General features: G+C 47.4%; 1 long non-coding RNA gene across 3 annotated transcripts; it reads right to left on the reverse strand.

Moving 5' to 3' along the window:
• Window positions 1-4,680: 4,680 nt before the first annotated feature.
• LOC144130117 (uncharacterized) lies at window positions 4,681-56,338 on the reverse strand. Of its 3 annotated transcripts, none has more exons than XR_013313974.1 (3): window positions 56,145-56,338; window positions 32,285-32,327; window positions 4,681-4,924 (listed from the first exon to the last, which is right to left on the reverse strand). It is a non-coding gene; the product is annotated as an uncharacterized LOC144130117 (long non-coding RNA). The 3 variants fall into 3 exon arrangements; XR_013313975.1 differs by lacking the exon at window positions 56,145-56,338 and adding an exon at window positions 42,413-42,548 and having other exon boundaries at window positions 4,705-4,924; XR_013313976.1 differs by lacking the exon at window positions 56,145-56,338 and adding an exon at window positions 37,332-37,546 and having other exon boundaries at window positions 4,705-4,924.
• Window positions 56,339-144,179: the final 87,841 nt, after the last annotated feature.

Below are 144,179 nucleotides of genomic sequence, written 5' to 3' on the forward strand. Positions count from 1 at the left end.
TTCAGTATTCGAAATTTCCGAAAATTCGCACTCCCCTACTTGCTAAGTCATTCAAACTGTAAATCATGATCGATGATTTGCAGGTGGGCTTAATGCGAGACAAACGGGTACAAGCGAGGGACACAGGACGACCGCTAACTTGCAACTGAAAGAAACGGAAGCAGAATTACGAGCTCGTAATCTTCTTTCCGTTTCTGTCAGTTGGAAGTTAGAGCTCGTCCTGTGTCCCTCTCTTGTAATCGTTTCTCTTGCACTAAGCCTATACCTGCCAATCATGAATTACCAACTTGGCCTGAACTCCACTTTGCTCATGATCGATGAGTTAGAGCAGAACGGTTGGTCTAAAAATTATACGCAGAAAATCAAAGTAATGTTCCACAGTGTCAGAAGGGAACAGCAGCTTGCATTTGGTAGCGTGGTGTTTTAAGTGGTAAGGGAATACGTGTACACGGGGCAGGTGAAGACCGCAGATCCGAATTTCCGAATTACGAGAGCGAAATAACTGGAAGAATATGAGTTGGGTGGAGCACATTTGAAAGGTTCTCTCAGATCATGAATGGCAGCCGACCAATATCTCTTAAGAGAAAAGCAGATAGCAGCTTTATCTTACCAGTAAAGACAACTGGTAAGAAACGTGGAAGATAACGAAAAGGGTTCAGCTTAAGTTAAGGAAAATGCAGCGAGCTATCGAAAAAAAAGACAGGCGTAACGTTAAGGCACCTAAAGCGGGCAGAGTGGGTGCGAGAACAAGTGCGTGCTAATGGCATCTTATTCGGAATCAAGAGGAAGAAATGGGCGTGGGCAGGGCATGTAATGCGAAGGCAAAATAACCGCTGGTCTATAAGGGTAACAGAGTGCATTCCAAGAGAAGGAAAGAGTAGCAAGGGGCGGCAGAAGGTCAGGTGGGCGCATGAGATTAAGAAATATTCTGGGATAGGGTAGCTGCAGGGTTAATTGGTGAAATATGAGAGACGCCTTTGCCCGGCAGGCGGCGTGGTTAGGCTGATGTTGTTGATGGTGATGATTTATTAATAAGCACAAGCCCTTTCACCCTATGCTGCTCTTCGAGATTTTGAAGGACGAGAACGTCTTAAAACTGATTTTGAAAATTTCTGGTCTTAAACACAAAAAACAACACTTAAACAATGTGATTGGCGCATGACAGCCTTAACTGCTTATGTGCCACTAAATACAACACAAGAAAAAAATCTGCAATATGTTGTCTGGCACTGTCCTCGCGTCTATACGCGTTTTACATAAATGAAAATTCCAAGTTGGCCACACACTGAATACGCATTATTCTTCTCTTTGGGTGCATGGTCCTTCACATTCCAATTACTGAGTGAAAGGCGTGCTACGAACGCAACAGACCACGCCCCACATACTCCCTATGTTTGCACTAATTCTGCATTCGCCAGTAACGCTTTTAAAGTAAAGTTTGCCCCAAAACAACCTCCTTAAATGCACCATGAACGCTTTCCTGATATTTTGCTGCAGCTCACTGGTGATTGCCAACAGGAAATCGCAACTTTGGAAGGAGGAAGAAGGCCGGCAACCACGGCCACTTGCTGCTGCAGAGCGTTATACACGATGCCGCAAAAATCCGCGCACCGCAGCCGCGCCTCTCTTTTTGTATGGGTCATTTACATCACCCCAACTTACTGAACACCATCCGTTCACCGTTCCCAAGCGTCGCCCACTGGTAATCTTGCCACCTAGGGTTGTTTCGCTCCACTGTCTGTTCTGGAAATTGTTGATTTTCGCCTGTTTCCTTCAAACTGATCCTAATCCGCCTCGAGCCATGTTATGAAAAAGTGATAATTTAAAACGTATACAAAGTATTCATGCACTATTCGGCTTTTCCTCTCCAAAATAAATTCATGTTCCTTAGGCGTCCGGGCTGTATTGAGCTGTTGAATAACCTGCATCGGTATTTGTGACTGTTTCCGCTTTTGTACTTCAGGAGTGCAAACTGCTGGGCTGGTTGGTTCATATTGCATAGAAAAGGAACCAGCGAAAATAGACGCAAGACAAGAACAAAGGAGGCACACTCCACAACGCTGGTTAGCTGGTTCCTTTTCTATGCTACGCTTTTGTACTATGATCATATAGCAGGGTCACATTTACTTTTGGTCGCAGATGGACTCAACGCAACCCATCTATAGTGCGTAAGCTCGGTAACATTTGTGTGCATTCGCGCTGAGCGTGCGTGTTTGCGCGAAGCTGCAGGCGCCGACAGGTTCTTCGATTTCGTGTTTTTTACTATAGCGTTGAAGCATTATTAAGGACGTTGATGCATAAAGCAAGGCCACAGGGTAGACCGTTTAAAACAGTCCAGTCGCACATCCTTCAAAGTAGCACAAACGTCATCCTTTGAGTGACATTGAGCAACTTGCGCTATGTCCGCCGCCGCCTGATCGCAAACCAGACCATGTACGCCAGCTCCTGTTACAATCCGCTCGTTTCGACGTAAAACTGCTGGTCAGTAAGCGCAAGCGCTCGCTCCCTCGTTACAGTCTTCGGTATGAAGCCGGCTTTGCTCAGCTAACGCAATTCTCGCTTCTAGGTGCTTGTACTCTACGCAGTAATGCGCTGCGTATCAAGGAGTGCCTTCCTTCCACTACAGCCTTCGTATTTTCACACGTTTCAAGTTTCCTTCGTTGTTCGGGTCGTGTGTGTGTGTGTTTGTGCAATGGACTGTAGTCTATTTCGCTGCTTTTCAAGCGGTAGCTTCACTACGCCATGTAAAGCCAAGGTCACCGGCCCGAGCCCGAGCCATTAAAACGCACGCGCCGAGCAACAGGTGCGCCACGCGTGACGGCAGAGTTGCGCTGCTGCCGCTGCCGACTCGCTGCTCCAAGCAACAGGTTCGCCGTGCGTGACGTCAGAGTTGCGCCATCGCCGGTGGCGCCGACGACTCCGCAGCCTCGCTGCGCGCGTCGCGCATGCGCAAAAGCTACAGGTGCGCTGCGCATACGCAGTTGGTCAACACACGCGCATCGTTGTTCGTCCACTTTATTAACAGAGGGGTGCGAAGCGCTCGTTCAGATCAGTGATCGGTGAAGAAGCGGAAAGTCCGCGTGCATACTGCGACCGACATCAACGGCGACTGCGGGAAGCCACGTCGACGGATGCCGAAGTTGCGGCGCGTTATAAGGCGAGTCGACAACGAGCCCAAGAAGAGAGGAATGCCAAGCGCGCGGCCGAGACGCCGCAACAACGACAGGAACGGCTCGCCAAACGACGCCGTCGAGAAGCGGAGAAACGACAGCGACAAGCCGCGAGCTAAGCCACGTCTTCTTCGGGTCAGCTATCGCCTACGCAGTAGGCTTAACCGGAGCTAAACCATCAGGAATTTTTGCTCCTGTATGAGCGTGGTTGAAATGAAACCAGCGAAGAAGCGATTATCACATTTATAGTGCTTGTTGAGAGCTGTCAGCTGTAGGCACTTTTATTCTGTGGGCGGATTTTCAAAAGAATCCTTTACAGCGTGTATGTGACAGCGATACTCTTATTACACCTATGGATTCTTTGAACACGATTGTTTAACCACGCAAAGACTTCGATTTCACTGGGATGGCAGAGCCACAAAAATGGAGCGATAGATTTTCGTTTGAAGTTCACGCTCAGAATCCACGCATCAGAGTCTACCACCCAAGCGATGCTCGTAGTACTTATATCTTATGATCCACAAATGAAAAATTTGCCGTATAATCTCTTTATTTTTAATTCAGGCCAGCTGTGAATATTCACTACAATTCGGTGTGTCAGGTTAATCAGACAAATGGTACGAAATGTTCGTAAACATTGATTTAAAAACAATTTTTTTTTCGCGCGATTTTATCTTATATACAAGTCTACTCCTTCAAAGTAAACATGTGTGCAAGTACGTATATCTAATTTCGAAGTGCTTCATAACTGTTACTTAATTTGCGCTCTTATTTAAGCTCCGTTGACCTCTGAGGCCTGTCCAACGCCGCACCTACCGCTTTCCTCCGCTGCCTTACGGATGTGATCGGCATTCAGTCGGCGGAACATTTGGGCCGTTGGTGCTAGTTGAGTTCCGCCCAACCTGGTTCGTTTCCGACCAAGGGCCGCCAATCGGCCGACCTCTTGTCGGCCGAGATCGATTTCTGACCAGAAGACGGCGCTTGGTCACTGGTCGGCAGTCGGCCCATGCCGCCTCGGAATTCTACCTCCTGACTATACCATTTTAAAATAATACGTTTTAAGCTCAATAGCTGTAGCAATGCAGAAGAAGAACCAATCTAACGCCTATAAGATCTATGGATACGACGAAAATTATTTTATTGAATGTACCAGAACGAGAATATTTAAACGAACACATCTAAACTCGAATTATCACTGAGACCTTGCGAAAATATATCCTCAATTGGACTCTCCAAGGCTGCCCCACCAGTGTAAGCCACCATCTCATTGCTGGATGTCAACATTTGAGGGGATAAAACGGTTGCAGTTGTTCACAATGACACAGTAGTGATATCTGTACTATTGAAACAAGATACAATCTGAAATGTACAAATTTTTTGGCAATGCGCCTACGTAGCTCGCGCAAAACGTGCTTACAAAGGACGACCGCGTATTCAAAGCGGTGCTCGTGTTGTGTTTTACCGCACTGCAAGAAAAAGTTAAAATTCGGCATCATACAAATCACACGTATTTGATTTGTGTTGCAACAAAGGCTAGGCTTAAATGAGTTTTATTGGGAAGTCAGGACGTGCATTGCCAGATTTTAATATACTGCGTTTCGCCTTCTTTGCAACCTGCGTCCGGAAGCGGGGCCAAGGTATCCAGGACGGGCCCTGGCGCCAGCCGAAACGCATATTCCCATTGCCGGATTGTCATACAGTGGCGCGCAATCACAGCCACCTCCGCATTTTGGTCCAGGTCCAATGGTCATGCACTGAAAGAACAGAAGAGAGAGATGAAAATGATTGCGCTTCGCAACTACGTGAAAAAACCATCGGAGATGCTTTTAAAATTTATGCTTCTGAATGTACGGAATATAACAAAACTCATCTTAAGTCACATCTTTAACCTGTTCTGATTTTTGCTTCAATACCACAAGACTGAAAGGAAAGGTTGAGGAGTTTCATTCATGTCACATTTTATGCGAACATTAATGCACATGGTTTAGTACCTCCTTGCACTAAATCCGCTAAGGCCTCGAAATCCTACTTCATCAGGTGTTTAGAACAGCACCTTCCAATTGTGGTCCTTTTAAAAGAAACTGTACTTATAATAATAAGCTTTTATTTGCAGTCACGAAATTTTGAAGTGTACCGGTTTAGTGGACTCTTAAACAATATTTTACAAAATATGGTAGAAATATATAAAGCTAGTAGATTTCGCCAACGTAATTGGTGTGCTACTCCAGGCTCAAAATTTCTAGTGTGTCATAAGCCGTACACAATTAGGACGCTTGTGATGACGATCCTGAACAGAGGACCGCGTCAAGGCAGCGCTGGTATTACAAACCATTCGGCCAAGTGATGCGCGTGTTCTCAATGCGCTCTTGAGCCGCTGCTGAGGGTGGCTGCTGTTGTTTGCACATTCCGGTTGATAAATACAGCGTTATAACAGAAAGGAAATTATTAATGTCTATTGCTGCGTAGTCATTTAGCCGTGCCTAAAAGAAAGCTACACTACATGTTTATCGACAGGCTTGGGCTAAGTGAATATTCTTCGCAAAATTATTATTATTTGCAAATACTGTTTGCCGGGATGCCGTTACAGTGGTGGGGCGTGACACTTGAGGAGTAGCATGTTTCCTCTTAATTATACAAAAATGCAAAGATCCAAAGTCATCGTCATATAAACAATCGTATTTCTTGCAACGTAATTTTTTTGTACAGAAGCAGTGTTAATAAACGTCCACTTTAAAAGGAGTTATTTCACACAGAAAAGGGAAAATGAAAACATTTCTAAATTCCAGGCTTTTCCCTTAGGCGAGGTGTAGTGAACAAGTGGTTAGGCGTAAGATATTGAAGAAACTTTTTAGCGCGAAATGGAGAAAGCTTTTTCGAACGTTGTTAATGTACTGGACTGTAAGAGAGATGCTAGTAAATCATTCCATTCTGCTATCCTCCTCGGAAAGTAAGAATTAGCGTACACTATAATGCGTGGGTTCGGGGTTTGGTAACAGTATTCATTGCTTGCTCTCAGATGTGTAAGCTGTTTTCGGACCAAGTAATGGGAGCTATTGAACTGTAGTGCTCACCTCGAGTGACAGCCGCAAAAGAGACATCAAGCTGTACTTATATGCTGTACATTTGTAATTTGAATTTACAATGACAGAAAGAACATTCCACGTTTCTAATAAATAAGCGTGATATGCTTAGTAATTTATTCTCCTACTTTTGGAGCACCTTTTATTCAGGTTGTGTGTTTTGCGCAGTTGTACGTGTCAAAGTGTACCCAGTCTCGCACTCGTCCGACACATTTTGAACCTAATCGAAACTCTTGCTCTCACAAGTTAAAAATCAACTCCGTACATTGTGGGCATCCAGTATTAGACACACCTGCGCTGGAAAGGCGATTGCATCAGTGCAGCGCTTGATTATAGAATTATATTTTAGAACCAGGAGACAACCTAAGATACCAAGATACTCAACACACAAACCGGTTGTTGCCGATCGCAAAGAGGAAGGAAACTCTCAAGTCCTACGAATATCAGAAAATATGGCAATGAATCGCAATGTTTAAGAAATTCAGCTGTGTAATACGCAGCAGCAAAAAATTGCAATAAGAATTTAGCTCTGGTTCAAGTACTGTCGAACCTGGTCAGAGAACGAAATCTGTGGCGTAGCGGGCAACTGGACGCGGCTTGGTGTCTGTAACGTTGAGTGCGTTCCGGACAACTTCGCAGCTCGTTTAATTGGAGCATCTGTAAGTTACACGCTGGTAAATAAATTATTCATGAACGCCTGAGTACACAACTGGAAGATACGTTTTTAAGACATCTGTGCATTTACTAGACCCGCGCCATCCACTGGACCATTGCCGTACATTGCGTGTTGCGGTTTCAGTAGGCGGTGCATGATGGCGCTACGACTGCACGCCATGCACGAAAGAAATTCACCAGAAGCGTTCCTCGCTACTCGGTTAATCGAGATATCTGCAGTTTACATGCTCGTTAAAAAATTATTCATGCACGCCTCAGTACATATCTCGAAGGTACGTTTTTTAGACATCTGTGCATTTACTAGACGCGCCTTCAATCATTTTGAAGAGTTTGTTGCCTCGATGCGTCGTGTTATGACGCATTAGCTATGTGCTCCGAATCGCCTCTTTTCTCGTGCTTCCTTGCTTATGTGGGTGTTGATTTTCCACTGTTTTCATAGTGCTTGCAGATAGCTCATGTACATAAAAACCGCATCATTGTAATAAATGCCATGTTGAAAAAAAAAGTCATGGACGAGTGGAAGCGTCCGTGTCTCGCATGCCGGATGGCCGTTTTCTATTCCCACCTACACCACAATTTTCTTCTCTTCTTCCTTTATTAATTTAGGCCGCTTCAAGGTCATATCTGCGCCGTGACATGACCTGCAAGGTTTGTACGCGAGAAGTGAAGCTTCCGCTCTGAAATCGCGCGCACGCGTCGCTGAATAGTTTTGGCGCTCAGCTGCTGACCCGAAAGACGCGGGTTCGATCCCTGCCGCGGCGGGCAAATTTTTTTTGATGCGAAATTTTAGAGGCCTGTATACTGTGGGATGTCACTGCACGTTATACACCCCAGGTGCTCGAAGTTTTCGGAGACCTTCACAACGGCGTCCCACATAGCTTGAGTCCCTTTGGGACGATAAACCCCGTTAAATCAAAGCAAAATCGGGCACTTCTCAACGCCACAGTGTGGCGCAAGTAGCCAGTACGTGGAAGTAAATCAAGTTGTCCCTTTGCGTTCATAAGTATTGACGTCAAAATGATGTGTTCAGCTACAAAAATTTTGGATTTCGTCACGACCCCCCCCCCCCCCCCCCCACACGTGCTCCGCAAACTTATTTCAGAAAAAGCTTCCAGCAAATCTCTATTTCCCCACGCCACGCGTCGTTGCGCTCTCCATATATATTCTAGCGCGAAACATTGACGTTAACCGTCCCGGTTGTTCCAAGTCGCCGCAGTCTTCCCTATTCCGCCTGCACCGCTCTGCGGTGTCTAACTAGCTTCGGCTTAGAAAAAATGACCACCTGGATCCTGTGTTGTGGGGCGAACACAGTTTTAGAATTACTTTATATTTAAAAAATAAATCGCCCCCCTCTATATCTGTGTATTCGCCTCAAAATAAATAACACCCTTCCAAAAGCTACGCTGTTAGTGCGAGATATTGTCACGTAGTGGTGACGGCAGTCGAAGCAGCGATGAAGACGGACGAAAGGGTCTTCTAAAGGAACTGTTTATTGGGCTGACTTGCACCCAAAATGGACTGAATCACTCGGCGGCGGCGAAGCAACAAGCGTGCTCGGCGGTCGTCCAACAGAATGCCCGCCGCTGTCGGCCGTGCTCAATTTAAAGCTGATAGCGAACATTCGAGATAAAGGGCGCAAAGTTACTAGAACATTCCGGAACAACGTAGAATCAGCTTTGCCTGGCTGCGATCAATCGAGATTAATCTAGTCGCGTCATGCGTCGCAAACAAAGCGATAAGGTGGTGTCGCGGCAGATTTGAAAAACGAACAAACACTGGAAATATTCGCGGCATTACTCCCCTCTCAAAGAAGCATCGACCCGATGCATTAAAACAAATAATGCGACTAGTAAGGGAAAAAAACGGATCTTGCGAAAATAGAGCATGGAAATGCAGCGGCCTTTAGCGCGCATAATACGGCTTCAGACGGACTACATGGACAACTTCTGGTCGTACGCGGCGTCGCTGGGATGCAGTCATTGCGTCAGGGATGACTTCATAATCCAGTTCACCCAGCCGACGAAGAGCCTTGTACGGGCCGAAATTGCGGCGCAAAAGCTTTTCACTCAATCCACGGCGGCGAATGGGTGTCCACACCCAGACTTGGTCTCCTGGCTTGTATTCCGCGTTGCGTCTTCATAGGTTGTAGCGTCTGGCGTCGGACCGCTGCTGATCTTTGATCCGTAATCGGGCAAGCCTTCGAGCTTCTTCTGCGCGTTGAAGGTAGGCGGCAACGTCGACATTCTCTTCTTCTGTAACGTTGGGCAGCATGGCGTCTAGCGTGGTCGTGGCATCCCTGCCATGGACGAGCCTAAAAGGCGTCATCTGGGTGGTCTCCTGCACTGCGGTGTTGTAGGCGAAGACGACATAAGGCAGGATGACATCCCAGGTTTTATGTTCGGCATCGACATACATAGCGAGCATATCGGCGATGGTTTTGTTCAGGCGCTCGGTCAGTCCGTTGGTCTGCGGATGGTATGCAGTTGTCGGTGGCTGGTTTGACTGTAGCGCAGGATGGCTTGCGTGAGTTCCGCCGTAAATGCTGTTCCTCTGTCCGTGATGAGCACATCGGGGGCGCCGTGTCGAAGAAGAATGCACTCCACGAAAAATTTGGCCACTTCTGCTGCTTTTCCGTTCGGTAGGGCTTTCGCCTCGGCGTAGCGGGTCAGGTAGTCGGTCGCTATGATGATCCACTTATTTCCAGATGTTGACGTTGGAAAAGGGCCAAGCAAGTCCATGCCAATCTGCTGAAAGGGTCTTGAGGGAGGTTCAATGGGGTTCAGAAATCCTGCTGGTCGTGTGGGAGGAGTCTTTCGTCGCTGACAATCTCGGCATGTTTTCACATAGTGTGCGACATCGGCAGACAGTCGGGGCCGTGATCATATAGTGGTTTATACCTTGCGTTGTGGCCGCAATAACCCAGGACCTCCGACCTAGAAGTGACTATCGACGGCCGGAAAGTTACCGCTCTAGTCGACACAGGAGCCGATTACTCGGTGATGAATGGAACATTCGCTGCGCAGCTCAGAAAAGTCACAACGGCTTGGGACGGCCCACAAATTCGCACCGCTGGGGGCCACCTCATTACGCCATCAGGACGATGCACAGCGCGAGTGACTGTCAAAGGACATACCTATCCTGCGACCTTTGTTGTGCTACCGCAATGCTCCCGCGAAGTGATCTTGGGTATGGATTTCCTTAATGAGCATCAGGCGATCATCGACCTGCGATCCAAGCTGATCACGCTTTCGACAGACGAAGCCATCGCTTCGATGAAAACTCGGGAAAATCACGTTGCCCTAAGTGTCCTGGAGGAAGAAGTGAGCGTCCCACCCCGTTCAAGCGTTATCGTGACCGTAGGCGCCACGAAAGCCATAAACACTGAAGCCATCATCGAGGGGAACATGCAGTTGCTACAAACACTGGAAATATTCGCGGCAATATTTTACTACAGACGCTTCAGGGCTTCCCCGAAGCCGAAGAATTGTGTACGTTGCCTTTTGAGACTGGTAATGAACGAGACGCTCAAGGATAAATGGCTGCAGCAACTAGGTTGTAGTAATACTGCGACACGCGTATATAGCAAGGAAAGTCGGATATGTCAGTGAGTGGGACAGGAGCTAAGAGCGCTGAGGGAATTACAAGCAGTGAGAAACTAGCATTAAACTAGTAGAATCTGCATTTCATAATAGAATAGACAGCGTATAGGCTCGTTTGTTCTTGGGACAATGAAGACTGGCGCAGGGGCTAGAACCGCTGTGTTCATAAAAATAATCATTACACTAGCTACGATAGGGCAGCAGCACTAGCTCCGAACAAAGAGCGAAAGTACCCGATGAAACATGCACGACGTACAATGCAGAAGTATTGAAACGTTTGAAGGCCTTCGATGGAAATGGTTTTATGGGCGCTCGTACTGCGAGGTAAAAAGTCGGAGACAGGTGAGTGACTTGACGCTCGAGAAAAACAAAACTATTTAATAAAGTACGGTACAATCTTAACCTTATTTCTTTTCCTTTGCATTAGTTCAATTTCAAGAACATATTTCAAGAATATACTTGCAGAATTTAAGAGCTACCGGAATAAACTTACGTCTACGCTGAGGAAAGCTAAGGATTCATACCTAATAGATATGTTCGATGCTGAAACTGCACTGCGGCCAGATGCAGCCTGGCGCAAGTTGAACTCTTTGGTGCGTCCCGGTACTCCTACGCTTACACTTGGCACCTTTAGGCATGGGGAAAAAGACCTCTCCGGTGTTCCATTGGCAGATGCTTTCAATCACTTTTTTATTCAGCAAACGAAAGATAATGAACTCGATGGGAGTTCCATTAGAAACTACGCTCAGTACGTGCGAGGAAACGATAGGATAAGTTCGCTGTTCTTGGCCCCGACTGAAACAGCTGAGGTTTTCTCTTCCATCAATAACTTGAAGAATAGTAAAACGCTGGATGTAAATGGCTTCCAGATATTGCCCGTAAAATATGTACTTGACATACTGTGCCCGATTATTACCTATATTTATAATTTGATTCTCTCTACTGGGGTTTTCCCTACAGGAATGCAAATTGCTCGAGTGATACCCATTTTTAAAAAAGGTGATAAGAACCTATTCACAAACTACCGACCGATTTTTATACTGCCTGTGTTTTCCAAAGGCATCGAGAAAATAATACATCACAGAGTGACTTCTTATTTTGACGAAAATCACTTATTTCTAGATTTTCAACATGGATTCAGGAAGAAAAGATCTACAGAGACAGCACTTCTAACTCAAAAAGAAATTATAATTAAGGCATTCAGTGAAAACAAGCTCACCATGGGTATTTAAATCGATTTTACTAAGGCCTTTGACCTCATAAATCATGATATTCTTCTTTTTAAATTGGAAAGGTATGGTGTGCGGGGCCTAGCGCTAACCCTATTACAATCTTACTTATCTCACAGAACCCAATATGTAGATATAAACACAGCATCCTCTCCTACCCTCCATATAACATGCGGAGTGCCCCAAGGAAGCATTCTTGGGCCTTTGCTATTTTTAGTTTATATAAATGACATCGTCTACAGCGCTAGTAATGTTCAGGTTGTGTCATTTGCAGATGACACAACTTTTTTTGTCACAGGTATATCCGAGGCCGAGGTTGAAAGCAAAACAAGCGAAGCCCTTAATAAACTGCACTCATGGGCAGATGCAAACTCCTTGCGCATAAATCCGTCAAAAACACAAATTCTGTTATACCTCCCTAAGGGAAAGAAAATATCTAGGCCTCTCAAAATAGCCTTAAACAGCCAACCAATAGAGCTTGTGACTTCTGTAAAAACACTGGGCGTTATCTTTTCTCACAACCTAACTTGGAATGCGCACATAGAACACATTTGTTCGAAAGTTTCCTCAGTTCTAGGTATACTTGGTCGCTTTAGACATATTTTTCCAGTAAGGGTAAAGATGTTGCTCTACAACGCGTTAGTACTAAGTCATATCCAATACTGCAGCTTGGTTTGGGGAGCAACAGGGGTAACATATCTTCATAGATTTCATTTGCTGCAGAAAAAAGCCGTCCGGTCCATAGCAAATGTGCCATTCCTTTTCCCCACAAGAAATATCTTTATAAAGTATGATATCCTTCCAATCTTCGCGTTATACTTTTACAGGCTTCTATTATGCTATAAATACTCTTCACAACAACGTGACAATCCCTTTATTGTTCTTGGACAACTGAGAGAAAATAACAGCTGCCGTAACACTAGATACAAAGAAACTTGGATCACTCCAACACCAAGAACTTACTCTATGAACCAGTCCTTAAGTTACAACCTTCCCCTCTTGCTAAACAAACTAATCCATGACAATTTTGATATTACCAGAAATTCAAAACACAATATCCGTGACTACTGCCGAGACAATTTCAATCTGTGAAAGAAGCAGACATGATATATTTTAGTATATTTTAGTGATGTAAACATTTGCTTTGAGTACATGTGTGTATTGCGACTTTCGTTTTGCATGTGTGTTCGCGCTTCGCGTAAATGTGGATTTGCATCGGATACCCATGACATTACTAATTGATGTAAATGATGTGACCCTCGCCTTCGTTCTGTACTGCCACTGTCTCAAGGAGTCGGGACCTCCAGTCAAGCTGTTACCACAGCTTTTAGTCCCGGCTCCTCCTTTGTAAGAAAGGAAAATAAACTTGAACTTGAACTTGATATCCTGAGCGGTAGCCCACTATGGCCTGTTCTAATTTAATGGGTGCTTTCTTGCGATTACCTCATTGCTGGTTAACCGAACTCTCGGAACTGTCGATAAGATCATTCCGCCGTTTTGAATGCACTGCTCTTCCGTTGAAGGAAAAAGGTGGCTTCAAATATTCTCCGAGTTCGACCTGGTCGTCATCTGTCTAGCGAAATTCACTGCAGGAGGAAAGACTGGCTCATCGACCAGGTGCAGCCGATGCGGCGCCTTTATCCACGCAAACCATACTAGAGTCATTCGTCCACATTGCGTTTTCACTACCAGCTACTGTTCTTAGACATAAAAGCCACACAGATAACCTAGCCATGTTAAGATATCTGCAGTTCGCACTGCGTTTCCAGTCCATTCGCATTTGGTTTTCTTGATCGCAGCTTGGACGCCAGTTACTCGCTTTCCTTCGACTCGCCTGTCTTCCTGTTCCTAATATTACCGCGAACACTTTTTTCCCGTAGCTATCTGCGCTGTTCGTAATGTACGCTAAAGCATCTTTCTTACCCTCCAGTTTGTGGCAAATAGGCGCCTACTGGCAAAATCATCATTATCAACATCGTAATGACCTAGATGCGAACTCTGTGGAAGGAGGGCTTCTCCCATAGTCCCTCAAATAAATCTGTTCTGCGTGAGCTACAGTAACCGCATCACCGCATTCAAATCCAATCGAATCAAATCAAATCATATCAAATTTATTATCTAGTAAATGGATGGCCGCCCGGGCTAAAAGCTGTACAAATGAGCTTGACAAAGGCCCAGGAAACCAAAACATGGTAAGGCAGCAGCAAACCGAAACGAGTGAACAATTCATGAACAATACACAAGTAGACAAAAAAGCGCATAAACACATACATCAGTGTAAAACAAAAGAGAAAAGCTAACATATGGCTTGTCAATAATAAACAGATGTAGATGCAGTTCAGAAATATGGAATAGTTCGTAAAGACTTGGATAATAACCGAAGTAATTAAGGATTCAGGAATGCAGACTTAAATTGGCAAAAAGCAACTTCTCAACTGTTTTGCAGTAATTCCTGTAATTTTTTAAGAAAAAATGAAAGATTATGAGCCGAGGATTGTAGTTTGTTATTGGTGTCAGTACAGTCAAGTGTCAGTACATCGAGTGCTGACAATAATAGTACGAAGCTCAAGAGCTGCAACCTGTGCTAAGGAATTGCACTCATACCTGCGGAAGAAAACCACATTACTAATGAGTAAGCATTGTATGGCTAATAAGCGGATTCGGCGTGGACTAGATAATCTCGGTTCTATAACGGAGGAACTAGATGGTATATCGGAAAAAGAATGGTATCGTCGGATAGAGCATCGAAAGAGGATGTGCAAGTGACAAAATGCTTAAGGTGGGTAATTAATTAGAGCCAGAAATGTCCAAAAGTGGGCGGAGCCAGAGCAACAGTGGGGCTAAATTTGAAAACACCGGAAGTAGGCCGAGCTAAAGCATGGCACAGATCTGAAAATCTGGAAGTGTGGACGGATCAAAGCGGGGCGCGAAATTTGAAAACGAAGCGTTGCGCGAAGTTTGAAAACTTAAAATGTGAAATGATGGAACTTGATTATTTTAGACCAATAGAGGCAAAGAGGGGAGAGGAGGCGTCACTGCATACGCATTCCTCCAATGAGGGTACCGCAATGATACCATAATTTTTTGCAACAAAAGAAATTCATAGCTACAGTCCACATGGATTATAGTGAGCGATGCACCGGAGCACGGGGAGGCTGCACTGTCCTGTTCAAAGCCTGAAGAACAGCTCTAGCTGATCGACAGGGCTCGCAAGACTGCAAATGCCACTGGAACCCTGAACAGACGGACCCACATACGCCGGGAGAATCCTTCTTGACAATAAAGTTTTTCATCCTGCGATTAATACCGGACGTTGCTTCTAAGTTTACGATGAGACGGATAATTTTTCTTTTCAAGACGGCAAGTTTGCTCTTATTTGCTTTAGTTGTTGTTGCCCATACTAGGGTACACTAATTTATCTGAGAGAAAAATACAGCGTAATATATTTGTAGTTTAGCGCTTATGGGAAGGAATGTGCGGCATTGTAAAATACTTATTACATATATCCCGACTATTCGGGCGCCCTCCACTACGGCACCTCCTCCTTTCTTCTTTCACTCCCTCCTTCATCCCTTCCCTTACGGCGCGGTTCAGGTGTCCAACCATATATGAGATACTGCGCCATCTCCTTTACCCAAAAATCAATTTAAAAATTAAAAAACATATATGCGATTACATATATTAGATTCCATTAATGTGAGAAAAAAAGAATACACCAAGAACCTTAATTTTCTGAACTATTTCTATATGCTGGTCATGAAAATGAGTGAAGGTAGCGGATGAACTACTTTATTCTTGTCACGGAAGATAGCAGATTTGGATTTAAATGGGTTAACCTTGATTTGCTTTACAGTAGTCCATGCTGACAGCTTTTTGAGGATATGATTGAATCTTGATATTATTTGGCTGATATTACTCTCAGAACTTAGTAAGGTACTATCGTCAGCCTAGATCACGAATTGAACTGAGGCGTCGATTGTCACGTGTAACAGGAAGTTTGAAATAGAAGTATTAACTGAAGAAGTTTGGAGAAGATAACGAGGATGACGGTAGGCATGACGTGTATTAACCCTAGAATAAAGAAGTAGTATTCGGTGAGGTGGGAAGAGATGATTGGTGGAGAAGAGAAGACGAAGACGACGACGACAAGGATGACCTGTACCAATGCGAAGGTTACAAAAGCGAGAGGGATAGTGTGGCAAGGGGGGGAGAACAGAGAAGCGGAGGCTCCGGCATGTAAGGGACGCCTCGGCTGGAAGAGAGCAACGCCGGCTACTGCTCCGGTGATGTCGAGTTCCACGGCGTCGCATCGTAGACTTCCTGCCATTCGTGAGCCCGTTCTGGGGAGTCAACGGTGCACGCAACTGCCTGATACGCCCAGCGGTGCCTCCAGCGCTGTTTCCACCCATCCGGGTGGTGCCCACAACGCCAACATCACCGGCATCACCTCCACGGTCACTTGGACCGGGAGCTCATACGACGCCGCCAACGACGCCGCCAGCGACGCCAGGCTGAGAAATTCGAACTCCACTTCGACGCCAGCTACCTGAATGCCAATGATTGGACCCATGCAACGCTTCAACAGCACCGAACCGTAAGCACGAACGCCGAAGGCTAGTAGACGGGGTGTTCCCGGGACGTGTATATTGATAGTCTGTGTTTTGTGTCAGTTTTGGGAGTCGCTGCTAGTGTCACGTAGGATGTATTAAATGTACGTCGGTGTGGGTGCACCTGTCGCCTAGTCCATTCTCTGGGCCCTTGTGTTTTCCTGGGATCCGTGACATAGTTAAGTGGCGAGCCTGCCTGCAGGATTCATTTCCTTGTTTCTCTTTGTTTTGTCATGGACCTTGTTTGTTTTGTCTCGGAGCTAACAGAGCTCGTGAGGCAGAAGAGCGGAAGGCTAAAAGAGCTCCGGAGGCAGAAGAACGAGAGGAAAGAAGTATAGAACGGAAGGAGTTTCTTTTGTGGAAACAGGTTGGAGAATATGCGGAGATCACGAACAATGATCAGCGTTCCTTAGCGGCTACAGAATCTCCCAGACCGGCCAAAGTTGTCCAAGAAAGCTTATGGCTCCTTTTGATGACAAAATAGATGATTTGTACGCGTATCTGCAATGATTCTAGCGGATAGCTTTGCGGCAAGGCTGGGAGCGCAGGGAATGGGCCACGGCATTGAGCATGTGTTTAGTGGAGGAGGCGCCGAATGTGCTTGGGAGGATGCCTGCTGCTGACATTAGGGGCTACGAGAAAGTCAAGAAGGCACTCCTCCAGATATTCAGGTCTACGGCAGAGGATTTTCGCGAGAAATTTCGCACCGCGAAACCTGAGGACACTGAAACCGCTAAGGAGTTTTCCTGCAGGCTGACCAACTATTTTGACAAGTGGCTTGATATGTCAAACACTGAAAGGAGTTTTGAATGGGTGCGTGACAAGCTGTTAACAGAGCAGTTTTTAGCATGTTGCAGTCCAGAGCCAGTGCTATTCCTGAAAGAAAGTTGTGTTTGTTCGACGAGTTTGCTGACACTGCGGACCAATTCGTTGAGGTTCAAGGGCTGAGAAATATGATTAAGGCAAAGGAGGAAACTCAATAGGTCCTAGAGACAGATGCAACAAAACCAAGAGCCTATGGCGATGCATCTAAGGCGCCAGTAAGGTGTTCCCTCTGTGCCCATGTCGGACACCGTGCAGTTGACTGCCGGATTAGTAGCGTTGGCAAAAGACCCAGGTTCTGTGTCAAGGATGTAAGAGGAGAGGACATACTGTGGACGAGTGGAGATATAGAACGCAGGACCGAGATGCATGCGATGTCGACTCTCTGGTAGTACTCGTCACACCACCTGAAGTTCCGCGGCTAAACTGAGAGCGAACGCCGCTGGTAAATGAGGCGGTGAGTGGAGCACCCAAGTCGAAATCAGCAGTGCCGGTGGTGGTTGGGCAAATAGGGGACCGTCCTGAATTGGTGCTTAGAGATAGCGGAGCCAACGCAGTTTTGGTTTGGAGAAGTCTGGTTAAGGACGAGGATCTTACAGGGGAAGCGTCGGTCGTCACTCTTGTGGATAGCAGTCAGGTACCTTGCTGAAGCCAGGATACTAGTGTCCACGCCGTATTATACTGGACAGGTAGTGGCAAAATGCGTAGACCAACCCATCTACGATCTCATCTTGGGAAACATTACGGCTGCAAGAAGTGTCGAGAACCCCGATCCCGAGTGGAGGATGCTCGACGTTGAGGAACACCCACAGAAGGAAAGGCCCAAGGCAGCTCAGGCGGGTGATGGGGTAGTCAGTTTCTCGTCGGCAGCGGAGAAAAGCGCTCAAGTTACAGCCCGAGCAACACAGTGTCGGCATTCTACTCCCGTTACGATGTGTCTGAGCGTAACACTAGGCGAAATTGGAATTAGGAAAAGAGAAGACCCGAGCTTGAATACCTGCTTCGAAAGAGTTGGGGAAGAAGTGAAAGCAAAGAGGAGTCATACGTCATTCGAATATCAATTGGTAAACGGTCTTCTGCACGGGGAATGAATTTTTAGCTCGGGAAGGCGGGTCAACCGCTGGTGTTACCGAGAGATCTGCGAGAGACTGTGTTGCGCATAGGAGCTGACGTCATTATGGCCGGACACCAGGGTGTTCACTAAGCGGTGTCTAGAATCACCGAGTTCTTCTGGCCAGGTGTCCAGAGTGAATTTAAACGCTTTGTTCGCTAGTTTGACGTTGTGCCAGCACACAGTTCCAAAGGGAAGAGTTGGTTCCGTACCTCTGGGCAAGATGCCAGCCATCCACCTATTCAGCGAGTGGCTGTTGACATTGTGGGGCCAATCTCTCCTGTATCCGCCAAAGGCAATAGATATTTGCTCAACCTGGTTGACGTGGCCACTCGTTATCCTGACGTTATTCCATTGAAGACTATTGACGGTATCCAAGTGGCGGAGGGTCTTGTGGAGATGTTGTGGTGTTATGGGTTCCAGAGGAAAAATTCGAGGTTCACGTCTGAACTAATGGAGGAGGTTAACCGCCTTTTGTCGGTAAGACAGTTACTAACAATGCCGTACCATCCAATGTTTAATAGGCTTGTAGAGCGGTCCAACCACGAAGTACCGCAAATGAGTCTTGGTTTTTCGCCCTTGGAGATGTATGGGAGAACCGTTAGAGGTCCACTTACAATATTCAAGGAGCTGTGGGCTAACATAGAGATTGCGTCAGATCTCAAGACAACTTACACATGCGTTCTTGAGTTAAGCGACAAATTGAAGGAAACATGTAGGCTTGCACATCAAGGCCTGGAAAGGGCGCGCGAACGCATTAAGAGGTACTATGACGACAAAGCCACTTACAGAAATCTGAATCCGGGCGAAAGGGTTCTCATCCTGCTGCCCGCGGGTCATAATAAGTTACTGACGCAATGGGAGGGCCCTTACCTTCTGACGCAGGAGAAAAATGACATGCATTACGAATGATCGATAAATAACACCAGGAAGGTTTTCCATGCAAATATGTTGAAAAACTACGAAGAGTTCCCGTACGGTACGCTCCAAGGTAGTATGCTCGGTAGTGGCAGAGGAGACAGAGGATGTTGCCGAGGTGCCCACGTGCCATGGGAAGAATAGTGTAGAATGCGATAAGATACTAATGAACCCCAATTTGAACGAAGACCGAAGATCACAGACAAGAAATATACCTCATGATTAGAGCCAACTAAACAGCTTTAGCTATCTCTGGGATGCATATTTTTGTGGCTGTGTGTTTATACAAGGGAGTTTGTTGTGGACATTAGCATGATTACTGAGGACACCATATGAACAAGGGCAGTAGTGTGTTAATGTTCCGTAACCACCACCACGCAACCACCTGCTACGGTCAGGGGTGCCTCCAGCACTGTTGACAGCCATCCGGGTGGTGCCTACAACGCCAACATCACCGGCATCACCTCCTCACGCAGACGAGGCAGCGCGAACTGAGTTGAGTTGAGGTGTTGAATGCTACAGGTGGGGTTAGCCTTGCTTTATCTGCCGGCAATTGCTCCACCGCAGCGTCCCTTCTATATTAACAATGTCTCATATACCCCGCTATGCGCGCAGTCTCTTATAATAGCACACATTCTCTCCCGCAGTCACCATTTATGCACACAATCAATCCACACAGTCCACATCACAGTCCAGGCAGCGCGAACTGCTCATCATGAGGGCGATTGTGTGTCCATCCCCATCTCGAGAGCCGACGCAGCGGGTAGGCTTAGACCACTGTCGCGAGACATCACGCTTGCCGCGTGGAATTCAGGCCAATTCTCGATTTTGCGTTTAAAAAACTTGGACCCAGATCTGAAGCTTTGGCTTCCATCCGGCCAACCACGACGTGAAGCGACTTTGTTGTGTTGCCTGTGGCTTGGTGTAGCTTTCACCAAGCACTACTTATTAATAGGCATGGCTGACCGCCCTGCATGTGTCATCTGCGGGTGTTATGAGACTATAGCCCACATTCTTTGAGAATGCCCTGCCTACGGCGCCGAAGTCCAGTCTCTCTGTCGTGCACTGGAGCATCTAGGCCTGCGCCCACTGAAGGAAACGAAGGTTCTCGGCCACTTGCCGCGACATATGTCGGCACTGAAGGCCACCAAGGCGCTGCTCCACTTTTTGAGGACTTCTGGCCGGCACTATAGGCTGTGACTCTACTGAACGCTGTGACTTTGCATAGTGACTTGAATTTCATGCAACTGTCTTTTCTCCTTCATCTTTTCTCCCCTGGCCTCTTTCCCCCCGTGGCGGGTAGCAAACCGGCTATTCTTCTGGTTAACCTCCTTGCCTTTCCTCCTCCTCCTCGTGAGAGAGGGGGCCCTAGTCACGTGTGATACTAAGTTTGAAATAGAAGTATGACCTAAAAAGGTTTGGAGAAGACGAAGATTACGATAAGCATGACATGTATTAACCCAAGAACAAAGAAGATGAAGACGGAGTATTCGCTGAGGTGGTAGATATGATTGGGCGAGAAGACAAGACGAAGACGACGACGACAAGGATACTGTAGAAGCTTGGGCAAGTTGATGTGACATGGTTTTTCAGCAGCGCAGGGGACAAAGGACGTGACAACTGCACAGACACGGAGCTCAACGGACTACTACCTCCTCGTGGTGAGCCCTGGGTAACGCTAAGAGTAGTCCAAGATGATGGAGATTGTGTTGCATAAGTTCTCCGTCTCAATAGCCGGGCTCGGTTGGCATGAGCCTGTAAAGCAAGCCGATGGCTGGCTGAGGTTGGGTTCTCAGTAACATGGGTGAGCTCTCACCCGAGGCGGCCCTACTGAAAATAGGGCTAATTCGTGCTCCCTAAAAGGGGTACGGTGCCTCGGGGCCGAGGTTTTTGGATGGTGATCCGCGGCCCCAACCAAAACATTGGCAGTTTCGCTGATGATGGGCTGGATTGACTAGGCCGTCTGTTCTCGGTGGTCGAACCGGAGGGTTTGGCTCCCTGGACATAGTCTAAGTCTGCGACCGGGGCTGTGGAGTACGTGAGATGCTCCCAGGCCGGGTAACCATGGGAGGGGTAGCGTCCTCCTGTAACCCAGCGGGCGGCGGGCCTCGGCGATGAAGGCCCTAGGCGTAACGCTGGGAGCAGTTGCGTGCTCCTGTAACCCAGTCTATTGGGGGCGACTGTCATTGGTGAACCTGGGAAGGGCTGTGGTGACCCTCTCCCTCTCACCGAAAGCGAGAGAGTTCATACGCCACGGAAGCTTAGGGATAGACTGATGTGGCTAAGTCTCAAGCGAATACGATGCAGGGAAATCCCCGCTTACTAAATTCATCAGGGGTAGGGGCGTCCCTGTGTAACCCGAGCCCTACCATCACTCGGGAGCGCTGCTTGGGTCTGCCCTCGGTCCCCCTCCGGGCAACCAGGGCCATCTCTGGGTAACGGTGAGGCCTGCGGGCGTCTCAGTAGGCGAAGAGACTGAGGGCGAAGCGAAAGCAGGACTGGCGCTTGCGTCCCTTGAGAGCCTGTGAGTAGTACTGCTGTGAGACCAAAGGGGTGTGGGATGAAGCCCACACTCGCACTTCCCGGTACGTAGGCGGTAGGTCCTGACTTAGTACACCAGGGCCGGCGTCAAATTCAGGACACTTAATAAAATTAGGTAGAATCGGGCTCTCGCTTGGAGTGCGGCACGAGGAGATTACCCGAAGTCGAGGGCGCTTCGGCGTCTGGCAGGGGTGCGCAGCACGGAAGCGCTCCACGGGGAGTAGCGACCCCGCCTATCCGAAGCTCCTGGTTGGACCCAGACACGACCAACGAAGTGGCAGTAGTGGACCAGCCCGCCACGCTCGTTGGGAGGGCTTTCGGGCCCGAGGATGACCAAACCTAAATTGGTACAAGAGCAGTCTCTGGTGTGGGGGTCCACCAGTTGTCGAGCTTTGCTCCAACTTATGGGACTTGCTCCTTGGGAAGTGGTCTGGCCCCTCCCTACTCCGTGTATGGCTGGGCAGAACTCTTGTGGCAGACCGGAAACTTCTTCACAGTTGCTCTGATGGATCAGCGATAAGTTCCGCCGTCAACAACGTTAAATCCGCCTCATGTGGTAGAAGCCCATTTGTGGCCCTTTTTTCAAATTCTCAAGGTAGGGTCGAAGACCCATTTCCCAAGCATTTCACCCTAAATAAGTCGAGCACCAGACCAGGGGAAAGCTTGTACCCGTTGTATCACCGGTAGGTACCCGGCGGCACTGGGGATCGAACCCCGCACCTCCCACATGCGAGGCAGGATGCTCAACCACTTATAACCTGTGCCAAAGCCAAGGTTACAAAAACGTGAGGGATATGGGGCACGGCGGGGGGGGGGGGGGGAGAGAACCGAGAAGCGGAGGTTCCGGCGGATCAGGAACACCTCGGCTGGAAGAGAGCAACGCCGGCTACTGCTCCGGTGATCTCGAGTTCTACGGCATCGCACCGTGGACTTCCTGCAATTCCTGAGCCCGTTCTGGGGAGTCAACGGCTGACGCAACCACCTGCTACGGTCAGAAGTACCTCCAGCGCTGTTGCCACCCATCCGGGTGGTGCCCACCACGCCAACATCACCGGCATCACCTCCACGGGCACTTGGACCGAGAGCTCGTACGACACCGCCAACGACGCCGCCAGCGACGCCAGCCTGAGCACTTCGTGCTCCACCCCGACGCCGGCTACCTGGATGCCACTGAATGGGCCCATGCAACGCTTCATCAGCACCGAACCATGAGCATGAACGCCGAACGCTACTAGGCTGGGTGTTCCCGGGTCGTGTGTATTGGTTTGCTTTGTGTTTTGTATTAGTATTGTTAGTTTTGTGTGCTAGTGTTTGTGTCACTTATAGTGTATTAAATGTGCGTCTGTGTGGGTACACATTTCGCCTATTCCATTCTCTCGGCCCGAGTGTTTTCTGGGGATCCGTGACATCGATATTGATAATAGCAATTTAATAGTTATTAAATAAAAGGGGACCCAAAATATTTTCTTGTGGTAGGCCATTTGTTAGTGGCAAGAGAGATGACCTTTGGTAATTTATGCATACAACCTGGTGCCTATTTTCCAAGTAGGATCCTAGCAAAGCCAAAGCTGTCCCACGAATTTCATGCGCTGAAAGTTTATTAAGGAGCATATCCAGCTATTCTAACATGCTCCGTCCCCATAAATCTCTGGCGCTCTCTGCTATCCTCGTCTGCTTAATAGTTGCGGCTCTAATATACTATCTATTTTAGGGATATCCTTCAGCTGGCATTCACGATTAACAGATACTTGGTGACTCGTCCCAGAATGCATACTGCCAGGGCGCAAGCAAAAATGGCACAGGACGCTTTCGTACTTTGCTACGCTGCTTCGTAGAGACCAACACCGTGATTACAAAACAGGGGGCGATCACGGCTTCCGCAGGGGTGAAAAATACAGCAAGCGCACTTGAAAATACACTGAAGCAAACGTATTCAGAGCCGTTTTTTCATATCGCAATATACCTATGGTGTCGGCTCTTTTTGAAGATTAACCAAGTTCTTCCTAGGAAAGATTGTGAAAGTCTGAAATGGCATTTCGAAGTGAAGTACATCAGAACTTCGCGTTACGTGCGCGTGAGGATGGTTCCCGGCGGTGTGTGCGGAATGGGAGCGCGGCCGACTAAAACTAAGGAAAACTAAGCATTATCTAAGCAAAAGTTTCAGAAATATTTCTTCGTGTTTTTCTTATTTTCCACCCTTTTGCCAGTATTCCTATTACCAGGCCGGGCACATCGTTTACAAGTGCCATTGATGTACCTCGCGCCATTCTGCCGTCCTAGTTTCTCTCGCCTCTACACCGTCCTCGCCACTTTGGAGCCTGCACAATCCCCGTGTGCTTCTTTTGATACCTGACATCAGGAAGAAGATCGATTTACCGCCGATGGAACTAAAACAAGTCCCTCTTGAATATTTCCATGGACACTATGCAAACCGGGTGTCCGTCTACACCGACGGCTCAGTGAACCCCATCAGTTCTTCGGGCGGCATGGCCATCCCCGCAAGGGCCACAGAAATCAGAGTTATGATAGCTCACCAGACTTCTTCGACGGGTGCAGAACTCACCGCTCTTCGTGTCGCCATTGAACACATCAATCAGCAGCACCCTCAGCAATGGTCTATTTTCACTTTTTCCAAAGTGGGACTCCAAGCCTTACAACCTGCACTTCGCCCTGCAGCCCCCCATGAACTAGTGGCTGCAGAAATCCGGCAACTACATCACTGTGCCATTAATAAAGGGAACGACATTATCTACCAATGGCTACCGGGACACAGCGGCATAGTAGGCAATCACCGCGCGGAAGAAGTCGCGCCAACTGCTCACCACGACGACGATTTTGTGTCGATCCCCACTTCGAGATCAGAGGCAGCGGGCAGGCGTCGTACACTTGTGCGGGAGATCACGCTTGCCACGTAGAATTCAAGCCAATTTTCGAATTCAAGTTTAAAATTCCTGGACCCAGATCTGAAGCTCCGGCTTCCATCCAGCCTACCACGACGAGAAGCAACTTTGCTATGTCGCCTGTGGCTTGGTGTAGGTTTCACTGACCATTGCTCGTTCATGATCGGTATGGCTTATATCCCGGCATGTGCGATCTGCGAATTTAATAAAACAATAGTCCACATTCTTTCTGAATGCTCTGCCTAAAGTGCCTAAAGGCAGTCTCTCTGCCGTGCGCTGGAGCGTCTAGATCCGCGCCCACTGACGGAAATGAAGATTCTCGGCCACTGTCCGCGGCGATCGCCAGCGGTGAAGGCCTCCAAGGCACTGCTCCGCTCCTTGAAAACTTCTGGCCTGCACAATAGGCTGTGACTATAACGATCGCTTGCTGACTTTGCATACTGACTTCACGTTCCTGCCAACTTTTCTCTTTCATCTTTTTATCGAAAGACCCCTTTCCTCCCGCGCAGTGTAGCAAAACGGTTATCATTCCGGTTAACCTCCATGCTTTTCCTCCTCCTCGTACTCCTTTTGCCAGATTTTCTCATATGAAAGATCACCCATGGAGGCAGGTGTTTGTTGGCTAGTGCCTTGGCGAAGAGTGAGAAGTATGCTGCGTCCTTTCAATGGAATCTTTTTATATCTCCAAGATATTGCTCCAAGAGTTGCTATTGCGGCCACATCTCCAAAAGGCGCTCTATCTGCTGGGTGTTTCTCCGGATCGCTCAAGCTTCACGTGCAATCATAAATTCACCCCGCCGCGGTGGCTCCGTGGTAAGGGCGCTCAGCTATTGATCCGGAGTTCCCGTGTTCGAACCCAACCGCGGCGGCTGCTTTTTTATGGAGGCAAAACGCTAAGGCGCCCGTGTGCTGTGCGATGTCAGTGCACGTAAAAGATCCCCAGGTGGTTGAATTAATTCCGGAGCCCTCCACTATGGCACCTCTTTCTTACTTTGTTCTTTCACTCCCTCCTTTATCCCTTCCCTTACGGCGTGGTTCAGGTGTCCAACGATATGTGAGACAGATACTGCGCCATTTTGTTCCCCCAAAACCATTTGTTATTGTTATTATTATTTTTATTAATATTAATCATAAACGCTGCCACTTGCACTACACTCGCTCACAAATAAATTTGTTCAAACTAGGCAGTCTATATAATGTTACTTGAAATAGCAGTTTTAGACGTTCCCAAACGCATGAAACAGAACCACACACTGTATCAGACAGCTCCGCACACGGTGCTGCTCCCGGCCACATGCTCGGCCGCCTGCGGCTTCCGCGCATGCCAGCTCCACCATGAATTATAACTGTATCAGTCGTCTGTTACAGTGCGCGGTTTGTTCATCGTGCTGTTAAAATCACTGTCTTCAATTTAAACCTTGCTGTCGCGTGGACGGAAGTATTTGCGGGGGAGTGCAGTGCGCTGCACAAATGTCAGAGTACACAAGCAAACTGAGCGATTTGTGGAATCACCCAGCGGATACAGCTCCTTTTGTGGGTGTGTCCAGCTTCACAACACACATTTGCGACATATGTCTAGCTTCACATAAAAACCAATTTGACTAAAGCATATTATCTGCTCTGGCGGCGCCAAACTTTGGTGGTGGGTCGAATATGTCAGTGTACGGTACTTTTAGTGTTTTAATTTCATTTATTTTTATTTTTTCCTTTAAAGGACCGAAGGCATTACATAAGGGGGAGCAAAGTCAACAATAAAACAGAGAAAGAATAAATGGATAAAAGAGAACAATAACAAATAGAACAGTATGTAACAGTTAAATAATCTTATGAACCGGATACAATGTAAAGTGGAATGCACGAGATCGAAACAGGAAAAAAATTATATATGGAACATCGAATCAATACAAGGAAAAAATACAATGCAAAAGGTTTGATATAAAATGAAAAGTAACAAAAAACAGCTGTTCAAAGTGTCGAGGCGAATATAGAAGGAACTTTTTGCCCTTATGAAAAACAGTCCTTTAGGTTATCCCGGAATGATTTGCGGTTAGTGCATGATGCGATGGTATTTGGCAGGCCATTCCATAGTGCTATTGCGTCTGGAAAAAAATGCTGACTTTAGTGGTAAGGTGCGACAGTTTATGCGTCCAATGCTATGGGCATGACTTAGGTGGCTAGACATCCTGTGCGGGGTTGTAGCTTTTCGTGTCTCGTGCGTGGGTGATAATAGAAATGATAAAGAAGGCAGAGGCGAGATATGATGCGGTGTGACTCGAATGATGGAATGGCAAGGGAGTGTTTCAGCGCGGTGATACTGGTTTTTCTTGAATAGCAAGATGTTATAAATCGGATGGCCCGATTCGGTACGGCTTCAAGGTCAGCGGCGAGGTACGCTTGTAATGGGTGCCAAATGGATGACGCATATTCTAGTTTTGGGCGAATAAATATCTATATGCTAGTTTATTTAGGTCAGGGGATGCGGCCTTCAAGTTACGGCGCAAGTATCCGAGTGTGCGTGAGGCTTCAGCGCACATGTTTTGAACCTCAGTTACCCATGATAGCGATGTTGTTACATGGAGGCCAAGGTATCTGTACGATAATGCGGGTCAATGGAAAATGAGTCAATACTGTACTGATGCTGATTCACGGTGCGTTTTCTGGTGAACGACATGGATTTGCATTTGTTAATGTTTAAGGAGATGAGGGATTTATCGCACCAAGGTCGGACTGAACCAAAGATGAAAGGTTGGTCTCTCTATTCACTCTATATATGACGTAATCGTCGGCAAAAAGCCGTAATTTCGATTTTATACTGCAAGGGAGGTCATTAATATGAATTAGGAATAGTAGTGGTAATAGGCCGGCGCTCTGAAGGACTCCCGATGTTACATTGGAAAGAGGAGATTGGCTATCATTTGTAGAACTGAACTGCTTGCGCCCTGAAAGAAATTTTTTGATCCAACAGATTAGGCTGACAGAAATTTCTAGTGATGAAATTTTTTGAAGTAAATGATTATGGGCGACCCGATCAAATGGTTTAAAGTAATCGAGGAATATAGCTTCTATTTGAAGGCTGTCATCCATGGATTCAAGCAAATCGTGTATGAACTCTGAAAGCTGGGCTTCACATGAAAGTTGTTTCCTTAAACCATGCTGGTTCGGATAAAAAAGTCGTTAGATTCAAGAAGTGTCATTAGGTTCGGGTATATAATGTGTTCGAGTAATTTTGATGGCACACTGGCTAGAGAAATTAGACGGTAGTTAGAGGCTATCTGCGGTCACCGGATTTAAACTCAGGGAAGATTTCTGCAAATTTCCAATCATCCGGAACTTCCTCCGATTGTAAAGACTGGGTAGAGATTGATTGTAGTGTCTAAACCGAGGTCGCTGATGTGATGTTTAGTTGTTTACTATTGATATGGTCACAGCCTGCTGATGAAGACAATTTTAGAGAAGGATAAAGGTTACTGATACCGTAGGCATCGTAATTGATGTGGATTCTGGTGAAGTTATGGGGGTATAGTTGATTACAAAAGAGAACACCGAGACGAAATAGCGGTTCAAAACGCTGGCATACTGATCTTGCTCGACTGGTTCTCCATCAGTTCCCATAAGCGCTATTTTTTTCGGGCGAGACCAAGGAGATAGGATGCGCCAGAATTTGTTGGCGTTCGGCTGTAGAACTGTAAGTAGATCGATGGAAAACGATTTATTTTTTGCAGCAGCTAAGCTTTCAATATATTTTTGTACATTGATAATATCGGTCCCATCTAGTAGGGGAGTTACATTTCTTTGCTGATCGACAGAGACGCTTTTTCCTGTTTAGGAGACGTTTCAGGCTTACGGAAAACCAGTCGTTCTTATGATCGGACATAATATTTATTTTTGGGCTGTATTTGTTTCTGAGGTTTATCGTTGTTGTTTTGTGTAATTCCCAGTTACGATTAACTGTTCTTGATAGATAAGATCCGCAAAAATGCTCATAAAACCGTGTAAGCTCTACGTTGATAGCATTGAAGTTCGCTTTATTGTAATTGAAGATTATCTTTTCAGCGGTTGATCTAACTTTCAGCAGTAGTGATATGAAAATGTGTAGTATTGCATGCATGGTCACTGAGTCCACGAAGAGCCGTTACACCCTTGACTTCTTGAGGACTGCACGTCAGGAAGAGATCAAGGGTGTTATTCCCTCTCGTCGGAAGTGTTATGGCTTGATGGAGACTGAAATCAAGGGTTAGATCAAGGAATTGCTTGGGCTCACTGGACTGCGATTTACCACGTATGCTAAGTGGAGGCCAGTTAATCTGGGGAAAATTAAAATCGCCAAATACAAAAATAGGTGATTTGGGGAAGTTATCCCTAATGCTAATTATAGCTTTCACAGTTGAGGTATGAACGCAAACCCATGATAATTCGAGTACGTCGTCGTGGTACACAAGAATGATGACGATCTATTTCTTGTCTTGATTCATAGTGCACCACGACAGGTTTCTCAGAAAGGTCTGTCCTTCATACTTCAGATTCGTGTACTGTAACCTTCGCTCATGTGAACAAGTCGCTCTCAGCGATCAAGATTGCGAAGGGTCGCTTCATTTCTCGCTTCGATATGTTGTTAGCTTAAACATGTTTCACTACACCATTTCGGGAAGGTCACGGCCTCTTAAGGAATGCTCCAGCTTTGCTTTTGCTTCTATTCGTGCTTATCTTATTTAGTTTCGTTAATTAGCTAGCCGATGACAACGTTTTGTAAGACAGCAGCGGCGGCCGGGTGGTTTTAGCGTCCGCCTTGCTTTCGGGAGGCATGGTGTTCGATCTTTATTGTTGACGTGCACCCACCGGTGATGAAATTGGTACACGATTTCGCAAGGACTGGTGCTCACCATATATGAGGAGATAAAAGGTTTAGAAAATGAGTCTTTTACCCTGCCTGGTGTAAAGCAAATTGATTTTGCCATGGCGTTTTTTGACAAAAGCTGTCCTTACTGAGATTTATTGATCGTCATCAGTACGCCTGGTAAAGATGGTTTGTCTATCGTGTCTCTAGTACATGAGAAATGTATGCATCGTGAAATATTCCGAGCATTCGGGAATTCTGGCCATGAAGCAGCTGAGACGCCAGTTCTATCTCGATTTGAGATTTGTATGCTGAAACGGTAGGAAAGTATAATCCAGCCTGCTATCATCGAGTATGTTTAGTACACAAGTGGCTGGGCCTGCGGGCTGAACATTACCGTTAAAACTACTTTACTGCTCCTAAACATCGTTTCCAGCACGAATGGTTGAGATTTGAAGATGGTCACATAGGCAGTTTTTAGCTAACAACGTGTTATCGATCTTTCGCCTACTGCTAACCATATCTTGACTGTTTTTTTTCTAGGAAATAACAAAAATGTATAAAATCACGGCAAGCGGTTGGCGCGTTCTGTCCTAAAAAATATATTTTTTTAGAAAAAAAGTCAGCTGTGGAAACACATTTTGGAATGTGGGGGCTCAGCGGTGCGAACGTAGGTAAATACTGACATCAGCCTGGGCCAGCAAAATATGGGATAAAACTAAGCGAACTTGAGCTGTGTTATGGCAGCCATATCCGGGCATGTGAAATACAACATTGTAAACTTAGAAACTCCTGGTACTAAGTTCTGTCATGCGCTCACTTCTGTATGAATTTTGTAGGGGCACCATACATCACGATACAGCAAGTCATCGTTCATCAGTCATAAAACAACAGTGGAGTCATCATGATAATCAGCCTGACTATGCCCACTGTCCAGCATATCCTCAAAGCCAGCGTATCTTTAAACCCTGGCTAAAGTTAGCTGGGATGCCCAGTATATCTTCCATCATTTTTACTTAACGCTTCTCTACATCCTGACTCTGCAATGCCGGCTTGACTGCTGAGGTTTCCACTCAGACAAATGCTTTCTGGTGACCTCTGAAGGGTTTACAGGGGTTGTTTATATTCTGCGCATTTCCCTTTCACATGATTGATTGTGTGAATGCGGTCTTTTATCTAGCGCCCTTTACGAAAGCCTGCCTATGATATGGTTCATTGAAGTCTAAGGTTCACCTGACACTATTAGCGATTGCCTTAGTAAATAGCTTATAGGCAACGGAGAACAAGCTGATCAGTGTGTAATCTTTCAAATCCTTGACGTGTTGTAAATGTAGTGATTAAATGAAAAATTACGCAAGGCGTAAACGAGGGAAAACAAATTATTGTTGTAAGCGTTTATACAACCTTTTTCCGTAAAGTTCTGAGCCTGAGTTCATAAAAAAAATGCGTTTAACATTTAAATCATTTGTGCAGCACCCCTTCGAAATAGTCTACCTTAAACTCTATACACAGCTTCCAACGCTCCTTGAGGTATTGGAAACAGTAGGCAAACTCTTTTTTTGGTAGGGCTGTCAGCTCCTTTGTCGTGGTGTCTTGAATGGCCTCCACGCTCCCCATCCAGCGACCTTTTAGGGCTCTCTTCACACGAGGAAACAAGAAAAAATCGCAAGGAGAGAGGTCAGACGAGTATGGCGGTTGGGGAAGTACAGTAATGCTGTGCTTGGCGAGAAATTTTGTCACGGTGAGAGCAATGTGCGGCCTTGCGTTATCGTGGAGAATGCTCGATTGTCCAGATGCTCACAAGGGCGACGGCGTCGCACTTCATCACGCATGTGTTGGAGCACGCGGATATAAAACTCCTAATTCACCGTTAGCCCTTGTGTGATGAACTCGTGATGTATGACACCCCTGGCATAAAAAAAACTATCATCATCTTATTTGTTTTGGTCTTGTGTCGCTGCACCTGTCTCAACGCCGGGGAGCTTGTGGACCGCCATTCGGCGCTCTGACTCTTTTTATGAGGATCGTATTGAAAAAACCACGTTTCGTCTTCAGCAATGATGCTGTCGACGAATGCATCATCCTTTTCTGCCTCGGAGAGCAAAACAGCGCTCGCTGACGCCCGGTCCTCCTGGTCCTGTGTGAGAGAGTGCGGCACAAGTCTGGCATTCAGCTTTTGGTTCCCCAAGTTCTCACGCAAGATTTGCTGGCATGTTATCTTACTAATGTCGAGAGCATCTGATAGCATTCGAACTGTAATTGTGCGGTTTTTCCGTATTATTTCCCTGACCCGAGCCACGTTGTTTTCATTCCGTGAGGTTGAAGGGTGCCCCTGCCTTGTGTCGTCTTCCAGCAAAGTTCTCCCCGAAACGAACCTCCTGTGCCAGTCGAAAACTCACGTTTGCGATAATGTCTCATTGCCGTCAGCGTCACGAAGGAGCTCATGTCTTGCCAAGCTTCACACATAATTTTATGTATACACGCTGTTTGAGGTGGACGTCCATCTCTCCACATTCACTCACAGTAGAATGCGCAAACGACCAGTGGCAACGTAGTTTTCTACATGTAGTTTCATCTATCGGCTGCCGCAGCAATTAACATAAATAGCTGAGGTTAGCTAGAAAAGACGGCGCTACGCGTACCAACCAACATTTATTTGTTTTGGGGACTCATTTCTAGAGAAGAAAATAAATCAGTCTCGAAACTTAACGGACACACGTTGTATATGTGCTATGTCCAGAGATATATTTCTTCACTAACGGTCGCAAAAAATATTGAGGACAAGATTTTCACCGTACTCTTCCGCCACACGTGCTGCCTCCGTAGATGTGCCGCTGTGCCCTGCAAAAAGGTGGACCATCGTTTTGTGGATGTTTACCCCTTACGCGGTTGAGCACAGAACTAAATAAATTTCGTTATACGCAAAAGCAGCATAGTTGTAACATTTGGCATTGGCGTAGAGCCAAAGAGTAAAGAGAAGCGTCAACGTTCCCTAGTACTACTCTGCATTGATGGGCTACATTAAGAATGCCAATGCGTTTCGCAAGGACCTCAAAGGTTCTTAATAATCTGAGCATTCAAAAAAGCCTACGCAAGTGTATTTGCTGTGTGGCAGGTCAACTTCTTGATCCAGTTGAGCCCAGTTATTACGACCCTGACGGCCGCGGGGATTCCGTTCATTATATCCGTAGCTCGTAGTAAGTGGACTTCCCGTATTTGAGTCAAAAGTACACAGTCTGACCATGTAAGTCCGCAATGCGCGTCTGTTTATTCAAACTAGACCTTATTACAGCGCTTTCCAAGCTCTCCAGAGCGGTGGCATACCCCTCGCGATTGCGGTGCTGACGAAAGGCAGCTTTCGGAAAGAAAATAATAATAATAATTGGCTTTGGGGGAAAGGAAATGCCGCAGTGTCTGTCTCATATATCGTTGGACACCTGAACCGCGCCGTAAGGGAAGGGATAAAGGAGGGAGTGAAAGAAGAAATGACGATAGAGATGCCGTAGTGGAGGGCTCCGGAATAATATCGACCACCTGGGGATCTTTAACGTTCACTGACATCGCACAGCACACGGGCGCCTTAGCGTTTTGCCTCTATAAAAAGACAGCTGCCGCAGTCGGGGAGGATCGCCGTGAGCGCTCGGAGCGAACGGACGCACCTCACATCCGCTCCGTTTTTCAGCGGCAAAATCCCGTGTTGCCGGCCACTTACGTTCACCTTTTTTGCCCCGGAAGAACAACTACCACTCTGGACAAGGTGTTGTGTTTTTGAGACCCAGACAGGCAAGATTTCTTGATTTTTTGACCAACTTTGTTTGGCCATGCCAGCAGCTGCAGCAGCTAAGCCCAACAGCTGCCGAGCATCCTCGGCGCGTTCGCACGCAGCTGCGGCGGCGCCGCCGCGTCCCGCCAAGCCCAACTACGCCTCGACTATCCCGTATACTGTGGAAGGCACCGACATTACCGCCGCGGAGTTATCCGACGGCGTTCGAGATACAACGCCGGTACCAAAGACCATCTCCGATTCACCAACAACCCGCAGGAGCCCAGACTCCAGCCTTGACACCTGCTATCCTGAAACCTCGGCCTTGCGGCCGCCCTCCACCGCCGGCCAAAAAGCGTCCGCTTCCCCGCCTGCCCCCGGAAGACCTCAAGGTAGTCCGCCCACAGGGCACACTCAACCTCCACACCGTCGGCCCCGCACGACTGGCTGTTGCCATCTACGAAGACGCCAAAGTCGACAAACGCATGGCAATCACTGCCGACCAGGTCCGAATTTACCCCACTAACAACACAGGCACAGTCAGCACGCCTGACCGTGCTCGCGCAATGTCTTACGCCAAGGCCCAAACCATCAAGATCCAAACCACAGATGTACCGGTTGCTGTCTACGCCACAGCCCCGGGCAATTCCGTGCGGATGATTCTGTACAGGGCCTAGAGCTATGAAAGCAGCGCTGAAATTTTCGCCGAGCTTCGGGCTCGCAACTCCGACCTCCCCATCTTTGCTGCGCGCCCTATAGGCCAGACACGACACTTTGCCGTCACTTTCACTAACACCAAGCTTCCCCGATACATGCGGTACTTGGGCTTTACCTTCAAGGTGTTCCCTTACAAGGGGCGCCCGGAGGCGTGTTTCAACTGTCGCAAGCTGCGCCACAGAGTAGACGTGTGCCTTCAACCACGCCAACCCACTTGCCTGCGCTTCGGCGTGGCCCAGGAGCCCCAAGCAGCCGGCCAACCACCCACCTGTCAAGCCACGTGCAACATGTGCAAAGGCCTACTTCCCACCGGCAGCAGAAGCTGCAAATACCGTTTCGTGGCCACCAACCGGCCCAAATCATCCCACTCATACACGGATACTGACACTGACTCCGGAACCTTGTCACATGGCCGCCAGTCCCGTCCCCGAGGCCGCGGCAACCAGCAACGACCCCCAAGAGATTACTCTCTCCCGCCACTGCGAAGCAGCAGCTCCAGCCACAACAACCGTAGCCGCTCCTCATCATGCTCTCGGGATTCCCTGGCTAACTCTCAGACAAGGCCGGAGAGCAAGCTCACCAAGAAAGTCGGGGGAAGACTCCTCCACCAGCTACAAGCCAACTGGCCAATCCGCAGGTAAGGGAACTGGCAGACATGGTCAAACAGCTACAGCTCCAGTTGGCACAGGCCAATGCTAAATTTCACAGCCTGGAGTCCATACAGGCACACCAATAACCGCGGCCGCAGCAGATGGCTCGCATTCCCAACCCCAATCATGCCAATGACTCCAACATGGATACCGACCAGCCCAAATGCACTAAACGCAAGGCTCCCCCACACTCCACCTCCGACAGTGAGCCCAAATTCGATGCCTTTCACGCTCGTATCTCTAAAATAGAGGACGCCCTCCAACGGCTGACCCCCCCCCCCCTATTGACAGTCTCATTGACGGCTGTTCCGTCATGGCAGCCAATATCCACACTCTCACTATCCGTCTCGACTGCCTTACGGGGCCCCCGCAAATTGTCGACGTCAGCATGCCCCCCCCCCCCCCCCCCCCCGCGCACTCAGTCCCCTCGCCCGACTCCCGCGCCCGAGAGTGCAGCCGCGCGCGCATGAGCTGGCGGTATTCTCAAAAGCGCCATAGCTCTTCCGCAGCGCCCCGAACCCTACAAGAAACGCGATGGCTAGCAGGCCCATCATGGTATGGCAGTGGAACTGCAGGGGCTTCAAGGCAAAGCGGAGAGCCTTGGAGCATACCCTGCAGGCCCAGCCATGCGCACCCCACATTATCGGGCTCCAAGAAACGTACACTGATACTGAACTCACCAGCTATGCCGCCTACAACCAACCGGTGGCGCGGGATTTCCGCCCGAGTACCGCCATCCTCGTGCACCGCAACCTCACAGCCAATCAGCTCGATCTCGACTACACCGAAGTCCCGCTCACTTTCGTGCAGGCCCTTCCCAGCAACCGAGCCCAATCTCCGCTCAACCTCTTAAACGTGTACAGCCCCCCAAGTGACAAGAGCACCAAGATAGCCAATCTCCTCCGCAAGGCCTGTGCAGCCGCAAGGAACGAGATGCTTCTTATAGTGGGTGACTTTAACGCACCACGCGCCGAGTGGGGCTACCCCCCCAAAGCCCGTGGTCGCAAAGGAGCCAAGGTTTGGGAGACAGGCCAGACACTGTGTCTCACGCTATTCCTCGACCCCGAACGTCCCACCCGTTTCAGCAACAGCGTCACGCAAGACAGCTGTCCGGACCTCACTTTCGCCCGCAATATCCAGGACGCGCGCTGGGAAAATCTCGGTATGAACATAGGTAGCGATGACTATGTTCGCAGCACTACCTACACTGCCACACACAGCAAGGCCCCCCATCGCACTGTCGCACACACCAACTGGGACGCTTACCGATACGTGCGAACTCAGTGTCCGCAGAGCCCCATAACCGACCTCGACACAAGGAGGGAGACACTGCTCCATGACGCCGCCAACGCCACCTCCATGGCCACCCAGGAGGAGGATGGCCCCACCCCCGACGCCAAACTCATGCACATGTGGGAGGCCCAGCGCAGCCTCCACGCTCGCTGGCTCAGACGCAAACACAACCATCCTCTCAAGCTTCGTCTCGCTCGCCTCGAACGAGAGAGATCAAAGCCGACTCTTCCAAACTCAGTCAGGAGCAATGGCACCAGACTTGCGACTGCATCAACAGGCAGTTGGGATGCAAGGACACTTGGTTTCTGCTCAAGCACTTGCTTGATCCGACACACACCAAGTGTGCATCCCACAAGAATTTCAACCGCAACACACACGCGTTTCAAGGCACCATCGAGGAACTCCTTGTTACCTTGAAAGACAAATACATCAACACCTCCACAGACATACCAATCCCCTCGGAATACACGGGATCTAAGAACCCAAACATGGACAGAGACATCATGGCGTCGGAAGTCCGCGCCGCCCTGAACCACATCAAGACTACCGCAGCCGCCGGCGACGACCGCATCACCAACAAGATGCTACGCAACCTCGACGACCATTCAGTCGAAGCACTTGCAGACCTTTTCAACCACTACTGGCATGAAGGTCGGCTTCCAGCCTCCTGGAAGCATGCCAAGGTAATATTCATACCAAAACCAGGCAAACAACTCGAGCTAGGCAACCTCCGGCCAATCTCCCTCACGTCTTGCCTGGGGAAGGTTATGGAGCACATAATTCTACACAGACTTCACACCCATGCAGGCAAGAAGAACCTCCTCCCCCACCATGATTGGTTTTCGGGCTGGACTGTCCACCCAAGACATCATGTGGCAGATACAACACGACATACTCGACCCAGGCCCATCCGGGCCACGCGCACCATTCTCGGCCTCGACGTCAGTAAGGCGTTTGACGTGTCGCACGCATCTTTACTGACCAACCTCTCCCAGATGAATATAGACACCCGCACCTACAACTATATTGTCAACTTTCTCCAGAAGAGCACTGCAGAATTCGACATTGGAGACCTCTGCAGAGACACTATCACCATTGGCACCAGGGGGACACCACAGGGAGCAGTCTTGTCCCCGTTCCTCTTTAACATCACTATGCGAGACCTCCCTTCCCTTCTGGACACCATACCCCATATCACACTCACTATACGCCGACGATGTCACCCTTTGGACCAACTCCGGCTCGGACGGGGAGACACAAGACTCACTCCTACAAGCAATCAACACCGTCCACACTTTCGTGCAGGCGAACGGTCTCGTTTGCTCCCCCAACAAATCCGAGCTGTTAGTTATCCGGGATAGGCGGGTTCGCCGACCCATCCCCGACCTTCAAGAGCCGATCAAACTCCACATCGCCACCCACCTCATACCTCCCGTGCAGACCATCCGCGTGTTAGGTATGCTGGTGCAGAACAACACGCAGAACTCTGAAGCCATCCAACGCCTCCAAACCACCGCCCGCCAGATCAACGGCCTAGTCCGCCGCATCGCCATTCGCCGCAGAGGCATGCGGGAGACCGACCTCTGCTGCCTCACACAAGCCTTCCTTCTTAGTTGGATTGTATACCCTTTCTCCTATTGCCACCTGCGCCGAAAGGATGAAGAGGCCGTAAAAAGCATCATCCGCTCGGCGTACAAGGCGCAATGGGACAGCCCCAGTTCGCCAGCACGCAGCGTCTGCTCCAGCTCGGGGTATACAACACCCTCACAAAGCATATAGAAGCACACAAGACTGCACAGATACATCGCCTTTCTCGCACCAAACACGGTCGCTACATTCTCGACTGTCTTAACATCAACCCTATAGGTGATATCCACCTCACTTCTCTTTCAACTGGAGTCTGTAGTCGGCTGATCGTCAAACCCATGGCCAAGAACATGTTGCCCGGCCGCCACGATACGCGCGGGCAAGTCAAGGCCCAGGCTCTGGCCGACAGGTACTCCACCGACGAACACGCCATATACGGTGACACGTCGAAAACCGACTCCAACACATACGCGGCCTGCGTAGCCACGCCAACCACCACCCTCATCAACGCTGCCACAGTGCGCACAAACTGCCCCACCGCTGCCGAAGAGTTCTCGATCGCGCTGGCCATCGCAGATCCTCGCACACGCACAATTCGCAGTGACTCTAAACGAGCAATTCAAAATTTCTCGGCGAACTCAATTTGTCTACCTGCAGCACACATCCTCCACGGCTGCACTCTCGACCGCACTGTAAGCTTAGTGTGGGCCACGGTGTTAGAAGTACTTTAGGTGATACGACAGCGCGCCTCCGCCGTGCAACCGCCGCGGAGAACATTCGGACGAACTTCCGAGAATGCCGTGAGAGGGCGCCACTGTCTGTCGGGCCCACGTGGTCGGGCCGGTCGGGTCTACCGTGTCTCATCGCCGCACTATTCTAGCGCTATCTCCGCGCGTGGTGCTCACTCCACGTGCTAGCTAGCTTTTGTGCTGTGCTTGACAATCGCCGTCGCTCACGCGCTCTTCACGAGAATCATTGCGCGGAGGAGCGATTATTCTCACCGACCATTGCGCCCAGTCGCACAGTGATGAAAAAGTGACGACATGGGGAGAAAGTGCTTCGTTCCTCGATGTAACTCCGGTTACAAGACGTGCTCTGAGAAGGTGTCCATGTTTGCAGCTCCAAAGGATGAGGACCGCCTTAAAGCTTGGCGACACGCCATACCGCGCAAGGACCGCTTGCTGCAGCCGACTGACCACGTGTGCGAGAAGCACTTTGAACCGAGCTTCGTCACTAAAACATGGGAGGCTCATTTCAACGGTCAAGTGTTAGCAAGTGCGCCACGAATAGCTACTTTGGCTGGTGACGCCATTCCGACGATTTTTCCCGGATGCCCGGATTACTTGTCGAAGAAGACAAAACGAAGAAAAGAGCCTATGGATCGTCAGAACCCCGCCGCTCCCAAGCGGCATCGTGCTGCAGACGACGGCCCATTGGGCACACAGGCACCCAACGACGGCGGAACTTCAAGCGAATCCCTGCAATCATCCAGTGTGGACAATGGAAGTGCGCCTGAAAGCTGCTCAAGTTCGACCAGTCCGGATGCTGAACTCATGAAAGGGCCTTTCGATGAAGTTTTTCACAATCCTGGGTGCATAACTTTGGCAACTGATGCGTGGGCATGCCATAAAACTGACATCGATGGGGTGCGGGCGATTGTGTTGCGGAATCGCATCTGCAGCTTGTTTGCAGTTTACACAAGTACCAGCTTGAAGCATTAAAAATATAGATATGTGTTATCCACTCTCATGAAACTGAGTTGGAGGCATTGGGCAAGTGAAAAATAAAGATTAAAATGGTAAAAACTGAACATATCAAATCACAATGCGCCGCCCCAACAGCACCACACTCCGCAGTTCGGCACATCGCGATCAACGCCGATTTCGCGTTTAATACCGCCTATATTCGCTTGCAATGCAAACAAAAGCGTTCAGCGACGATAACAGTGCCGTGCAACGTTAATACTGTCCGCTTAAGGAGCGTAAATCAACGCCGCAGCGCCAGAGTACACTGGATCACCCGTAAGACGGAGCGTGAAACAGGCTCGGCAACGGGCATGGGCGGCCCGACTCACGCTAACGCCACCTAGAGGCGGACGAGGGAAGTAGGAACAAATGTGTCTCGCCTCCGGGGGCGTCGTCGTATCACCTAAAGTACTTCTAACACCGTGGTGTGGGTACCTGCGTATGCGGGGCACTCTGGGAACGAGGGGGTCGACTGTTTAGCCCGAGGTCTAACCAACCGGGCAGCCGACCTCTCGAACCCGGATGTTCTCGCCGAGGCCCCCCTGTCCTATGCGGAAATCGCCAACTTCTACAAGGAGACAAGACGCGTGTACCCGCCTCCCCACCTTGACCTCAACAGAGCGTAAGCCACCATGCTTCGCAGACTGCAGACCAATTCGATTCTCAGTCATTCTCGACTATATCTCATCACTTACGTGGATTATGATCCCGTCTGTCCTAATTGCGACCACGGAGTGTTTGCCACTCAAGCACACAACCTCTGGGGATGCGAGGGTAACCAGCCCCCACAAACTTTACTGCCAGCTCCCTCCTTGGAGGGTTGGACCAAACTTCTTGCAAGACGAGACAAGGAGACGCAGGTCGCTCTCGTCTCGTGGGCTCAAGACGTCGCCCTCACGTGGAGGCCACACTGAGCCCACCTGCCCTAATTCGCAACCCTCAAGTTGCAAACAAAGTTGTTCTCTCTCTCTCTCTCTCCCGCAGTCGGGTTCGAACACTGGAACTCCGGATCAGTAGCCGAGCGCCCTAACTACTGAGCCACCGCGGACGGTATGTTTTGAGGAAAGGAAAGTTTTTGAAGCGAAAAGCTTAATTACACGGGTCAGAGCCGAGCTTTGCGTGAGCCGAACAGGTGACTTATGCGCATGCGCGAAAACGAGTGACGTCACGCGCCGCGCAGGTGGTCGCCCCTCGCCGCTGCCGCAGCCGTCGCCGCCGCCGACTCCGTCGCCTGACCTTTCGACGCAGCCGCACGCAACTGCACATGTGCGTCATGTGCATGCGGAAGGAGGCTATATAATGCGCTTGCCAGAGAATAGGCGTGCGCATTCGACACGGAAGGGAAGGAGAGTGCGGCTACACCTAGATTACGCCGAAAAGCTAAGAAACTAAATTTGTCCGAACCAGAAGTACTCGTTTGGGAGTTGGCTGCACAAAAGCGAAAAAATGATAAAGCCAAAGCTAAACATCCAGCCGAAACGCCTCAACAACGGGAAATACGCCTTGCTAAACGACGTCGGAAAGAAGTCGAAAAGGGTGTCTTGGCCGCATCTTCAGCCAGCAGCAGCCAAACGGGTGGGGAAGAGGAAACAAGAGAGTCAGAAGAGGAAAATCCCAAGACTCGCCGTTACAACGACCACGTGGTACGGCTTAGTGAAAGAGCGAGTGCGATAAAGACATACTATAGAGACAGACGCTTGCTACTACTCGGATCACCGGGCTGTCTTTATTGCTGTAGAGAAACTGCGAGGCAATGCGTCTAACAATAATAAATAAAGAAGGTTAATACTGTCGCTTCTGTGTCTAACTCGTAAACATATGCCATTGAGTAACCATGTCTACGCCTAGAGATAAACAATGTATACAATACCAGCTAAGCTACGAAGCATAACCATGACGTCAAATCAAGCATAACTGAAGCCTTTCGCTTGTATATCCAGGCTTAACCAGAGCTAAACCACCGCCTAATTTTTTTTTTCTGAGGAAAGGAAAGGGCGTAGCTCTCAGATCTCGACATCTCGCTGGACACCTCAACTGCATTTGACGCATGCAACTCAAAGTGCATATGTCATCGGTTTGAACCCTTGTCGCAGGCTATAGCCTACAACTTCACATCTCGGCATCTCGGTGGACATCTGAGTCATGCCTTAAGGGAAAATGTAGTCTCAGAAATCATGCAATTCACGGTACATATGTCATAGGCCCTAGCCCCTATCGCAGGCTAGCCTCGAACTTGACTAAAGCATGTAAGCTATATGCAAAGAGAAATGCTATGACACCATCAGAATGCTGTATTACCAACCGCTGCTTAAAGCTTTGGTGAATGTACTCGAGAATAGTGCAACCACATTGAGGTGAACCAGTGGCATCGCTGGGATTTCGTATGCACCTGCGATACCTTGTCTTCAGCGCGTCTTTACTATCCTGTCTTTCTATCCCATCTCTCAACTCTCCTACTATCTGCACGTGGTAGCGATTGTGGTTCGCCTTGAGCCAGTGGGCAGGCCTGTGCACTTTCCTTTTCTTTCTTCCTGGCAACAACTTCTCTCTCTCTCTCTCTGCGATACCTGTTGCTCAAAGCAGCGTCGTCGCTGCGACGGACATGGTTTCGCACCCCTCCCCCCCCCCCCCCCCCCTGCCACGCGGCGCGTTTCTTTCCATCATTTCTCCTGCCTGGAAGGGGAGCATTGCTACTCACTTTGATGAGACGCCATCACTTTTGTGTGACGTTATTACTTTTACAAGCGGCTTTTACTCTTTCGAAGTCATCCTTTCACATGAATTTTGTATGACGTCATCGCCTTGACACATTACTTTCATTTTGAAATTAGTACACTAATTAGTGATGACGTCATCACTCTTTCATTGCGTAATTTCAACTTCACTAATGAACTCATTTTTTCTCAATTACGCTAATTATTCTCGTCATCCCTTTTACTAATTAGCGATGAGGCGCCGAAATTCTTCATGCTACCAAATTACGCCATCCATAAATTCGTCCCAATTATCATTAAGCTTTTACACATTCATTCATTTGGCGTGACGTCATCGTGCGGACACTTTTTGCGGACACAACTGAGCTATACAATGCTGTCGCATTAAAATAAGTGTTTGTGTTCGATATATACTGCTGGTATACATACGCATCTGCCATCAATAAGGACTACTCACTCTACAAGAAGAGCGCAGACCAGCACAAGTGGCAGGACGACCGCGAAGTTCATCTGGGAGAAGGAAGCCAGGCCCTGATTACCAGACTCCACAACAGCTAGTCCTTCGAGCTATCTTGCAGAAGCACTTATATTCATTGTGCATACATATTACCATACGAAAATAAATGAAACATTTTATATATCTGCATAGTACCATCGTGAGTCGAGCATCAATTTGACCAGTTGAATAGGCTGATTAAATTGCACTTATTTAAATCTCATACTAATAGGCTCATGTGTCACGCCAGCAATAACAGCAGGCGGAAACTTTCGATACAGCTCGTTGCTAGAGAAATGGGACTCCTTCAGTAAGCAATGAAAATACCATTGCATCGCGCATTTTATTATGCAGTGCTAATTGGGTCCGAGTGCGACACGTGTACTATCATAACTCATTCTGTTTTTTCATCTATTTTGTCAGCGACGATCCTGTGGCGTCACGGAATAAGTACGTCATCACTGCTACGTAGTCGTATGCGCCAGTGAGGTATACAGAACACTTTTGGCAACATTTGTTCCATACAAATGCATGCAATAAAAAAACTTTCTGGTTATGAAGACTCACTTCATATCAAAGAATTTATTGAGATCGCTGTACACATGAAAAGAACAACGCCCATTCATTGGGTCATGTTGCCATGAAGAACGGAATAATTGTGCGATGTTTACAAGGTGAGAAAATTCTCCATCGCGCTGCACTCATTCTCCTCTGCATTCGGTCACCTGTCAACTATGGCTTGTGCAAAATAAACAGTGTGTTGAAAACTGTATGAAGACAAGGCGTTGAATTCTGATAATGGCATCCATGGCCTGCATGGGCGACCCATGTGCAGGTACCCATCTGACGGTATAGTGGCCAGCGGTTTCGCGGATGGTGAAGGCAATTTGCTGATTCTCTTGAATGTTGTTTTTGAGCTCTTGCAAAAAAAAAGACGCGAAGGCGCCCATAACAGAATGAGCTTAGCTGGTGGGTGTATGTAGTGTGATTTCACTCAAATCAGTGTATCGACACAAATCGAAACTTTCCTCTCAGAGTACAGGTACGATGAATCCGTCAAAATGCACACCCCACTCAGACTTACTAGAGACAGCAAGTTGCGACTCCCCACATCCACGTCCCCTTCAAATCATCCCAACGCTCCAGAGCAAACGAAAACCAACGACGCGCCATGCGTGCATTTTTCCACCATGTGCTACTGACCTTTCTAGAAGACTTACACGCTGGGAAGAGGTCCTACTTCGAAGCTTAAGCCTCCTTATCGGCCTCACCCATACGCTAACCTTGTCGTGGCCGGCACAGCACCACTGACCTTTTAGTGATTCCTGCTCCTTCTGTACCACTCTTGTTAGCGTGGCGGACACTAGACTACTTCTCTGAAATAGCCCCTCCTTGCACGCTATCAAGCATAAAAACCTGGTCCGATGCGGACCGCCCCCAAGTCGACCGCAAGATGTAGATGACTGTACATTTGGACCGTACCTCAGCATCTTGCTGGACATCATTCGGTAATCTGGTTCAATCAATCAATCAATAATTTATTTTCTTCCTCACAAAAAGATTAGCGGAGGACGAGGAGGGCTCGAAGAAAAAGTGGAAGTTTCCACTTGACGAGCTTCGAGCCCCCTATTTACAAGGCATATACAGTGGAAGATTAAGAAACACACATCTTTATACATTAAAAAGTTTTCTTCCTCACAAAAAGATTAGCGGAGGACGAGGAGGGCTCGAAGAAAAAGTGGAAGTTTCCACTTGACGAGCTTCGAGCCCACTATTTAGAAGGCATATACAGTGGAAGATTAAGAAACACACATCTTTATACATTAGAAAGTTTAAAAGTCAGTACGTATAATATGCAATACAAAAATAATATACTCATTTTTGAGCCACAAATAAAGGTCAGTATGTACAAGGAAGGCAGCCACGGTAGCACACCAATTCTACAAGAGAATTTCTAAAATACATAAAACAATTTCATACACGCTCACTGTCGCGTTACAAAGGACTTAAGCATATTGTTGGTAATGGTGCTTATGTTAATTTCTTGACAATGAAAGTGGTTTAGTAGGGTCGGTAGGGCATGACGGAGCATTTGTTCAGATAGTCTTAAGCGTGAGTAAGGAATTTTCCAAATTAGATTAGTGCGTGTATTGTAGTGTCGTGTTTGAGGGGTCCAGTTGGCAAGTGTACGGAGAATTTCAAGCGAGTCATGCTTATATCGCTTTGCAAGGTAGAATGAGTACATATGATGGATGGAAAGAATGTCAAATTTAGTGAAAAGTTCGGATGTATGTTCACGATAATGAACATTTGCTATGCTGCGGATCGCTCTTTTCTGTAGGACATGTATGCGATTTAAATTACCAAGTGTTGTTTTAGCCCACACTAAGAGACAGTAGTTAGCATGTTAAAGGAAAAGTGAATTGTAAATGTGTAATTTAGCGGCCGTCGGTAAGTACGATTTATATTTAGTTATGACCCCAGCAGCTTTTGCTATCTGTGTGGTAACGTGGTCAACGTGCGTGTCCCAGGACATATTTTTGTGAAAGTGGACACCAAGACATTTGACAGAATCTACGATTTCTACATCTGCGTCGCCTAAAGTGAACGTCATCTCTGGGGCGCTGGCTGCTTTTCTGGTAGTGAAAATAATGGCCTTTGTTTTATTAGCATTAATCTGTAAAGAGTTTATTTCGCTCCAGGTGGTCAGTTTTTCCAGAGTGTCGTTTATTTCGGATTGAAGGGAATGATAGGAACGAGTGCGAAAAAATATTGTCATGTCGTCTGCATATGTTACGTATTCTGCGTTGCTACTAATGCACGTAATATCATTTATGTACAAGTTAAATAATAGGGGACCAAGTATGCTGCCTTGGGGGACACCTGCTTTTATTGGCTGGCAAGTGGATAGAATTTCCTGTATGGAAACGCACTGCATTCTGTTTTCGAGGTAAGACTTTAAGATGTCGAGAGGTATTCCACGTATTCCATATACTTCCAGTTTTTTTAACAAAGTAACATGGTTTATGCTGTCGAATGCGTTCGAAAAGTCTATACATACACCTGCAATTACATATTTTTCTTCGATTGCTTTCAAAATTATTTCTTTTTGAGCCAAAAGAGCATATTCTGTGGACATTCCTTTTCTAAAGCCAAACTGAGTGGGATTAATTAAATTATGTTTAGTTGCAAACTTGGTAATTCGTATGTGGATGAGTTTTTCTAGACCTTTCGAGAAGACTGGCAGGATGGAAATTGGCCGATAGTTTGTCAGATTATTTTTGTCCCCTTTTTTAAATATAGCGACTACCTTAGCGATTTGCATCTTCCTAGGGAAAGTGCCTGTTGAGAGGCAAATATTGTACAAGTATGTGAGCGGCGACAAAATGAGGTCTAGTGCATATTTTACTGGTTTGATCTGGATATTATCAATATCACAGCAAAGCTGTTTTTCAGTGAATGGTACACAGCACAGACCTCAGTCTCGCTTGTAGGGTCAATGTAAAGACTTTGTGGATTTCTAATCATTCCATTTATTGCCTCCGAGGAATGTGTGCTGGTGACCAAGTTTACAAAAAAGGTATTAAATTCCTCTGCTAGCATCGCTCTCTTAATGACTTTATTGTTTAATATGATTTCATTAATATTTTCTTTTACGGGAACTCTATTTAGCAGCACATTAATTTTTTTCCATATATGTTCAGCTTTTGGGGCATTACCAACTTCAAAGTAGTTACATAAATAAACCTGTTTTGCCTTTCGCAGCTTAGCATTAGTTTTGTTTGTGTTTAAGAACCTAGTGAATAGCCTTTCTTTTTTTTCTTATTAGTTTCAAACAATCGTTATCGATCCAAGGTTTTCGCATTTTTCTTCTTTTTTTGCATGTTTTCATTGGAAATGAACTTGAGTATGCATCAATAAACAATCTCAAAAATAGTTCATAAGCACCATCGGCACTCGAGGAGCTATACACTGGTTCCCAGTTTACCGCAGAAAGGTTTGTGCGAAATGTGTTCAAGTTTTTTCGTTAATTTCTTGAAATGCTTTAATTACATTGGCTCCGTCCGCATGTTTCCTTAGCGCATTTTTAGCGAGTAAGAAAATAGGCAAGTGGTTACTTATGCCGGACGTGATAACGCCACCAAAAACTTCGTGTTCAGGTATGTTTGTGACAGACATCCAATAAGGTGCACGACGTTGTTGTTATGCGTGTAGCGTCTTTGATCACATTGTGACAGCAGTGTGATGGGAGTAAGGTTTGTAAGCACTGCCCAGTGTTGGATTTAGTCATCAGATCAATATTAAAATCACCACCCAAAAACAAGTTGAGGTTGTTATTGCTTGCATAGTTAAGGATGTCTTCAAGGTGACGAAGAAAAGAGTCAACTACTCCATTAGGAGGACGATACATGACAACTATAAGATACCTTTGACTTATTGCAGTAAGGCACTCTACATCATCGGAAACAATAGAAAACTGATCAAGCACATCACACTCTATGCATTTTTTTACGTGCAACAACAGACCGCCACCACCTTTCAGAGTTCGATTCAGACAAAATGTATTGTACCTGTCATCAGTGATATTATCACACTCTGAATGAAGCCATGTTTCTGTAAGCATTATTACCTCAAAATCGAAGTTACATTTTTCTAGTAGAATATTAAGAAAATCTTGTTTATTGCGCACTGATCAGGTGAAAGCACTTAATTCCATTTATGTTCTCAGAGGCAGCAATGTGATTTACTTCATGAGGTTCTATCGCCATTCCATATGACGGCAACAATCTAGGCTGCATATTGATGCGGTCACACTATCTTTGCAACATCTTGCTCATTTCTGATGTGGATTACTGTCGACGCTTCTTCTTGGCGGGCGAAAATCTTCCTGTCCCTTGCCCACACAAATTTCCAACCACAGGCTTTCTTTTTTTCGACAGCTTTAAACACTCTATAGCTTCTTCAGCACCGGGCAAAGATGTTCATTTACATATATGGGGTTTTCATCTGACCACGCAATGTCAGTAGTGGAAAGCCTAATCTTTCTTGCCCCCTGGAGCACTGAGTCACGTTTTGATCGGTGCTTGAATTGCATGATTATGTTAGGAACTGCATTTTCATTTCGAGTTTGAACCCTGTGGCAGACTTCAATGTCATTTGAAGTCACGGGCTCATTCAAAGCAGTGCCAATGTGACCTAGTATTGTGACAATATTTTCATCTTTTTCTTCCTTAATTACTTTAATTTCCAAGTTGCGGTTTCGAGAGTACTGTTCACTTGTGAGGATTCTGGTCTCATGGTCATCAAGTTGTTTCATTGCATTTCGGTACTCACTTTTCAAAGCATCGTTTTCTTTCTTCAGTGCTTTATTTTCCTTCTCTAGCAGCTCATTTTGGTTTTTCGTCTGCTCATACTGTTCATTTAAAAATTCAAGGCTCTTTTTCACTTCTTGCAGCTCCGTTTCCAGCTGCTGCTCAATCTGTCTTTTGAATTCCTTCATTTCCCTCTCAAACTGCTCTTTTAAATCGCGTAGCTCACTATTCATGTTATCAAGCTCTCACGCACAAACACACAGAACAATCAATATTGGCAGCAGTAAGACAGCAGTTTTGAGACGAAGAAAAAAAAAGAAAAACACCGTTTCCAACCTGTGACAACAAGAAGAGGTGCGTCAAGCGGTGCGTTCTTCGCTGTCCCCTGCTGCCAAGTGGCCCTGTCCGTGAGAGCGTCCCGTATTTGTAGGCCAAGCCCCTGGTGGTGTTGCAGTGCCGTGACGTCAGCGAAGGCTGACATCACGATTCCGGGCGCAGCCACGTGGAGCCGTGCGCAGATGCAGATCAGCTAGATCCTGGGGCCTTTATCTGTGACAACAAGAAGAGGTGCGTCAAGCGGTGCGTTCTTCGCTGTCCCCTGCTGGTTTGTATCTACATGTATAAATGATACTTTATGCACAAGCTATGCTATTTTGATTAAAAAAAAGCATACGCTTATCGGAATCGAAGTTCAGCCATTTATCTTCGCTCATACACATCCTTGAAAGTAGCTCCGTTTGACAGGCTTTCAACCCTTTTTAAACCGCCATATTCAGAAAATAGCCGTACGTATCGCAGCAATGTAAAAAGGAAATCGCCCAGGTCGCTGCGCTTACGTAGGGCATTCAAAAGTTCCGTCCGCCTTTCAGTGAGCAAAAGGGAAGCGAAGGAAAAGAAATGGAATCATGTTTTCTTTTTTTTTCATGATTGCAAAGGCGATTTGCTAATTGAAGCTAACGTTAGCTTTCCCGATATTACCCTCTCCGCTCTGCAAAATATTCTAGTTCATCTCAGTTACCACTAATACCTCAACCGTTTTGTATGATGGACCTTCTACTCTTATTTGTTGTTTGATGCTTAGCCGCCTATTTTATTTCGTTCCTTATAATTCCTTGTATTTCAATTCGAATGCGCACACTATGATGTTTATTTTCTTGACTGTATACTATGATATATTGAAAATGACTTTTATTCTAAAAACATTTTCTCGTCCCTGTCACTGCCGCCTGAACAGGAGGTGAGAACTCTGTCAAGCGGAATGCAGCTTTTTTCTCCCCTCCTCCATCAAATTGTATTTGATCTGATGGAAATAAGCTTATTATTAATATTATTATTATTATTATTATTATTATTATTATTATTAATATTATTATTATTATTATTATTATTATTATTATTATTATTATTATTATTATTATTTTTATTTACCCGGCATAGTACTTGGGCAGGACACTCGTTCTTCACACTCACTGCCCCATTTTACGGCGACCTAACATTAAAACCTCCGGAAGGATTTGATTACGTGGGGCCGGCTTGCGTCACTCGGAAAGCTTCTTTACTGAAGTGCCTTCAGTGAATATTTCCTTGGTCCTTGTTCAGCGTAAGGCCACTCGAAGCTCCCTTCATGAACCCCTGCATCACCCTTCGCCATGGACGAGCAATATGCATCACTGCTACCACACGTGATGCTCATTAGCGCATGCGCGGTGTCGCCAGCTGCCCGCAAGTGACGATAACCCGGCGCTAAACGCGGGTGGACGCATTCACAAAAAAATGGCAGCTTCGGCGGACGCCGGAGTTAAGTGTTGCTAGACGATGTCAAGTTCGCGCTCGTCTCTGGCCAGTTTACACTTAACTGGCATCATGTCTGTCTCTGGCCAGTTTACACTTAACTGGCCTCATGTCTGTATATTAGGCACTCACTTTTAAAATTGTGTGGCGAGCATCCGTCCTTCTATTCATTAAAAGCATTCGCATAAAGGTTATGAACCCAGAGGAGCGGCAACCATTCTTTACCTTTCGAAATTTCTTCACACAGGAGGAAAAGCGAGCGGAACAATCAGAGTACGCTTGCTTGCTCCACCAATAATATGCGGCAAGAAGTCATCCAGGCTTCCTCACGTAAGCGGTCTAAGGAAAGAAAGGTTTTATACTTTGACCCTTAGAGCTCGAGCGCAAGCTAAAATGGTGCGATCACGTAATGCTGTCCCGAAAAAGTGTGCTATTTTGTGCACGCCACTTATTTAAATCTCGATAGCTTTTCTGTGCGGCCGTGTTGAAACGTTCCATGTGTGCCGCACGCAAAAAAATATGATAAATCAACAGTTCGTATGATAAGAGAAATACACTGAAATTTCTTTGTTTTTAATGTTTTCTGTTATAAACAGATCTCTTGCTGTATGCTTAACATGCTATTTGTACTTAAAATCTGAATACGTGAATACATAGGGTCTAGAAGATGGACGCTATAGGTATTGCGGTTCGTTAGGTCGATGCGTGGTTTTTTACTTTACCTAAATATTATCTGCCAGGCATCATACACTCCGCATCCGGAATTCGACTCAGCGTACCGTTTCACTGTGTGGTCTGTACGGACTAGACGTATTCGTTATTGCCTCACTATGCTCCCGCGGGGCACGTTTGGTATGGGGGCAAAGCATAGTTACGTATGAATGCATTACGAGAAGCACTCGGTGCCGGCACCCTACATGTGTCGCAATTTGAGTGAAATGCCTGCACCGCATCACATTCACACTTGCTGTCCCTGCAGTCGCGCTATGAGCCGAAAGCGACTGGCTCCGTGTCCTCACCCCACACTCAAAACACACGAAGTTTGCCATTTCACACCGGAAGTGGTGACGAAGACTTTTAGCAGGACCATACAGACCACATTTACAAAACGTGGCCTTACAAATGTGAGGGATTCCCCTTTCTGGGGTATTGTATACCAAAGACTGAACGAGACATGCAGCAAGAACCTTTAAATGTCACTAAAAAGCACATGATTTTAGAGCAAACGAGGAGCAGGTGCGTGATCTGCAACAAAAATATAACTGTGAGGATTTTGCACTGCTCCTTATCGACCACCCCAGCTTTTGAAGCAGCGGGAAAGGCGCATTCCTTGCGACACGGTATAGTCGTTAGTTCTGCTTGGTTCTAGCCGACGTTTGAGTGACATTCAGAATAACGGTATCTAGAAATCCTCCAAAATAAATCTTGATCGTCGAAGCAAGTCGCGTTGCTATACGGTCTTTGCTGGCAGATGGCTGCAGTTTGATGAAAGAAAAAGAAAGCAACAGCACAATCTGAAAACTACGCCCATTTTGCAATGCAAGTTCCACGTCTTGTCTTTATAAAGTTTTGGTATGAAATGCGTTTGTGCTGAATGCGTTTTTAGCAATACTTCTATATGTCGGCCGCAATTTATGCAGCCTCCATTAAATAGGCGAACTTGTTCTAATCTGGTGAATTTTAAAGATGATGTGTTCATCGCAGCGGGTGCTTATTGTTTGCATTTTTATTTTTTCAATCGGAAGCACAAAGTAATACTCGAATTCCAACGCTTCTTTGACAGCCGTTAGCGTTATTTTAAACCGGGGTATTTCGCTCAGCGAAGTTCGCATCCTCAATGTTTTTGTTCTTGATAGATTGCGTTTAACTGTTCGTGTTGTCTTTAACTCGTCTTTGTCAATCTAAGCACCGCCCGTCTTGCATATGACCATGTTCCAACTAGCCCGATCTCAAGCACTTCTTAGCTTTTCTTCGGCCTTTTCTACTCAAGCGCCTAACAGTATTTTTCTTACACACGCTTACTCAGCCTTGTTGTAATTTTGCGTGATTTCTCGCGCTTCTGACAGCGAATGATGAATTTTCATGCCGCGGTTCCGGGCACTTACGCCCGTTCTATGTATTGTATGAGTGACGGGGCATTCTTCTGAACAAATGGCTCTTGGGTCGTTAAAAAAGGAAATTTTATGAACGATAACAATTTTGCGGCATTTTGTGGCCGTCAAGGTTCCATAATTGTGTTTACCATCACCAGGCGCCCATTTCTCTGAATTGGACTTCTTCGAGCGTCTCATCCTTCCTTCGCTTGGATTACCAGGTACTAAAAGGTAATACTTTCTATTGGTCATCAACGTTCCTCAAGCACAAAGCGTGAAAACAAGCTTCTAAAAATCCTGGAAGGGCACTGAGTATGTTCGAAGCCAGAAAAAGGAGCAAGCAACTGACGGCGCGGCAATGTTGCACGCAGGTTACCGCGTTCTACTCTGGAATACGTGAAGGCCTTATACTTCCACTATTGATGCAAACGTTATTCAAGCACTTAATAAAGTGCTAGCAATAGAAGTGTCCGTGGAAGTGGAAAGGGCTACTACCGTCAGGGAGTAGGCAGTGGCAAGCGGTCAAATACACACACGCGAGCGCACACACGCACACACACACACTCGCGCACACACGCACGCACACACACACAAACACACACACACACACACACATATTTAAAATATGGAACGGCAGATAGCAACACTCGGCGCGGCGTTTACGAACATGTCGATAACGAAAGTGCGAGGCGTGTTCTCGAAACAGCGCTGCGCCAGCCGCACGCTGCAATTTTCTCTGCGGTGACGTCATTGTGCTAATCTTTTTCCGTGCCGACTGAACATACTGCAAATACATGTACCAGCGATGAATCCCCTACCTTTATGAACGTAGCATAATGCTTCGTATATAGTGAACCTTAGTACGCAGCCTCGAATATAACGATCGCGTTCCTGTTAACCTTGGATATATTTCGAGCCTTACAATGCTGCCTCGGATATAAAAAATTCTATTCAGGTAAGCCGGGATTTATACCAAACCTATGTATACCACCTTGGATATGAGGAACTTTCGTATATAACCAACTCAAATATGCCGCATCGTATATAACGAACGTTGGTGTCTAGCGCTCGGATGTAACGAACTTAGTGCGTTAGCCTCGGGTACACCGAACATTCGGCTGATAACGCACCACACAATCTATTGAGTGTCGTTTGAGAGTTTCGCTCCTGGGTCCCAGTAGCTGAAGCAAAACTTTGATAGAAATTGGCATCATGGGGACAAAACTTCAGACCTGTCAAGCATTGTTAGCTCCCGTTTGATTTATTGTAACTTTCTTTAGTGTGCAACGATAAAAGGGCTTTGAAGCAGACCTCTTACGATTCAGAAACGAATGATTCGCCATATTGAAAATATGGAACTTATGGCCACTGCAATGAATGATTTTAGGTTGTTGGAAATAATCGTCTAAAACACGTTTCTGAACACAGCGTAGTAAAAAAATAATCTATTTTCCTCTTCTACAGTTGATAACCACATAGCCTCATTGGCTTGTTTACAGCGCCGAAGCACCAATATACTGTCACGGACTAGTAGACGACAAAGTGGCAAAGTGGCAAAAATCATTCCATCGCCATCTGTCATGTAGTGCTGCTTTCACCTGCTTGCAGTCATGTAACATTTGGTTGAGGTGCTGGGTACATCCCCATCCTGGTCCTGGAGCTTCGGCCTCCTGCGTGTGCTAAGGTCATCGTTCGTGTGTTCCTGTCCGCACCGCCCGGCAGTGTCCCTGCCCACCAGACCAGAACCGACCACGCCATTCACCCCAGCCCCGTCCCCCGCCCGGACCAGAAGACACGACGACATGACGACGCCGCCGCAACTGAAACCTATGACCCCACCGACCCTAGAAGCCGCCAACATATTCGAACACAGCCCCTGCCCATGCCGTGCGGTGTGTTCCTGGGCATCGGCCGTCAGCTCGAGGTGACTTAGCTACGGCCCGGAAGCTTCCTGGACCAGCGCCCATCTGATCATGATCTGCTCATCTTTTTCATTGTGACGGCAAGCCCTGCATTTTCTTCTCTTCTGCGTTCATCGCTCCTCTCACGCCCATCGTCACGCCCTGCGTTTCATCTTCACTGCCGTTCTTCTAGTTCGCGCGATTGGGACGATCGCTTGGCAGCCCCGTGTAGTGTCACGGACTACAAGACGACAAAGTGGAGTGGCGCGGCACGGAGCGCTCGCGCTAGGCCCACCCCCATTAAATCATTCCATCGCACTCTGTCATGTATAGTCCTGCCTGTGTATCGTATCTGGTGCAGCATGGGCCTCGTATCTACGACCCGTGTGACGTACGCGATAGCAGTCATAATCGTAACATGTTGGTGAGGGAACACACCCTCCTCCCCCACTTCAATGTATATATATATGGCCGTTCAATAAAGGGGCGGTTCTTCTGCTCCCTTTGCTTGGAGCCTCTGGTCGTGTCTCGTCTGCCGCACGCAACGATACATGGTGTCAGAAGTGAGATGACCACCGGCGTCGATTCTCGGCGAATCGAAGATTACGCAACAAGACCAACCTGATGGAATTCCTGAAGGCACCAGGACCGATGAGCTCGGCTTGAGAAATTGCCAAGAACTGGCAGACATTCAAGCAAAGGTTCGAATTTTTTCTCGCCGCATCAGAACCAACCGACAAGCCTCGAACAGAGTCGCACAAGACGGCACTGCTCCTGACCGTAGCGGGCGAGGAAGCCCTCGAGATCTACGACACGTTCAGCTTCGGTCAAGACGAGAACAAGAATGACTACGCCACTGTCGTGAAGAAATTTGATGATTACTGTGCCGCGCAGAAGAACGAAGTACATGAGCGCTACGTCTTCCGCACTCGAGTCCAGGCCCCGGTTGAGCCCTTCGAACCTTTTCTACGAGACTTAAAAAACCAAGCACGAGCACGCAACATCGGCTCGAAAATGGATGCAATCATCAGAGACCAGATTGTTTATGGAACTAACGATGCGAAAGTTCAGGAAACCTTGTTGCGGGACACGGCATTGACGTTACAGAAGGCTGAGCAGGTTGCTGAAGCGGCTGAAGTGGCAGCAGCACAACAAATTCTGGGCACGGGATGAAAGCCAGATGGACACTATGCACAAGGTATACGTCAGTAGACAAAGGGAATTGCCCAATCACCACAAGTGTCGCAAATGAGGACGTGTGCACCCGCCACGAAGCTGTCCTGCATTCGGAAAAACATGCCGAAAGTGTCAGCGGCCGAACCATTTTGCTATCGGCTGCAAAAGATTTGCCGAGGTTGGCGAACTTCAGGGCAGTGAAGATAACTTCGACATTCTGGACGTGTCGCGCAGTGTGGCAAGCCGACACGACTGTACAGTGCACGCTCAAATCTAGAACGTACCGCTCGAATTCAAGGTCGATACAGGCGCGCAAGCAAATTTACTACCGTTCGGGTGCTACCGTAAAATTCGCCCCAAGCCGTCACTGAAACCAAGCAGTTCAGTGTTGCGTTCCTACGGCGGGAGTGTTATCAAGCATGAAGGTTGCATTCGCACAGAAGTAGCTCTGGATGACCATTGCGCCGTTCTCGACTTCTTCGTGGTATCCAAGGGGCATCAGGCCATCCTGGGCCTACAGGCCAGCTGCAGTCTTGGACACGTGTCACGCGTACACGCCGTCTCTGAAAACAGTTCTGAGGAAGTCACAAAGAACTTTCGCCACTTGTTCACAGGTACTGGGTGCGTGGAAAGGGTCTGTCATATGGTATTGCGTGACGACGCCACGCCAGTCGTTCAAGCGGCCCGGCGAGTACCGCTGGCCCTTCACGAGCCCCTGAGAGAGGAACTGGGACGCATGGAGCGCGCAGGCATCATAACGAAAGTCTCCGAGCCCACAGACTGGGTAAGACTGGGTAAGTATATATACATGGCCGTTCAATAAAGGGGCGGTTCTTCTGCTCCCTTTGCTCGGAGCCTCTGGTCGTATCTCGTCTGCCGCACGCAACGATACAGCCTGCACCGGCTTGCCGTCACGTAACAATACCTACTGGAAATCTGGATGTACGGGAAATTCTTCATTTCCGTACATTTTACGAACGCCAATTTTTAGCTCACAATGTACCAATATTATATCACTTAACAAATTCATATAAATAGCAGGCTTGCATCCCAGAAAGCGTCCGTCGGCATCCGTCCGCATCACGCATCACTAGAAAGAAAATTACTATCACCAACTGCACCATTAACACCGCCTCGTGCTGTGTGGGCGAGTTCAACAAAATCGGCACAAAAAAGTTTGAAACAATAGGCACGTCGTAGAAACTGCATCCGCTGAAGCATTTGCTGCAGCAGATACCCGTAAACAAAACACAAAAACTAATATAGATTATCCCAGGTAATCAAGGATATAGCAAGCGAAAAGTGAGATTGAGGTCTCCACTGACCCACGGAACGGGTTTTGCGCCTTTCAGTTCGTGAAAATGAGCAGTGTTTGCAAAGTTGTCAACGCCAATGAACTCTATGAACGCCATCGGCTTACTTGTTTTCTTTGGTTTTTCATCCTTTTGCCGACGTTTAGCAAGGCGTGCCTCTCGTGATTCTGGCGTTTCAGCCGCTTGTCTAACCTTGCACTTTTCATATCTTCGCTGCTTTTGAGCCAACTCCCACGCTACCACTTCTGCGTCTACATCTCCTCCTTCCATGGCGAAAGGTCAGACGACGGAGGCAGCGCGCGGCGGCAACGACGGCTGCGGCAGCAGCGACCACCTGCGCTCCGCGTGACGTCACTCGGTTTTGCGCATGCGCAGCTGCGGAAAATCTGTAGTGAGGGTCACGCGAAGCCCGGTGTTGACGAGCGTAGTGAAGCTTTTCGCTTCAGTAAAACAAATTAAAAAATACGTATGTCGCAGCAGCCAAGTCCGGCCAAGCATTCGCTGCATCAGCTGGCGCCTCTATACCACCTGTAGGTTAGCATGCTGTGCTGAGCGCACGAAATCGTCGGGTTATTTGCGAACGTGGTGCGTCCACAGGGGTGCGTCGATGGCGGAGCGCTGCGCGTGCCAGCCAAGCGTTGCGCGTATGCGCGTTCGAATGGAGTGTGCGAGGCGACGAAGGGCGTGGCGAGCACGAGGAGCGCAGAGCTGACGGGTCAGAAAACTGAGGTGCGCAGGGAGACAGCGCAGCGGAGATCGAGTCATTCAAGCGTGGAGCTAGCAGCCGTCGGAGGTTTTATTTATTTTATTTTTATTTATACATACTGCAGCGCAATTATATGCGCTATGGCAGGAGTGGGAAAACACAAAAATGCAAGGAAACAAAATGCAGCAAAATGTACAAAGTGAGCACTACAAAAAGTTAAAATCACAAATGAAATATCAAACAAGAAAGGAACTGTTAACGACAAGGTAAGAATACACAGCTATTATGCGTCTTCAACGGCAGTTACAAAGTTTTGAAATGGACAAGAACGAATGGACCCGGGTAGAGAATTCCAGGCTTCTATTGAACGGGGAAAAAAACTGAATTTGAACAAATTAGCATGCGCAAAATACGGTAACAAATTAAGCTCGTGATGACTTCTTGTAGATGATAATGGTGCAAAGTTAATGTAGTGGTTAGCTGACAGCCTTACTGAGGAATTGACGACACAATGTAAGAATTTTAATGATTCAGTGTGGCGACGGACAGACAGCGTGGTTAAATTCAATGAGAGAAGTGTAGAAGAGGGTGAGAAATCGCGATCATAACGATGACATATAAAACGCACAGCTTTCTTCTGGACTGCTTCTAACATGTTAATTTCGAATTGCTTGTACGGGTTCCACACTACAGCTGCGTAATCAAGAACAGGGCGGATTAGAGATTTATACAACAGTAGCTTTGTGTCTTTTGGTGAATTGGGTAGCGTGCGTCGTAGATAACCTAGTTTTTTTAGTGCTTTATTACATACGTAATCAATGTGTTTAGACCAAGACATGTTATGCGTGAATATGACACCAAGATATTTGTACTGCGAGACCCTATCCACCACACGGCCATTGAAAGAGTAACTAAAATGGGAAACGGAAGATTTGTTACAAAAGGACATGAGGAACGTTTTGTCGAAATTAATTCTCATTTGCCAGGTACTACACCAACTACAAAACATAGCAAATGACTCTTGGAGGTGACGATGATCATTAGGGCCATTAATTACTTCGTATAAAACGCAGTCATCAGCGTAAAGACGAATGTTAGAAGAAATGTTATGTGGCAAGTCATTTATATATATTAAAGAGAGTAGTGGTCCAAGGACGGAGCCTTGAGGCACACCTGACGTTACATCAACAGCAGTAGAATGAGAAGAATTATAGGATACGAACTGGGAACGAGATGAGAGAAAGCTAGAAATCCAATCAACCAAGTGAGGATTGTTTAGTATAGCATTTAGTTTAGCAAGAAGCTTGGAATGTAGAACAGTATCGAATGCTTTCGAGAAGTCTATAAAAATGGCATCAACTTGGTTACCGACATCGAGGTTATGTAATATATCATGAGCAAATTCTGTTAATTGTGTTACCGTACTAAAACCGCGCCTAAACCCATGCTGAAAGTTAGATAGCAAATTATTGGATTCAAGAAAAAGCATGATGTGTTTATGAATGATGTGTTCCAACATTTTGCATGACTGTGATGTCAATGAAATCGGTCTATAGTTCGACAAGCACTGTCTATCACCAGATTTGAAAAGAGGGAGCACTTTGGCTAATTTCCAAGAAGAAGGAACTGTAGCGGATGATAAGGACTTGTTGAATATGATGGTCAGATATTTCGAAGACCACATGGAGTAACGAACCAGGAACGCATTATGTATTCCATCTGGGCCGGTACATTTCTTAACGTCGAGGTTTAATACAAGATTTAGGATGCCATCAGTGTTTATGACAGCATCACTGATTGCTGGAGAAGAAATTATATTAGTGAGTGGAGGAATGACGTTGTTATCCGGAACGAACACCGAGTGAAAATATTTGTTGAAAGCATCAGATATTACAGCAGGCTCACTGATGACGTCATTATCTAATCTGAACGAAGTGGATGAAGTGTCACGAGGTAAGATGGATGACCAAAATTTTCGGGGGTTAGTTCCTAACAGATCGCGCAGGTGGACACGAAAAAAGAAATCCTTGGCCATGCGCAACTTAAGATTAAGTTCTTTTTTTGCCTTGTGAAATCTGTCTAAGGTTATGGGATCGTTGCTTCTTCTCGAACGCCTTAGTCTACGAAGGCGACGAGATAAATGCAAAATGTCTCGAGTCATCCAAGGAACATTAGTATTTCTTTTCTTAGTTTTAATAGGAACAAAGCTTTGGACACAATCCTTGACAAGACATTCAAAGTAATTAGTAAGAAAATTTACGTCGTGGCTTGCTGAGAAAGCAGAGAATGTATTGAAACGATCAGCTAAAACCTCAATAATGGAATGGTCGTCAGCACGAGTGAAGTCAGAAAAAGTAGTAAACAAATAGGGTGATTTGGAGACTGGACAAGAGAATGAAACTAACACGCCTTTATGGTCTGAGAGCCCATCAATTACTTCGCAAGAGAAGTCATTTTGGGCCAAAGTAGAGTTTAGAAAAACTAAGTCGAGGATGGAATTCAGCCTAGTAGCACTAGAAACAACCTGAGTTAGTCCAAACAATAAGGAAATGTTTATTAGTTCTTTACAAATTGTAATGTCACGACCAAATGCAGACAACGATGGCCAGTGGATGCCAGGAGTGTTGAAGTCCCCCAAACAGATAAATCTTGATGAAGTAATGTTGATCTTGGTCATGAAATTTGCGACAGCGTGAAGGACATCAACGGAAGAACCAGGTGGACGATAAATAACGCTGATTAGAATACTATAATTGTTTAGATAAGCTTTGCACCACAAGGATTCTGTATCAGGGGGAGAAGGCAAAACTGAGAATCGTAAATCCGATCTGATAAGCAATGCCACACCGCCACCGATACTGCAACTTCTGTCTAAGCGCACAGTAACAAAACCTGGTGGGGTGAATTCGGAGTCATAAATTCCACTATGCAGCCAAGTCTCCGTTATATCAATAATATGGGGGGAGTGAACAGAAATAAGGGACAGTAAATCTGGAAGTTGGTTCCGTGCTGCCGTGGACCTCCCTTGGATCACCGACGCAAGCCTCCTGCTTTCCTTGCAAGCGTGGAGGTGGCAGCCGATGGGCTGAGGGCCCGTGCTGCCGAAAGGCCCTCTTGGATAGCCTGCTTTAAGCCTACGGCGTTTTGTAACGCCGTCGACGGAACCTGGCTACGTTTTTCCTTATGCTGCAAAGTTCTTCGTGCTGTTGACGGGAATTCACCGGCATCTCCCTGTGTTCCTCACCGCTCCTACTACTACCTGGCTCCCTTCTGCCCCTTCATTCGACGCAGCGCCAGCGACGCGTCGAACTACAACCACCCGCGTCCGCACTGTCTGCAAGGCTTCCCCGCTTCACCTGGGACGCTCAGTACTTGGCGAACTATTTCCTTTCATCTGTAGTGTTGTACGCGTGTTGAGTGTGTGCCTTTCTTGATGTATTTCCTTCTTATTGGCTCTTTCTGGACACCACTTCACCGAACTGGTGTCCCAAGCCACCCTTGATGCCGACGAATGCCTTGTCTCCTTCGACGTGGTGTCCCTTTTCACAAACATTCCCATGAAGCTTGCGGTGACCATTGCCCGAGACGCCCTACAACGCGACGACACACTCAGCGCACGAACCCCGCTGAGTGTAAATGATGTGTGCCGCCTCCTGGAGTTGTACCTATCAAACACATACTTCTCGTCAAACGGGGAATTTTACCGACAAGTGAAAGGAACACCAATGGGAGCATCCATCTCTGTAGTCATGGCCAATTTAACAATGGAACACGTCGAACAGCGAGCCCTCAACTCATTCCACCCGAAACCAAATATTTTCCTCAGGTATGTCGACGACAGCTTCGCCGTCATCAAAAAATCTCAGACTCAAAATTTCCTTCGTCATTTAAACTCCGTAGATCCTGACATTCAGTTCACGCTAGAGGTGGAACAAGGGAACTCCCTGCCGTATTTGGTCGTCCTCGTATCCTGAAATCACATTACCCTTCAATTCTCCGTATACAGCAAACCAAGCCACTCAGGCCAGTATCTCCACTTCTCTTCGAACCACCCGACAGTCCATAAAGCATCAGTGGTGAAGACGCTGCTCAGAAGAGCTGAGACATACTGCAGCACAGAACTTGACAGAAAAAAAGAACAACGCACGATATTCAAAGAACTCATCATGAACGGCTACTCAAAAGACTTTATTCAAAAAACCATTAGACGTCAAAAACACAACATTCAAGAAATCAACGCACAAAGACCAACGCCACCACCAAAATACGTCACTTTACCTTATGTCGGAGGTGTCAGCGAAAGCATCGCCCGAATCCTGAAAAAATCGGGTCTCCATGTTGCGCACAAGCCCACAAACACTGTTGCGCTTTGCCTACCTGTTCCCAAAGACCGGTCGCCGAGAGAAAGAGCCCAAGGTATTGTCTACAAAATTCCATGCGCCGACTGCGACGCAAGCTACATCGGCGAAACCAAAAATTTCAACATAAAGAATTCGGCAAAATAAAACGAAATCCGCAAATTCGCAAGAGAGCGCAATCCAGTAGCCGAACATTCCGAGGACTCCGACCATAGAATCAACTTCGAAGAAACCCGCATCCTCGGAACTGAAACAAATTACCACAAAAGGCTCCTTCTGGAATCCTGGCATATCCAAACCACCCCGAACAATATCAACCACACAAAAGGAAACCTGCCCCCAGTATATGCCCAGGGACTTCGCTCTTCAACTCAGCGAAAAAAAAAGTCGCCATTCACCACCTCCCTGCAGTGCGCCAGGGCGACTAACAGCCTAAACCCCCCTCCCCGTCCCCCGCGCCTTCCGCGTCACAGCAGTCGTTCATTTCACCACCCCCCTCCCCTCCATATTTAAAAGACGCTAGCTACTGCCCTCAGTCACCCCTGATGAAGGAGCCGAGTCGGGTTCGAAACGTTGGGTTAAAGTTACAATTTTTGGTTGGAGATGTGCAGTTTTTATTAAAAAAAATGTCTTGAAATATTTTTCAGTCACAGACGCCGGCTGCCCCACATTTATGAAATATATTTACAAAGCAAGGGGTCCCGAGCTTTTGTTCAAGCAATGCCCTGGCTTGAAATTGGCATTGATTGCAACCGTAATGAATAAAAAGTTTCTTCTCTTGTGTTTCGTCTTTCATTATCGATAGCGGCAGGAGCGAATAGAAATCGGCTTCAGTATTCTCGCTTCTTCGAACCCGACCGCGGCGGCTGCGTTTTTATGGAGGAAGAACGCTAAGGCGCCCGTGTGCTGTGCGATGTCAGTGCACGTTAAACATCCCCAGGTGGTCGAAATTATTCCGAAGCCCTCCACTACGGCACCTCTCTCTTCCTTTCTTCTTTCACTCCCTCCTTTATCCCTTCCCATACGGCGCGGTTCATTTGTCCAACGATATATGAGACAGATACTGCGCCATTTCCTTCCCCGCCCCCCCCCCCAAAAAAAAAAAACAATTATATATTCTCGCTTCATTTTCTGAAGACACGCGAATACCGGTAAGCTGACAATGTGACAGCCCAGCGCTCCAAACGCGCTCCTGCGATAGTCGGAAGGCCGGTTGTTATGCGCAAGATTGTTTGAAGCGGTTTATAGTCGGTCACTAATGTGAACGAATGACCGTAAACGTAGAAATGAAACTTCTTAACACCAAATATAATTGCAGGGGCCTCTTTCCCAAGCTGGCTGTATTTCATTTCAGCATCGGTCGAGGTACGCGATGCGGAAGCAATTGGATTCGTGCTGACGTAATCCAAAACAGAAAGAACCACGCCTAAACCATAGTGCGATGCGTCGCATGAGAGCTGCAACGGTTTGCACGGGTCGTAGTGCGCCAGATTCGGCGGAGAGGCTAGCAAGCTCTTTATCTTGGTGAACGCTTCCTGGCAGCGCTCATCCCAGCACCATGGGGCGTTTTTACGTAGCAACCTTCGCGGCCACAAGAGCATATCAGTGACTTGTGCACTTTGCTTTCTAGATACCCGTATCCTGCCGCGTGCTTACCGAGACTGGGCGCCGCGCAAGCTTCTCGCCATCGTCCCATCATCCCGTCGTATCATCGAACGCCTTACCTGTCCACTGGTGTCTCCGTTGCGTGTCACCGCTGAATGGGACCCATCCTGTGACGTCACAGACGGAGAGAGCGCCACCTAGAGCAGACTCATCACCAGGGACGCCTATAAAGCCATCCTCCGGCTTCGCACTTCTGGGATTCGCGGCCACAAGAGCATATCAGTGACTTGTGCACTTTGCTTTCTAGGTAGGCCTTTTTACTTATTGATCAATTTTTAGCATATTCCTGTGGCCGCTGATCCCAATTTGCAGTGTTTCAATGGGTGTGGATTTGTGCACGTATCGCGCTCGCATCGGCTCATTTGCTTCCTGTCGCGTACATGTATGTGAACAGAACTATCGATTTAAACCAGGGGCTGGACTAGTCCGTGAACTTTGCCCGAGACCAACTTCATTCCTGCTTTCCGCATGCCTGACCCTACTTTTGCTTTGTGCGGGCGATGTGGAAGCAAACCCCGGACCAAAGATTGATGACGTGCTCGCACTGTTGAAAGAATGCCATGCTGAAACGTCAGAAACACTAAAAGAAATCAAACAGGACTTAAACAACATCCAGGACCGTGTTTCTGTAATAGAGAAAAGTATGTCCGCTGTACTTGATATGAAGAAAAACTTCGACACCGTGTCTTCTTCTGTAGAAGACGTCAAGACTAATATACGCAAAACAAACGATGAACTTACAGGTGTAGTCGAAGACATGAACAACAGAATGAGAAGGAACAACTTGATTATTAAAGGGCTCGGTGAAGAAGAACATGAAGGGTATGCAGAAACAGAAAAAATAGTTAAGGACTTCTTTAGCGATCATCTTAATATACAGTGCGGTGACATCGAACGTGCCCATCGCCTTGGCCAGCCACGTTCTGATCAAGCTCGACCAATTATAGTTAAATTTCTGAACTTTAAATCTAAACTCGAAGCATTTCAGAATGCACATAAACTAAAAGATCTTACGGAACCAAAAGTTTGGCTAGACGAAGACTTCTCCCCGAAGGTTCTACATGCTCGGAAAAAGCTGCGCGACTTCGCTAAAGCGAATATCAGAGAAAACGAGCGCTATTCCGTGAGATTTGACAAGCTTCACATGAAAAATGGTGTTTACCTGTATGATTCGGCAACAGACAGCGTGAAAAAACTTCCTTCCAGGCATACGCCCCCCGACAATTGAGAGTGTTCCGCAAAAAAAGCCAACCGTAACAAAATCAAACCAATCTCCTTGGTCTTGGCAAACTTCCGCAGCATACATAACAAAGTAGACGCACTTAAAGCCATTGCACATTCCTGCTCAGCTGATATCATCGTGGACACGGAAACGTGGCTGACCGAAGACGTTGCATGTCACGACATCGCGCTTCCATCATCGTTTGTGTTATTTAGGAAAGATAGGGTTGATTCTCGACGAGGAGGAGGAGTGCTAATTGCGATTAACAAAGACTTTAATACATCTCTTATTCCTATCGACTCTCCCTTAGAAATAGTCTGGGTTTCTGCTCAACTTGGTCATATGCTTTGCATTATAGGCGCCTGTTATAGACCACCAAGTAGCCATCCTGAGTTTATTGAACTGTTAAACGACGCTATCGAGCAGATCCTTGCCAAGCACCCGAATTGCCTGCTATTTCTAGCTGGTGACTTTAACTTTCCTGCGATTAACTGGACGACGCTAACTGTTGAGTCCGATAGTAACCGACAAGAGAACATTAACTTCCTTCATTTACTTCAATATCACCAGCTCACCCAAATTGTTCACGAGCCCACTCGCGGTAACCATATCCTGGACCTTATCCTAACAACCCATCCTGAACTCTCAGACTTCCACGTCTTAGAAGAAATAAGTGACCATAAAGTTGTGCATTGTTCTCTTTTAATTCCACGGACCGACAAAACAAAAACCAAGAAGCTTATCTACAACTACGCACGTGCGGATGTTGAAAAAATGAACCTGTTGCTGGAAACTTTCACAAGCAGTTTTCAGGCCAATTTTCATAACCGCACGACTAATAAAAATTGGAAGTTGTTTCGTGAGAAACTCAGAGAAATTGAAGATTCATGCGTGCCAAAACGAATGATAAGCACACGTACTAACGATCCTTGGTTCACCGCAGATGTAAATAGGGCACTAAATAGGAAGAAAAGAGCATTTAGAAAAGCGGTTCGATCAAAGGAAGCTACAGACTGGGAAAGCTACAAAAACATTTCCAAAATAGCTGAGAAACAAATTTCTGAAGCCAAAGACAAATACTTTAATTTTACACTTCCTAGTTTGATCAGAACTGACCCCAAGAAATTTTGGAACACTGTTAACCCTAAAAGCGCTAGTACGGTTCCTGTTCTTTTGGATGTAAACGGCAGCCCCCTACCTATAGAACAATGTGCAGAGCAATTCAATAGCCACTTTTCACAAGTTTTTACGGACGAATTGCCCATTTACAATCCTCTCCTGCTTCCTGAGGCCCATATCCAGATTCCCTTTTCACCCATTCACATATCTGCGCTTGGCGTGGCTCGTGCAATTGAACGCCTACCTCACCACACTAGCCCAGGACCCGATGGTATCAACGCGAAACTGTTAAAGATAACCTGCCAGCACACAGCTTTCCTGCTATCTCTCATTTTCCAGCAGTCACTCGATACGACATGTGTGCCAGAAGACTGGAGGTCCGCTTATGTAATCCCGGTATTTAAATCTGGAGACAGGTCCGTTCCTAATAATTACAGGCCGATTTCACTAACCTCGATATGTTGCAAGGTACTCGAACACATAATATACACTAACATTATGACTCATCTTAACCAGAACAACTTGCTTCATAACAACCAGCATGGCTTCCGCAAACATTTATCGTGTCAGACACAGTTATTTGAGTTAATAACGGACCTTCATCAAGCAATCGACTCTTCCCTCTACATTGACTCCATCTTCATTGACTTCTCTAAAGCCTTTGATCGCGTGCCTCATAACCGCCTGATGATAAAAATACGAAACCTGCAGCTGGACCAACATACCACGCAGTGGATTAACGCATTTCTAACAAATCGCTTTCAGTCAGTTAAGTTAGGGAGCTTCTCATCAAGACGTACAGGTGTTGATTCAGGAGTTCCCCAGGGTACGGTGCTGGGTCCACTGCTTTTCTTAATATATATTAATGACATCACGTCGAACATAACATCCACAATACGATTATTTGCAGACGACTGTGTGATTTACCGAGCAATATCGAGCCCTTGCGACATCGTTGCTCTCCAGACTGATCTTGACGAGCTAACTCATTGCTGCGACAGGTGGCAAATGGTAATTAACGCAGATAAAACTAAACATATTAAGTTTACTTCCACTGCTAGCCCGAGTCCTAATGCCTACACAGTTAATAATACTATCATTGAAACTGCAGCGTCGGTAAAATACCTCGGTGTAAATTTTAACTCTAATTTATCCTGGAACACTCATATTGAACTGATCACTGCCAAAGCCTTAAAAAAACTTGGTCTCCTTAAACGCCGACTACACCTAGGCAACCAGGACACAAAACTGAATGCATTCAACATGCTAATCAGGCCTGCGATCGAATACGCGTCAGTGATCTGGAACCCTCATCATACCTATCTTATTAACATGTTGGAATCCATACAAAATAAGGCTGCTCGATTCATCCTTTCCCGTTACTCTAGATACCAAAGTGTAACAGCACTGAAAACATCGCTCCATCTCCCGCCTCTGGTCATGCGCAGAAAATTCAGCCGCTTATCTTTTTTCCACACTCTTTACCACAGCAACACACCATTTGCAAGTTCACATCTTCTCCCGGCACCGCACACATCGGCTCGTGTAGACCATATCAAGAAGACTAAACCCATTTTCGCTCGGACAGAACGATACAAGTACTCACCTTTGGTCCTGGCTATTGAAGAGTGGAATTCGCTTCCGTCTAGCATTGCGAATATCACTGGAACATCGTCATTCCAAACAGCTCTTTGGTCATACTTAGAAAATTCCAATGTAGAATGATATGCGTTTCTAGTTTTGTGCGTTTTGTTTGCTTCAGTGTGTGCGTGTCGGCCCAAACGTTCCTCGAAATGTTAGATGCCATCCTTTTTAACTTCTGAAGGTGTAATTTTTGTTATTTTTATTTGTGGGATTTGTTACATGTGCATTTTTCCAAGCATCTGTTCATAGCCACTTTTTCCTATTATCTTGTACCCTACTTCTTAACTTGTTTATTTCTGTGTTCAGCCGTTTATGTTTTGTGTTGTATATTTAAGTTTTCCTTGATGAATCCCCCCCTATGTAATGCCCGCATTGGGCCTTTAGGGTATTGAAATAAAATAAAAAAAAAATGGTTGCGCCACCGTTGCTAGGTTAGGAAGGAACTTGCTGTAGAAACTGACGACTCCCAGGAACGACTGCAGCTGCTGCCTGTCTTTAGGGGCTGGAGCCTTGAGGAGTGCTTCAACCTTCTCCATTGTTGCCGAGATGCCTTGTGCGCTGAATCTGTGTCCGAGGTAGCGAAAGTCCTGTAGGAAAAAACGAACACTTCTCTTCCTTGACACGAACGCCTCTTTCAAGAAGTCGTTTTAAGACAGCTTCCAGGTTGATGAAATGCTCATCGTCATTTTTACCAGTCACCAGAATGTCGTCTACGTAGCAGCAAACCCCGTGTAAGCCCTTCAGCATGGTGTCAATTATTCTTCGGAAAATCCCAGGTGCGGATGAAATTCCAAACGCGAGTAGATTAACAGCAAACAACCCTTTCTGCGTATTCAACGTGAGGTATTGTTTTGACGACTCAGACATGACCACTTTCTGATAGGCCTAGTTGAGATCAATCTTCGAGAAATGCTTACCTCCCGACAAGGCTGTGAACAGGTCGTATACCTTCAGTAATGGGTAGCGGTCGAAATCAAGGAACGGATTAACAGTCGTCTTCTAGTCGTTGCAAATCCGTACGGTACCATCTTGCTTGATTACGGGTACCGCAGGCGTAGCGTATTCTGACGTAGTAACCGGCGATATAATTCCCAGTTGTTCCATTTTAGCCAATTAACCATCGAAACCTTTTTGCAACGCGAACCAAACATTCCTGGCCTTTAGGAATCTCGACTTCATATCATGTTTAAGAAAACGTTCGGCGCGCTGTTCCGTTATCGTGCCTAGCTCGTCTTTGAAAAGGGGTTGGTACTTCGCCAGCAATGCGTCCAGCCTCTTTTTTTACGCTGATATGAGTAGGAGTGTCTGGCCTTGTACTGTTGTTCACGTTCCAGATTTTCGCCCACTCCAGCCGGACGGCATGGAGCCACTCCCGGCCCAGTAGAGGTGGTCCCTTGTGGTCTACGAAGTAGAGTGGAAGAATTGCAGAATGGTCGCCGTGCTGCACGTTGCCCGAAGAGACCCTCTCGGGTCGTAGCAGTGCTCTGGTGTAGGTACGAAGTTTAGCTGTAGTAGGCTCCAGTACAGCAGAAGGAAAGAGCTGACGGAACTGCGTCTTTGACATGAAGGAAACAGCCGCACCCGTGTCTAGCTCCATGTTCACAGAGACGCCGTCGATAGTCATCTGTACGGTAACAGGGTCTCGTTGAGCTGCCGACACGCCGTTTAGACTGAGGGTCAAAGCTTTCCGCGACACAACCGTCAGTATCTTAATTCCTTTTCATCGGCTTTCTCTAAGAAAAAGTGTTACCACTGCTTCGGCAGGCTCTCTGGATATGCCCTTTTTGTTGCAACTGAAACAGGTTGCGTCCAAGTGAGGGCATGTTTCACTCGTGTGTTTTGATGAACCACAGCGAAAGCAGATTTTGCATGTTTTCTGCGCTTCAGCTTGCGCCGACTGCGGCGTCGGTGCCGCGTGCCTCAGCAGCACTCTTCTTAGCCGCTTCCATTGCAAGAGCCAGCTCCACTGCTTTCTGGAACGTAAGCTTGCCATTTTCCGTGAAAAGCACTCGCTGAATGTCTTCTCGTAGCAGGCCGCACACGAAGCGGTCCCGAAGAGACTCGTCATGGGCGCTTCCAAACTCGCACGTTTGCGACAGTGTACGAAGCTCGGCAACATAACTAGATAAGAACTCGCCTTCTCGTTGACACCTTCGGTGGAACTTCGCCCGTTCTCCAATGACGGACGGCTTCGGGGACAGGTGCTCGCTCAAAACTTTCTTCAGGTCTTCGGAACTCTTCGTAGAAGGCAGTAGTTCTGGAGCAGTTAATTACTTCAACAACCCGTAGGTCTTCGGACCGATAATGCTCAAGAAGGCGTGTACCTTGTCGCTATCGTGTACTCGGTTGACAATCAGGAACGACGTAAGCCGCTCTTCGTACGAATCCCAATCGCTCGCGGACTCTTCGAAAGGTTCCAGCTGACCCAGTCGCCCAGCGAAGTGCGTCGCTGCTGCCTCGGCCCCAGTCATGACGGCAGTCACAGGCTCCGCACACTGCAAAAAGACAGTCTTCTTCACCGAGTGAATTTCGGAAACAATCGCCCTCCAAACTGAAGAACGACGTCTTCAAATCTCATCCTCATCGCCAGTTGTTTTGTTGCGTGGTTCATGCGAAAAAGCAGACAAGTTTCCAGGGGCGAAGCGACGTTTATTGCCACTTGTTCGTCGGTGCGTGGCTGGTCGAGATAAGCCCGCGCGCCGATTGCGGCGCACGCCTATTGTTCGTTTTGCGCGCCTGCGCACTAACGACTGCGGCGATAGGCCGGACACCACAGACCGGTTTAGAGATCGTTCGAGGAGTGAATCCAGGCATCGCAGTGTGACATTCCGTGTGTGCTACGAGGATCCACGTTCGACGGCGCGGCGTAGACGGAGACCCGTGACAGCGGCATCATCAATTACCCAGCCATGCTCTTTGAGTGACGACCAGAACAACCGGACCCGCCGCCGCCCCGGGGAAACAGGCTTTATCCTCCCCAATTTCCGGGCACATTCCAGGACAAGGGAGCTGTCAGCGGGCCAGAGCGCGCCGTACCACAGCCGACGCTATGCGCTACCGCGAAGACAACATTCTTTCCCTCCCCCCCCCCTTTGTCGTGGGCTATCACCGGGAAGGCACCCACAGCTTCCCAGAAGGGCCGTGACGGACACCTGTCAGACAGACAGGCAGTACTCGCCAAGAATGTGGAAAGACAGGCGCTAGTGAATTAGCTCCGAAGAGAGAGCCTGTGTATACTCTCACTTGAGAGAGAGAGTGGTGGCGTTTTTGTTGTTTATTTAGTTTGTATTGTTAACAGACTCTGGGGTCGAGGCTAAGCCCAACCCAAGGGGTGGTCCCCATCTCGCATGTTATTTTGGATTGGAGAATTGATGCTTTGGGCGGGCCACTGGAAATGACCGCCCTTAGTCCTTTGTTAATCAAGTGCTTAAAAGCGCATGTAAACGAATGCAGTTCAGTCTGAGCTGGGGCTCCATGCTTAGCATGTAATGTGATGCTACTTAGGCACTAACCTGCCCGGTCGATGAGTAAAGTAGTGCAAAGTTTGTTCTGTTGTAAAATTATGCTCTGCTGTCATCATCTACAAGCTCGCCTCCTGTTCATCTTCCAAGCCGAACGACACTAGAGGAAGGGTTTGTGATCCATCCTCGAAGAAACGGACGACTATTGAAATTCTACTGCATCCACGCTCAGGACGACATCGTTAGCGAAGAGGGCCTTCAGCGCCGAAGCCCGACGGCGTGCAGCTTCTGCCAGCAACCGCTCGAGCCCAACTCCGGAGCCACTCCATCGCCCCCATGAAGTCGTCGGCACGTAAGCTCGGACGCCCCAGCCTCTGATGTATAACCTTAACCATGTGTAATTATTGAATATACCTGTTTGTTTAAACTGAGCCATACGGTGTCTCTTTGCCTCTCCGTCCCGTGTGGACCTGCGCATTATGGGGGTCATCACACTGGTGTCAGAAGTGGGGTCTCAAAAGCAAATGTCCTCTGAATGCTGTGACATTCATGACTTCAAAATTGTAATCAAAAGGGAATCACGGGACTGATTGTGGGACTTTTACCCCCATTTGAGAGGCTTGAGGCACTGGAGGGCTTGAAAAAAAAATGACTGTATCTGAGGGAGCTCCCACTCCACAGCCGTCGCTCGGAGCAAGCATGCTGGCATTAGGAAGCGTTATTCCGACGTTTACGGGAGATAAGACAGGGGTTCCAATCTGCGATTTCTTTTCCATGCTAGAAGAGATTGGGAAAATGGGGGGATGGTCCGATGCTCAAATGCTGGGAATGGCGAGGTGTAAGATGGCAGGAGCTGCTCATGATTTTGCATGGCGAGACGAAAAAGTAAAATCCACAAAATCATTTGCGGAATTTAAGAAGCTCGCGTTTGAGCATTTTGACACTGAACCACGTCACGTGCGAGTACAGAGGTTCCGTGACGCCGGACAGATGGTAGGGGAGGACGTGCGAACGTTTGCGTCGCGGCTTCAGCGCTTAGCGCGCGATACGTTAAGCAGGGAGGAGGAAGGAGACCAGCTTAAGAAGAAATACGCGGAGGATATACTTAAAGAGGAAATGACCGCTTTGTTCGTGGCTGGTCTGCAAGACCCCGTGCGCCGGTTCGTGCTCTCGCGCAAGCCGAGCAATTTCGACCAAGCCGTGGAGGCCGCATTGGATGAGGAACAAAATGAGGCGTTAACGACAGCCGCAGCGAGAGTACGCGTCATAGAGAGAGCGGTGCTCAACCCTGAGGTTGCTCTCTTGACAGAGCGGTTAGATCGCTTAGAACAGCTGCTATCTCAGCAGGTAGAATGCCAGGTTGAAGCGCGCGCTCAACAGCGCCCATTCGCTGGAAACCGGGGACCGCCACAAAGCTACAGGCGCGGTATGCGAGATTTTGAAGAAATCGTATGCTTCGCTTGCCAGGGTCGCGGACACATCGCCAGGTTCTGCCAAAACGTGCGCCGTGGGGAGCCACAAAGAGAAGCAGGCGAGACACGCCCTAAGCAAGCCTACAGCGGGGCTCCAGATACCGAGTCAAAAAACTAGTTAGTCCTCCCCAGCCTGAGGAGCGTGGGGAGGGAGCAGTAGATGATGAGGTGGTGGTAGTTTGTGTGGCCGACGAGGCATGCCCTGTTGTGCGTTGCAAGTTAAATGGTTGTTGTATGGAATTGTTGATAGATACGGGGTCAAAGGTGACATTGCTTAAGGAGAGCAGTTTTAACACGCTTCGAAGGAAGGGGGACCGCGAGGTGTTGGAAGCGTCTGGTGGTATGGCAACCAAATTTGTAGGCATAACGGGGGATCCTCTTGGCATAAGTGGACTCTACCGGTTACACTTCTCTCTCGGTGGAATTGCATTGGAGCACCCCTGCTACGTATGCCCGGACACGGTGTCTCTGCCAAACGGAGTGTCAGGTATATTAGGGCAGGATTTTTTTAGAAAAGGGAAGGTAGTAGTCTCATTCTCTGAGGAAGAGGTTAATGCGGGCGGCTCAAAAGTTCCGTTTTTGAACAGGAGAGGGGCTGAGATTCGCATTACCGATATTGACACCCGTCAAACAGTGGGATCATTGGAGAAGGTATATTCGCGGGTTGCCGTCCGGCTGGTCGAGGAGGCGGTCGTCCTTCCTTGGTCGGAGCACATTTTGTACGCGTTTGTGCCTTCAGATGTAGAGAGCGGCGCCGTGGGAGTGCTTGAGCCGGTCGACTCTCTCAGCAATGGCCTGAAGGCAGCCGCGTGCCTCGTGACAGTTAATGACGCCCACAGAGTGCCCCTACGGGTGGTTAACTGTAGCCAGCAGCCACTGAGCCTTCCCAAGAACAAAACATTGGCTTTCTTCACCTCTGCGATAGAGCAACGTGAGCCCACCGATACGGTACTCGCAACTGTAGAGCATGCTAGTCCTTCGGCTGCTCCAAAGGTGTCGTTCGATCTTTCTCACGTAAAATCCAGGGAGAGGGAGGCTCTGGCTGGTTTGCTGAACGACTACTTTGAGGTATTCGCCGCGTCCAACCTGGATTTGGGCTGCTGTGGCGTTATAAAGCACAGGATAGAAACCGGCACTTCATCGCCCGTTTACCAGCGTGCGTACAGGATTCCTTACTCCCAACGTGAGGAGATGGAGCGGCAGGTGCAGGACCTGATTGATCGCGGCATTGTCGAACACTCAAAGTCACCCTGGGGAGCACCAGCACTATTGGTGGAAAAGCCAGATGGCTCGTATCGATTGGTAGTGGACTACCGCAAACTAAATGCCGTAACTCGCATCGATCCATACCCCATCCCCAATATACAGGAGACGCTTTCTCAGCTGGGCTCTGCCAGGTACTTCACGGTAGTGGACATGGCGGCGGGATTCTGGCAGATAGCAATGGATCCGGCAGATGCCGAGAAAACGGCATTCAACACGCCCTCAGGGCACTATGAATGGAAAAGAATGCCGATGGGTCTGGCCAACAGCCCTGCTGTCTGGCAGAGAACCGCTGATGTTATCCTGGCAGGTCTTCGGGGAAGGCTGTGCTTCGTGTATATGGATGACATTATCATATACAGTGACAGTTTTGATAACCATTTGCGCGATATTGAGCAGGTTTTGGTGCGACTAAGAGCAGCGGGTCTCAAGCTGAAGCCCTCTAAGTGCCAATTCCTCAAAAACGAGGTGAAATACCTCGGGCACGTTGTTTCAGCTGACGGCGTGCGACCGGACCCTGAGAAACTAAGGTGTGTCTCGGATTTTCCATCCCCGACTAGCGTCCGCCAGGTCCGGCAGTTTCTCGGCCTGATCGGTTACTACCGAAGGCACATAGAGGAGTTCGCCAAGCTCGCTAAGCCGCTCACCGCCTTAACAGCCAAAAATGTCGCCTTTCGCTGGGACGAAAACGCGGAGAATGCTTTTGGGGCCCTGAAAAGGAAGCTAATGAGTGCACCGCTGTGGCGCCACCCGGATTTTAATTTGCCCTTCGTTATGGCCACAGATGCGTCAAAGTTCGCAGTGGGTGCCGTGCTATCTCAGGTTATCGAGGGCAAAGAACATCCCGTTGCTTTTGCTAGCCGACAGCTGAGCCCCACAGAGCAAAAGTACGGAGCTACGGAAAGGGAGTGCCTCGCCGTTGTCTGGGCAGTAAAGCACTTCAGATGCTACCTTTACGGCCGCAAATTCAAGCTAGTCACAGACTGCCATCCTCTGAAATGGGTGATGAGTGTCAGGGACCCTAGCTCGCGACTCGCTAGATGGAATCTACACCTGCAGGAATACTGCTTTGAAGTTGAGCACAAGTCAGGAAAGACGCATCTGAATGCTGATGCACTCAGCCGCACAGCTGCCGTGGCAGCTATAGATGAGTTTGTCCCCGTAGTCGACCCCGCCGAATTACGCACAGAGCAGTGCAAAGATCCGGACCTGAAGCGAATAATTGAAAGCTTAGAGGACGCACCGTCTCACCCCGAACAGCTAGGTTATTTCATTGACAAAGACGGCACCCTGTGTCGGCGCACGAGGCCAACCAGGAAAGGGAGACCAGAGAAAACCGCTTGGGAGAGAGTCGTCATACCTCGGTCGTGGACAGAAAGGGTTCTTCGCGCGTTTCACGATGCGCTATGCGCCGGTCATTTTGGCGTAGCGAAGACACGCAGGCGTGTGGAGCGTTTGTACTTTTGGAGTGGCATGCGACAGGATGTTAGAGACTACTGTGCGAAGTGTCATTCCTGTCTCGAAAGAAAAACACCCAAGGGACGAAGACCAGCTCCAATTCAGCCGTTCCCTGAGGTTTCGGCTCCCTTCGAGCGGACAGGTATGGACATAATGGGCCCATTGCCCACGACCACTTCCGGAAACAAGTACATTTTAGTATTTGTCGATCACCTTTCAAAATACGCGGAAGCGGTAGCACTCCCAGATCAGAAGGCAGACACGGTTGCAAGAGCATTTGTCGAACAGATCGTGCTCCGACATGGACCCCCGAGGCAACTCTTGACAGATCGGGGAACGAACTTCGTGTCGCAGCTAATGAGGAGAGTTTGCGAGCTGCTTAAGATCGCTAAGAAGCAGACAACACCGTACCATCCGGCTTGCAACGGCGCGGTGGAGCGACTGAACCAAACCGTGGCCGGGTTCCTGTCGCATTTTGTTTCGCGCGACCAGCGGGACTGGGACTTGTGGCTCCCGTATGCAATGTTTGCCTACAATTCCGCAGCACACGAGAGCACGGGCGAATCGCCATTCTTTCTTCTCTACGGCCGAGACCCGGACCAGCCTAGTGAAGTGCCAGAGGGCCCCCGTCGTGTCCCATACGCTTCACTGGACGACTATAAGGTGGAGCTAGAATCGCGCTTGCAAGTGGCGAGGGACATCGCAAAGGAGGCCTTAGAGAAAGCGGCGAAGCGCAGGAAGGAGGTGCAAGATCGCAGTGCTAGAGACGCGCCGTTTAATGTGGGGGACAGCGTGTACATTGAAAACTGTCAAAGGCAGATTGGGCTAGCTCGTAATTTCCAGACGAAGTGGAGAGGACCGTGCGAGGTTGTCGAGAAGCTTTCTCCGGTAAACTTCAGAGTCCGAGACGTGAACCGGCGCTTGATAAGGATACACGCAAATCGCCTCAAGTCGGCACCGGTTCAGTATTCACGAAATGAGGAAAGGGAAAGCGCGGATTTTGATGGGGACAGAAGTGAAGCGGAGCGCGCAGATAGTTCGCAAGAAACGCCCTCTCCTGCATCTGTTCGGCAGGCGCCAGAGGTGACGGCCAGAATGCCACCGGATTTACTTCATGCATTGCTAGAAGAAGAAGCGCGCGAGGTTGCCGCGCAGATAACGCCAGGAGAGGCTCCTGCCACGAGCCCTCGCGAGTCCCAAAGCAGACAAAGGGGCACAGACTTACTTAGTATGACTCATGAAGGCCGATATCCGCTGCGAAATCGGAAAGCTAAGTCGGACTAATGGCGTAAACAGAGCGGAGTTTTGAACTGGTTAGAATTGTGTAATGCCACAGCTCATAACATTGCTATGTGCTTATGTGTTAAGTTATCGGAGTTGGTAGTTAAACCTTTCTGTCATTAAGTAACACCTTCACAGGAGAGCATGCGGAGCGCATGCAGAACCTGCCCTACTTCCTTTCGTTATCTATATTTTTGTCTGTGCCGTGATCGTGCTAGAAGTGGGAGCTCCTTTGTAACTGTGGTAAATTTATTTCGTCCAGTTTGGACTAGAAAGGAGAGGCTTGGGTGCTGAGTTTCATGTTTATCTGTAAAAGAAGATCAGTGCTGCCCCTGGAGACGCCAGTATTGACAGCGGAGGCATATGGTGTTGTGCAGTGGTGTTGAGTGCAGCGAAAAGTGTTTTGTCGGACGCACTGTGCGAGGCGATTCAGAAAGACAAGGGGAGCTGCGTGGACTCAAATGTTCGGAGAACATTCTTCTGGAGGGTGAGCGAGTGTGACATTCCGTGTGTGCTACGAGGATCCACGTTCGACGGCGCGGCGTAGACGGAGACCCGTGACAGCGGCATCATCAATTACCCAGCCATGCTCTTTGAGTGACGACCAGAACAACCGGACCCGCCGCCACCCCGGGGAAACAGGCTTTATCCTCCCCAATTTCCGGGCACATTCCAGGACAAGGGAGCTGTCAGCGGGCCAGAGGGCGCCGTACCACAGCCGACGCTATGCGCTACCGCGAAGACAACATTCTTTCCCTCCCCCCCCCCTTTGTCGTGGGCTATCACCGGGAAGGCACCCACAGCTTCCCAGAAGGGCCGTGACGGACACCTGTCAGACAGACAGGCAGTACTCGCCAAGAATGTGGAAAGACAGGCGCTAGTGAATTAGCTCCGAAGAGAGAGCCTGTGTATACTCTCACTTGAGAGAGAGAGTGGTGGCGTTTTTGTTGTTTATTTAGTTTGTATTGTTAACAGACTCTGGGGTCGAGGCTAAGCCCAACCCAAGGGGTGGTCCCCATCTCGCATGTTATTTTGGATTGGAGAATTGATGCTTTGGGCGGGCCACTGGAAATGACCGCCCTTAGTCCTTTGTTAATCAAGTGCTTAAAAGCGCATGTAAACGGATGCAGTTCAGTCTGAGCTGGGGCTCCATGCTTAGCATGTAATGTGATGCTACTTAGGCACTAACCTGCCCGGTCGATGAGTAAAGTAGTGCAAAGTTTGTTCTGTTGTAAAATTATGCTCTGCTGTCATCATCTACAAGCTCGCCTCCTGTTCATCTTCCAAGCCGAACGACACTAGAGGAAGGGTTTGTGATCCATCCTCGAAGAAACGGACGACTATTGAAATTCTACTGCATCCACGCTCAGGACGACATCGTTAGCGAAGAGGGCCTTCAGCGCCGAAGCCCGACGGCGTGCAGCTTCTGCCAGCAACCGCTCGAGCCCAACTCCGGAGCCACTCCATCGCCCCCATGAAGTCGTCGGCACGTAAGCTCGGACGCCCCAGCCTCTGATGTATAACCTTAACCATGTGTAATTATTGAATATACCTGTTTGTTTAAACTGAGCCATACGGTGTCTCTTTGCCTCTCCGTCCCGTGTGGACCTGCGCATTATGGGGGTCATCACAGCAGCAAGTCGAGAGGGCGCTCGGAATCCTTCCCTCGACTGCCATCGCGGGAAAAGGAGAAACCTGCACCCAAGGAATCCCAGGACCGTAGTGGCGGCACGCATGTGAAGACAAAGTGTACTGTCCGGACAAAAGATGGCTTGGGTAAATAAGGTCTCCCAGGATGCTAATGCAGAAATTATTAATGCTTTTAAAGAGCAAAACGACATTTTACAAGTCCAAAACGCAGAAATACGAAAACAACTTGATGACATTAAGACACAACTAGCCAATAAACTTGAACCGGAACCGGAAACATCCTGGCCAGGTAATCCTCCACCCTTAAAGAAGAAGACGGCTGAGGAAACAGAGGTCGAGAATCATCACGAAGTTAGAATTGTAGCTCTTGAGGTTGAAACAAAGTCGTTGCATGGAATGCTTCAAATGGTACTTGAGCTGCTGAAACACGTGGGCACTGCTGTCGAGCAAATGAAGGTTGAATTTGCTAGTAGGGACAGGCAGTTGCAATGGCTCTGCCAAGAGGCTCAAATACCATAACAAGACGGCTCTGCACCACTGTAATAACACAGTTTGGAAGTAAAACTATAGAGGTTTCTCTTGTAAACATGCGGTTCTGCAGTCCTTTCTCACCAGTGGCGATCGACCGGAGGTTATTGCGTCCAGGAGTGCGGGAAGAATGTTAAATTGTCGGGTTATAAATGTTTTTTGGGGGGGATCGGGTAACGCTAAGTAAGTGACTACCTTCGTAAAAAGAATCATTTGAACGCGGCAACAGGAGACGGGGAATGCGCATATCGATCATGTTTTGGTCGAACTCATCCCTCGTAATCGCAAAAACTTTAATCTTTTCATTCTGAAAGCGTATAGCTCACCCAGGCAGTGCAAATGCGACTTTGGCGATCTTTTTGCAAAAGCCAAGGTTACTTCAAAAATAAGTACACTCTTGATAGTGGGCTATTTTATTGCGCACCATCCGGCATGGGGACAAAAATTCACGCAGGTTAAAGGCAGAAATCTCTGGGACAAAAATCAACAACATGGGCTCATCCTCAATACGGACCCGATGAGGCCGACTCAGAAAGGAAAAAAGCGTGTCGGAAGACACGACACCTGATCTAACTTTGGTCGGTAGTGGCATTCCTGCAACATGGTACAACACCAGGGAAGACCTAAGTAGCGACCATAAGATACTAGAGATCATAGTTGAGAATGGCCCACTAGTCATCAGTAAGAGGAGAGTTGAGACTATACATTGGGATACCTTTAGATGTATAAGGTCGGGGCAAGACCCGATAAGCGATATTAACGATTGGAGCAACGGGGTTGTTCAATCTGTTCAGGACGCTACCGAGGAGATTGAATTTTTAGGTGATGCGGAAGTGGTCGATAGACATCCCGTGAGTTTATGGCAGAAATAATAAGAGTTAGAGCAAAAAGTCAGCCGGAGAAGAGGTGACAGGAACCTCATAAAACAACTTGCTGCATTGAACAAATACATTGAAGAGCATGCATTCGAACTCACCAAGCAAAATTGGGGTAATATTTGTGAACAATGGATAGAAATATTGGCAGTACCGGAATGTGGAAACTACTCCGACATCTATCAGATCCAGAGAAAACACAATAGGAGGCTCGAAAGCAGCTTCAAAAGCTGGTCTATAAATATGAAGGTCCGAAAAAGGAACCTATAGCCGAGGTTAGGGATCGCTACCTCAGCTGTTCTGGAGTTGAGAGTCTTCCTGAATACGCGGGATCAGAAAACCCGGACTTGGACAGTCCCATCACTGTCGGGGAAGTGAGGGCTGAACTCAACCGCTTAAGAACCAAAACAGCTGCCGGGCCGGACAAAATCAACAGCAGGACGATCAGGAATCTTGACGACGGTTTCATTCAGAATATTACAACCTATATGCAAGAACCCCGGGACAAGGGAGAGATACCCCAAGATTGGAAAGCTGCGAACCTGGTCTTCATTCCGAAGCCAGGGAAGAAGCTCAGCTCTGAGCATCTTAGACCCATTTCTATCACATCTTGCATTGAAAAATTGATGGAGCACGTAATTAAAACTAGACTGAATAGATTCATGGAAGATCAAAATCTTTATCCTGATATCATGATAGGTCTCAAATCAAACCTATCGGCATGCGATGTCATGCTACGGCTGAAGGAGCAGGTAATCGATAGATAGACTGTTGATGCTAGGGTCATTGTGGGACTGGACACCTCCAAATCTTTTGATAGGGTCAATCACATAGACTAACTTGAGAACCCTAGCGCACTAAATGTTGGAGTCAAGACATATAACTACGTAAGGCACTTTCTCTCAAATCGGACTGCCACCATCAGCCTGGTGGACAATCACTCGAAAGTGCGGGAATAGAGGGGCACCCCAAGGGTCCGTTCTCTCTCGGACACTGTTTAAAGGGGCTCTGAAACGCCTTCCGAGGAGAGCACATTAACTCACTTAATCACTGCAGTGTGTTGCCATGAAAACCGGCGCCAAATAATACTCTTCTACACGCAGCAGACGACCCACAATCGCGCGTCAAAGTTGGCGAGCCCTTCCCGGCGACTTTTTCATGCACGCACCGTCCTCCGTCCCCCCCCCCCCCCCCCCATCTGCGTAGACAAGGTGAGAGGTGGCCATTGTTTAGATTCTTTCAGACGTCAGGCAGTTAACGTGGCCGCGGCCTATAAGCCGCTTATCTCCGGTGGGTCGGGAAGCTCCGCTCCCAGAGGGGGGCCGGCGAAGGAGCGCCTGCTTTCCAGCGTGCAAAAATTGACGAGAGGAGAGGGAAAGGCGCGAAGACGCTGAAATTAAAATTTTAACTTCAGATAACTCACCTTCTGCAGAGCGCATTTCAAAAATTCTTGCTGGACACTATTCGTGAAGCGGCATGCTTCAATATCCCATGCATGTCGCAACTATACTAGAGCCCCCTTCACAGCCCCTTTAATGTAGTTGTGATTGGGCTTCCAGGGCAGCTGGACGGAATCACAAATCTGCATCACACCATATATGCGGACTATTTGACGCTGTGGATGAGCAGGGGTAGCGATGGACCGATTGAAAGCACACTTGAGAGAGCCATAGATGTAATAGAGAAATATCTCGAGCTGATTGGGTTAAAATGCTCGGCAGAAAAATCACAGGCTCTTTTTCTGTCAGCACAAAAAAAGGAGAAAAAAACAGTCTCACTTGCAAGAACTGTGATATTGCTTTAAGAGTTATTGGCAATGCCATTCCGACGGTAGACAGTACTCGAGTCCAAGGGCTGCGCATACAAGCAAATGGCAAAAACACAGAAACTCTAATAAGAATTCAAGCGAGTACCACCCAGATATGCCGGCTACACAAGCGCATTTCTAACAAGCATGCGGGGATCAAGGAGACCAATCTTTTGAGATTTGTTCAGGCTTGCGTCATAAGCTGAGTGCTATACTCTGCCCCCTAACTCAATCTCGCCAAAGCAGAAAAGGAGAAAATTGAAAATATAATCACAAAAGGGATCAAAACCGCTCTAGGTCTTCCTCTGAACACTTCCACGGTAAAAATTCTAAGTCTAGGTGTCTCCAACACTCTGAATGAGCTCACAGAAGCCGCCACGGTGTCGTAGCATCAAAGGCTTTTAAAAAGTGAAACTGGAAGGAAAATCTTGAAGCGCCGGGGGTTCAACCCTCGGAGTGGTCAAAGTAGACAGTTACCGCACCTAGACAAATCAGAGATAAGACTCAAAATTCCACCGCTTTCAAAGAACATCCATCAGGTATTTCACGAAGGTAGACGCGAAGATAAGGCTGTACCCTACAGGCCATATTATGAGGTAGATCCGATGTGCTCTGCACGGACGCTGCTGAATACTATTTCAAGGCTGCACACGCAGCGGTAGTGGTTCGTGAGAGTGGGGATCCGGTCTCGTGCTGCACCGTTAAACACACAAGTGCAGCAAAGGCAGAGGAAGTTGCCATTGCTCTAGCAATAATACGAAACGGTACAAGGATGATAGTGACTCTAAGGCAGCCATTAAGAATTATGATATGGACAGAATTTCTGCTGCAGCCGCCAAAATTCTAAGAAAAGGGCAAGTACCATCACAGCTAATCTCACTGATTTGGTCCCCGGCTCATCAAGGCCTGTGAGGGAACGGGAAGGCGCACACGACCGCCCGAGGGCTCACTTTCCGGTCGATCGCCTCCACGCGAGGAACACCTCCCATCGGGTGAAGAACTCACATTCCATGAAATAATTTCGCATTATAAGCTCGATCGTAAGGCCTATCCAGCAGCAGATAACAGCTCAGTAGGAAAGAGGAAATCATGCGCAGGAAATTGCAAACCGGGGTGTTTCCAAACCCTCAACAGTACAGTTGAGCTGTACAGCTGTACAGCTGTTCCCGCAGCTGTACATTCATCTGTACAGCGGCGGTGGCTCATTGTTTAGAGCGCTCGGCTACTGGTCCGGAGTTCCCGAGTTCGAACCCGACCGCGGCGGCTCCGCTTTTATGGAGGCAAAACGCTAAGACGCCCGTCAGCTGTGCGATGTCAGTGCACGTTAAAGATCCCCAGGTGGTCGAAATTATTCCGGAGCCCTCTACTCTTTCTTCCTTTCTTCTTTCACCCCCTCCTTTATCCCTTCTCTTACGGCGAGGTTCAGGTGTCCAACGATATATGAGACAGGTACTGCGCCATTTCCTTCCCCAAAAACCATTATTATTATTATTTAACGGCATCCAGAAGTCTTTAATCCTATACTTCGTCTCACAAGATGTTTGCAGCACTACGGAAGGTAGAGCTCTCTCGTCCAATCAGGGCTGCAGAAACGCAGAAAATAGTCCCTCGAATATTTGAGGAGTGTATGACTATTAATCAAAACAATAAGCATTGCAACTAAAAACATGATTTGGACAGGTATATTTAAATGGTAGGGAGTGTTTCAATCACTGGTGAAATTACCAGACAAAGCCCGTACGGACACAGCTCTGCGGAGGCCTGCTGCGAGGTAGTGATGCGTCGCCACTTTCCAACATGGCGTCGGATGAGTCTGTTGTATCTCCTGTGTGCTCTACACCGACAGTGCGCTGTTTCCCCAAGCAGGCGAAGCAGGTGGCTTTAAATGTTCTTGAAGCGCTTCGCGTCGAGTGCGGGGGCAGTTGGAGTACAAATGCGCTCATCAAGAGGACGGCAAAACTATGGCCTCCGAGATCACCCGATAAAAAGAGCGAGCGCCCACTTATAATCTCGGAGGCTTTAAGTGTGGAGGCGCAGGTCGCTCTGAGGGCGCCAGATGGCGCCAGGTGCCCAGCAGCAAAGCGCAAGCCTGCCGTATCGGGACCAATCAGCGCGTGCCACAGGCGCGTAGGAACACACTAATGTAGTGCGCGCCATCCTGATTGGACGAGAGAGCTGTACCTTTCGTAGTGCTGCAAACATCTTGTGAGACGGAGTATAGATGTGCGCACAGCAATAGCATTGTAGATCTAGTCCACAGAGCCTGGACCTGCCCTTTCTATAACGACCCGAATAGTAATGTACAATCTTGGGAGACCTTATTGCTCAACCACGAAGCAGAAGAACAACGCAAAGTCGTCGGTCTCGCCCTGACCGCCGCCGAGTCCCAAGTGATTCCGGCCGATGGTTAGGGGAATGAATGGGGGCTTCGGCTATAGCCTTCTCCCCCATCATTTTTGAGGACTGCAAATAAAAGTTTTTTCACTCTCTCTCTCTTCCTATGAGAGACGCCGTAGTGAATAATAATAATAATAATAATAATAATAATAATAATAATAATAATAATAATAATAATAATAATAAATTGTTTTGGGGGAAGGAAATGGCGCAGTGGACACCTGAACCGCGCCGTAAGGGAAGGGATAAAGGAGGAAGTGAAAGAAGAAAGGTAGAGAGAGGTGCCGTAGTGGAGGGCTCCGGAATAATTTCGACCACCTTGGGATATTTAACGTGCACTGACATCGCACAGCACACGGGCGCCTTAGTGTTTTGCCTCCATAAAAACGCAGCCGCCGCAGTCGGGTTCGAACCCGGGAACTCCGGATCAGTAGCCGAGCGGCCTAACCACTGAGTTACCGCGGCGGGTGCCATAGTGAAGGGCTCCAGAAATTTCTACCACCTGGGGTTCCTTAACGTGCGCTGACATCGTACAGTACACGGGCCTCTGGAATTTCGCCCCCAAAGAAATTCGACCACCGCGGCCAGGATCAAACCCACGTCTTACGGCTCAGCAGCCGAGCGCACCCGCCGCGTTGGCTCAGTGGTTAGGGCGCTTCGCTACTGATTCGAAGTTCCCGGGTTTGAACCCAACTGCGGCGGCTGCGTTTAGATGGAGGCGAAACGCCAAGGGGCCCGAGTGCTGTGCGATGTCAGTGCACGGTAAATTTCCCCAGGTGGTCAAAATTATTCCGGAGCCCTCCAATACGGCACCTCTTTCTTCCTTTCTTCTTTCACTTCCTCCTTTACCCTTTCCTTACGGCGTGGTTCAGGTGTCCAACGATAAATGAGACAGATCCTGCGCCATTTCCTTTCCCCAAAATGTAATTATTATTATTATAATTATTCCGCAGCATCCACTACGCCCTCCACTATGGCACCTGTTCCTTCCTTTCTTGTTTCACTCCCTCCTTTATCCCTTCCCTTAGGCGCGGTTCAGGAGTCCGCCGATATATGCGAGAGAGATACTGCGTCATTTCTTCCCCACCCCCCAAAAAAAAAATTTCAGCCGAGCCCCTTGATCACCGTGGTGGGTGCTGTAATCGAGGGCTTCCAATAATTTCAACCGCCTGGGGATCGTTATCGTGCACTATCTCCCTCGGGAGAGAGGCATTTATCCTGAGTAGGTTCGTTTACACTCTACCGTACCTGCACCTCTATGAAGCGGAGAAGATACAGATAGAATGTCTCATCCGTCAAGCTTACAAGACAGCGCTCAGTCTTCCTGACAACAAGCCTACCGACAGGTTGCTAGCCCTTAGCATACACAACACACTACCCGAACTGTGCGAGGCACACATCACCTCCCAATATGCACGTCTCGCGCGATCCATGACAGGTAGGGCCATCCTGCACCGTATAAAGATCAACGCCGAACCCCTAACCGAACAGTCTGAACAACTCCCCGAAGTGCACAGGATACTCACTGTCAAACCCCTACCCAAGAACATGCGCCATACGCACTACGATGGAAGGCGCAAGGCGAGAGCACGCACCTTACACGCCAAATACAAGGACTACCCCGCGGCCGCGTACGTGGACTCGGCGGAATATCTAACACCGCACAAAGCGTATGGGATAGGCGCAGTGACCAGGAACGGTTAAATTAAATTCAATTCGTTTATTTTTCAGAGTGGTACAAACACAAACTCTGAATGGTACCCTGGACTAAAAGTCGCACTAAGCAACTTGACGACGGCTTAGGGGCCACCTTACAAGACAGCAGTCGACGCAGATTATCAACGAAAGAAAGAAAACCGCACTCATCAAAGGTCACATTGAAAATATATGGGCATAAAGCAGGTCATAAAAGCGTATATATAAACGAAACAAACAGTGAGACAAAAAGAAAAAAAAATCATTAGATAATATGGAAACACACGGTCAAAGGACAACTGGTCAGTTTAAAACCAAAACAAGATACATCAAATCAGGGTGACGCGTAAGAGTTCAGTAGAGGTTACAGAAATAATTTTTACATTCTTTCCTAGATGAAAAAATTCCTTTGGATATTTGCTTAGAAGTGATATAACATTATGCTTTAATGACTGAAACTTTTTTGGGTGCGGAAATAGGGAACTAGCCAGAGGGGGGGGGGGGGGGGGGTTCTAGTGAATACTTTTGTTGTTTGCTGTTGTAATGTTGCAACAGTTTTAAGAAAATTTTCATATTCAACGGAGGAAAAAAAAGCCGGTTTAAGAGTTTATGTTCATAACTGTGGAGAAAACGAAAGATCCCATACTTCGGAAAAGGTAGTTGTAGATGTGTGCGTTCCAACATTTCCCATATAGCGCAAGACTTTCTTCTAGAGCACATTAATTTATCCATATTTTTTTTTGTTGAGCTCCAGAAAATACTGCAATAATTTATGTGGGGTGCATATAACGCTTGGTACAACCGGAGTTTAACTCTTTCGGGAATGAGGTTTCTGCAGTAGGACAGAGTGCCTGCAAGAGTAGACAGCTTCTTGCAGACGCGATTGATGTGGGGATCCCAGTTTAGGTGAGAATTAAACGTAACGTCAAGAACGTTATGCTCATCTACTATTGTTATATATTTATTGTTATAACCGATCTTATTTTGAAGTGTGAAAACTTTATTTCCTGGCCTAAATAGTAAAACCTTGGTCTTAGTGGGATTGATTATTATGCAGTTAGAGTGGGACCACCCTGATAGTGATTCAAGCGTTCAGTTGCACTGCAGAGCTAAATCATTTAGATCTTCACCCTTGAAAAGAATGCTATTGTCATCAGCATATATAAATCATTTAGCTGACTGAATAATAGGAACTATATCATTAATATATGGATTAAATAATAGCTGGCCTAAACATTACCTTGTGGTACTCACTCCGGTTTGCAGGGGCAGCAGAGACGACTCAACATTATGTATACGGACGCAATGGACTCTGTCTTGCAGGTATGACATAATTAAATAGAAGGGTCCACGCCGTATTCCATACTGTGATAACTCACCTAACAATACATTGTGGTTCAGGGAGTCAAAGACTTTATTGAAGTTAATGAACAGATCAAGAGTAAAAAGACCAGAATCTATATATTGAACTATCTGTTCTTTATTAGAAGTACGGCCATTTCTGTCGATTGTCATTTCTTAAATCCATATTGGGAGTCAGTTATTATGTTGTTTTTCTCGAGGAAGTTAATAAATTTTTTGAAATATAACCTTTTCAAGCCCTTTTGAAAAAATCGAGAGAATAGATATTGGCCTATAATTATTCACGACATTTATATCACCTCCTTTGTGCACTATAGTAATTCTAGCCTTTTTCATGTAATCAGGAAAAATGCGGGATTCGAGAGCTAAATTCAAAATGCGGGCTAAAACAGGAGCAATAAATTCTATTACGAATATTACTGGCCTCATCTGAATGTTATTAGGATCCAGTTATTAACTATTTTTCATGTTAATAAATGTGTGGTCGACCTTGTCAGTATCCGTGGGCTCGAGAAACAAACTGTGAGGGCGACTAAGGCTTGCTGTGCTTATCATTGGTCGGCTTAAATTAGCTGCCTGGGCCATATTAGCAAAATGCCTGTTGAAATCGTTTGGTTTGGTTTATAGGGGTTTAACGTCCCAAAGCAACTAAGGCTATGAGAGACGCCGTAGTGAAGGGCTCCGGAAATTTCGACCACCTGGGGTTCTTTAACGTGCACTGACATCGCACAGTACACGGGCCTCTAGAATTTCGCCTCCATCAAAATTCGACCGCCGCGGCCGGGATTGAACCCGCGTCTTTAGGGCCAGCAGCCGAGCGCCGTAACCACTCAGCCACCGCGGCGGCTAAGTTGAAATGATCAGCAAGCTGTACACCGCACAACTCTACGCCATTATCAAGTATCGTTTTGTGGGGAGCAATCTTCCTTCTTCTGCCAAGAATATCGTTTGCAATGTTCCATACGGCAGGTGGATTCTTAGTTATAGTTTCAGTGAAAAGATTTTTGCAGTATCGATGTTTTGCCTGTTTAAGCGCAGCAGTAAGTCCGTTTCGCACATTCTTAAATTCCCTTAGCTTGTCTTGATATCGCGAAAGTAAAAAAGGTGTGATAAAGTCTTTTCTTTGATACGTTTAATATGTTCTGAGGTCACCCAAGGTTCCTTACTTTCCCGGGATCGGTTTGCAGTTTTAAGGGGGAAATGTTTGATATAGATTAAAAAGAAAGTTTCAAGAAAGGCTGAATCAGCTTTGTTAGCATCTGTCTGATCGAATACAAATTTCCAGTTATGAACAGTAACATCGTGCTTAAATGATTCCAAAGCACTTTCAGAAATAGGCTGATAGGTGAACTCACGGGCGAAATGTTTTTTGTTCGGACCGGGAAAGGTCATGAAAACTTGGCAATGATCGCTTATGTCGGGTATGATTGTGCGCGCACTCCTGATATCAGTATTGAGATTAGTGATAAGAAAGTCAAGTGCTCATGAACGGGAAGGTGTAAAACCTGTTGAAGTCGTAATATTTTTGTAACCGGCTCAAGGTAGTCTATCATCGAAGTCGTAATTGTTTTTTCCGTCCATGATAACAATATTAAAATCACCGCCACAAGCAAAAGAATAACTATCTTGGGAAACGTAATCCATTAGGTTGTCAAAAAAAGTGAAAAAATCTTCCACATTGCCACACGGAGGTCGGTACACAGCACTGATGATTTTGTTACCGGTTTTTATCGTGAGCACTTCAAAATTTGCAGTTACTGGGTAGAATTCGGTCGTTTGTTCACAATGAAATTCTGTGTCAACGTAATGTACCAAGCCACCGCCACGCCTGCCGAGGCGATTTAGAAAGAAATGTTGGTGACCTTCAATTGGAAGGATGTCAGATGCAAGATTACACCATGTTTCAGATGTCATCAGGATTCTAAATTTGAATGTAAAACTTCGCAACAGTTCATCAATCTCGTCACGCTTGTTGCGCATGGAACGTGCATTAAGGTGCAAAACAGATAAGTCAGATTGACTGGCTCATTTAATATCATCTGGATAAATAAATTGAAGGTACTCCATTTTGGAAACTGTAAAGCCGCACGATGCAGCATTTCTTTACAGAATCTTGCACAAATCTGACTCATGCTCAATTTTGATGACCAGGTAATCATCCGACTCATTGCTCATCCTTGCTCATCCGACTCATTTCTCATCATTGAAAATTGCTCATCCGAGCAATTTTCATTTTTTTACACTGGGAACATACAGAATGTTTAAGAACGAAACTGCCAAAGAAAATATCTACCATAATTGTAGGGGAAGCTCTTAGTAGTTCGAGGCCAGGATGGGAGTTTTGCGGACTAAGACGTATAGAGTCAGGTACCACGATGATAGACACGGTATCCGGTGCGTGTGGAGAGGAGGAGGAAACGGCTGAGCACTTGATACTTTTCTGTAAAGGGCTTCGTCCTACAGTAGAAAGCAGCGGGGCTGATTTATTCCAAGTATTTGGGTTTAAGAACCGTGAAGGAAAATTATATTTTAAGCGGGTAGAGGTAACCAAGTGAAGGTTATTTGAGCGGGGCTAAAATCAAGAGAAGAGTGAAATTTCACGAGTCATGGGTAGGTGGCTAGAGCCACCGCCCGATTTAAAGGGTTCAGCATGCATCCATCGATCCATCCATCAGTCCAACTGTCCGTCCATCCCTCCATCCATCCATCCATCCATCCATCCATCAGTCCGACCGTTCATCCGTCCGTCCGTCCGTCTGTCCGTCCGTCCGTCCGTCCGTCCGTCCGTCCGTCCATCCATCCATCCATCCATCCATCCATCCATCCATCCATCCATCCATCCATCCATCCATCCATCAATCCGTCCGACCGTCCGTCCGACCATCCAAAGGTAACATCTGCGGTTGTTCGGATGTGATCTCTAAGTCTGCTGAGCTCAGGGATGTAATCACTTGAAGCTGGAGTGGCTAACGCTCTTAAGTCGCGGCTCTTAGAGGACGAAGAGAAGAAAGGAATAAAGGTGGCGTAGTGGAGGGCTCTGGGGATCTTCAAAGAGGCTGCGAAACACCGCTTGAACGGATGCCGGTTACACTTCAGCTGGATTCTTTGTCACACAGATGCTGACTCAAAGAGAATTACGAGAATGGATGCATAGGAGCGGCAGTTATTCAATGAAGACATTCAAAATACAAGCAAACAAACTGATGCCCTCAACTCGATTTTCGCGCAGCTTGCCATTCCAATTTCACTCTCCCAGTGACGACACTTACTGCGACCAATCAAAACAGTATCTGAGCACGCGGCAGACGTTTGCACTCCATGGTTGCCTGGTCTCTGTAACTCGTTCATGCCAACGCTGGCAGCGCCGTTTGCATGGTTACAACAACCATGTGAAAGCCCAGCTGACCCAGCGATACTTCATCGTCCCGTCGACGGCACAGAAGGGAACACTGACAGTGACGTCCCCTTACTTAAGAATCCGAACTCGAGCGCGAGATACTGCGACGGTGTGAAAACCTGCGCAAGATATCAGACACATTTAATTAGAATAGCGCGTACCGCTACTGCTAACCGCCAGCCATCGCTCGTCGCTCCTAGCGCGCTGGTTGATCACGGCGAGCAAGGCGCGCGCGCGCGCGCGCTGTTGACGGGAAGGTGGCGCCATCTGGCGGCGCCGCCCGGAGATTCTCCACAAACTGACGATGCGCACTGCCTACTAAATGTGAAACGAACGCATCCTTCCTTGGCACCAAAACTAGCGCTTAAAGAGTGCAATGGCTCGATCTGATCGGTTCCGCAAAGCAGCTCTCAGAAACAAGAGTAGCCATAAGTGTTGATTGCTATGTCGCAGGATGTTCACAGAGAGGCGCAAAGTCCTTCGATGCAAAAAGTAGCCACAGCCTCTGGTGGCGTATTTTTGTTTTACTTCCTTTACAGGGCTTTTATATAGGGCAAACAAATTGGTTTTATTAATGTAATCTAAAACACAAAGACTTGACAAAACGTATCTCTAGCTCTTGACACAGTTTGCAGTATATTTACTTTTAGCCAAATCATCAAGCTCCCACTAAGTAATGTCATATCCGTTGCTAACAACCGCCACTTTATGGTGATGCCGTCAGCGCCACGAATTTTTTTCTGCGAGCTAATTAAAATATCAAATACCACAGTATACGCGGTACAGCCGATGCTAATAGCATCACTATAAATCATTCTATGCAACCAACAGAAAAAACAATGCACTGAACATGGGCTTCTGTGCTCCTTTAACATGCACTGATATCGCACAGCACATGGGCGCCTAAGCGCTTTGCCTCCATCGAAACGCGGCCGCCGTGGTCGTGTTCGAACTGGGGTAGTCCGGTCATTCAGTGAGTGGACGTAATCATTCCCTTCGCGTGGCGACGCCAGCGAGCCAGAATACGGGGCATATACGCCGCATGGTCGAGGGGTTTATTGGCGATCTGGGAACTGTAGAAGGCCTATTTCCCAAAAATCAGTGCGGAAAAGTGCCCTCGCAGAGGCGTCAGAGGAGGATGGCTTGCAGAGGCTAAGCGCGTGACGTCATGTTCCCTCCTAGTTTTTAGAGCGAAAGCTTTACTGGCCGCGAACTTGCGATTTCGCCGTGGCGGTGCTCCGAGGAGGCACGTGACATCACAACGCGCGCCTCGCCGCGGATATTTCTCTTTCTCTTGCTCCCTATTCACTACTGCGCATGCGCCACTAGTAGCACCAAGCCACAGGTGTTCCGCCGCTGCACAGCACCGCGCCTTTCCTCAAAATCCAACTTTCAGTTTTAAGTTTCCTGTTTATTACTTCCCTCCCTCCTTTATCCCTTCCTTTACGTCGCGGTTCGGGTGTAAGCCAAGATATGTGAGACGGTTACTGTGCCATCTCCTTTCGTCCAAAACCAAACAAAGCAAGTGAGCCGAAGGCGTTCATAGAGGGCGTTGACAACTTTGGAAAAGGCCGTTCATTTTCACGAAAGGAAAGGCGCACAACCAGCTCCGTGGGTCAGCGGAGACCTCAATCTCGGTTTCATGTACGTGGCGTTGGTGTCCAACTGCAAAAGCCGGCTTTGATTGCGGTCCGCACACTGGATAGGCAGCGCACCCTCCCTGCCACCATGGGAGGTGGCACGCAGTTAATGATTGATCGCGACAGATTGATCACCAAATGAACGCGGCGGCCTAGCTATGGCTGCAGTGCCGCATGTCAGCCACAACGCTGTCAGCGCTAACGCATTTAGGTTACATCTCTCTCTCACCACCGCCACATGTATCAAAGCACGAATGAGGCGTCCACATATCCAGGGAGCCAGTTATGCGCCCTTCCTTTGCTCAAAGCCATCGCCGCCTAGAACATAACGCCAACGCCATGAACACAGTGAACGCCGAAATCTTTCGCTTTGAGTATCCTGGATTAGCTGAGCTGATCCACATTAATTTTTTTTCTTTCTCCATGGTAGCAAATGTTCGCCGCACGCCATCGCCTCGCCGGTCTCCTCGCAGCGCCGCGCGTGACATCATCACTTATCTATGCGCCTCACTGCGCATGCGCTTTGCTCAGTGGCTGCACCGCGGCGGCATGAGCGGAGCGGCCGCTCGCATTGGGAAAAGCGCAATGGTAGAAGAAGGCGTGGCTGGTGGAAAGTGAAGGCGCTTGGCGAGACGTTCTTCACGTACCTCGGGCGTCTACACTCTTAAAAATAAAAGTGCAAGAGAGGGATAAGAAAGGGGTAACTTCAAATTTTACCCCTTCTCGGCACTCATGGAATAACTTTGCCCCCTTGAAATACCTGCTGCGAGACGTTTAGTCTGTTTCGTGAAAGTTGCACCTGTTTTATTACTTTTTCATGGTGGGTGGAATAGCGCGAACAGACGAAAGACGAGAAGAGAAGACACAGACAAGCGCTGACTCGGAACTAATGATTTTATTAAGAACATACATTTTATATTAAAAAAATGTGATATATTAGGCACATAGCAATTGCATTGGCACTTTTCAATGGTTATCTTGCTGAATTCATTGGTTGCATCATGAATTATATAAAAAATAAAACTCCTTATCAACAAGAATAAAGGAAGGCTGGCTCACACATTCCGCTTGTCTTTTCCGAATGAAATATGCCTCCATTATTTCCCTGGTTGTTTTTTCTTTATGGCGAAACAAAATCTTTGTTTTGGTGACCATGGGGCGGCATTTTTTCTTTTTCTCCTGTTTTCCGCACTCTCGGCAGTGATCTTTCAAATGGGAATAACTTGAATCCGAGAGCGAATTCAAGTGTTCCCGCAACCGAATATTAATGCAACAGCCGGTTTGGCCTATGTAAACTTTCTTGCAAGAGAGTGGAAGCTCATAAACGACTGAACATGCGCAATCGACCAACCGTGACCTGTGCGCCACTTGGCAATGGAACGGGCTAGCTCTTTTTATATGTTCGTGGCGAGTTCTAATGGCTAGGCATAGCCCACTCAACTTATACGGCGCCGAAAAAACAACGTCTACTTTGAAACGACCAGCCACATTTTTCAAATTGTGCTCTATCTTGTGTGCATATGGAATAACAGCTAGAATCTTATGTGACCTTTCATTTTTTGGTTTCACAAATTCTGCCCTTACCAATCTCAAAAGGTTTTCACAAGTTAATGAAATAACAATGTCTGGAAAACCTGCGCTTTTTAGCCTACGTACTTGTGACAGCACACTATCTGTAACGCAATGGTGACATGAACGCTGAAGGCTAGAGCGAATGCAAGACATAGCAATTCCATTTTTTACAATCTTCGAGTGCCCGGATGAATAGTTTAATACAGGTTTTTGGGACCTTGGTGAATACTCCCAACACACATCGTCATTTTTGAAAAACAATTTGAGGCTCAAAAACTGGAGAGCATCGTTTGATGGAACCTCAAAACTGAATGACAACCGCTTAGCATTCTCGCGAAAGAGCTTCAATATGTCCACTAGCCTCCTGCTGAAGTTTTCTTTCTCAACCAGTACCAGAAAATCGTCTATAAATCTGAAAATGCGTATCACCAGTCCATCGATGTGTTTGTCAATAGCTCTATCCACTTGACCTAGGAATATATTGCTTAATGTGGGCGCCACCTTCGATCCAATAGATATGCCTTTTTTTAGACATACACTTCATCTCGCCGCCCAACGTATGTCAACTTTAAATAAAACGACAATATTTCAAGAAAGGTCTCGACAGATACCCGCATTGACCCATAAAACGCACTTCATCATTTCCTTCAGCGATGCACTTTTTGACTGCTTTCAACATTCCTTTTTGAGGCAGAGAATAATGTAGGTCTTCAATGTCGACACTGAAGCCTGAACACAATCCCGGATTGCTAAGCTTTAGGAACTGGGTCAACCTATCTGTCTTATCAACCACAAATGGATCGTTCACAGTTAACTTTGAAAGATGCTTTTGCAAGTAACTTGATACAGAGTATTGCCAAGTGCCTGCTTCAGAAACGATGGCTCTGAAAGGAATGTTGCTTTTGTGAGTTTTTGCAGAGAAAAACAAATCTAACTTATCACCTTTCATTTTCAGTGTAGTCGTCGCCAAAGACCCGAGATTACATTCGTTTAGCATTGAAACGGCCCGCTCTTTTACACCACTGCAATCCACATTAACTCGTTTGAAGCACTTCTCAACGGCTTCCAAGGCCTTTTTTGCATAGATGCCTTGGGTCAATGCGGGGTATCTGTCGAAACCTTTCTTGAAATATTGTCGTTTTATTTGAAGTCCACTTACGTTGGGCGGCGAGATGAAGTGTATGTCCAAAAAAGGGCGTATGTATTGGATCGAAGGTGGCGCCCACATTAAGCAATATTTTCCTAGGTCAAGTTGATAGAGCTATTAACAAACACATCGATGGACTGGCGATACGCATTTTCAGATTTGTAGACGATTTTCTGGTACTGGTTGAGAAATAAAACTTCAGCAGGAGGCTAGTGGACATATTGAAGCTCTTTCGCGAGAATGCTAAGTGGTTGTCATTCAGTTTTGAGGTTCCATCAAACGATGCTCTCCAGTTTTTAAGCCTCAAATTGTTTTTCAAAAATGACCCCCCGTGTTGGGAGTATTCACCAAGGTCCCAAAAACCTGTATTAAACTATTCATCCGGGCACTCGAAGATTGTAAAAAATGGAATAGCTATGTCTTGCATTCGCTCTAGCCTTCAGCATTCATGTCACCATTGCGTTACAGATAGTGTGCTGTCACAAGTACGTAGGCTAAAAAGCGCAGGTTTTCCAGACATTGTTATTTCATCAACTTGTGAAAAACTTTTGAGAGTGGTAAGGGCAGGATTTGTGAAACCAATAAATGAAAGGTCACATAAGAATCTAGCTAGCTGTTATTCCATATGCACACAAGATAGCGCACAATTTGAAAAATATGGCTGGTCGTTTCGAAGTAGACGTTGTTTTTTCGGCGCCGTATAAGTTGAGTGGGCTATGCCGAGCCATTAGCAATCGCCGCGAACATATAAAAAGAGCTAGCTCGTTCCATTGCCAAGTGGCGCACAGGTCACGGTTGGTCGATTGCGCATGTTCAGTCGTTTATGAGCTTCCACTCTCTTGCAAGAAAGTTTACATAGGCCAAACCGGCCGTTGCATTAGTATTCGGATGCGGTAACACTTGAATTCGCTCTCGGATTCAAGTTATTCCCTTTTGAAAGATCACTGCCGAGAGTGCGGAAAACAGGAGAAAAAGAAAAAATGCCTCCCCATGGTCACCAATACAAATATTTTGTTTCGCCTTAAAGAAAAAACAACCAGGGAAATAATGGATGTATATTTCATTCGGAAAATAGATAATTCATGATGTAACCATTGAATTCAGCGAGATAACCATTGAAAAGTGCCAATGCAATTGCTGTGTGCCTGATATATCACGTGTTTTTTTAATATAAAATGTATGTTCTTAATAAAATCATTAGTTGCGAGTCAGCGCTTGCCTGTGTCTTCTCTTCTCGTCTTTCGTCTGTTCGCGCTGTTCCACCCACCATGAACTGTTACCAACTAACCCAACATTCCATCCTTCTTCAGTGTATTACTTTTTGTCACTGTTGAGAACTGTGTTTCGTTTTTTATGCCAAATATGGCGGAAAAAATGCTTCCGGGAATTTCTCCTGGAGGGCACTTTGGGTTTGGTGACTGAAATGTTGGAGGCTAAAGCAATACTGCGGCATTGTTTGCACTTGCGCAGTATCTCCATGCTAGAGGGTTCTTTTTACTGAAATGCGCAGTTTTCTTTTTTCTTCAGAAGTAAACTCTGAAGCGCGGCACTTGTAGTTGATCAAAAAGACATCTTTTTTCTATGTTAAAGTTAAAGCAAGATGTCTTATAAGAAGAAAAAGCTTTTTATAGAAGCTTTGCTGTTTATATCCTCCCAGAGTTGCTGATCATGACTTATCACTCTAGGAGTAATTTTTCTTTAGCAACGAAACTGCAAACGATGAAAATGACGGATCTTTTTTATGGTGGGATGCTCAAAGAGGCAGCAAGAAGAAATACATGTATGAGAGGTCAGGATTGATTTCCGCAACCTTCGTTTTTTAAACTTGCATGGATCAAGGTTTTTGTATTCCTTCATTCCTCAAATACGATGTATCCCATTATTGTACTTATAGCTTTAAGATGGTGCCGTGACCAACGTTGCTTGTAAAGCACGCGGATGAGGGCAGTTGCATGAACGCGACCTTGAAGCAAGTTGTTCTTAGGCGGTGAGGACCCTCAGCGATGTAAAGCTGGACCCTCGTGGTAGTACGCGGGACGCGTTTATACTCCGACGCAACGCGCGCCCGCGGCACGGCGACGTCACGTTTGTCACAGCGAGACCCTCTACGCTCCAAAGCCGCTTGACCGCCGACGCGTTCGGCGCGTTCGGCGCACCCCGACCACACCAGCGGCAACTAGGAGCATGCGTCGATTTCGCTCCGAGCGCGGCAGCTTCCGCCGGCCCGGCCAAACCGGTTCCGCTTCTTGTCGGGGCGGCGTTTTCCAGTTTTCCAAAAGTGATGGAAACCGTCTGGAGCTCAGGTTTGCACAGATTAAGGTGATTACCCCTCTCTATTTCTGAAAAGATTACAATGGAGGGCGACTGGCTCATCTCTCTTCACGCTAACCCCGGTTGTGGGTAGAGCAGGAACTGAAAACCAGTCTGTGATTGAGGGTGTTTGTCGGAAAGCAACTTCTTGTAAGTCAGTTTTTCTGGAATTTTGACAGTTGAAACGAAAAATTCTTCTTCACATACAGCCTTTTAACATTCCTGCTCTGCCAACAGAGATAAGGTGAGTCAATCGCCTTCCATTTTTATTATTTTTATAAAAGAAGAGAGAGTGACGCCCCTTATTAATCTCAGTGAACCTGAAGCCAAGCAGGTTACCACCAACTTTCGAGATCGAGTGTAAAGGGTGGTTCACACTCAACCCATTCGGCGAATAGAGCGAACAGCCGCGCGGCGCTGCGAAGCGTTTCGCGAGCTTTCGTTTCACATTAGTCGCCGCTGAGCGTTTCCCACCGCTACAGTGGTAGAATTCCAGCCACTGTACCACCGCTGCGAAAACCAATGTTGTTGGCAAAAGATATGCGCTTGCAACCGGTTTTGCTGGCCTGCAAACACAAAAAAAGAGTAATATATCAGCACAATTCTGTCGGTTATTTTCACAGTTTATTTGAATAAATATAAATTTTGAGCTTTAAGCATTCAACACCACTTTATATAATTTATTTTTTAAACAAAATGTTCTACGTGCGGCGTACAAACAGAAACACTTGTTTATGGTCATACTTTTTTGAACGAGGCCTCTACTGGTCACGTGGCAACGCTGAGCCGTCATTGGTTGAGATGCGGTGCAGCCGCGTCGCCGCCGCGAAAATTTCCAACTCGTTTGAACCTCTCCACTCCAGCCACTGCAGCTTCCTCCGTCGCTTGAGAGAGGGTGTACGCGCCGCGGCGGCGGGATTCGCGAGCGGTTCCCTTGCATGTGATGATGGGAAACAGGCTCTAAGGGCAGTTGCCGAAGGGTACTATGGTGCACTATTGTACCTGTCTCGACCTATTTCTCACGTTCGCAGCCATGCTCTGCACACAAAAGGAGAGAGAGCAAGTATTTATTGGGGATAAACTAGATACCAGTGCTGGTACAGGAGGCGAACTTGGCGCCCTATAGATTCTGTATAAATTTTGGATTCACTGGAACTTTTAGCTATTCATTGTGTCTTTTCAACAACTTCCCTCTCATACAGATAAAAAAGCATCTTTCCTCTTCCTTTTCGAACAAGAATGCGGAAATGTGAACAAGGGTTTTCTTTTGAAGAACGTGTGCTATATTGGAGAGGGTGCTACTATTCTGCAAGTTGTAAACTGACCACTTGCGGATACAAGTAAGTCATCTTTTCTGGAAAGCTTGTTTTCCAACTAAAGGGTTTCGAACCCAAACGACACACTCACATTCTTCTTGAGAAGGAATACTCGGGACGGTCGCACGCTGTCTGCAGCAAGAGGCTAGGCAGGGAGAGGAAAATGCCTTCGTTGCCGTTACGTGGTGTGTGGGTTGTTCATTGTTCGGGCTACAGGTTCAGAGGGGTGAATGGAGCAAGTTAGAGCGCCGGAAGTTAAAGCGCAGGCGCGATGAATTTTAGCGCCAACTACAAAAAGCAGCGAAGCCAGCAATATGGCGGTACATGGAAACGTGTATAGCAAGAAGGAAAAGAGTAAGAAGGGCTTTAGGAGGAGAGAAAAATCATGAATGAGAAGTGCACCCTTCCTTGCTTTTGAAAAACATCTCTCCTATTGCTGACATGCTGACTTGGAGTTCCTTTAGAATGCCGGCCTTTTGAAATGTGCTGCTTTGATGGAAGCTCCTCTCCCGATCTTTTCACACTGAACCCCTCTCTGGGAGGTAACAGACGAGTTGGTACCTTCTTATTGGCTTTGTCCTATATCTCGCTGCATGTTTCATTAGCTTCCAGTTCCTGCATCCATAGTATTCTTCTCAATGCAGTTTTCACCAATGTCCTAGAGGCCGCCGCCTATTGGGAAAAATTACGGTGGTGAGAGGCAATGCGTTTTCCATAATCCGCTTATCGCCAACCTTTTTCCGCGCACGCAGCGGAAGGTAGCTTGTGCGACCAAAACTGACTCCCATGACGTCACAGCTTCTTAAAAAAACAAAATGAGGCTTTTTTCGCATGCATTTAACTGGCTTCCGTCTTTTTAACACCTGTATTCTTCTAACGAATATTTCTAATAATATTGAAGCATATTTCCTTGCTTTTCATAATCTCGTCCAAGCTGATGTCCGTGGAAACCACTTTACAAGGAACTACATCACGAGAGCGTCACCAACACATTGAGATGCTGTTCAAGAGTATCAAAACGTAGTTCAACAGAGTTGGCCCTCGTTGCAGAAACTGCTTTATCTTAATAAAAGTGGTGAACACGAATTAAAAGTAGATCGATGCAACGCAAATTTTTCCGTTGCTGTTCATCGCGTTTGCGAGAAGCTTTCAGAGCGATGGATTCGGATAACAGCAGGAGACAGAGTTCAATCGAGACAGTTTGAGTAGCCTCCGATTTGCTTAGGACATAACAGCCCATGGTTGAACGCCCGTATAAGCACTGAGCACAGAAGGTTCGCAGCAAAACTATATGAGAATAAAAGTTATTATCAACTGGCCGGGAATGGCAGAAAAATTGCACAGCCGCAGCTGGAGAGCACTGACAGGCACTCTAAGGCTATGCCTGGCAACAAATCTTGCCACACCTCGATCAAAAACTTCGACGTTAACGAAAAGGCTTGAAATTAAGATGTGGAAAACAAAGATGTCTGTTTGAGTGTTTTAAGGCGTGCGGCAATCTGGACACATTTACCAGACATAGAGTATCCGCTATGCATACTTTCAGGTTCTGCACAACGGCATGCAGCTAGTTAAAAGAGCCACGAATTTTTTTAACACAGCTGCGTCAAACCTTCACTCTGAGAACGCTTTGTGGTTCGTCACGCGTAATATTGGTCCACTCTTCTGAAGCAAGGCAGCCGGATTCGAGACGGGCTCCCTAGGCACCATTATATGATGTTCGAACACGCACGGACCGTTTCCATTAATGGCAGTGTTATTATGTGCAAACCCGCGGGCGCGTTTTTTAACTGCGTAAAATTTCGGGCTGATGTTTTTGTATTTAAAACAGCGCTTTAAACACCAGTTTTCGTATCCTCACACGCATTCTTCGAGCTGAAGCACAAGCCATCAAATAGCATGGAATAAATTTTAACGCAGCAGCATCTCTCCAAAATTCGGCACAGGCAACCAGCTTCCAGGCGCGCTCTGTAATATGCTGGGCGATAACTCGTTTCTCATAAAAATAAATCGGAAACTTCTTTTAGCAACGATGAGCCAGACCGTCACGTAGTACTATTTTAAATCATATATTTCAGGGTACTTAGAAAAAGATGAGCACTTTTCTACACCTATTTTTGTTTCGCAGCTATATAGTAAAGTCCGAAAATGGCAATATTTAGGCCATTTCCTTGACGCTGCTATCTTTATTGGCCGGAGCACGCTGTGAACATCGAAGGTTAATAGTGTAAAGCTGAAGCTGTTAATAGCGCAGATTTGTAGTTTTCTCGTGGTGGAACGTTAAAAGGCAGTTCCGACTGTGGCTTTGCGGCACCAGTAAATTCCGGAAGTATACCTTGTACATCTTTGAAAACTTGCGAAAGCGCTGCGACAGGGGACACATAGGAAAAGACACGAAGGACAAGTGCTACTATCAACTGAAGTTGATTGAAAAAAAAGACACAAGGTTCAAAGCTCACACAAGGTAGCCAGCAGCGCAAGCGCCTTCCCCCAAAATGACAAAACGAATCACTGTGTTGAACCAAGATACCGAATAGTATCTGATATGCCGAATAGTACCGAATATACTGAATAATACCGAATAGTAGTTGATAGTAGCGCTTGTCCTTCGTGTCTTTCTCTATGTGCTCTTGTCGCAGCGCTTTCGAAATTTTTCAAAGATGTACCAACTAGCTGAATTGTCCGTGCTACCTTGCACATCGTTTCATCGAATCGCATATATATCATAGAATTCGTATATCAAATACAACTTCATTTACTGAAATGATCGCAACTACACCAAATAAACCTATTTGCTACTTTTGTCACGAAACGCAGAACAGTGGCAGATAGCCTAAGCCATGTTAGGTTATTCAAGCTTACGGCAGGCTAATATGCGAAATAAACTGAAGAACTCGAGCTAGTTAGAAAGGACTTAATCTAGCTAGCTTCCACGCAGTTTCACTTGCCCACGTGATAAGTGCATATAAGCGTTGCGTTATTTGCTTTGGAACGTCGGGCCCCCTATGGCACTACAATTGAACTGCAGTTGTTGTAATTGCGTTTTACTTGTGTTTCTCGTTTTCTGGTCTATGTTCTTTTGTGTATGCACGTTCTGTACTAATGTGTTTCGAGGGCGGGAGAGGGATGGGGTATGCATGCGTTTTGCAATAAGAATAAAATTGTCGCTGAAATTTTCGTTCACTGTAATTCTTCCATGGAATCGATGTCCAGGCGGGTTGTCCGAGCCGTCGTCCAGGCTGAAACAGCTGCCCCAGCCCCGCAACATCAGCAGACGCCGCGCGCTTTCTTATGCGCAAGCCGTCAGGGGAACACCCCAGCAGCAGCAGCCACCGAACCAACGGCAGCGCCGGCAGCGGCAGCGGCGATCCGGTTGCCCGCCGTCCCGTACAGCGCGGCCCGAGCCTGCGGCCGCTTCTCATGGCCAGCCCCCTGACGCACGGGACGCGGAGATCGCGCGCCTAAAGCTGGCGTTGCGCGCCCTCAGCGCACTTTTCCCGGAGGGCACCGATGGACACCGGGCTTGCTTAGAAGCAGCGGGTGCTCCCGCACAGATAAGCCAGCATGATGGCTAGCCGCCGGGCTCCCTCCCGCATACCATCCATCCTGCAGTGGAACGTGCGCTCACTTGCGGCGCGGTACGCCGAAATGCGAGTTCGCATCGCACAGGATTCGCCGGAAGTTATCATGCTGCAGGAGACGTACGTACGTTCACATGACGGGGAGCCCCAGATGCGGCTACCTGGCTACATTGGCTACCACTCAGCCACCACGTGCGAGGAACCCACCTGTGCTGCAGTGCCCTGTTGTGACACATCTCATCGCCCCGGGAAATCAAGGTGCGCGATATACGTGCGGCAGGACGTCCAGCACACCCTCGTCGGCTCGGCGGCGGCGACATCTGACGCCCAGGAGTGCGTGGTGGTGACAGTGCGCGTCGGTGGTGTTGACACGTCGGTGGCCAGTGTTTATGTGCGTCCAGCTGTCACGTGGAACGCGCTGTGTTTTCGTGCTGTGTCTTCGTGCTGTGTCTTCGTGCTGTGCCCCGCGCCAAATCAACTATGGTGATTTTAACGCCCACCATAGTGCGTGGGGCAGTACGCGCCACTCCGCGCGTGGAGACGACCTGCACGACGCAGCAACGCAGCTGGGACTCACCCCCTTGAACACCGGCGACGACGCGGAACAACCGGCTCCTGCATCTCCGTTGCCTTCGCATCCAGAGGCATCGAGGCGACATGGCGCCGATCACCATCTCTCTAGGGCTCAGATCATTACTCCATCCTAATCGAACCCACTGCGTTCGAGGCGCGCCCCAAACGTGCCTACTCCATTACCAACTGGAGTGCGTTCAGGCGGGCGGTCGACGAGGCGGCGGCCACTGGCGCAGATTTCTAGTCTAGTCCGAAGCGCTCTTGCAGCCACCCAACGAGCAGAGGTAAGGGCAGGGCAGCCCACATCTGATATGAAGCTGCTCAATCTGCGCGAGAAGAGAGATTGCGCAGAGCGACGGGCGCGACGGACTGACAGAGCCGCCGACTGGACTGTCTACCACTGCTTGGACGCAGCAGCGCGCCGTCACGCCAGCAAGCTATACCGTCGGCAGTGGGCTTCACTATGCCAAAGGATGGAGGAAGATGTCAGCTCGTGGAGGCTGTTTGAAACCCTGCGGTGCATCACCGAACCACAGGCAAACCGTCAACCGCTGGCCGCCCTCGCAATCTCCAGCGGGCTCAGCTTTGTAGAGTTGGCAGAGCGGTTTGCCGATCGATTCGCGCCGCCCAGCCCCGCAAACGCCGCTAACATAGCTGCTCCTGAGAGCCCCAGAAGCGACGGCAGTCCCTCGCCCGTCGCCTCGGACGGTCCATGTGATGCGCCGTTCACCGCGGCGGAACTGAACAATGCGCTGCAGTGCGGTCGAAGCCGCTCGGCGCCGGACCGGACGGGGTGACATACCAGATGCTGCGAAACCTGGATGCGCAGCAACGACAGATCCTCCTGCAGCAGATCAACCTGGTGTGGGAACGCGGGGAGCTACCGGGGGATTGGCGAACCGCGGTCGTTTGTCCCATCTGAAAGGCAGGGCGCTCACCTATGGAGCTGAGCGGATACCGGCCAGTGGCATTAACATCGGCGGCAGGTAAGCTCATGGAGAATATGGCGTTGCAGCGTCAGAACGAGCGGGCTGCGGAGGCTGATTTGTTTGACGAGCGACAGACGGGTTTCCGTGGGATGCGGTGCACGGCTGATTCTATATCGAACGTTGTTACAGCGCTGAAGCATGCCAGGGCTGCAGGCCAGGTTGCGCTGCTGCTACTACTGGACGTCTCGGGCGCTTTTGACAACGTTCACCGCGCACCAATTCTCGCGGTGCTTGAGGGGGCTGGTGTGAGCGGGCGCCTTTTGCGATACGTTCATGGCTTCCTGAGCGGGCGCACCATGCGCGTACGAGTAGGGGGTAAGCTCTCCAAGCCTCGCCCGGTGGACATGGGCGTGCCGCAGGGCTCTGTCCTATCACCATTTCTGTTTAATGTGGCCATGTCGGCGGTGCCGGCCTCCCTCCCTACGAGCGGCCGACACCATGTGTACATGTCCATATATGCGGACGACATAGCTCTGTGGTGCCGGGGATCACCGGGCGTGGCGTTCCGCGTGCGGGGGTGTCTTCAGGGAGCCCTCACCGCAATCGATGCCAGCTTGCGCGGCCTTGGTCTGTCGCTGAGCGCGTACAAAGCGGTGGCCATGGCCTGCGTTTCGCGCTCGCGCACGCACCTTGCGCCACTGTCACTGGACGGGACTCCGATTCCTTGGCGTAAATCGGTGCGGTACCTTGGCCTGGACATCGACTGGCGCCTTTCCTTCCGCCCCGCGGCGACCAAGGCCTGTCTGCAGATGAAGAGGATCACCGCCGCCGTGCACAAGCTCACCGCTCGAGGCCAGGGCATCTCCCAGCAAGCCGCGCTGCGGCTTTACAATGCCGCAGCTTTGGAGGCGGTGCTCTATGCGCTGCCGCTCGGCACGGTGCTCAAGCCGTGCTGGAAGAAACTCGAGCTTCAGCACCGCAAGTCCCTGCGCGTGTGCCTTGGCCTCCCAAAAATTCGCAGTGCGCCGCAACGTTGGCCGAGGCAGGAGCGTGGCCACTTGAGCTCCAAGCAGCGCGCAGGGCATTGAATCACATCGACCGGCTTCACCGCGCACCAGACGGCGGCTCGCTGCTGCAGCTTATGCGCTCGCACTCGCGCTCACGAATGGGCGGGGCGCTGCTCGACTATGAGCAATTGACACAAGGCCCACCCCCCTACGGCACCTGCGCGCCCTAGCCTGCTGCCTCGGAGGTACAGCGAGAGATCGTCGGCATTGCGGGAAAGCGGAGCACACCCCTCTGTGCTGTGCAGCAGCTGGCCCGAGCCGTCATACACGAGGAGCTCCAGGACCATCTCCTCGTGTACACCGACGGCTCAGTGGCCCGCGACAGCTGCTCCCTTGCTGCGGAGGCCCCCATCCCCGCCCTGCGACTGTACAGCCAGCAACACGCAGCCTTCCTGGGCTCCTCCACCACGGCGGAGTTGATGGGGATCCGGCTCAGGCTGGACCTGCTCCTCACCCTCGGCCCTCCGCCGCCCAGGAGTGCTCTGCTGTGCGACTCCCGCGCCGCCCTCAGCCGCCTGCAATCTAACGGCCGCGGTACCCCACTAGTGCGGGAAATTCGCTCGCGCATCGAGCGCCTCGCGCAGAGAGGTTGTGCCGTGCTTGCACAGTGGGCGCCCGGTCACTGCGGCATCGCCGGCAACGAAGAAGCTGACGACCTCGTGACCGCGGCACACCAACTATCTGCCAGCGATCTTCCCCTTGCGCTGGAGGACGTGCGTGCGGCCATCCACGACCATCTCCGAAAGCAGCACCCCGACCCACGCATCGCGGGAGGTGAGCGCATCGACAGTGTCACCGGCGGTCGCGCTCTTACACGGTCACAACGTGCAATGATTCTCCGCGCGTGCATTGGCTGCGTGTGGCCCGGGGAACGACGGGTGCGTCACGGAATCGCGACGAGTGATCTGTGTGGCGGATGCGGTGCAGTGGAAACACTAGAACACGTGCTCCTTCACTGTGCCGCGTTCGCCGATGCTCGTCGCGATATGCTCGCGCCCTACAGGGCGCAGGGCATACTACCAGACTCCATCAAGACGCTATTGTGGCCGCAGGGCAGCGCGCGCACTCGTGAGCGAACTTTGCTGAGCCTCTGCGCATTCCTCGAACACGCCGGCTTGACGTCCCGTCTGTTCTCCGTCAGGTGGTTACACGCAGTGACCGAACGCTCCGCGAATGCTGCCTTGAACGATTAATAACTGAACGCCCCACTCCAGTTGTAACCAACACAGTGCTTTGTGCGTGTGTCGTTTAATTCCTCTAAAATGAACTAATCACGCGCACAACCTGGACACAATTCTTATTGTGTAAATAGTTTGTACACATTACTTCTCCCCTATCCTCTCTTCCTGTGCCCTCACCTCATTCATTTCATTTCTCCATTCTGCCTGCTATCCTTTATTTCCGCTGCCCCAGCTCAGGTGCTTCAGTATAGATGGCAGATGCCGGGGCTAGCAAAAATTTTTTCCTTTTTACGATTATTTTTAATAAAACCACTACCACCACCAATTCCTCATATGACATCAAGTCGGCGCTTTCCTAGAAGTGCCGAGCCGCCAACCTCGCTCAATTGTTCAAAAACAACATAAGCATCGCACCGTTGCACGGAGGCAAAGTTTGAAGGAAAGGTAGGAGTCGGAGGAAGAGTGATTAATTAATAGAGGAGGTAAGCCCATCGCAGCGGCGAAGCGCTAGGACCGAAATGGTCCGCTTTCAGCATCGAAATAGAGAGAATTATGGCGACTGCGATTTTCAGAGGGATACTGCGAAGTAAACGGAAATACAAAATGTCCGCTAGAAGCGCTAGGAACCAGTTATGGAGAGTCCTCCTTTTCGTGATTATTTTGTTCTGCTCATTAAAAAAATTCTTTTGGGATATTTTCGTGACATATGTCATTTTTACACTTGGCTGCATTTCGGCTACTTTTTCTCTTTCTTTGGCGTTTAGTGCTCGGACCCATTTGGCAGCCCTGCTTGAGGCGCATCTACACGCTTAGCCGCGTGCGCCTCGGGCTGAAAATTCTCTCGGGACTATGCCACCGCCTGTGTCGCAAAACAAACGCGGACTCCCTATTCTTGCCCTGTGGGTGTTGCGCAGCATAAGTGCAACCTTTTCTTTCGGAGCAACCTCGGTACCAGTATTTGGGTTTGAAGGGGGCTTGCAGGCAAGTGTTTTTTTTTTACTTTTTCAATCATACAGCACATGCGCACTGATCCTTAACACCCCCCCCCCCCCAGAAAAAAAAAACAAGACCGGAGCGGCATGATTATCTTCGAAACACGTAAGCGTGGTTTAGCCAACCACGTGGTTTGAGTAAAGCGGCGTTTACCTGAAAGATACAAGTTAGCCGAAACATTTGAAGAAAACATGTTGTGCCTCGTTAATACGACCCTCGTTAATGTGGACTACTCGAATTAGGGACAATTTAACAAAGTTAGCAGTCACAGCAAACAAGTGTCATGACATGTGACGCGAAGGCAGCTACGTGCCTGTGTTCAGTTGCTGGCGGAATTTCCTAAATTACAAACACAAAAAGGGGGCATATGTGGTGCCGTTCCTTTCTGCCCCTATGCAAAGCCTGCGGGGAGGGAGTGCCGACGAGCCGACTTGGCCTCGAAAACAACCCGGCAGGCCGACCGCAAGAGCGTTTCCTTCTCTCTTTTTCCTTCGCTACGTGGGCGCGGACAGCTGCGGCAACACCCTATAGAGAATTTGAGAAGGCCTGAGTACTCCTCTCGTGACGTCACGAAAAGAGGCCCACAGTCGCCGCCACTTACGGTGGAGTTTGCGGAATCGCGGCTGGGATCACCTAGCAGAAATAAGCTTCCAATGATCAATCCACACTTCTTCTTCTGCTATATGCTAGAATAAACAGCAGTCACTTTACGAGGCGTTTATTTAGAGGCAATAGCCATTAACCAGCTTTGGAAAGGTTGTTCGTAGGTACTAATATCAGCAACTCTGTCGCGTTCTTGTCTTTCTCAGTAAGCGGTTTTCCTTGTACATTCTTTTAAATAGTTTTACCTCTGTTTTAAAACCTTTAACTTCCTTATTTCTGTGCCTACAATTTTTCGGAACGCATCAATAACGAGAAATGAAACGCACTCGATTATCTTCACAGCTTCGTATGTATAGTTTTATTGGGGAGAAGTATTATAACTTTGCTCTCAAGAGAAATATATACACTTCCGCCGTCCATTTGGGACTTCGACTGGGGGTCGACGCAGCTGTTCTCAATGCTCATAAGTAGCTCCACCGCCGATTTCTTGCTGTTTTACTACAGGTGGAGTGAAGAAATTGGTGCCCGTTTTTATTATCGGCGGCTTTACAAAGTAAACTGTCATGATAAAGTCAGCATCAACTGCAACTGGATATTTGATGCATAGAGCTTGCTCTTCAATATGTGTATTAAGTAAGCTGTTCGTTTCCTTAGATAATAGGCCAGAATGTATCTTGCTGATTACATATTCTGTCAATTTTAGAATCTTATTCACTTCCCGCTTTTGCGGAATATTTCAGCAGACTCTTCAAGCGCTTTTTTCAAAGCAGCAGACGCGTTCGCTTCGAGTCGAGGACCCTTGAGGTGCATCCCTTGAGGTGCATGGCTTAGAAAGATCAAACGGGCATTCGGGAAACTTTGTTGGGATTGTGACTGTGCGAAAGCAGCGCAGGTGTGATGCTCTCTGTAAGTTCGTCGATATGGCAGGCCTCTCGCACGAGTGAAGTTCGCAAACCTAGAGGGCAGTTCAATTTTTCTCAAACAGTGGGTTTGACTTAGCAACAGAGCTATCTCAAGTGCTGAATTCGCTGCTTACAACTGTAACAAGCTTCGTGGTATAAAGACACATTTCTAAAATGCAGCGCTAAGTCTATCCTATTTTCAAAACAGACTAGCTATTATTTGGAGACGTTCCAAACATCTTACCTTGGAGTGCAGTGACACAATGAAATTCGCTCGTGGTATAGCCCTAATCCAGGTGTTCTGTTCTTCACCCCGGGGAGACTTCAAAACGTGGTTTTTGAGCCCCTATTTGCAATTAATCCGGCAATTGGGCACGCAGCACTTGTTAGGCATATCCTGGCAGTAGGGTAACCCACATTCCGCTCCAATGAAGGCGCTAGCACATCACTTCGACGGACACAACCGCAAGCGCAGCACAAGGCATAGACTCTGCATGCACGGTCAGCATACAGAAAAAGTGCATTCTTTCACTCCCTCCTTTATCCCTTCCCTTACGGCGCGGTTCAGGTGTCCAACGATATATGAGACAGATAAACCGCCATTTCCTTTCCCCCAAAACCAATTATTATTATTATACTTAAGCATGTCGCGACGTGCAATGACTTAGTTTTCCCCGAGGCTATCAAAGTAGTGTCAAGAGTTTGTGGAACCGATCGCATTGTCGTTGCCATCGTACCCCACTCGGACTTGTCCGAATAGGTGGGGTTCACCATTGCATACCTTCTTGGCCTCATCTGCAACACCCCTACATCGCTCGTAGCTTCGAAGCGGGCTGCACGGAACTTCTATGTAGGCCTTTTTTGCGTGGCGTAGCTCAGGGGGGGAAGCAAGAGCCAGCAGGCCTTAAGTTCTTTAGAGGGTGTGGGCTGCGTGCACTGCTTGGAAAAAACGGGAAGAAAATAAAGCTTTTTTTTGTCAGGTGACCGAAGAGGCTGGATTTCGGTGGCATTGAAAGCCTAAGCCGAAGGCAATCTTTGACGCTGGCACTGTCAGCATGGCCGCGGTGCGTTAGAACGTTGGTAGAACGTTGGGCACAATTTTCCTTCATGTTAGGCACAATTCGGCGTTTGCACGGACGTTTGTCTGCTGTCTGTAGCTGCTTCTAGTTCTATCGTGTATTTTTTCACTGTTCCCTTTGTGGCGAACGTGTTCAGTTCAGCATGCTTGCTGCGAAGACGGATTTGGGTTGCAATGATTTTGCATGTGCGACTTCGTGAGGCCACCAGCGAGGGCTGATCGAGCACGGGAGAAGAGTGGAGAGTAGCTTCCATGTTGATTTTGCGTCTATACATGTAAGTCATCAAGTAACGCATGCACAAGCATGGAAAGTTGGGCTTGTTTACGTGAGTTCGTCTTCAAAACAGCGCTAAAGATGCCTCCATCTTTCTAGTCCCGTTCAGCAAGGCGGAAATTTCGGCGAGTTGGGAAGTATTCATCATTTTTGCTCACAGCGCAATAAGAACAGGACACGAGGCTCAGGACAAACAAACAAGCGCTGACTATCATCTGTATTTTGTTTTAACGAAATGCGTATATATACAGACAATGAAACAATTATCAAGACAACAAAAGCTATCTGGACGGCACGTGGGAAGTCAGATAACTCGATTCCCTCTCGGATATGTATATATATATATATATATATATATATATATATATATATATATATATATATATATATATATATACGCCTTTTGTTCTTCAATAAAAAACCAGTGAACAGTCAGCGCTTGTTTGTGTTTGTCTTTCGTCTCGTGTCCCGTCCTTGTTGCGCTGTGAGAAAAATGAATATTTCTCGTCCCGTCTGGTTGAGGGCGCTGCGATCGTCGAAGAGCACGGACGTGCCTCACATGCGCTCCGCGATTTTTGGGTCCTCTGACCCGGTTAATCCCTACGGATCTCCAAAATTCTTGCTGGAACCGACGCCGAAAGTGAAGCGGACCACGAGGATACCACTTCCAAGCCGGTGGGTCCATTTTTTAGGATTTTATCGGACTTTGAAGTTCCCACGTGGTCGGCCAGGCGTTAAGCCTAACGAGGCTTAGCACGAGCTCGGGGCTCCACGGCCTTCCCGGCCTCGGCCCGCGGTGAAGACGCATCGGAGCGATGTCCCGAACGAAAACTTCGAGTCAGGAACAACCCACAATCACAAGACAACCAGGATTTTTTACGGAACCGCCCGAAAACATGGAAGAAGACTTCCACGACAACATCGACGTGACCCACGTACCGCGAGGCCACGACGGCCTCGTCGCTACAGGGACTCAAGCCCCGGGATGCAGCACCCCATCGACTCTACAACGACCACAAGTTAACGGAATGGACGCAGACAAAGCAGAAGGCTGGGCGGTCGTCCAGTCAAAGAAATCGAAGAGACGCCAAAATGGCGGCGACAAACCGCAAATTTTGGCGGGAAACGGCGCAGGAAGGTCGCCATCTTCCGACGAAGCGGGAAGAAGCGCAGCTGGCGCACCGGAGAAGAAACAATGGGAGGGAGGGCCGAGGCTGCGACTGCCTCCTCTCCCGAAAGACGACATCAAGATAGTCCTCCGGCCGAGGGGACTCGCAGTCAAGGATCTACCGCAATACAAAGTGGTGGAAGCGGTGGTTGCGGCCACCGGAAGAGGATGCAAGGAAGAAGATCTTCTCGTCCGACTTCGCCACGGCTCGAACATCATAATCGTGAGCACAGCTAACGAAGACGCAGCCAAGAAGGTTCTGCACATCAGGCAGATCAACTTTGGAGGCAAAAGCTTTGCAGTGAACACACACGCGGCGGCCCCGGAGGGAACGCTACGGGGAGTTATTCACGGCCCAGCACCGAAAACCACATCCGAGGAACTCAAGGCCCACATACGTCTTCGCACCCAGGGCGTCAGAGTCATAACGGCAAGAATGCTTGGAAATTCAAGCACGGCCCTCATCACTTTCGACGGCCCTACTCTTCCGAAGTTTGTCATCTACCACAGCAGCGAATACCGGTGCCACCCGTACAGGCCAACAAGGCAGGTATGCTACACCTGCGGCCAACAGGGGCATCGCATGGACGTCTGCCCAAACCCGAACGCCAAGGTCTGCAGACAATGCGGACTTCAGAACCCAACGACGGACCACCAGTGTACACCCAAGTGCCTAGTGTGTGACGGCGACCACATCACGGGCACGAGGGACTGCAAACAACGACTCAAATCAACGTGCGAGCTGCGGTGGGGCCCCCTGCAGCAGCAACGCAAGAGCCGGGACCGCAGCCGCAGAAGAAGGCCGCGGTGGTTCCGAGACGAGAGCCAGGAATCCGGGCGCAGCGGCAGCCGCGGACGCAGCCGCAACCGGAGCCGGAGTCGAGGATCCGAGCGGGACGAGTCCTTCCCGCCCCTGGGACAACAGCAACAGGAGCAGAAGCAAGGACAAGAGCAACAGAAGAAAAAGAAGACCGGCGGTGTCAAGGTGAGCTGGGGAGACGGCCCTCCCAAAACGCTCTTTGCTCCGCACTCAAACACAAACACACAATCCACTCGCGAGAAACAGTTAATGGAAGAGAACAAAGCCCTCAGACAGGAACTAGGCCAACTCAGAAAGCAGCTGAGCGAGGTCCTTAAAGAACTCCGCGAAATCAGGACAGGGCAGACACAGCCCAAAACTCAGACCCCACCACCCCCAATGGTGGAAGCAACACAGCCACAAGATGGGCAGCTCGAGGCTCTCATAATGAACATGCAGAAACAGACGCAAGAGCAGATGCAATTTATGCAGCAGAAATTTGCCCTTCTAGAGCAAAACGTTAGAACACACATTAAGAATCAGAACGCGCAGAGAACGACTAACGACGCTAGAGAACGCCTATATAACGAACGCAGGTTCGGCGCAGAAACCCTCAACTCCAACCCTAGTACACCATCATGGCAGAACGCCTCCAACAATTAGAGATATGGCAATGGAACTGCAGGGGGTACAGGCAAAAACAAGGCCTCCTGCAGCAGTACATTTATGCCAAAGGAACCCCGCCAGACGTAATTATATTACAGGAAACCAACTGCACACCTTCGCTGAGGGGCTATACGTGTCAGGAAGCTCGCCGTACGGCGACCCTCGTAAGCAAGAAATTGGTAGCCACAGCACACGACGAAATAACGGACACTCGGATCGACCACACGATCACAGAGATTATACCTAAAAAGAAAGCACAATCCAAGAGCACCTTTATTATCAACCTATACAGCCCGCCTAAGCAGAAGGATGGGGACTTTAGCAGGCTTTTTACAGAGGCTAGAAAACTAGCGGGCAACAACACCCTAATAATAGCAGGCGATTTCAACGCCAAGCACCCAAAATGGGGTTACAGCAAAGACGATAAAAAAGGAAGAACAATCAGCGACGCTGCAGAGCAAACGGATTGCGATCTCCTAACTGACGAAACCCAACCAACCAGACAGGGTAACAGCGTCAGCCCAGACACTTGCCCCGACCTGACTTTTGTGAGGGGCGCCAGACAGGTCGAGTGGGAAAACCTACTCGAAAACCTAGGAAGCGACCACTATATACTGAAAACCAGCATCACAGCCGAAGACACAAAACGAAAAATAGGCAAGACCCGTCTCGTCGACTGGGACGCCTTCAGGGCCCACTGTAGACAGATGCAAGGAGGCGACATTGTATCTGTGGGGGAGTGGAGCCAACAGCTCAAGGAGGTCCAGGAACTCTACACCAAAGAAGTGGACCGAACCGAACACGCCCCGGAGGTGGATAAGCGACTCCTCAAGCTATGGGAGGCGAGACGCGGACTCACCGCACGGTGGAAAAGACAAAAGCTGAACAGGAAGCTCAAGACCAAGATAGCTGAAATCACCAAGCAGGCGGAGGAGTACGCGACGCAGCTGGCCAGACAAGGATGGCAGCAGTTTAGCAACGCGCTGAACGGCACCCTGAGCACGGCCAGAACGTGGCAGATCCTCAAGTCCCTCATGGACCCAAGCAAAAACAAGTCGGAGAGCGGCAAAGCAATACGAAGGCTGGTGCACCAATACACCGGTACAGATAAACAACTACTGGAGGAGGTCCGGGTCAAATGCTACGGCAACGACCAGGTCGAGTGTTACAAAGCGGAATATCAAGGCGAAGAGAACCCCGTCATGGACAGGCCCATAACCAGGGAAGAGGTGGTCGATGCGATCAGGTCGGCAACAAGAAACACGGCAGCAGGAGCAGACAGAATCCGCAATTCACTGATTAGAAACTTAAGCGACGGAGCTATTGACCAGCTCACCGCGTACCTCAATAAACTATGGCAGGAAGGAACAGTACCCGCCGAATGGAAACACGCGGTCGTGGTGATGATTCCGAAGCCCGGTAAAAAACTACAAGTGGAAAACCTCAGGCCGATATCCCTCACATCGTGCCTAGGCAAGATGTACGAACGAATAATAACGAAGAGACTTCAGTCACACCTGGAGAGAAACCAACTCTACCCTGATAGCATGTACGGGTTTCGAGCCCACCTGTCCACGCAAGACGTACTCCTCCAGCTAAAGGAGGAAGTACTTGAAAAAATGCCGAGAAGCGGAGAAAACGTTGTCATGGCCCTCGACATCAAAGGAGCCTTTGACAACGTAAGCCACGCCGCCATCATGGAAGGCATAAACGACACGAACTGCGGAAGGAGAGCCCATAACTACATCAGGGCCTTCCTAAGCAACCGAACTGCGACCGTAGGGCTAGCCGAGCTGCGAAGTGACGTCTTCGCCACACCCTGCAAAGGAACACCCCAAGGCTCAGTCATATCGCCGGTGCTCTTCAACATGTCAATGCTAAGACTGGCAAGAAAGCTCAAAGAGATCCCGGGTATCAAACACGCCATGTACGCCGACGACATAACCGTGTGGATCACCCAAGGATCGCTAGGAGAAAAACAAGACCGACTACAGGAAGCCGCCACCTGCGTAGAAGACTACCTGAAGGAGAGGGGCCTGAAATGCTCGACCGAAAAATCGGAGCTCATCAGAATAGGGAGACACCCTACCCAAGCCCCACTGGACGTCGTCCTCGAGGGACAACCGATCCCGGAGAAAAACATAATCCGCATTCTGGGCATGTGGCTACAGAGTAGCCGCAAATGCAGCCACACCATCACCCTGCTCAGGAAAGCCACGGAACAAGTAGGAAGAATGATCAGCCGAGTATCCCAAAGAAGATACGGAATGAAGGAAGACGACACCCTAAGACTCGTAAACAGCCTAATCGTCAGCAGGGTCACATACTCGCTGCCCTACCACGCAACAACAAAAGCGGAAAGAGAGCAAGCCGACTGTATACTAAGGAAGGCCTACAAGATCGCTCTGCACCTACCCAGGAACACGTCAAATGAAAAATTACTCCAGCTCGGAGTCAGCAACACCTTTGACGAGCTAGCAGAGGCTCAAATGGGTGCGCAATTGACGAGGCTCAGGGGCTCCCCCACAGGAAGGGCGCTCCTAAAAAGGCTAGGTCGGAACGCAAGTGGTCTGGCTGACAGATACACAGAAGTTCCAGACGACCTCAGAAGAACTTTCAACGTGGGACCCTTACCTAAAAATATGGATCCCAACCTACACGAAGAAAGGCGGAGAGCCAGGGCCGAACAGATAAACAGAAGGCTAGGCCAATCCGAAAGCACACTATACACAGACGCTTCTATGTACGCAAGAGCAGAGAAACGCACAGCCGCGGTAGCGGTGGTCAACGGTACAGGGGAAACTATCACCTGCGCTTCAGTAGGGGTGTCAGGGATAGCAGAGGCCGAAGAAATTGCCGTCGCGCTAGCGATAGCCGAAGGCTACAGAAAAGGTCGCTCCCTAAATATCCTAACGGACTCGAAAGAAACATGCAGAAACTATACGAAGGGCAATATCAGCGGCACTGCCCTCAGAATAATCAGTGAGGCGGCAGCCTCAGCTGAAAGAATACCCATACAACATATAATCTGGGTGCCAGCCCACGCAGGCGTAGCAGGAAACGAAAGGGCGGACAGTCTAGCTCGAGGGCTCACTTACCGAGCAGGCTTATCGATCGTCTCGGAGTCACGGCTACTCATATGCGAGGGGGGCTACACAGAGACCCTACAACTATATAGGGGAATCAGAAAGAGATATCCATCACCACACAAAGCACTAAATAGGGAAGAGGCTGTAGGATGGCGTAGGCTACAGACGAACACCTTCCCTAACCTACACACATACAACAAGATATCACCAACGCAATTCAGACCAGACTGCCCCTGGTGCGGCAGTACGCCCACACTCTATCACATCACCTGGGAATGCAAGAGAAACATAGCATTCCACAATCAACAAACACCGAGTGCGGAGCAATGGGAGAGCTGTCTCTTCAGCAGCGAGCTTGAGGTCCAGAGGGCCTTGGTAAAGCACGCAACTGAAGCGGCACAACTCAGTGGAGCCCTGGACTGAGGGCCCACTCTTGCTTGAAGACTCAAGTCGCCAGCACCCAAGCAAGACGACCAGGAAGTCTTCATCCCCGCGAACCTCTTGGAAAGAAATAAAAGTTTTCTCTCTCTCTCTCTCTCTCGTCCCGTCTTTCCCGCACTTATCAAGACGAAGCTGGGTGATTCCACGCGATATCAAACTGCCAAAATATTTCATATTTCAAATTTCCTTGATTCAGTAGGCCAACAGTGAATTTCGTTTTATGAAAGTGATAATATTTCAGGAGAAAAAGATTATAAATGACTCCGTGGCAGAGGCAGCGTTTTCAAGCAAAGTTCTTTTTCGCAAATTTGCCATAACGTAGGAATCTAGATCTGAAGGCCGTGATGGATATATTTCTGACGCTAAGTGTACAGGTGAGAACTAATATGTCAGGCTCGTTTTCGCAATTTTGAGGAACTTGTTTGCAGAAAAAAAAATTGCTAAAACGAGGCTAATTTCAAGGATTCATTTCTCCGAAAATAATAGCCATGTTTCCTTCAAATTTTATGATGATGATAGATTTTATAGCGCAATGGCATCTATGCGCAAAGAGCGCCATGACACAAGGTATTGAGTTAAAGATGAATCTAGCTGATTTTCTTTGAACTTTCTCAAGTTTGGTAATATTAGATTGTGTATGTGGATCCCAGGCAATCGTGGCACACTCTAGGACGGATCGGATAAATGTTTTGTAGGCTAAAATTTTAATTTCAGGTGAAGCGTTCCCTTACGTACGCCTTAAAAATCCAAGTTTCTTCATAGCTCTATTGTAGGTGTGTGTTACATGTTCATTCCACCTAAGATCTGATGAAATAACTCCTAAGTATTTGTAGCTGGAAACAACAGATAAGCACTGGTTGTTAATGTTATAAGCAAATATTAAGGGGTTCTTTCTGCGTGTAACGGTCATTGCCACGATATTTTAAGATTAATAGTCATTTGCCAATTCGAGCACCAAGTTTGTATTTTAGATAGTGAGGTGTTTAAAACTGTTTGGTCATTCGCATTACGTATTTCATGATATAGGACGCAGTCGCGGCAAAAAGCCTGATCTTGACGCTTATGGCACGGACGATATCATTTATGAAAATCAGAAAGAATAGGGGACCTAAAACGGAGCCTTGTGGAATGCCTGAGTGAGCATTTGCGGAAAAAGAAGGTGCATTATTGACTTGAATACATTGCTTCCGTAAAAAGAGGTATTCTTGAATCCAGTTAATTAAGATGTTCTTTAGTATGGTCCGTGCTTTCAGCAGTAATTTGGAGTGAGAGACGCGGTCAAATGCTTTCTCGAAATCGAGGAAAGTTATGGCAACTTGTCTTTGCTTATCTAAAGCTGCTGCTAAATCATGAACTGTTTCGATGAGCTGAGTTACGGTGGAAAACCCTCGCCTAAACCCATGTTCTCTGGTATCAATTAATGCGTTGTCATTCAGAAAGGCAGATATGCGTTTGAATATTACGTGTTCAAGCAATTCAGCACATGTGCAAAGTAAAGAAATTGGCCTGTATGACGTGAGGAGGGATGGATTTTCTGTTTTTGGTATGGGAAAGATCTTTGCGTACTTCCATTCGCTTGGGAGTTCCGCGCTTGATAATGACTTCTTGAATATTAAATTTGGGAATCTTGAACACCACTCGGCGTAGCGGAAAAGAAATGCGTTCGGAATTCCATCAGCTCCAGGCGATTTTTTGGTGTCTAAATTGAGTAAAAGCTCTAACACACCTTCATGAGTAACCGTGTCGTCACCAATTGGCAAAATGTGTTCATAAGCTGTAAAGTGTGGGCTGATACCGTCATCATGCGTAAACACCGAGCAGAAGTACTCGTTAAGCGCACCTGCGATATTTGTATTGTCAGTATCACCGATACACAGTTCGGGTGCAACTTTCGTTTTCGGCGATAAGTGCTGCCAGAAATTCTCCGGGGAAGAGACCAGAAAGTTTTTTAGTGTTATTTTCTGAAAATGATCTTTTTCGTTTTTTTTATTTTTTCGGCTAATGATACACGGAAGCCAAGCAACCTGTTACAAGTGGAAATAGTGGGGCGTAGTTTGTGTTGTTTTCTTGCCTTTTTTAGCTTAAGTTCAAAACCCACACGATTTCTTTTGATACCCAGGGATTGCGTTTCCGCAGCACTTTTCGCTTCAGCGGAACAAAATTTTGCACACATTCTAAGACAAGGCATTTGAAGGAACACCACAGGCCATCAATTGAATGTTCAATCGATCCACACATAACTTGAAATGTAGAAAACGAGCTCTCCAGTTCATCAAGTACATCAATATCATTGGCACGCGAGAAAATAGGGACAGTTCTTTCTTGTTTTTCAATATGTGAATCGAAGTTCACTTCCAAAATTAGGTAAACAATTTTGTGGTCTGATATGCCTTCGAACACCTGAACTTGGTCCATAATTGACAGTGTGTTAGGCCACCGAAGCGTGGCCTTGTGGTAGAGTATCCACCTTTTATTCGGGAGGTGCTGGGTTCGATCCCCAGTGCCGCCGGGTACCCACCGGTTTTTATTGGGTACAAGATTTCCTCCGGCCTGGTGCTCGGCTCTTCTGGGTGCGATGCTTGGGAAAGGGGTCTTGACCACAGTTGCACTGACGGATCAGCGATTAAGTTCCGCCGTCAACAACGTTAAATCCACCTCGTGTGGTAGAAGCCCATTTGTGACGCTTTTTTTGGTCCCATCCTGGTCCTTTGTAGGGCCAACTTTGCAATACAGTTCCAATGTTCGGCCAATTACTTGTGCAGCTTGGGATTGGAAAGTGCAAGAAATATTGTCCCAAACTTGGCATTTCTGAACATAGTAGTGTATTTCAAAAATGTCTTCAACAAAAAACCGCATCTCCAATTTTTCTTAAAACTCTGGAAACGGGTCTCGCGAAGGAGGTGAAAAAAAATTACCAAGGAACATGTTGCATTATTTTGTTTCCAGCAATGTTATTCAAGTTCAAACTTCTAGTTTTTTTAGCATAAGCAGGAGCGCCCAAATAAGGGAATGGAAGCTGCAAGCACGCCCTCCACTGCTCTAAATTTTCTCCAGATCCCAACACTGAGACCTTTTCCATCAATGGAGAGCATACCTAGTACTTTTTGTGGACAGACACTAATCTGTGACGTAATCAAGATTCGGTAGTGCCGTTATCGCCGGGTGCAGGTAACAAGTGGGAGTGCGGCCCATAGGAATGCATCTAAAGAAAAGAAGTATTTGCAACTGGGCTTGTTGGTGCACATTCGTGAAAGACATAAGAGCGCAAACTGGCAACACGGACAAGGAAGGGAACAGGACGAGCGCTGCACTTTCAACAGGGTTTATTCAGGGAAGGGCGTATATATAGACTCTGACCTTATCCATGCTCTTAATCTCAATTTGACGAACATCTACCTTTCACAGACATGCCTCAAGAAACATCATTTCACTGTGCCAGATAATAACCGAGGTATCACTTATGCAATTATCACCTCGTTTCTTGATATAAAAGGCTTCAACGAACCGACGTCCGGTCTTATCTCGGCTTTTCAGTAGCACTTTGCATTCAGGCAGTCGGGGCTTGCAGACTATACGTTTCTCTTTCGAGCATGCTTGGCAGTGGTCTGGAAGATGGGCTTCTTTCTTATTCAATGAATTCTTGTGTTCAAGCAGGCGCTCATTAAGACTCCGGCCTCATTAAGAAAGGTTTCATGAGACTCACTAAGAAAAGTTTTGTATGTAATTATATTACTGCACAATGCACCTATGAAGCTGTGTGTGTCCCTAGGTCCTCGTATTGTCGTGTGACTGCAGGCATACTGTGGCTAATTTTTTTTATTCGCGTTTGATTTAAAAAATACATTTTGGTTTCTTTTTTAGCCGCTGTTAATATATTTTTATTGCTTATGCTGGTATATCCTGCATTGGTGAAAGCTATGCTGCAGTAGGCATTCCTTCAACTTATGGACAATTTTCTTTAAGCTTTTGCTTATCACAGATCCTGCAAAATGCCTATGGGAAAAGCTTATGGTACAGAATGTGGATTTGTAAAGCACCTCTGGCAAGCACATGTTGGGAAGTTTTTTTTTTTAAAAAACATTGACTTTCAAATGATGCTCTATACTTCCACGTTCATTTATACTGTGTAGTTGGCTTTTTTAATGAAAGACAACCTTATAGGGAGACTGTGCAGTCAGAAAATCACATTCAGAACTTTTGTTTACCTGCTGTCAGTGATAGCGGTGCTACTGAATTCTGATTATGTTACAGATCGGTGTCAATCTACAAAAAGTATTAGGTACTCTCTCTCTTGATTGAAAAGGTCTCAGTCTTGGGATATGGGGAAAATTCAGAGCAGCGGAGAGAGTTTGCTGCTTCCGCCCGCTCATTCAGGTGCTCTGGGTGATGCTCAAAAAACTACAATTTTGAGCTTGGATAACATTGTTGGAAACAAAATAATACATCACGTTCTTTCGTACAGTTTTTTCTTCCTTCTGGAGGATTGTTTCAGGAGTTTTAAGAAAAATTATAGATGGCGTGTTTTTTCCCTTGATTTTAGAAAAACGTTACTGTATTTAAAAATGCCAGACTTAAGGAAATACTTCTTGCACTGCCCAATATTATGTAACAATGAAAGCCGGTATACTGTTTAGCACCTCGATGGTTATCAATTGTGCAAATTTGGGGGATATGTTATATAATTGTGGAGAAAAAAATTAAAATAACGTCGTTTCAGACTTAATTAATAATAATAATAATTGGTTTTTGGGGAAAGGAAATGGCGCAGTATCTGTCTCATATATCGTTGGACACCTGAACCGCGCCGTAAGGGAAGGAATAAAGGAGGGAGTGAAGGAAGAAAGGAAGAAGAGGTGCCGTAGTGGAGGGCTCCGGAATAATTTCGACCACCTGGGGATCTTTAACGTGCACTGACATCGCACAGCACACGGGCGCCTTAGCGTTTTTCCTCCATAAAAACGCAGCCGCCGCGGTCGGGTTCGAACCCGGGAACTCCGGATCAGTAGTCGAGCGCCCTAATCACTGAGCCACCGCGGCGGGTTCAGACTTTTGTCGTTTTCGAATTTTTTCCAGTAAGCGACAATTTCCTCAAAATGGTGGAAATAAGCCTACATATTCCATCTCCCCTGTACATTTAGCACGAATAATATATACATGATGCTTTCTTATCTAGATACTTACGTCATGGCAAATTAGCGAAATTGAGCCGTCCTTGAAAATGCTGCCTCTTTCATGACATCGCTTACATTTTTTTTCTCCTCAAATATTAGCATTTTCGGAAAACAAAATTCATTGTTGGCCTGCTGAATAATGTTCGCATAATAAGTAAAATAATCGAGAAAATTAAATACGAAACAGTTTATTTCTCATGGAATCACCCAGCTGTCAGAAGCAAGAAGATATGCGTCTAAAGTTATAAATATATCACCCTTTCAGCGCAGTGATTAAGCACCGACCGTACTCGATGTCATAACCTGGAACCGAGGAAGCGTGAGTACTGTCTCTTATGTTTATTTGACGTCATGTACGCTTGCAATCACCCAGGTTTTTTTTTGTGAAGTACTGTGAAGTTAAAAGTTTGTTCTTTATATTTTACGGTTAGTTTTACTAGCGGGAACATTTTTCTTTTATTTGAACCTTACGGTTTATGCTTCATGGGGTTTGACGTTTCAAAGCGACTCAGGCAAGAGGGACACCGTAGTGGAGGGCTCCTTAAATTTTGACCACCTGGGGTTCTTTATTGTGAACTGATAGCGCACAGCACACACGCGCACCACTCAGCACTAAGTGCCGGTATATATTTAGAAATCTGTAAAGCAAAATTCTTAACACTCTGCATATTAAAATTTAGGATAAGAAATCGGTCGACTTGTGAGAAGTTTGGTTGTAACCTTATTTAAAATAAAGGTCCTTTGTGGTATGTTTTTTTTTCAGTTTTGAGAGATCTTGTTCTGTTATTGCACTGTGCCTAAACCAAACCTTCCGCTACTACACATTATACATGACTGCTTCTTCTGTACACATTGCACCACTACTCTGCATGATTAGAAGGCCATCCATTGCATTCTGGAAAGAAACATTAGCCCATAGTTTAAGAATTAAGTTTAAGCCAGACCTGAACATTTATACCCTTTTGCAGCTGGCTTAAGCTTTTACTTGTAAGGTGCGAAAGTGGTCTTCATAAATTAGTGTTGGTTTATGCCTTACGGAAAGTACATTATCCATATTAAAGGAGAGCAGGTTGCACTAAGGCAATGTAATGCATAGCTTGTTATTTGTGGGATAACGCTAAGCTTTGAAGGAATATATGTATACTTACAAATGTACCATCTCTTTACCGGTAAGGAGGTCCAATTTGCACTGTTTGGCCAAGTATAACATTGCGCCCTTTAAAAAGATCAAATAGGCTTCTCATAAAGGTGTAACATCACTCTTAGGTGGCTTGAACTTGCACTGGTCCGAGGAGCAAAGCTTTATGCTGCTATGGAAGTAAGTTACGTTGTCTAAAAAAACATACTCAAAAATTGTATCAATACTTCTAGACAGCCTAACGTTGCACTGGTATTGACGGCATAAAATTATGCTGCTGTGAGAGTAACGGTTAACCTCTTTGGACTAAAATATTTTCTTCCTGAAAACGTGTAACTTGGGCCGCATAAACTTACACTGCCTTTCAAGACGGCAACTTTACACTAGAGAGCGTGTAACGTTTATACTGTTTGTAGTGGACTAAAACATAGTCTTTTTGAAAAGGTGAAACTATAGTCTTGGGCAGCATCAAATTACACTGCCTTTCAATGTGTAACTTTACGCTAGATATAGTAACGTTTACACTGTTTGTCCTGGAATAAAACATGGTCTTTCTGAAAAGGCGTAACTATAGTGTAAGACAGCATAAACTTACACTGCCTTTCAATGTGTAACTTTACACTAGAGATAGTGTATTGTTTATACTGTTTGTCGTGGACTAAAACGTAATATTACCCTCTTAAAGGTGTAAGCTCAGCGACAAGTGGTTTACCTTAAAAAACACTAAAATCACACTTTTTTTAAAGTGTATGACACGCACTAAGCTCTCCGCGCTTCATTCTTACGTAGACGGGCAGCCCCATGCCAGGCAATGACTTCGGGGTCAGTAAAATCAGCTAGCCGTAGGGTCTGACGATGCTGCTTCCTATACATGCGGCAACCAGCCGCGTCTTTTTCTTCCGTTGCTCCTTATCCCAAGGCTAGCGGCCACTCCGCGGCTTCTATCATCCGCCGCGGCGCAGCCGATAAGAGCATGGCGCATGCGCCCTTCCTTTCCTCAAAATCATCGGCGGCTAGAACGTTGTCAGCGCCAACGCCAATGAACACAGTGAACTCCGACAGGTTTCACTTTGTATATCCTGGATTATCTGAGCCAATAAACTGATTTTTTTTGTGCCAGTGCCGTGACCTGTGTGCTTGACGGATAAAGCTCGGGGAAAAAGAGGGGATGGGGCGTTGCGTCGAACACAATATGCATTCCATCCAACGCACACCAGAACGCACCAAAAGCGCACCAGGTCGCACTTTATTTCATATCTGCGAGTGAACTCGGAATCAGATAGGGCAATCCTTAATAAAACTTGGGCTTCCTTTTACTAACCTTATCGGAAAATGCGGCGAAGAAAAACAGTAACAAAATGTGAAACAAGCGGGAGCTCTGATGCGCTGTCACGATAATAAAAACCAGGAACACGCTTGAGTTCTTCAATGGGGGCGTCCCATGCGCCAGTACAGTTTTACATACAGGCACACTTTAAGCTTTACATCGCAAGGTTCCCGCGTACAAGACGGACAGCGCCCATTCCTCTACTAGCCGGGCTGTGCTTAGAAAGGTAGGCTGAAATGTCGTTCATGCAATAAGTTATCGCAGTGTTTCACTTGTGTTCCTTTCAGAGTAATCAGGAACAGGGTGCCGCTTTTTAAAAGTATCGCGCCTGTGTCGACCGCCGTGCGCTGCTGCGCTAGAATGACCCAAGGGAGAAAAATATGCAAGGGCATTCCGTTATTCTGCTCCTGCAGTGAGCCTCCCCTGCTAGGCGGATGAGTGTGAAGCAAACCCTGCTCATAATGGGCTATCATCTGAGCCCCAAGAAGCTGCGACCCATTCTTATTTTCAGCCTGAAAAGAGCGCACATCTGCCGTAAACAGCATAGCCTGCCCAACAAACCTGCTGCAATCGTTGGTTCCTAAAAACTAATTCAATTCTCGGCGACAGCTTTCTGTTGTTATGCAGTGGACGCGGTACGTACGAGCCCGCGCCACTAGCCTACACTCAGTTTTTCGCTCGGGAGTGTAAGCTGTCGTCTCGCGCCCATAGCTTCCACTGCATAGCCACAGAAAGCTGTGCCCGAATATAGAGGACAGTCGATGTCGGTGCTATATTTGTTACACGCTCTCGAGATGTTAAAATCCATCGCAACCGGGCCTAGCGTCGTGTTTGGAACGTTTCAAGTTTGCTCCAGCCCAGAGCCACAAACACGCAGCAGACACAACACGGGGCGAAACGCTTGAAAAAGTTTGTCACAAAACTTGCTTCGCGGGGGCTGCTCGCACAAAATAGAACACCGAAGAGACTACTTTTATTCCAGTAGCAGGATCAGTGCGCATGACTGTTCGCTCTTTTGATTTACTCTCTACTTCGTCTCGGCACCGCTGGGGGGGATCGACGCTCCCGCAATACTTTTAAATGTGAACGGCCGTACCAAAAATAAGCTTTGGTTCAACTGCTGTTGAACTTGGTTAGAGAGCGAAAGCTGAGGTGTATCGGGTAACTACACGCGACTCGGCGTCTGTAACGTTTAATGCGTTCCTGATATCTGCCAGCACCGGAGCTCGTCGAAGCGACTGCGTTTTCATTGCCGTCCAAGTCGCCGCGGTCGTTGGCGAGAGCAGCCTCGGTAGGCGGAATTTCAAAGCGCCAATTGACGTCATGCTAATTCACGTCACATATATTGCGTTATATCGTATACGACGTCATAGCTTCAACCATTGTTTTTCTTACATTTCGCTAAATTCATGTTCAATGTCGAGCTCAAGTTCACGTCACGTGTTTAGCACTTTTCGTTTTCCGTTGCTATAGCCGCATACATATCAACTGCAGCCGCAGTGGCTCACTGGTTTTTGTACCCAGCAATTCTGGACGAAAGCATAGCATTTTGAGCAGGAAATCGTTTATGGACGCCATTTTTTCATATAATGAAAGATTTCACTATAACAATGAATATATCTGCGGATCACCTGACGGCAGTTTTTTTTTCTATTCACGGTTTTGCAATTGTCAAAAGCGTTCTCCTTTTGGTTTTCTATGGCAGTCTTTACTGTTCGATGCGATCGGTAGAAACACTTTGAAAGATTTCGCTACATATCAGGACCACTACCTTCAATATTTCCGCAACAGTGTCTTACAATTTTCAACATTTTTGCCCCAGAAAGCTGGACTTGGGCGCTCAGCTGCTGAACCTCAAGACGCGCGAATTTCAATGGAGGCAAAATTCTAGACGCTCGTGTATTGTGCGATGTCAGTGCATGTTAAAGAAACCCTGGTGGTCGAAATTTCCGGAGCCCCTCACTACGGCGACTCTCATAGCCTGAGTCGCTCTGGGACGTTAAACCCGCATAAACCAAACCGATATCCTACTGCTGTATCACACACACGACACTTCAAGCAAAGGGACGTTTGCCCGATGGGCGAAATTGCCTGCTTTAGCCTCGGTTTTGCAAGTTTCATGTGTTCTCCGCCGCCTTTCTCCCTATTACAGGCGCCTCGTTGTCGTTACGTGTCGCGGCTTTTCTTCTCACGATAACAGCCGCCGCGGTACACATCGCGCCTCCTGTGTCGCGCTATCAGAAGTCGCATGTTTTGTCCACCAAACAGAAGCACTTGCGCTGATGACGTAGGCAAGGAAAGCTGAAAGGCGAGTGTTGAAACCTGCCAGGCCTCATCAAAATACTCACACATAGCACTCATATTTCCTGCTGTATGCCATGTAAAGGGGGTTTCGGGGGTCCCTAAAGTGATCTGCTATCACTTTTTACCCGGACCTACCCACATCTATGATGTAAATAAAATCAACTTCAAACTTGAAAATTTTCTGAGCGGCTTCTTCACAACTTGACCACAAAGACGTTTCCCAATAAGGCAGCTTCTTGCGCTCTTGGGGGTAAGCGAGTATGTGCAGCTCTAGCCGCAGCGTTTTGTTCAGCGTATTATTTGTTTTATCTTATGCAGAGAAGGCATTATAACCTCTTCCTTCTCTCTACTTCTGTGCGCCAACTCACTACAAATATCCTGGCGCCAACCTACAATGGGGGAGTCAGTAAGCAATAAGTCGCGTCTCTGTGACGCCAAGGAAAGGCGGCCTTTTCTCTATTAATGGTTAATTTTTCTTCTTTTTCGCATCGCTTTCAAAGGAACCACAACTGGAGATAAAAGGCTCTTTTCATTCCCGTTACGCAGCATCATCAATAAAATACGTCACGGTTGTTTCTGGGCAACCATGTCCTCTAGATTAGTTTTTTTTTCTCTTTCGATGATAGCAGCACGGATGACAACTTGACGTTCATGTTGACTAGACCGTGACTTCACCAAACCCAACCTCATTTGTCAGTGAGAGATCGATTTCTCTGCCCGACGAATATCGAGTGATGCAGCAAGCCAGCGTCTATTAGCAACTGGAGCAGACGGTTGAACGGAAGCGAGTAAGGCGGCCTGTGTTGCTCCGTCTCCCCTTTGTTAGTTTATCCTGGCGGGTACAAAAATATTCAATATAAGAAGTTATCAGGGGCTGATTTTGTGAGGTTTATTTGTGAATCAGTCGCTTTCAATGATTTTTCTTCATGTTTTGAAATGAAAAATAAATAGTTCAGTTAAATTTGTTCCCGAATCAAGCGACTTTGTCACTACGATTTAGGAAGACGTCGTCGTATCGCATTGTCAGCCTACGTGTAGTCAACACCATCCGAAGGGAAACGTGACCATCTGAATTATTTTGTTACGTATACAAGCCATTAAGAGAAACAGCTCAGAAAATATGACCATTTGGTTGCAGACGTCTCCTCAGCTTTTCACGCCAGAGCAGTGAGGTGACGGACCACTTGGAAGGGAAATTTGACATTACTACGCGAAATTTTTCGCATACGGTGCAGCAACAAGTCGAAGACAGTACAGAGAATGTTGCAAAAGTGGGTGCTAACTACGCAACGATAATTTATTTGGCAGGTCATCCTCCGTGATGCTGGTATACAAGAGAAACTTTGGGCCTTGTGAACAGTCTTTACGTTCAAAACATCAAAAAAGCATAATTCTATGGAATTCGGTTACCTTAATTTAGTCAGTATTATTGCTATCAAGGAAGACCAAATAAACGCTCTCCTTTTTAGTGCAGCCGATTATTTTAAACACAGCAGTGCGTCATAACTTTTCGATTGTCCTGTTGTCAGAGCGAGTGCATCGTGCATAATATACCCTCAAAACTGCCAAAACACTACTTCCACGAGTGAAACAAGTATACGTACAGTCTATTTACGGTTCAGTCGCATTATTAGTTGCCACGCAGCCACACAGAAGCCGTGCCACATACATAGCGCGCAGTGCAGGACGGGAGCATTGGACCCAACATGCAACCACGAAGGAGAAACGGGCGTTCTCACCATGAAAGCGGAGGCGAATGCAGTGACGTCTTAGAAACGTATCTTCTTGTGGCAGGAACAGCGCAGCACGATACAAAGGAGGGACAGGCGGGACACGACGCTGATGGTCTCCGCCATAGACAAGTGCGAAGAGAAAAGCCTGTCGATCTTCTTCACAGCCAAAACCTACAAAGAAGAGTGTCCGTTAAGCGTCATAATGTCAGAAAGAGAAACCTGGCAGAGGACTGCGGGCGGTTTTCTGCAAAGGGTCCTATCCGACAGCGTAGTGTCCCACCGGTCCCTTCTTTGTCTCGTGCAGCGCTGTTCCTGCCACAAGATCATGCACCAACCAGCCCAACTTTTCAGCTTGCTAACGTATCTTCTAGTTATGTATTGAGGCGTTCATGAATAATATAATTATGAGCGTGCAAGCTATAGATATTCTAATTATGCATGTAGCGAAGTTGTCCGTAATAGACTCAACGTTATATTCTAAGCCGCGTCTAGTTTATTTACTTTATTTATTTATTTACAAAATACTGCAGGCTCTAAGTGGGCCCTAGCAGGAGGGGCGAAAAAATACAGCATTGTGAATATTAATTCAAAGCGCGAAACATAAGTAAGCAAAATGCATTGAGACATGTTCAAATCTTACAAGAAAACACACATAAATACCAAAAGCGACTATGAGGTAGACGACAAGAATTTGTCAATGAAATTAATGGACATAATGGCATCAGAAGGCAGCTTGTTTCATTCCTCGATAGTGCGTTGAAAAAAAACATTTAAAGACATTAATTTTAGTTTGATATGGCGTTAAACAATGAGCATAATATTGTGGGACGAGTTAAAAGGTGTGCAAGGTTAAGTTCGCAACTCATGGTGAGCTTGTTTTTTAAAAGAAATAGAAATTTTAGTCTGTGCGTTTTTACACGTATTTGCAGCTGTGGCATGGCATTTTCTTTCATTAAAATAGAAGGAGAGTCAGATGTGAGATATTTGGAAAAGATGAAGAGCACGGCTTTCCGCTGTACATCCTCCAATGCATCAATATTGTTTCTGGTATAAGGGTCCCAGACTGTGCAAGCATACTCTAGTTTGGGCCTTATGAGGCTGTAGTATGCCAACTGCTTTATCCGGGAAGGAACGTTTTTTTATGTTTGTGGCGAAGAAGTCCAAGTTTTCTGTAGGACGATGAGAATGTATTGGCAATATGAATGAATGACATATTTTATTAACTCTCTCAAGGTTACGTCAGTAACAAACGAGAGAGGACGAAGGCAAAAAGCTGCATTGTTACAGCTTGATAGCCACCCTGCGCCCTCTACCGGGGTGTGTAGCCCAGCAGATGATCACATCAACAGTGGAAGAGCGCACTCACAAACACAAAAGAAATACAGCCACAAAGTATCTACATCTAGCATTTGCATTAAGTTACGCCTCTACTGTCACTGGACGTTATTTGACAAAAACTTATCCACATTTCTATGTACAGGAACTCGTTTAAAGTCAACCGAGATACAATGCAAGTAAAATGATGGTACACGAAGCTATATATATGCTGTAATCACGAACTTTGTACATTTAAACATGGGAATAAGTTTGACTAATTTATGCCGTGTTGTTATTTTGCAGAATATTGGGGTAATGTGAAAAACTATACGTCAGTGACTGCTTACAGTACGTGGTGCGGCAGAGAGGTACACACCATGCCATTTTGTTCCGTGTATTGTAGGTTGGAATCGAAGGAGTCAGGTTGAGACTTGATAAAAAGAACTCATTCGTTGTGGAAACAGCGTCTTTATGCATAGAAATTAACTTCAATGGGAATAACTCTGACACTGCCATGATATTAAACCTTGCAAAGTAGGGACCCAAATGAGTACACCACGGTACATTAGCTATTAATTTAAATGCTCGTTTTTGAGCAGTTAGAATTTTCATTTGGTTTTCACAACGGTGGAAACTTGGGCGAGTCGGTAACGATGATCCATGGTATATGGGAAGCGCAAAAACGGCACAAGGGACAAAGAAAGACGGACAACACAGGCGCCTCTGTTGTCCGTCTTTCTTTGTCCCTTGTGCCGTTTTTGCGCTTCCCATATACCATGGATTTGGTTTTCCTTGGTTGTCCCCCAGACCATCAGACAACAAGTTGTATGTGTTAATATAAATGCATTGCAATTAATATCTTCACTTTAGGGGGAAGTGTGTGCCTCTGGCGACGTAGGATGCCATTATTCCTGTTTATTTTAGCTCAGATATTCTCAATATGTTTATCCCAATTTAGAGACTCGGTCAAAACATCTCCAAGACATTTCACAGCTGGCACGACCTCAGTTTTTTTGTTTGCGAACCAAAGGTCGAGATTTGAACGCAACATTCTATATTTAGCTCGGAATAGTATTGCTATCGTCTTAGTAATGTTTAATTTTAGAAAATTCTTAAAGGACCATTGACGCAAGAATTCTAAGAACTGATTGCCGAGTGCTAGTGGGTTAATTTCTGTATTACCTGAGGCAAGCATTGTGAGGTCGTCTGCATACACTATTATGTGTGCAGAAAGAGGAGCAGGAAATATTTCATTAATGTAGATATTAAATAAGAGTGGCCCCAGAATGCTACCTTGGGGTACACCTGAGAGGATAGGTTGTGAGTTTGATATAGCGTGATTAAGAGAGACCATTTGTTTACGATATTTTAAATATGACTGAATTAAACATAAACTCGTTCCTCTAATGCTATAGTAATTGAGGTTATGTACCACTAAATCATGATTAAGAAGGTCAGATGATTTTGAGAAATCAACAAATATTCCGAGTGCAAGGAGCTTTTCCTCAAACGCATTTATAATTGTCTATTTTTGCTTTATTAGGGCCACTTCCGAGGGCTTTTTTTTTCTGAAACAGAATTGACTGTCTGATAAAACTGAATGTTTAACTAGGAAATTATGAACTCTAACGTAAATAATCTTTTCCAGAGCTCTTAAAATTATCGGAAGAATTGAAACAGGCCTGTAATTAGCCATATCCGTGGTGGCACCACCTTTGTGAATGACAGCCACTTTTCCGACCTGCATTTCGTTCGGAAAGACGCCAGATGCTAAAGCTGGGTTACAGATATGCATTAGCATTGGGGCTAGTATGTCAACACCAAACTTAAAGGTTTGACCTGAAAGCCATCTTTATATTCAGCTCTGCTGTTTCTTAGACTTCTAGACACGGTCATACTTTCGTCTTCATGTGTAGGATACATGAAAAGAGGTTCCGGAATACATCGCGTGTTATACGCGTAACCCACAGTTGTGTCGGAGGGACAGCATAATGTTTTGGTTACGTTAACAAAGAAATTATGAAATTCATTGCACAATTCCTCCCCACTTATTTGTATACCATATTTCATTATTGTCATAATAGTTGTTTTTGAGGTGTGATTTAGTAATTTGACCAATTGGTACCGCTGGTTGCGAACATTTCTTTTGGATGCCTCGGAAAATGCATTACTAAAATTTTTTAACTTGCCAGTTCTTAATTCTCGATTTAGGTGGTTTCGGTGTTCTTTATATTTCTCAAGCATGGAAGGTTGCCACAATTTCATGAACTGCGCAGAGATTTTTTCCTTGGTCTTTATTTTGCGCAGGATTTTTTGCGTAACCCACGGCTTCTTAGGATTGCGTTTGCGCGCACGGACTTGCAGAGAAAACTTATCATAGATCGTTTTTATTGTGAACAAAAATGCATTATACACCTCATTCACGTCTTTTAGAAGTAGCACATCGTCCGAACTTGTTTCATATAGCATCGAACGAAAACGGTCAAGTGTGGTGATATTGTGAGCCACCGCTTGCCCAGGCGACTTTTATTCGGGAACCGCCGGGCACACAGCGCGCGCTCCCCGGAGCACAGGCAAGCGACGATGATGATGATGGATATATACAGATGCAACTGGTCATTTAAATAGTCGCCGCCTGGTTATGGTCAATCCCCCTTGTGGGTATGTGCCATTGTGTGAGGTCAACAACAACAACAACAACAACGAATAGTTCCCCGGCAGGAAAGCGGCCATCCTGGCCGCGGATTAAATAGAAAAGGGGCGACGGGTGTGGAGTTTCATCCGCGATACATGAACCACTTCTTGAGAGCGGCGACGGCGGTCGATGACGGGGTGCGAGGGAATAACGGCGTAGTTGACCGGAGATGTTTGCTGGACGACAAGATAAGGTCCGATAAAGAGCTGGAAAAACTTTGCGCACAGTCCAGGCGTGCGGACGGGTGTCCAGAGGAGGACCTCATCTCCGGGTCGGAAGGAGACCGTACGGTGGTGCAGGTCATAGCGGTGTTTGCGGTCTTGCTGAGTGGCTTCGGTGTTGACGCGGGCGACGTGGAGACAATATGCCATCCGAGAAGCGAACTCTTCGCCCAGAGACGCAGACGGAGATGCGTGAGCAGAAAAGAAGGCGGTATCGAACAATGAGGATGGAACACGGCCATAAACCAAGAAGAAAGGGCTGTAGCCAGTGGTGCGTTGAACTGCGGAATTGTAGGCAAAGGTGACAAAGGGCAAAATGTTGTCGCAGTTCTTATGGTCAGGCCGAATGTACATAAATATCATGTCAGACAGGGTACGTTGAAAGCGCTCGATGAGACCGTTGGTTTGAGGATGGTAGCTAGAACATGTCTTGTGGACAGTGTTGGTGGCGCGGAGGACCTCTTCAAGCACATGGGACAAACATTTCTTCCCACGGTCGCTGATCAGGACACGAGGAGCACTATGGCGCAACACTATCGCATGCAAGAAAAAGTCGGCGACTTCAGAAGCGGCACCGCAGTGAAGCGGAGCTGTTCCAGCATACCGCGTCAGGTGGTCAATGGCGTTGACAACCCAACGGTGGTCAGCTGGCGTAAGGGGAAAGGCACCAAACAAGTCGATGGCGACGGTGTCGAAAGGCACGGATGGGCAAGGAAGAGGCTGTAGGAGGCCGGCAGGAACGGATGTTGACCGCTTGCGACGCTGGCAAGACACACAGGAGGATATGTATTTGGCGACGCTAGTAGAGAGCCCAGGCTAGAAGTATCGGCTCTTGATACGGTCATACGTCTTCAGTTGACCCAAATGACCGGCAGAGGCGTCGTCGTGGTAAGCCTGCAAAACTTGAAGACGAAGGGAGCGAGGCACAACGGGAACCCACCGGTGACCTGTAGGGTGGTAGGTGTAGCGGTAGAGTGTGCCGTGCTGAAATCTGAACTGGCGAAGCTGGCGGCGCGAGCGACTGTTGGGTGCCGCTGATTGGCCTCGGAGACGATCGATGATAGTGCGGCAGTATGGATCAGCCAGCTGATGGGAGGGCAAATCGGCGCGGACGTCAACTGGTGCAACAACAATGGGTACACAATCTAGAGGGAGGTTGGATGCCTGAGGTGAAGGGCGCTTCGTTGAGGGGGCCGCAGCGTGAGTCCGGGAGTCAGGCAACGAGCATCGAGACAGAGCGTCAGCGTCGAGGTGTTTTCTCCCGGATTTGTTTGGTGAGAGTGAAGGTGTACTCCTGAAGACGTAGCACCCAGCGACCCAAACGGCAGGACAAGTTCTTCAGTGTCGACAGCCAACAGAGCGCGTGATGATCGGTGACAATCATGAAGTGACGGCCGTACAAGTAGGGGCAAAATTTCTGGATTGCCCAAACAACGGCGAGACACTTTTGCTCTGATATGGTGTAGTTACGCTCAGCTGTAGTAAGAGAACGGCTGACGTACGCTACAACCTGCTCTTGGTTGGCATCGATATGTTGTAAGAGAACAGCGCCAAGGCCTCGACCACTGGCGTCGGTATGGAGAATGGTGGGGGCTGCCTCATCAAAATGGCGAAGCACAGGCGTTGAAGTGAGCGCCTCCTTGAGGGCTTGGAAGGCCTCTTCGCATTCAGTGGACCACAGATAAAGCGTCTCAGAATTCAATAGTTTATGGAGGGGGGACGCTATGGATGCAAAATCACGTATGAAACGGCGAAAGCAGGACGCTAAGCCCAGGAAGCTGCGAAGTTCTTTCAGCCGCTGGGGGCGAGGAAAACTGAGGACAGCGGCAATTTTTTCAGGATCAGGTCGGATTCCGGCCTTACTAACGATGTGGCCGAGTACTTTGATGTTTTTGCTGGCAAAGTGGCACTTTTTGGTATTTAATTGAAGACCGGCTTTCGCAAGGCACGTGAGAACTGCGTTGAGACGGTGCAAGTGCTGGGAGAAGTCGGACGAAAGGATGATAATTTCTTTCAGATAGCAAAGGCAGGCCTTCCATTTGATGCCCCGTAGCACGGTGTCAATCATGCGCTCAAATGTGGCCGGGGCATTCCACAGTCCGAAAGGCATCACATTTAATTCGTAAAGACCGTCCGGGGTAACAAATGCGATCTTCTCCTTGTCTGATTCGTGCATGGGGATTTTCCAATAGCCCGAGCGGAGGTCGAGGCTTGAAAAGTACTCAGCGCCTTGGAGGCAGTCCAACGCGTCGTCGATGTGAGGGAGCGGGTAGTCATCTTTATGGGTTATCTTGTTAAGGGCACGATAATCCACGCAGAAACGAATTGAGCCATTTTTTTACGGACGAGAACGACAGGAGATGACCAGGAGCTTGTATACGGTCGAATTATGTGGCGCGAATGCATGTCTGCAACCAGGTCTTCAATGATCTTGCGCTCAGATGCGGAAACGCGGTACGGACGGTGCCGTACAATAGCTGAGCCGTCCGTCTCTATGCGATGGGACGTTACAGAAGTCTGGCCTAAAGCGGACGTGCACACATCAAAGGAGTTCTGGTGGGTCATGAGAACTTCTAGTAAGGCTGTCGACTGCCCAGACGTAAGGTCAGCGCTGATGGCGGCTGCGAGCGCAGAGGAAGAACACGGAGCGGGAGTATCAGCTGGTAGCGCAGCGCATGAAATCGGGTCGGTGTCGAGAGGGACAGGTTTACCCTCAAACAGGAAACCAATAGTAGCGCCTTTGGGTAGTAACATGGACTGGATGGTAGTGTTCAGCGCCGTGATGACCGCGCAACCACGGATGAAAGATGTGACGCAAGAGGAAAGAGCGATGCCTTAAGAGGTCCAGCGTGGCGAAGGCATGACTAAGGCATCGCCGTCAAAAGCGAAGTCTAAAGTTGCAAGGATGAGCTGTTCACTGCCAGGGGGCAGGACGAAGTCGACAGCAGCGACCACACGTGGTGGCGAACAGTCAGACCAGGGTGCCAAGTCCGGATCTGCTGTGTGGATGAGGCGGTCGTTGCAAGTGATGAGGGCAGAAGACGACGACAAAAAGTCCCACCCCAGGATTATCGGATTAACGCAGGATGGGAGGATAACGAATTCAATATGATAGCGCCGGTTAGCGATGAAAACACGCACAGTGCATTGGCCAGTGGGGTGGATGAGCGTGCCGTTGGCTCCATGGAGAGGCGAACCGGTGTATGGAGTTGTGACTTTGCGCAGGCGGGAACACAGGGCAAGGTGAATGACGGAGAAAGCGGCACCGGTGTCTATGAGAGCTTGAGTCCACACCCCTTCAACACACACTGTCAACATATTCGACGGGCGGTCAGGATGAATTTTAGAGTTCGCACGGCAAGCAGCTTTCCGTCCAAAAACTGCTTCGTTTAGTTTTCCGGGCTAGGAGCGAATGGCTGCGAGGCGGGACGAAGAGGTGATTAGCGGCGAAAAGGTGAAGGGGAGCGGCGGCGAGTAGAACGGAAAGACCGACTGATATCCTGGGAGTTTGGAGGCGAGGGGGAGCGACGGTAAATTTGGGAGAACGGCGAGGTGGAAGTATCAGGCTGGCGCAGAGGTGCACGTTCGAAAGCAGCATAACCGCGTCGTTCATCTTGCTGTCGCCGGCGACAGACGAGTGAGACATGACCGCGGATCCCGCAGTAGTAGCAAGTAGGACGGGGAGTACGCCAGGCTGGAGCATAAGGCGTTGCTGGAGGACACGGAGCCACGGCAGCCACATGAGCGCAGACAGGCGTTGGAGTAGACGTAGGGACCGGGGCGGGTGGCCGCGATGCAATGTCGGCATAGGTGGGCGGGCGAGAAGGTGTCTGAGGGGTGGCAGGGGCTACGGCGCAGGTGAAAGCGGCCAGCTCATCTTTGATGACGCTCCGCAAGTCAGGTGTAGCAGGCGGGATATTAAAGGTGGGAGGGCCGAGAGTGGTGGGCTGCCCGTAGAGTTCCTCGCGTATCAGGGCACGGATGACGGAACGGGGGTTCCCATCGACGAAGACGCTGCCATCACTGGGGCTGGCTGAAGGCGGCATGACTGCAGCTCATCCAGGCGCTGGCATGTGGAGGTAATCGCAGATACGCTGGAGGGGTTCTGGGCTATCAACGCGTTGAAAACAACGGTCCCAATGCCCTTAAGAATGTGGCGAACGCGCTCCGACTTAGGCATGTCAGCACTAACGCGGCGGCAAAGAGCAAGAACGGTAAGAGGTGTAGGACTCCCCAGGCTGCTGAAGCCGCGCGGCAAGCTTCTTCTTGGCGAGCTCAGAGCGGCCTGTCGGTGTGCCAAAAATTTGCCGCAGCTGCTGTGTGAATGTAGGCCAGTCGGCGATGTCATCTTCGTGATTAAGAAACCACGTCTTTGCGACGTCAGTCAAGTAAAAGACGACATTCAGCAGCTTGTGGGAGTCATCCCACCGGTTGAACGTACTGACCCTGGTGTAGCTGTCGAGCCAGTCGTCGACGTCGTCGCCATGAAGTCCGGCGAAGAGCTGAGTGTCGCGTTGACGGCTGGTGATGGTCCAGGCTGGGGCAGCCGCAGCAGCCGGGGAAGGCGACGGGGGTGAGCGCGTTCCGTTGCCTTCCTCCATACCTGAGGGCTGCAGACGCAAAAGACGGCCTGATCGGAGCTCCAGCGAGAGCGAAAGATGGATACGAAGCGAGAGGTAGGGGATACGAATAGCCCCTCTGCCACTTGTGAGCCACCGCTTGCCCAGGCGACTTTTATTCAGGAACAGCCGGGCACACAGCGTGCGCTCCCCGGAGCCCAGGCAAGCGACGATGATGATGATGGGGATATACAGATGAAAGGTGAAAGTTCGCGCAAAGCGCTCACAATATAAATGCGTAGAAAAGATGGAGAGGGTGCAGCGAGAACTCGATAAGGGCGTTAAGCTGGGACAAAGGCAGAAGCAGGGAGATGGTCACTTAAGTAACATAGTACAGTGCCTGCTTTTTTTTCGCATTGCTCTGCGTTCGTGATTACAATATCAAAGGAGAAAGATGCGGAGTTCGTTATGCGTGTAGGTACTAATATGACAGTTCGAACTTCGATTACTAGTTATCGTAACACCGAGGTATTTATATTCCTTAACATCTACAAGGGGCTGCAATGGAAGGGTGTATGGAAATGAATGTAATATTTTTTTGTTGATTTTCATGCGAACTTTTCGCGGCATTAAGCTGCATAACGCAATTACTGCACCATGTGTCAATATTCTGGAGGCTTGAGTTAAGGAGGATTTGGTCTTTAGGGCTGTTAATTTCGTTGGGAAAAAATGCAATCATCAGCAAACAGCCTAATTTGAAGCGGTGCAGATATAATAGTAATGATATCATTTATGTATATTAGAAACAACAAGCCTAGCACACTACCTTGTGGAACGCCTGAAGTAACTAGTAAAAATTTGATCGATAACCGTCGCTGCTAACCAGCTATGCACGGTTGGTGAGATATGAAAAAAAACCCACGTGATTACAAATTTAGGAACACAAATTAGTTCAAAATTATATATTAGTTTAGCATGTGACACAACATTAAAAGGTTTTTGAAAACCTAAAAAAGTGGCATCGACCTACCCTGAGTTGTTAAAAACTGTTGCAAAGCTGTGAATAACGGATGTTAATTGGGCCACAGTGGATAAGCCTTTCCTAAAACCAAGCTGTAGCTGAAGAGAAGAAAGTACACCATTTTCATCTAGAAATTTGGTTATATAGTTAGCTAAAATATGTTCTGCCCATTTAAAACATGTGGCAGTGAGTGAAATGGGACGAAAGTTATCAACAAGTGCAATGTCACTCTTTTTGGGCACAGGCAAAAGACAAGCTGTCCTCCACTCGGAAGGCAGTGTTCCTGTTGCAAACGACGTACACAATATTATTGAAAGAAATTTAGAAATAACTTGCGCATAACGACGCAACAATATGTTGGGGATTTTATTTGGACCAGAAGTGGATTTAGGTTTACGATTTAAAAATTTAACGACAGTGAAGTTAATTCGGGCAGTGATACAATTTCTGGATCAGGAAAACAAAACGCATCAGTACGAAACCTACATGGATTTGGATTTGGCAATACACTATTGCAGTGCCTATTAAAGTCAGTACGCCGCAGCGGAGCGTCTGCAGCTTGCAGGCGTTGGTGGATGGCGACACCACAGGTTCCCGAGCATCCGCTGGGACATCCCCGCAGGGGGATGATGGTGAACAATGCATCTCCACGGACCCGAGCACCCGCGCTTCGCCGTGCGTGGCATGGCCGTGCCCATGGAAAAGGGAGTCCTGGTGGTTGAGCCGATACCGACCGTTTGGACCTTTAAGGCTCCTCGGCGGAGGCAACACATCACTTTGGCGCCAGCTTCCTGTAGACGGCACCTCCGGCCTGACCCGACCGGGGAAAATCGGCAGTCTCTTTTTCCTGTCCTCCTCTACATCTTTTACTTTCCTATCTTCTTTCTGACTACGGTCCTGTCTCCTCGTCGTTTCTCGGTTTTTTCATTTCTTCATGGGCGGCTAGGGTTAACCTTGTATGGCAAACTACCCTTGGTTCCGTCATATTTGGTTATAGTTGAGGTGTACAGCTGGCGTGGGCAGGGCTTGTTTTCAAGTTCCTGTCCCGTCCCCTTGTGTGGCTCCATAGTTGGTGGCTGGTACCATGGCCGAAAAACATAATTTTTATGGCTTCCTCCCTGCTTACTAATGATCGCCCTCTGAAAAGGGGGCGGACCGATGTCACATCCCAGTTTAACAAAATGAATACAACTTTTGCGAAGTACTACATCGTCCTCAGTAAAGAGACAGAAAAGTCCGCCAGACAAATATCCCCGTTCCTTGTTTCAAGAGTTCTTACAGATTCCTTGAGTACGCAGTACAAACCCACAAAGTTGGATAGTGGTGACCTCCTGCTCTAACTGCTCGACATTACTCAAATATCAAAGCTTGCAAACATTGAAACTTTTGGCGATATTCCTGTCTCTCTCACAATACACAGATCATTGAACACAGTACGTGGTTTCATCTCAATGACTTTCTGCACCTAACAGAGGAAGAGTTTCTTGAAGGACTTTCTCCGCAAAATGTAACCAACGTCCATAGAATTACAATCCGCAAAGACAACAAAGAAATTCCTACAAAACACCTGGTCCTGACGTTTGCCTCTTGCACCTTACCAAAGCCAATCGAGGTAGGCTATGCTAAAATCTCTGTTCGCCCGTATATACCCAACCTAGACGCTGTTTGGCCAGTAGTTTGGTCACGGCTCACAAAGCTACAACCGCCGTAACACCTGTGCTAAATGTCCGTTAATTGACTACCAATCAGACTACTGCGATGCCGCGCCACGCTGGGCAAACTGCGAAGGCGACCACGCTGCTTATTCAAGGTCTTGTCCTGCCCGGAATAAAGGAACAGAAATAAATACAATAAAGACAAAAGACAGCACCACATTTAAAGAGGCAAGAAGGCGTAATGCAATGACACATGGCACCTTCCCCTTCACACCCCGCACAAACTTCGCCGATGTGGTGCGCGGGTGCGGCGCACCACAGCGGCCTTCGGCACCTGGCCAGCTCACACTAAATGAGGTTGAGGCAGGGCCATCCGCGCCCCTGGCAGATGCAGCAAAAGCTGCTATGCCACCACCACAAACGGGCCCGGCGGCACCAAGCCGGCAGCCCGCAAGGCTTCCCCCGTTCGGGAGAAGTCCACCACCTCCCACACCCCTGCCCGTGGGTTCCCCGCGGAACCCCAGCGCCTCCACCGAGGCGATGGATACAACTCAGAGCTCGCCTCTGCCGCAACGGTGGCGGGGCTCTCTTGACCGAAAAAAAGAAAAAAATCATAATAACAGGCCCTCAACAATGAGGGGCCTGAGGTTCTGAATACATCCTCTTAAAAATTTATAATGGCGTTTCTTATCCACTGGAACTGCTGTGGAATTTTAAATAACTATGGTGATGCAACAGATCTCTTACATTATCTTTCTCCTGTGGCACTGTGCCTTCAAGAGACCAATTTGGGACATTTACAAAAAAAATATTTTTAAAAATATAAGGTCTTTCGCCATGACCGTGAGCAGGCGAATAGGTCCTCTTCAGGCGTTCCTGTTGTTGTTCATAGCGGTGTTGCAGCGCATGAAATCAAGCTCCAGACAAATTATGAAGCCGTTGCAGTCACTGTTATTAGCTCTAAAAACATTGCCGTATGCACAGTGTACCTTCAACTACACCTCTTAGTAACACTCTATGACCTAGAAGCACTTTCCAATCAGTTACCAGAGCCATCTCTTGTAGTCAGGGCTTTTTATGCGCACTCCCCATTTTGGCGGAGCAAACAGACGAATACTAGAGGTCGGGTTTTAGAAGATTTCATTCTATGCAGCAACGTTTACTTGCTAAATATGGGCAAACCCACATACTGCACTCCATCTTCAGGAAAGATGAGTTGCATATACTTGTAAATTAGCTCTCCATCCGTTTTTACCGATTTTAAGTGGGATGTTCTTGATGACCCACACGGAAGTGATCATATTCCAGTAGTAATTAATTTCTCATCACCACCACCCATCATTCGAACAAAACCACGCCGTTGGAAGCTACACTTAGCGGACTGCCCACTTTTTCAAGAAAAGCTCTGTCTGGAGAAAATACTTTCGGATGATCTTAGCATTGACGAAATTAATGAACTTTTTACAACATGTATCATTGCGGCTGCACGCCTAGCTATTCCGCACTCGTCAGGAGTAGTACGCCAAAACCACAAGGTTTGGTATAACCAAGATTGAAGAGAAGCAAAAAAGAATCAAAACAAAGCCTGGGGAACTTTCCGAAGGTACCCCACACACAACCTCATAAATTTTAAAAATGCGAGAGCAAACGCACGACATATCCATCGCAATGCTGAAAAAATTTCGTGGGAAAACTACGTATCGTTCGTGAATAGTTCAGTTACATCAAAACAATTGTCGTAACAAGTCCGAAAACCTAATGGCCGCTTTTCTCCTCTCACAATTCCTTTCCTAACATCTCCGGATAGACAAACAAGCATTAGCTTGTTTGTATACAGGCCGAAAAACTATGGGAGCGTTTCGCCACAGTTTCGAGCTCCTCACACTACACACAATCAATTTTAAAGTTCAAGAACAACAGAAAAACAACAACTGCCGACCAGTGGCAGTGCAAATGAACATTGCAATAAATTAATTACACTACAAGAAATCAGTACAGTACTTTCGGCCGGCAAATAGACAGCCCCGGGCCCAGATGAAATCCATTATGAAATGCTTGCACACCTATCCAAGGATGGTGTAGAAGCGCCCCTGAAATCCATCAATAAAATGTGGCAATCTGGAAAAATACAGAGCGTGGAAAAACGACGTGGTTGCGCCATTCCCGAAATCTCTAAAACCGCTAACTTCGGCAAGCAGTTTTAGGCCAATAGCACTTACGAGTTGTCTTGCTAAATGTTTCGAAAGTATGCTAAATATTAGGTTAGTGCTCGTCCTTGAATCGCTCAAACTTTTTAATGTCAATCAATGTGGATTTTAAAAAACATGCTGTACAAACGACCATCCCGTCCGTCCTGAAAACACAGTCCGTGAAGCATTCATACACAAACAGCATTTTTGGCAGTATTTGTTGACTTGGAAGAAGCTTATGATACCACCTAGAGGTTTGGGATTCTTCTTGACCTCGCAGATCTAGTTTTCCTTGGCAGGATGTTAAACTCTTAAAAATACTTCCTCTCTGACCGTTCATTTTGTGTACTTCTAGGTTGCACGCTTTCGAAAAAAATCAGCCAAGAAAATGGCGCACCGCAGCGGTGTATTCTTAGTACCGCACTCTTTATTGTACAAATGAATTCAATATGGCAAATAATTCCAAAGTGCATCATGTATTCCGTATATGTTGACGGCCTTCAAATTTCATGCGCATCTTCCAGTTTATCAACGTGCGATAGACAGATATAGCTTAAACTGAACAAACTAGTACTTGGGCAGACCAAATAGGATTTAAACTCTCTCCACAAAAAAACAATTGCCGTCCTTTTCTCACTGAAAAGAGGCGTGCAGATTGATCCCACTCTGCAACTGAATGAAACTTTTGTACAAGTGAAACAAGAGCATAAATTCCTAGGCATAACTTTTGACAGAAAGCTCACATTCTTACCTTACATAAACACTCTCAAAAAGAAAGCTTCCAGATCGCTAAATGAACTGAAGATACTCTCATAGGAACACTAGGGGTCCGATAGGCTATACCTTTTACAGATCTACCGCTCCGTAGTACGGTGCACTTTGGATTATGGATACATTTTGTATCGGCCTGCAAGAACGTCATACCTCAAAAAACTGGATCCTATACAAAACCTGGCTCTCCATCTGTCACCTGGTGCATACACAACATCCCCCGTAAACAGTCTATATGTAAAAACAAATGAACCATCTCTTGCAAACAGAAGAGCAATGCTTACTTTTGTATATGTACTGAAAATAAACCAAAACACCTTTGTTACTCTATAGTTACCAAGTGCACATCTAGAATACTGTTCAATAAAAAGCCAACATCAATCAGACCTTTGTTATTACGTTTTGATGATGCATGTCATGAACTGGGAATACTAGATGCTCGACCTAACATTGCACCGAGACACGATCCCTTGCCGCCATGATACTGCCTTCCGGCTGCATGTGACAGTTTAGCAAAAAACAAACACCACATAAACACCTACTACAAGAATACTTGGTTTTGAAAGAGACATATTCAAGCTATATGGAGTTTTACACAGATGGCTCTAAAACAGCAATGCACGTTGGAAGTGCTGTAGTTAATGGGAAATAGAAAAAAAATAGATTGCCAAGTTATGTATCAATTTTTACTGCCGAATGTAATGCAGCCTGCATGGCTGTGGACAAGATAATACATGACGACATCGAAAACAGTACAATGTATACCGATTACCTGAGCCCACTCGCAGCGCTGCAGTCAAGAAATGCAATTGAACCCTTAGTAGGCAGCATCAAACACAACCGAAAATTTCACAACACAAGGACATACGATAAGATTCTGCTGGATCCCAAGCCACTTCGGCATAGAGGGTAATGAGAGAGTAGACGCAGGAGCAGTACGAGCTGAACATGGTGAAATCAAAAATGTGGACATACCTATTATAGACTGCATGAAGTTGATACATAACAAATTAAAGAACAAATGACAGAAAGAGTGGGATAATGAACTCAACAACAAACTACACTTCATAAAGTCTACCTTAGGGGAATGGAAGTCATACAGACACCAGGAACGTTTCACTAGAATCTTATGTCGTCTCCGCAGAGGACACACACACGTGACACACAACTACTTACAAAAGAAGACAAACCTGTTTGTGAAAGATGCGAAGACTAACTCACACTAAGCCATATCTTATTCGAATGTTCAAACCTAGAAAAACTAAAGAAAAAGTATTTTAGTTATATTATAATCAATGCATTCCGTTTCACCCAGCGCTAGTCTTGAGTGATGAAGCAATTGTTGACATTTCTGATGTTTTTAACTTTTTACAAGAGGCTGGCTGTCTTAATAAACTATGAACGCCTCAATTTTCATTGACACGCCTCAGCCACTTTCTCACTCCTGAGAAGAAGGCTAAGGTGTCTATTTCATTGGTTAAAGGCCTCGACATCCTTGCCCTGCAAATGATGGCCGATGAGGTTACCTGACCTTCTTTGAAGCTTTTACCATTAGCCATTTTAGAAATATTTCTCCATTTTACCTACACTAGGTGAAGTGAAATTAAATTTGTGGTCCTTCACACCGGCGGTTTGTAATTTTTTGTATAAAATCCAGCCCAAGACAATTTTCTTTACCTTGTGTTTGGCGCATGATGGCCTTAGCTGCATATGTGCATTAAAACCCAACACAAACCCAAAGTGTCCAGCAATGGTAGTTTTGTCAACAAGGATTGCACCCTCATGCATAATTCCGTCAATGGGCTTTTTATTTTCTGCTAAACAGTTTCAAAACTCTTGGGGGGAGTCATGAATAAAACACAAACCGAAAGTGTCCAGCAATGGTAGTTTTGTCAGCAAGGATTGCACCCTCATGCATAATTCCGTCAATGGGCTTTTTATTTTCTGCTAAACAGTTCCAAAACTTTTTTGGGGACTCATGAATAAAGTCCTTTAGTGTGGGCTCAAAGTAGTACTGTTCAGCTTTATGAATTTCTTCAGAAAGGTTCGATTTGAGAGTGAATTATTGATCGAGTGAATCCTCTTCATTTCAATCGTTTATTTTCCTCGTAAGATGCACTGTTTCGACTGATCCAAGGATTTGTCTGTCGTGTTTTCATCACTTTCGCAGAGACAAAATTGTCTATGCAGTGGAAACTACTTTTTATAAACCTTTCCCATAACTCATCAATGTCTGAACCATGAAAAAAGTAAGGGCAATACTCAAAGTAATCCAGCACACCTTCGTCGTTTGCGTGTGGAAAGTCCATGAAAGTATTTTAGCGATTGGTTTTTGTTCATGCCATGCACAGGAATCGAAACGTAGACCATACTGTGAACAGATAAGCCACATTCTATGGACACTGAAAAATTTTTAATGGAACGACTTAAGAATATTTGATCAAGCACAGAGGCGGAATCACCTTGCACATGTGTTGGTTCTCTAACGACTTGTCACAGGTCATGACCAAGCATTATATCACATAACCTATCAGCATGTGCACCAAAGCCTGAAAAAGAGGTGGGTAATCCCAGTCGATTTCTGGCAGAATAAAGTCTCTCGCCTGTATGATTCTTTCACCCTTGAATTTGGACATATGATCGGCAAGGTCATTTAGGAATAGTACTGGTGAATCCAGAGGTCGATAAGCTGCAAAAACTAGGTAGGACTCACCGCAGGATAGTCCTTTTTATCCTATACTTTCATGGCCAGCAAGTTTCTTTAGGTTGATAGCGCACCAGCCATTTTTTACAAGAACCGCTACCCCTCCCTCACCCCCCCCCCCCCCCCCCCCCAAGAAGGCCTGTCGCAACGAAATACTTGATAGGCGGGAGAAAAAGACGTCTGTGTCATCAATGTCGTCTCGTAATCAGGTTTCCGTAATTACAGATATATGTGGATCATAATCATGTATTATAGCCTGAAAATTCTCTGTTTTCTTTGACACCACGTGCTTTGATGTTTCTTAGTCTGAGATTTTGGTCACTGGGAGCCGCAAGTCGAGGTGTTTGTGAGCCGCTCTTGTGGTCTAGGCTGCCAGCCTGCTGCTTGGAAGCATGATCTGGCAGCTTCACTCGTGCATTCTTGGCACCATCCCATACATAATGTATTCCATCCATCAGCAACTTATCGTTCAATAGAACTGCTTGTTTTGCCTTCCTTTTTGTCTTGTTTGTGACTTTCCCACAACAGCTGGCGTTTTCTGAGTGTGTTTTGGGAGTAATCACTTTGCAGGGATATGTCTTCACCGTTAGGTTTGAAAGCATTCTTCAAAACTTTGTTTTTGATTAAAGTTATGAAAAAAGATGATAG

This window comes from Amblyomma americanum, chromosome 4, assembly GCF_052857255.1.
Source record: "Amblyomma americanum isolate KBUSLIRL-KWMA chromosome 4, ASM5285725v1, whole genome shotgun sequence".
In the NCBI taxonomy this organism is placed as follows: Eukaryota; Metazoa; Arthropoda; class Arachnida; order Ixodida; family Ixodidae; genus Amblyomma; species Amblyomma americanum.